Source organism: Nuphar pumila, chromosome 4, assembly GCF_984573655.1.
Source record: "Nuphar pumila chromosome 4, dmNupPumi1.hap1.1, whole genome shotgun sequence".
Classification (NCBI taxonomy): domain Eukaryota; kingdom Viridiplantae; phylum Streptophyta; class Magnoliopsida; order Nymphaeales; family Nymphaeaceae; genus Nuphar; species Nuphar pumila.
Window position 1 is genome coordinate 40,506,392 of NC_143252.1, and position 129,883 is coordinate 40,636,274.

A 129,883-nucleotide genomic window follows, 5' to 3' on the forward strand; every position below is an offset into this window, starting at 1 on the left:
AATCACATATACAGCTTTTTGACTGCCTTAGAGCATGTGTGAGCATGGTAGAATCACATATACAGTTTTTTTGACTGCTTTAGAACACATATGAGCATGATATAATCACATATACAGCTTTTTGCCTGCCTTAGAACATATATGAGCATGATAGAATCACATATAAAGTTTTTTGCTAGCCTTAGAGCACATATGAGCATAATAGAATCACATATAAAGGTTTTTTGACTGCCTTAGAACACATATGAGCATGATATAATCACATATTCAGTTTTTTGACTGTCTTAGAAAACATTTGAGCATAATAGAATCACATATACGGTTTTTTGTCTGCCTTATAGCATATATGAGCATGATATAATCACATATAGAGTTTTTTTACTGCCTTAGAACACATATCATTCATGATAGAATCACATATAGTGTATAATTTATTTTAATATATTTTGTTTATCAATACTGACATTTCTTTTCTTGTATAGGTTGCTGGCGATAATAAGCGTAGTGGAGTTGAAGGGACAGATCAAGGCAATGAACAAGAAGATGCACAAAATCTTGGCAATGATTAGATTAATGTGTTGAATTTGTTCTAGTTTCTTTTTGTTTTAAAAATGTAAATGTTGAATTGTAAATAATTATAACTTGCGAATTTTAAAGTGGAATGATTAATTGTTTTAGTTTCCTTTTATATGTATTTTTATGTGTACTTTGTTTTTTATTCACAGGAAATATAGATTGTACGAGAAATTTTTTCTCGATATTTAATTTTCAAATATTTATTTTTAATTTTTTTCCTTGTTTGCGACGGATTAATGACAGATATATCTGTCGTTGAAGGTAGCGACAGCTATAAATCTGTCGCCAAACCGAAGTCGACGTTTAGTAACGACGGCCTTGCGACGGAAGTTGTCATTCGTTATTCCATCACAACTTAGCGACAGAACTGGTGACAAATACAGTATGTGGCTACTTAGCGACGGAATGGGCGACAAATATATGCCGTCACTTATTAGCGTTAAAAAATTCGTGATGGAAGATATCTGTCGCTAATCTTGTTAGTGACGGATTAGCAGCAGATTAACGATGGATTTAGGTCGTTGCTAATCCACTGGATTGTTGTATTGTTTTCTATATATGTATTTTTCAAAGTCATGAATTCTAAAATCATATTAAATGACTACTTTATCCAATTTCTTATGTTATTGTTTTAAACCATACAATGACTTTAAAAATTTGTAAACTTTCTTTTCTTGACCTGGTGTGATATAACCTTCAGGTTGTTTCATATAATTTTTTTTCTAAGACATCATTTAAAAGGACAATTTTGACATCCATTTATTGAATTTTAAAATTATAAATTGATGCCAAAGCAATCAAGTTCTAATAGATGTAATCCTACTTACAAGAGCATAAGTGTCAAAATAATCAAGTTCAAGTTTCTGTTTGAAACCTTTAGCTACTAATCTAGCTTTAAATTTTTCAATAAAGGCATCAGTTTAAAGTTTTCTTTTGAAAATTCATTTGCATCCCAAAGGTTTAAAATAAGAGGGTAAATCAATCAAAAATTCAAGTTTTATTTTCATGATAGAATCTAATTCATTGTCTATAGCTTTCTTTCAATAAAGAGCATCAGGAGAGGTCATAGCTTTCAAAAAACAAACAAGGTCTCTATCTGTGATGTAGAGATTAAAATCAGGACCAAAGTTTTTTGCTTTTCTTGACTTTTTATTTTTTTAAATTTTGGGACTTTCAGCTCATAATTTTTTTTCTTTGATTATTTTCAATCACTTTTGGAGGTTCAAGTGATTTTAAAGTTAAATCTTCCCTAAATTCGGTTTAGATAGTTTTTAAAATCACTTTAGTTTCAATACTCATAAATCTATATGTCTTACTATTTTGAGAATATCCAATAAAGACACATGCTTTGGTTTTTTGACCTAGTTTGGTTAATTTTAGTTCAGTAAACTTTAATAAGCAATACAACCCCAAACCTTTAAATAATTTAAATTTGGGTTTCTCTCTTTCTAAAGTTTATAAGATGTAGTATTTGACTTAGAATATAAAATTTTATTTAAGATATGACATAAACTAAGCAATGCATCACCCCGCAGGTTATAATCTATACCAAAACTAATAAGCATTGAATTAACCTATTCTCACGTTCAACTACACCATTATGTTAAGGAGTATATGAACCAATATATTTTTTATGTATTTCATGAATTTTACAAAATTCAATAAACCTATTTGAAAGATATTCACTACCTCTATCAGATCTAAAAGACTTTATTTTACTATTATGAAAGTTTTCAACCTCTGCTTTGAAAATCTTAAATTTTTTAAATAATTCATCTTTTATTTTTCTGAGATAGACATAAGCATATTTGGTGAAATCATCAATAAAAGTTATAAAATAATTGTTACCCCTACGAGTTGGAATAATTTTTAAATCACATACATCATTGTGTATTAAATCTAATAATTTAGAAGTCCTTTCAACACTCTAAAATGGTTTTTTCGCAAACTTTACTTTAATACAAACATCATGTTTTCTAAGATGTTCAATTTTGTATTTATAAATAAGTCCTAAGCTACCTATGCTTCTCAAATATTTTTAATTAACATGCCATAAATCATGAGTCAAGCATATAAACAACATAAGAATCAACTTTATTACTCAAATTGAGTTTGAACAACCCATTGATGGTGTATCTTTTGCCTATAAACTTAGGGTTCTTCGATAGTATAATATTATTGGTTTTCATTATAACTTTGAAACCATGATTTGTAAGCAGATAGGTGGATACAAGATTTTTTGTAATGGTAGGTATGTGATACATATTTTGAAGAGTTAGACATTTTTTGGAAGTGAAGTAAAGTTTCACACTCCCTTTTTCATGAACTTTAGCTTCATGTTTATCTCTCATATATATAATATTATTTTTTTTCATGATTTCGTATGTTTTGAACTTACTTTTATCATTACATGAATGGATCGTTGATCCAAAATTCATGTACCACCTTTTATCTGAATTAATCATAAATAACTCACTATCTACAACCACTAGGTCGTCATCAAGTTTACTAGCTTTATTGCCTTTAAATTTTTTTCTATGTCGACATTCTCTCACGTAGTGACATGGTTTTCCACAAGTATAGTAGGAAATTGTCTTTCTCTGTTTAGCATCAAATTTGGATTTCTTATTCTTGTTCTTAAGTTTGGGTTTGAAACTTGGTTTATGTTTAACCATATTTACCTTAGCTTGAACTTCTTTTATATCATTTTTCTTATCTCAAGATCAAGTTTTCTCCTCGATTCTAAGATGTTGAAGAAGTTATTCTGAGGTCAACTCCTCATTCTTATGTTTAAATTCATTTCGATAATCTTTTTAAGATAGGGGTAATCTCCCAATGATTGTAGCTACCTGTTATGATTCATGGTTCATACTCTCAGACTTGATCTGATTAGCCAAGATTTGTATCTCATGTACTTGAGGTAGCAGTGACTTATCATCGAACAATTTGAAATCCATACACTTGTTAACTAAAAACTTTCAATTTCGTGCATCCTCTATTGTGTACTTTCTTTCAAAAGCTTCTCATAACTTCTTTGCAGTGCTGACTTCTGAGTAGAGGTCGAGCAAGGTGTTGTAGAGTGCATTCAGTATGTGTATACGACACATGAATTCATGTTTTCACTTTAGTCTCTTGTGGTTTTCAATAATGGTTTTGTTCTCCCGTTCTTTTGGATAGTCTTCCGTAAGCACATGCACCACTTTTGCAATTATGAAGAAGATGAACTCCTTGTATTGTAATCATTTAAAATTGGTGTCGTCAAACTGGGATAACTTGGGCAGCATCTGGTTTCCAACCTTTACAATCATCATTGCAGAACTATTGCTTTAAAATTGTTGAAAAATTACCTTACATAGTGGGTCAGGCAACTGAGATTGAACCGATGAACTCAGAAGCACGGGTAAATACGCAGTCTTTCAAGTGATAGTTGCCCCACTTAGGTTCAAGTCTTCAGTGTAATGGGTATTCGTGCAATTACGCACTTGGTGTGAGTTTTATGAAAACCCTTTTTAAAACAACATATTTAATAAAAATCTAGTGAAAGTTAGACACCAAAAATATAAAAAAACTGGCTCGCACGAGTGGTGGAGTCCGGGTCGATCTCAGGGAACGGAAAATACTTCGTATTCAAACACACAATCTAAACTACTCTTTATTGCCAAAATAAAAGGAATTAATTAAATAATTAACTAACTAAGGGAGTACGGCTCTACGCAGAGGGCTTAAACAAAATAAATAAATGATTTTATTACAGACCCAATTAATAAAATGAAATAAAACCCTAATCTAAAAAGAAAAGCAAAAGTGTCTTCAGTGCTTGAGTCTTTGTTCCCTTTGAATTGATTTGCTTCCCTTTGTCCTTCCCTCTTTTTGTTTCCTCAATGAAACATGTAATGCATGTTTTCTTTTGCCCTCTGAGGGCTCTTTGAGGATACTTTTAAGGGGCTTGAGAAGACCTCAGAGAGTGCTTTTAGGGCACGAAAAGAGCTCCACCGTACATTCTGACACTCTCTGTAAGATACAAAAACAAAACAAGCAGCAGGAACGAGACAAACTAGACTAAATCTAAACTTAAAATTCAACAAAGCAAAGATCTAAACTAACTAGACAAGTAACAAACTCACTAAAGGATGAAATAGCATAACAAACTAACTAGTTATGAAACAAGTTATGAAACTAATGTAAAATGATCTAACTAAACTAAAATATATAACTAATATCTACTACCTAAAAAATCATGAATTTAACTTACTAAATCTAATATAACTAACAAACACTTAACATGAATCAAATCAATACATGAACCAACAACAACTAATTTGCTAATCTAATTCACTCTAACTAATACAGTAAATCTTAAATGGCTAACCTTAAACACACATTAATTAAAAGTTACGCAAGATTAAACACATTGTTCTACTCAACTAATAAAAATCAATGTAAATAGGAATTCACGACTGAATGCCTTACACAGTAAATAATAAGCTAAAAAGAATCTAATACTTAAACTACATATGTAATCTAACGGCCATGTAAACAAAAACAAAAGAACAATATTGATTGACTAATGAAGATAACTATTAACTAAGCTAACGTACCTAGTTGCTAATGAAATAAACTAGCAAATAGTATAAACAACTAATGAATACACTGCCTATGGAATGAAATAATTAATAAATAACTAATGAGTACAGAGCCTATGGAATGAAATAATTAATAAACAACTAATGAGTAAAGAGCATATGCAATGAAATACTTAATAAACAACTAAGGAAATTATCTAACGTATGTAATAAACAAGTGCTGAATAAAAACTATGACAGAATCATGACTGAATAAAAAAAACTAACACAAACGTTGAACCTAACTATTACACAACGTTGAAATTAAATAACACAAAACGACTAATCCTAACCATATAAAAAGTTGCTGACTGAAGAACCGACTGATCCTAATTGTTGTAAGCTATTCAAAGTACACAACTGCAATATAAAACATTCAAAGTGAACGGCTGCAACTGGAGTATGCCCAACAACGTGATTTTTTTTCTTTACGTGAAACGCTCTGTATTTTTTTCTTTTTATTATTAAGAGCAACTCAAGACTATGTACACTAAGCTACCGAACATGCATACTACTTACTCGGTAAGATTAACTACCTAACACCACACAACGAAAACTGCAACACACGCAGATTAGTGGACGACCACTACATACACGTTAACCCTACATAACACATTTCAAGAACACAATCTAACACAGAATTCAGGATACATTTTTTTTTCTTTATTCTTTTTCAGCAAAAATAAGAAACTAATCTGAAACACGTAAAAAGAAAAGGGGAGAAGAAGGATAAAACGTTACCGAATATTTGCCTGGACAGGTTGCAAAAAGAGTGATTGATCCCGAGTTGCAACTGCACTTCTCTGATAAAGATGAAGATATAACTGGCGATGAAGTGGTTAACAGTAGGAAGAAGAAGAAACAAAGGAAGGAAAGGAGAGAAGAGAAACTGATTTTTGAGAGAGGAAAAGAAAGAGAGAAAGGGGGAGGCGTGAGCTGCTGGGGGGAAAACGTGTTCTCCTTTTATCACATCCTCTTTATAATATTATAATTAGGTTAAACCAATTTTTTAAAACCAGACCAAGAAATTTTAATAATTTCCAACAAAGGCCTTATTTTAGAAAACATGTTTGTCAAAATTCAGACTTTCTAAACTAATTACATTAGCCAATTAAAACCTAATCTAATTAAAATATAACTAAGAAAACTCTTAAACTAATAGAAACACTAAAGCAAATACAGGAAAACTTTGAAATACGTGATTTTTCAATAAATTCAATTTTGATGCAGTTTTTCTAACTAACGATAAAAATGAGTTTTTAAAACGATTTTAACATGGATCATGCATAAAATAAGATGAATAAAAGTGCAAAAATGTATGCATGATCAACTCTCAAGATATAACCAAGTTTTTTCCTTCTCGCGAATGATCGAACCACACCCTACACAGGGTGAGCCCAACAACCTTGACATGGACCACCTTGAACAACCTCTTGACTATGTTTGAATCAAGTATAAATCTTGGGTAACTGAGTCAAGATCCAAACTACAACTAGATATGGATCCTGGATAGGAATTCCAAACTATAATAGATCTAGATCCTGGATAGAGATCCAAACTATAATGGATCTTGATCCTAAATAGAGATCCAAACTATAATGGATCTTGATCCTAAATAGAGATCCAAACTATAATGGATCTCGATCCTAAATGAAGATCCAAATTATAACCAAGACTGAATCTTGGATAGGGATTTGAACTATAACTGAATATGAATCTTGAATAGGGATCCAAACTATAATCAAATCTGGATCCTAAATAGGGATATAATCTAGAATCAACTCTGGATCTAGATCTTAAATACAACTAGATATGGATCTAAATTGGAACTTCAAAACAGGAGAGAGAGAAAGAGAGAGAGCAAAGCTCATGGGAGAAGAGGAGAGAGGATAGAAGAGAGATGAGCAGTGAGTGATGAAAAATGAGGAGAGAGAACGGGGTTTATATAGGCCCCAACCTACCGCCTATCATAATGGCCATTAAGACAACCCAAATGACTAGCCATAATGGGCATGAGTTGGCCAAATGGCTAGCCAGAAAAAGGCTTTCAAAATAGACAAAAAGAATAGAAACAGGGTCTGAAATGACCTTGCTAGGTATATGACCATCCAAAATAGGATCAAAAGTTAATAGTCAACATGGTTGGGCGGTTGTGGACCTTGCATGTGGACTCTTAATGCTCATGCAAAAATGTTGAGCAGGGTTCAAAATGCTCATGCAGATAAGATCCAAAAAGATCCAAGAAGGTTTTAAAGCAAAGTCAAAGTTTATTTAATGGTTGGTCAATGGTCAAAAATATACTTGAGAATTAAAACTTTCTCAAGTATTGAGAAGAAAGTCAAAGGCTAGACCAAACCAAATATAAATATAAATATAAATATAAATATAAATTGTTTGTAATCCAAGATTCAAGGTTAGTTCAAGCTCAAAAATTAATGCCTTTAAGGGTTATGTCCTTTGAGGCACCACCTTCCTTTACAGAGACAAAGAAAGTTCTTACAACTTTCAATATGGGGGTAAGAAACCCTATACACGTGCTTTAAAAAAAATGAAAAGATAGAGGATATACTTTGGTAGTTTTGAGCCAAAAATCTAACACATTCCTAATTTCAAGGATTTGGCATTTATCTCCTTTATACCAAGGATCTCTTAATTTCGAGGATGACATGCCAAATAGAGCTTTGTTAGCCTTTGTTAGGGAAAATGGCTCCCCCTAAACTATTGAAGTAAGGTAGGCACTCTAAAGGTAAGAGAAAAATCAAGAGTTACGGTAAGCTCGAATAGGAACAAAAAGCGTACGGGTGGGAAATTCAAGTAGGAACACTAATGCTAGGGCAGTAAATAGCTTCAGATCTTGCCACATGGTCCACACCATATCAGCATATCCATGCCATATCCTTGGATGGAAGATCAGAAGCTTTTTAAACACCCTTCGTTTTAAAAAAAAAAAAAAAGAGAATCTGGATTTAAGTACGTATGACATTTCATGTTCTTAAGGTTAATGTTTGCAGGCTGCGGAGAAGGAGCCCCTATAAAAAACTATAATATCTTTAATTTTTAATATTTTTTGAACATATGATCCTTTAGATGTGATCTATATATGTTTGAGTTTATTGACATAGGTGTTTGGATCATGTTATCCCAACATGTATATAAGCTTATGCAAGGGTTGAAAAAGCAACAACATACTAAATTTTCAATCCTCATAAAATCATATTTTTACTTCATAAAAATACCCAAGAATTGATCCCTACTTATCATTAAAAATAAATAATAATTGATTCTTACTATTTTGATCATGCTGGACGCATTTATAGGTTAGATTTGGTCAAAACAACCTCCCACTTTGAATTCCAATTAGAGTTCCTTACCCACGAAGGTACCAAACCCAATCTCCTTGACACTGAAAAACAAATTTTCGGGTGTTATTAACAGCAGTAATAGGATGGATTTGGACACCATCTCAATCCATTGTTTCCTTCTATTCCTGATTTGGACAAGTCATAACTTAAAAGCACTTACTAAGTGTGAAAGAAAACCACAGCTTTGGTTACCCATGTAGTCAGCGGGGTCTTGTGTCAAGTTGAAGGCCCAGGATCGAATCTTGTTAGCGCAGGGGGGACTTCTGTTGCTTTTTCGTGGTTGGGTGGCGGCATCCTCAACCTGGAGTTTTACCTTGTAGGGAGGTAGGCCCAAGTGATCCGATCATCACTGAAGGTTTTCCTTCATCATAAAAAAAAAATGTGTGAAAGAAAGGGCCTTCAGGAGGGCAGGTTAAGTGCATAATCGTTAGCACCATCAATTGGTGATAAGGCATCACTGCCCATCATGATAAAAATCAGTGAACCATGGTATATAAGAGCCATTTACCATAGTAGACCCTGCTGGTTGCTGCAGTGTATGGTGAAGATGACAAAAATCGAGGGTGACAATGGTTTATCACCAATGAATGGTGATAATGCTTATCACCTCATCCTGTGTGGTCCACCATATCCTTCTCATCAGCCAACTATCATATTTATGATTTTTTTTCTGATAAATATTTGTGACACTATTTTGAGGAGTCAATAGAATATGAGAACTAATGTGTGAACGGTGATTTTCATAGATTTTTTTTTCTTTTCTCTTGAATTTAATCATATGATGTAATCTACATGCTTGGTTTTATAAAATCCCAGTCTTAAATCATCAGATTTTGATCTATAAACGAGATTTTTTAAGGCTTTAAAATCAATGACTCGATCATCACAAATATTCAAGCATTCAAAAATCACATTTTTTTATCAAAAATGCATATCCAATAGTTGATTCCTAGAAAATTCATCATGCCAAGCACATGCACATGATTGAATTTGCAAAAAAGTATTGGAAATGCCCATATATTTAGTTCTCATATTCTAGTGACTCTTCTTAAGGGTGTGTTTAGATTCATGAACTTAGGTGAAAGTGGAATCCAATTCCATCAAAATTCTTTCACTGAAAAGAAAGCATGAGAGAAGTTCATTTTTGTAGAATTGGATTCCAATTCCACCTAATTCTACAAATCCAAACACTCACAAGTACCACAAAATAACAATCTTATAGCGTTACTAATGGTACTGGAAATAACGGGGGTTTCAACTTGGAAAGCTCAATCAATTACTCCCTTCTATGCCTAGGGGAGAATTGGTCAAGTCAAACCCAAGCCATAGGAGGACTTGGCTAACTCAGTTAACATGTCAAACTATCTTGCCCATAAAAACCTAGCCCTAGCCTTGGCTAGAAATGCTTGACTGACCTATATCCCTTGAGTCAATTCTCACAGTTGACCAAGCTAAGCTCATTCAAGGAATCTTAGGCTCTGTTTGGGAGTTGCCAGTCCAAGTATGAAATCCACAAATCCTGTGTATTTGATATTTTTCACCTGCCTGTTTAAGAGCACCTTCAAAATTTTTGCAGGCACCTAGCTACCAAATCAATTTTGAAGTTTTGGGGAGAATGTATGGATTTCATAGCTGTCTTTTCATATACCAATTTCCAAACAGGTAATCAAATAAGTTGGTGTGATGGCCATGGGAGACGGCCGGAGCACCATTGCAGGTGGGCATCGGGATAAACTTTGGAAATTGCCACCTCCCCGCGGTGGTAGACAGTTTGTGGATTTGGCGCCAGTAAGTGCATTCTGAACTCCCTCAAATATCAGTTTTCCATACTCCCAAACATCTGGCGACTGTTGTGGATTCCATGCTTCCACTTCAGTGTCCTCCGACTGCCGGCTCCCAAACAGAGCCTTAAACTAGGATCACCTCTTTATCCATTATTGACTTTCTTAGTTGGGATTCAACTACCTTGTTGTAAGTCCAAAATAATCCTTTGTTCCATAGCCATGGAGCTAGTTGCCAGCAGTCATAACAATTGCTGATGAGCAAAGTTCATCATTGTCTAGGTCATGGCTTCCAAAAAAATATTTATTTTTGGTTTTGTATAATCATAAAAAAAAAATCACCTTACTCACTGAGTTAATTGATGTAACCCTTCCATATACTTGCCCACAAGAGAGTACACCTAATTTAAGACTCATGACAAGGCTAAAGAAGACCCAAACTTGTGGGTTTCGAACTTGTCACATCCCATCAACTTGGTCATGAGTCACCCCTACCAGATGAGCGGAGCCATGGTGGATGACCTAGAAGATCCTGATCAGAAGTAGATCTTTTATATTTATGAAAAAAACCCGATAACGATATTTATGATATTATTTCAAGTAAAGCAAGAAACCATTTTAACGCAGCATTAACGGCGTTAAAAGAGGCACTTAGAAGTATTGGGATCGGTTCAGTCAACGCGATCTATTCTTCCCTTCCAGGAAAGACTCAACCCAGTCGAGACCTAGCCGTTGGCAGATGATCTTGCCTAGTAAAAACCCAACCCTTGACTAGAATAAATATACAAGACCCACACATTTGACCCATCCAAGTCATTCCAATTCTCATTTCACAAAAAAATGTGATGCCCCACTTAACTACAGAACACGTGTTGATGGGCAATATAAACTATTAAAAAACTAAAGACTCGCATGACGGGACACGTGCTACGCTGTCAGGCCAGCAATAACATTTTTTTATGAAACAACATTGCTCCTGACCATAGTGACAAACGTTTTTATGGGCAATTTATCGTTTTCCAAAAAAACTCACGAGAAATTGAAAAAAATCCATAAATCTAGCATTTTTTTCGGCAAAATCTTGGCAATAAAAAAATAATTAAAAAATATATAAATATTTTTATAAGAAAATATTAATAAAAACTATTTAAAAATAAAAATACATTATTTTTTCACAATAAATAGTTGTTTAAAACGTAAATATTGCATTTAAATCGCGATATTTATGTTTTTTCATAAATCTTGCAATATTTTGTAAATTTTGTGAGAAATTGCCGTTTTAAAATTTCAGGCAATTTCTCATGATACTATTTTAAGATTTTCATAAATCTCGCGATATTTGTCACACTGCTCCTGACCAGCTCTCTCATACCTAGGGGTGTCAATGGGCCTGGTTTACCCAAACCCGACTCGAACCAAACCCTTTAGGGTCCAGGTATGGTAATAAATAAGAAGACCGGATTAAGACCCAGGTCCGATTAGTACATGGACCGCAGTATAGTTTGTGAAATTTTATACCGGACTTGCACCCCACCTGAGTTCCAATTAATTAAGACCCTCAAATTTTCAATGTAAAAATGATAAAAAAATATATGGTTTACCAGGTAAGGTTCGAGTTTGGTTCATGTAGTTCTTATCCAGTTTAGGTATGGTTTGTATTATAATGAACCTGATTAGATTCGGGTCTGGAATCGATATCATATCCAAAATCTGGTCCAAACCAAACCCGTTGACACCCTACTCGTACCTGAACAGTCGGCTAGACACCTAATCGATCCGGTTCGATGAGACGATCCGAGTCTGGGTCTCCATCGACTCGGCAGCCACATGTTCTCGGAAATTCAAAGAAGCCGCGGGAAAACGACCCGCGATATGCTCTCATCAGTTGATCTTACGAAATTACTCAACTACTCCTCAAGTCCACGTCACCATGCAGCAAAATCGGAAGATATCGTGGAAACAGCGGATGAAGTTCAAGGGCAAAAACATAATAATTAGATAAACTAAATTACCCTACTGATTACGCATTATTTCGGGTAGTTAGAGTTGAAGATTTCAGTTATCGTTTCCACGTGCAAACGGAATTCCAATTCTGGTCTTTCGGAATTCCTCCCATCTCTTATTGTTTCCTTTTATATCTTGAATTACATCTTCTTCTCTGAGGCTAAACCTCCTTTCCGTGTTCGCCATGCACGCAAGATTCTGTTTTCCAGAATCTTGTCCAAACAGGATCCTTCCAAAGACTTCAGTTTTGTTTCTTCTGCCGTGAAAGATCATGAAATCAGGGTCTTCTGGGGTTCTCTCTTGCTTGCTCTTGTCTCTGTTGATTCAGTAACCATGGACGGGAACCCGCTGAAGACGGTTAAGGTCGAGCCCGGTGCCGGGGATTGGAGGAAAGACGTCACGAGCAGTTTCCGGCAGAAGATCGTGATGAACATGTAAGTTTTAGCCCTTCTGACTGGGATCTTTGATCTGATCGTCTCTTGATTCCTCAGTTTTTCATGTATTTGTAGTAAAAAGAAGTGTGCATGCTTTGGATGAATTAGCAATGATCGCCGTGAATTTGCGGATTTGCAGTTCAAGATCGAATTATCTCCCGAACATTTAGCGGAGACGGAGTTTCGATCGTGAATTGTTGGTTTTTACATGAAGAAATAGATATTGTGTGAAATTGCAATAAGTAATGTTTATTGTTTGAGATTTTCATTAGCAGCTGTTTGTTTTCGAGGACGGATTTAAGTGTTTCTACGATTGGATTTTGTTGTTTAGTTCATCCAGCATATTTTGATTCAAAGAGTTCAAATTGATGAAGGAACATGGGAGAAGAGAGATTGAATCTAATATCATATTTTTGTTCTGTTTCTGTTGCCTTTTCTCTGAGTAGAATCAAGAGTGAAAATTTTTCTAATGTTTTTTGGAGGTAGATTTGTCAGCCTTGAAGTGAGCCCTGGAAACTTTTTAACTCTGTTTGTGCTTTGTGCTTGCATTGAGTGAATTGAAAGAAGAAACAGAGGTTGAGTGTATATTGGATTGGTATTCCTTTCTTTTATAACTTTGTTATGATGGCTGCGTTTCAAAAGTTCGCAAGCGTTTGCATTCGGTCGAACTTAAATGCTTTCGTTGCTGCCACCACATGAACAGATTTGGGAGCCTCCAGAAACACTTGCCTAATGTTCCTGAGGGGATTGCTGAACTGAACAAGATTGCAGAATCTTTTGAGGAGAGAGTCTACGTGATGGCCTCAAGTCAGGTTTAGTGGCTTCATCTTAACTTTAGTTTTGTTTTCTTGATGACGGTATGATTTCTAATTTGTCATCTGTCGATCCTTCTCATTCGGTCTATCCCTCTAAGTTCTTGTCTGCCGCCGCGTTTGACAAAAATCTCCTATCAACTCTAATGGTGCACTTCAGAACTTTAATTTGTTTGGGAAACTGTCATTTTTTACTAAGAAAGCTATGATCAGATCATAAATAGCAGAGAACTATAATTTAAATCACCACCATGTTTGGAGACTAGGATTGTAAACTTTTCCTTCATTTCCCGGATCATTTCGAAGGAATAAATTGCTCAAAGAACTAAATAGCTTGAGGAAAACCTGCTGCATAATGTGCTTGAGCGTCTTCATAACTTGAACAAAAGGAGCAGATTGTGAACAAAAGTCTAGGTAGCAAATATGAACGGCTGAGATGAAAAGTCTATTAAAATAAAGTATAAATGTGTTCATTTAAGTTCTCTAGTTAACTTTATATCATTGGTATGCAAACTTATAATGCAGTAGTGATATGACCATTGTGAATGTCAAGGTTGGGCTAATAGTAACACCGTATTGTATCATAAATTTTTAATAAAAATTTCAAAAAAAAAAAATAAACCTTTTAAAAAATCATATCAGATAAAATAGTAATAAGTTACACAAAATTTATGTAGCTATGAGTCACATAAGACATCATCAAACATCAACTAATATAGAATCATAGTTAGTATTGCATGCATATCTTACAAGAACAATGCAAAATATTAAATATCTTCTGCAATTAAGAACATGTCACAAGACTTATACTTTAATATTACATAAACAAAAATATTATGGCAATAGTAGCACTCAATTTTCAATCGGTTTCCACTTATCACTTGCGTGCTGCATTGCCATGCAAGAACATCTTATACTATCTTTTTTGGAGGAGTGTGGAGTCTGATTTATACCTTAATATAAATCTTTAATTTTTACGGATCCAACTTTGTAATTTTACTCATAATAAAGATTTTTTACCTTAACCTCTTTTCTTTAGTGAAAAATTGTATAAATGCAGTTTTTTTATCTTAATTCACTTCTTGGAGTGAAAAAATAATGAAAATGCACTTCTAATGATTTCTAGACAAACGGAGAAGTAGACCCTCAAAAGGTATTTAAAACTAAAAAAAACTTTTGGCATTTTTAAAGTGTGTCGAGATATAAGGGTGTATCATAGGATACACCTGATACAGGTATGATACACACTCATATCATGATATGAGTGTGTATCATATCGTAAACCCTACAAGTAGCGATACGTATCATACTGTATCGTACAATACGGCACGATATGGACAACATTAATGAATATTACAAGGTTTTATGTATCAAGGTCACAATATACATTTAGCTATCGATATCTAATAAGTTTGGGAAATATATCTTTGATTCACAGCTTATGGTAAGATATTTGCATAAATTGCTAACATGAATGGCCAAATATTGATTGAGGCAGAAATTTGGTCAGAATTTTCCACCACCTTGATACTGTTGGTTCATATTGCATCTTCAAGAACTGACTTTATTTCTAATGTAGTTTCAAGGTAGTTTCTTCGTTTCTTATTTCTTCTCCTAGTAATTTTGCATTCATGGATATGGAGGCCGTTCTTTAGTGTAAAATGAAAATCTGAACTGCTATGTTTTTTATTTTTTGTTAAGGTAATAGCTTTAGCATCATGAAACAACCTGCATCGTTTTAACAGTATAAAATTTCAAATTTATAGGAAACGGGTAATCTAATTTTGTTTTTTCATTGGTGACTTTAAATTGGTGCCACTATTTACTGTTGTTCCTTGCATAAACTGTCAATTTCAGCTTGAATACGTGAATTGGATTCATTCAAAGCTGAAAAGTATGGTTATGAAAAACAAGGGCATGGATGTTGGAAATTATTTAGCAACAAGCTCTTCAGGTAGCAAGCAAAATTCTCAAGATTCAGGTATTGTACTCACTTCATCGACATTCTTCCCTTTGTATTAATCGGCATTGAAAGACACTAAAGATGGATTTCTAGCCTCATGCTCTATCCATCATTGATGGTTCTTTTGTTATGACCCCTTTAAACAGGTTCACAAAGTCTAGAACAACATTCACAAAAACAGGGGCAACAGTTACCAAACCTCTTATCTACTCAGCCTCAAGAAAGCAATCAGATGCTTCCACAAATCCTTCAAAAATCTGTCACGCCCAATGCTCCACAAAATACTTTGAACTTGCCATCTGCATTGTCCCCCGTGACAGGAATAACTGAGAGCAACATGTTAGGTGCTGTCAGCCAAAGTTCCATCTTGCAAAGTATGCCTGGAATTGCACAAAACTGTGCAAATAATTTAATAGGACAGAACATAATTGAAATTATGCATGGATCAGAAAATAATACAATAAGAAAAGGAACTATGCAAAATACTTTGCCAAATTCTCAGGGTCAATTGCATTTGACGCAGCAGCTGCAACATCTTGTCTCTCAACAGCATCAACAACAACCACAAAATCAGCAGCCACAGCACCTACCACGGGGATTATTGAAGCAGAAGCCTCCACATCATTTTCAACAAGAATACATGCAATTCGGGCAATCCCTCATCCAACCAAATCATCTTCTACAGCAACAGCCAGTAATGCAATCATCTGAACAGCCTCTGCAGCCTTATGTCATGCAGACAACTCAAGGCTCTAGCAGCCAACAGAACCAACAATGTCCTGTACAGAAGTCTGTGCCACCCATTCTTCAGCAACATCCACGGTTAACCCATAGGCACAACATGCAACCAGAGCTATCAGACGTACAACAGCAACTGTCTATAATTCACCAACAGGAATCTGCACTCGATCAGCACCTGATATTGCTGTCAAAACAGCAGCAACCAATGAGTCAGAAAAGTGCACCCAATGTACAAGAGTATCAAACTCAGCAGAATCCTTCCACATTGCTACGGCACCAACAACAATCTGGGGGGCCGAGTAGGCCAATGTGTGTGCACCAGGAGCAACAAGCAGCACAACAGCATAGCATTTTGCAACTTGGTCAGCAGCCCAACAATACACTTCAGCTGTCACAGTTGCAGCCACAAACATCAGAGCAGCAACACATGATGCAAGAATTGCAACATAGATTTCAAACACCTAGCAGATCTTTGCAGACTCAGAACATAGCTCAGCAGCAAAAACCACCATTTCAACAGCAAAGAGGGCCAACTGAAGTCTCCTTGAGTAAGGGTATATATATAGGATTAATCTACCATTAAACTAGTTAGGTTTAACATTATATGGATTCAACCTTATGAAAATAATTAAAAACACCCTTAAAATAATGGCATTTTTTAAAATACAAGGTTACTTTTTTGGTCATTATAGATCTTTTGAACTTGGAGGGAGTTGAAAAGTCAAACACCTTTTCTACTCCAAGGTAACTTTGGAGGGAATTCTCATTCATGCCTTTATGCAACTTTTAATAATGACATTTTTTAAAATGCAAGGTTTCTTTTTTGGTCATTATAGGTCTTTTGAACTTGGTGGGAGTTGAAAGGTCAAACACCTTTTCTACTCCAAGGTAACTTTGGAGGGAATTCTCATTCATGCCTTTATGCAACTATTTCCTTTTCTTTTCCTTTTGGTGGTTTTGTGTTACTGTTTGATGGAAGTATATTAGCTGGTTTGCTTTTCCCTTAGTTTATGGTACTAGTAAATGAAAAAGCAATTCGACAGCTAGAGTTTTCCTTTTAGAGTGTGTATGGATTGAAGGAATTCAGTAAGATTGAAACCTAATTCCACTAAAATCCTCTTTGTGGCTGAAAAATGGACATAGGTTTTTGCAGTATTTAGTGGAATTGGATTCGAATTCCACTAGATTCTCCCAATCCAAGCACACACTTAGAGTTAAACTACGTGAAATATTTAGCCCTCAATCTTCTTTTCCCTGGTTTTCCTGTGCTTGCCTATTATTACACCAATCATGCTGATCTAATAAGACCAAAAGAGCAAGCATTATGTCACTGCCAGAGTAGCACTCAGAATGTATGGTTACGAATACTGAGACACATTATGTCAATGTACTCTAAATTTAAGAAAATTTGGTTCCTTTTCATCTTCATAATGAGACCTTTCTTGGGGTCTTCCAGTATCAAGGGATTCTACATTTCAAACTGCCAGCCCAACAGCTGATGATTGGAAAGAGGAGGCATATCAAAAGGTACTGTTAATTATTTTTACTGTAACACGTACATGCATAGATATGTATAAAGTATAAACGCTGATTTTCTTGCTTCTGAGATTTGACAAATGCATGAAGACCGAGTGCATAAAAAGGATTGATCCCCGCTTCATACAGAGGATAAATAGCACTTTTCACAGTTCTGTTACCCGGGTGTTGACTCTGTCTTTCATTAGATTTCTCTGTTTCTAGTGCTTGAGAAAGCTAATACCAGGGTGAAATGGGATGGGCTAGACCTGGCCAGACTGTGCTCAATTAGGGCCTACCACGAGTAGTAATAAGATAAATAGCACTGTGCTAATTGACAGTAGATAGCTTTTAAGAAGCTCCTAAATATTGGGACAAAGGTTGTTTTTCTCTTAGTTTTTCATCTTCATTTTGCCGGAAGTGCTAACTAAATCGATAATATAAATGGGGAATTTAGCTATAGGAGAATTGCCCTCTACATGAATAACCAAATTTGATGCCCAAAATTGCCATGAGCATCTAAGGGCTTTCCATCTCAAAGAACCTCTTCATTCTCAGCGGCAGGCACTGCATCAACACGTAAGAGAAGAACTTGCACCAAGAAACAGGTGCTTCATGATGCTAAACTAGTGTTTTGTAATGGTACGTTGTTATTTCTTCTATTTAGAAGCTGTCTATTTCTTGTATACCAGTCATCACACATTTTAGAAACATGCCTTTAGTCCTAAGCAATGGCCTGCGTAAGGTACTCCGCAGATTGTCTATTTGTTTTTATGTTTTTTGCTTTTTTAATGCTTTAGTTCTTTTTAGCTCAATGTTGGTCAAGCTCATTTCTTGTGGCCTATATCTCCCAGTGGTTGAAACTTTACTGAAATTCGTAAGTAGATGCTACCCGAGCTATTGCCTTTGATTTAAGCTTCGAATCTATGTTAACATGTTTTTTTTTCACTTTACAGCTACAAGCTTTAAAGGGACTGTATTATTCTGAACTTCATGAACTGTATCCAGAGCTCATAATGAGATGCCAACAGGTGCGGTCCTTTGTTCTTCAACGTTTCAATACGTTTGATTATGCAGGGCAGCCGTGTATTTAAAATGTGTTTTGCTTGTCATTTGATAGCTTGATGCTGCCCAGCCACCTATACACACCAAGCAAGCAGAGAAGCTCCGGTTTTACAAGAATAGGGTAGAGCATCTGATAGCAGTTCTGCAGGCCCCCAAACATGGGATTCCACCTAATGTCAGAGACCAGTTAGGCTCCCTGGAGTGGATCATATGTGATGTTCTTAATGCACTGAAGGATTGCAAAGGTTCTGATGTACATCAGCAAGGACGGAAACTGCACATTATTCAGTCACAACAACATAATACTCAAGCCAACCAGTTGCAACCAGTGAACTTTCAAAATTCAGCAACATCAATGCTCTCTAATTCAGTTGCAAAAATGCAGGAGTCCACAACTTCAGCAACTCAAAATGTGGTTTCAACTTCTCAAAACAAGAGAAATGTGCGGCAGCTAGCATCTAGAATAGCAGTTACACAAGCCAATGGTCTAGGTTGTACGCGACAAGTTGCAAAAAATTATGTGGTTCATAATGCTTCTTGTTCGATGCAGCAACATATGGTTACCATACCTCATCACACTAGCTTAAGCAGCATGGTGCCAAGTATTGGGAACTCCTCACAGCAGTCAATTAATACTTTTCAACAGAACTCGGACCTGAAGCAACAGCATGAAGTGCAGCTGATTCAACAATTACCACCGTGCCAAATGCGGCAGTATGTGATTCAGCAGAAGCATAAACAGCAGCTGATGCAGCAACAGCAACTATACATGAAACAAAATCAGCAGCTATCTGCACAGTTCCACGCTGAGGTTCAACAGTTTAATGGTATTCACAAGGAGTTGAATGTTCAACCTGGTGTTATGAAGCAGTTTCAGCAAAGCCATCCTGTGGGACAGCATCCAGTTTATCATGAACAGCGGCCTGGCCTTACTGTTCCCATTTCTTCCCCTTGGCTCCTTAAATCTTTGCCCCCTCAAACTAGCCAGCATGCTTCTCAAAGTCTGCTGACAGTAACATGTACGCAAGCTGCAAACTCACCAGTTATGGTTCCTTCCATTCCCATGGTGCAATCACTTAAGGAAGAAACCCCTGAGTCTTTTGGAATTTCATCTCTCTCCAGTGTAGAAAATGGTGTAAACAAACAGTCAGCTGATCCAGGAACTCAAGCTCAAATTCTTTCAATCAATACCATCGGGATCTCAGCATCACCCCTTCTTGCAGAATTTGCTGCACAGGATGGATGTCAGGGCGATATACCAGTCATATATTCAGGTCACAAGAGGGTACCCGCGGGGCCATTGCAGCGTTTGCTTAGAGCGGTTAGTGGCTTGCCGGGGCTTCATTGCTGCTTTTCTGTTGTATCTACAACTTCAAAATCATCATGTTCTACAATAGGATAACTGCTACTTGACTTTATGACTTTATATTTTTAATCAAATCTATGCTTCCATTTTGTTATTTTGAATAATTAATGAGAAAAGGAAAAAGAAGAAACTAATGCACTAATGTTGCTGCAATATCTAGCTGGTAAGTAATTATCACCTTGTTACATGTTGCAGACTTGCAGTCATAGTATGCACCAAGCAAAATGGAGTGTCATTGTATGGCTGCTAATGAAAGTTTTTCCTTTCAGGTCAGATTAGTATCACCTCAGGCTTTTGATTCAGCTGTCCATGATATCAGCTGTGTCATGGAGTTGGTTGATCGAGTGGCCGCACCAACCCCGGGCAAAGGGTCTAGAAATGTTGTTGGTGAGGATCTGGAGGTTACAACCAAAGTTCATTTGAAATCAGGAATAACTGATGATGGCAATGCTACCACCAAGAGAATGAGGCGCAGCACAAGTCCCGTGACTTCAAGCACTATATCATCAGTAGGAAGTGTGAACTGCAGTCTTCAGCGCTTTGGTACCACAGAGTCATTTGACATGGAATCAAATGCAACCTCAAGAGTGGAGAGACCTAGATTCGAGGTACGCTATTTTATTCATTTGGTCATTTGTAAAGTTGATCTTCATATTATGCATGAGAGTTTCCACAACAATAAATAAATAAATAAAATTATATATATGTGCTTCCTACCTATATCTGTCGAAAAAAAGCTCCCTACAGATATATACAGTGTTAGAAAAATGATTCATAACGGTTCTTGGTGTTCAAAGATATGGCACACAGAAATCTGTCTTCACATCAAAGGTGTGAAGGTATTTTGTTTCTTTTTTGCAAAATCTCTTCAGGCTTTTAGCCATATCGATCATAGACTGTAGCTTTGATAGAAAACAGAGGTAGTCTGTTTAGATTCGATCAGATGTCACTCTGGCCACTCCTACTATGTATTGTTAAGTGAATGAAAACTGAATGATGCGGTTATGGGAAATCTTTTAGACTTGATGTTGCATAAGAAAACGAGTAGATTGGTTTTTTAATTTTCAATTCAGATATTCCCTTATACAGAGAAACAGATTTCCACTATTAGGCTTGAGCAGTTTAATAACTAATTTGGCCTGTGAATTATATGAATGATTTATATGTTATCGTCTGGGTCTCGATAACATCTAGTGCTAGGAACTCATACTTATCTGCTGCTACTAGATATTGTTGAACTATGTAGAATGCTTCTTAGATGTTCTTATCTGAAACAATATTCCTTAATTTTCTATTCATATTTTCATGACAAACATTTGTGGCTCCAGTTTATGGAGTCTGTATATCCTCAATGAGAAGTACCTTCAATCTCCATCCACCTGAATTCCTTTCCTACAATTGGACCACTAGATTCATTGCTCTTTTCAATGACTTATATTTCTGAAAATTGCAACTGGATTGATGGCATTTGGTACAATAATGATGAGAGATTTATATTCAAATCTGGAAACCCAACCTTCCTGATGGGCCCTTATTGTTTTCATTTGGAAGCTTCACTCTACCAGTTTACATAAAATTCCAAGATTCATCCACATATAAAGCGTTGAGGGGCAACTGAATTGACATTAGAAACTGCCAGAATTTACTCTGGTTGTCAAAGCATCATGTAGAGGGTTTCCATTATGTGATAGATAAAAGAATATCTTTGATCTTGAAAATTTGTGCAGATTATGAACAAAAAGATTCAAAATGCATACGTGGTTTAGCTTTCAAAAAGTTATGAATCATTCAAATCCTTTCTACTGAGACTCATAGAATTTGAAGTTCTACTAATTTTTGCAATTTGTGAAACGATGCAGTCTAGGATGGTACTTATTGAAACTAGTTCCCTCGAGTTGTGTCTCATTGTTATCAAGCTTCTTACAAAGTGAAAAGGCAAAACAGTTGCCAACAGAATATTTTTTCAATAAACAAGTTTGTCAGTTACTATTGCATAGGTTCTGCTTGAATGAGCATTTTTCACTAAGCAAGTTTTTCAGTTACTATGACATAGTTTCCATTTGCAATAGCCGTTTATAGGAAGCATATGCTTGAAATGAGAGTCTGAACTTTGTTGAGATTTTCCCAATAAACAATATTCCGGTTACTATTGCATAGGTTCTGCTTGCAATAGAAGTTTATATGAAACATGTCCTTGAATGAGCATTTTTCAATATGCAAGTTTTTCAGTTACTATGGCATAGTTTTCATTTGCAATAGCCGTTTATATGAAGCATATGCTTGAAATGAGAGTGAACTTTGTTCTGTCAAGGCAAAGATCTACTAACTCTGCAAGAAAGACCGTGTCAAATTGTCTGAAACTTTGCCTCTGTGAAGGAAGCTTCAGAATGCTTGAAGTAACGAGCGTAAATCTCACAAATAGTGAGCCAATAGGTACGAGTCAAAAAGTACTGAATATCATTAAAGGACAACTGTTACAGTTGTGTTGTTTCTTTGAAATTATTTACATAAGCATTTCTTTAGCTCTGTTAGTCTCAAAGCCAATCAACTCCATTTCTCTCACTGGAATGCTTGTCCATATTAGAATCCTTCATGCTTCATCATCACAGACAAATCAACCTTTTTACTTTGTGCATTCTATTTTAAACTAACGTTTTTATGGTGGCTTTTTAATTTTTTTTTATATTTACACAGAGAAACCACCCCCATGATCAGAGACATAGCCACGCTGGCTCTGCCTCCACTTATGAACAGTCCTGACAACGTAAAACTCTGTGACCTTACCCTTGCCCCCAAGGAGTCACCACGCTTAGGCTTGCGTAAGGGGTAAAGCCCATGGGATTTGAAACTAGACCGTCTGACATGCGGCCTGGGCCCCATCCCACTACGCCAAACCCCTTTGGGGCAGTGGCTTTTTCATTTGTTTCAAAGGAATCTTTATAACCTCTTATGCAAGCTAATGTTTTGCTTCGCTTTTATCTTCAAGCCATCATATTTGATGTTATGCTCTCTCTTGACATGCTTTCCTGATACTGCCTTTCAAATTTCCTTGGGTTCTTGCTCTTGTAGATTCGCCATATCATTCAGGAAGAAGTCAAGGAAATAAACCGGACATTAATTGAAACCGTCTTAGAAATCACCAACGTGGATGTTGATCTGTCATCAGCTTTCCCTGAAGACAGAGAAGGAATTGTTGTGAAATGCTCCTACGATCCTGTCTTCAGTTCTCAATTACCACTGGAGCAAAAGGTAATCCAAAGTTCAAGTACTGTAATCAGAGCATGTTTAAAGATTTTGGCCTTATGATGTTTGAAATCTAGCCCGGTCAGTGACTAAGCTCCTGGTAACAGATTCAGTAGTCAGTGTTTCGTGGAGACAAAAGAAAGCTCCCATGTTATGTTTCAATCTGTCACAGTCACCAATATTTTTTATCACTAATCGCAACACCATGATATTTTCAAAGGCGGATAGAATACCAGAAGATGCAATATTTTTATAATATCTCTTATTCTGAAAATATCATGATATTGATGCAATAAAAACATTTTTTTGTAGTATCTTTTATATTGTTTATATTTTTATATATACTGATGTTTTTTTGAGAAAAACTAGATTTTTTTCAAAAGATCATGAGATTTTTGTGTAATGAGACGCCCACCAACACAAAGCGAACTCACGATCTTCAAGAGCACAACCACACGGCATAAATGCTCTTACATAAACCACTAAGGGCTCGCACACATAGGATACTAAGGGCACCAAAGAGGAATCACAAGAGAGCACTCACAAACACTTTAAAAAGTATTAATTTTATTAATGGAATAATGCACAAAGAATGCATAAATGAGAGGGGGTGAGAAACCCCATTATATACAAGAAGAGTAACAGCCCCCACTAGAGGTGAGATTAGTTTAACGGTTAGTAATTCGTAAGAATAATAATAATAAAAGAAGAAAAATATTTGCAAGATAAGTATATATATATGTGTGTGTATGTGTATGTGTATGTGTGTATGTGTGTGGGGGAATGGGCTCTTGGATCATCCAATTTCCACATGTGACTAGATTTTTATAATGTTTAAAAATTGATGGTCTACAATTTTCATAAATATTCAAGCTGAAAATCCAAGTCACTTTTTAGTACTTAATGCATTTGTGGGACAAGTTTTACAAAAAAACACCCCAAAAACCATCATAAGCTCGCACTAGGCACTTACCCCCTCTCTCTCTCGGGGGATGTCCTGTTCAACCTTAATCGTCTGACTCATAGGGTCTTGACTGATGTGTATGCTATCCTTCGCATATACCTCAAAGACCTGCCTTTGCCACCAACCGATCCCCATCTAGATGTCTATGGTTCTTGATGAGTTTTCTGTTTGTGTTCGGATTTTTCTATTTTTGTGTTAAACGGTGTTCTCATGTTGCTGTTGTGGTTGTGCTTGTGGGACTCAACGCTTTGTTGAGTTTTACTTTTAAGTAATGTTGATTGCTTTTTGTCTCTCACTATAAGAAAAATGTGGATTAGCAACAGACGATATCCGTCGTTAATCCGTCTCTAATTCATCGCTAAACACTTTGGCGATGGATTAGCGACGGATTAACGATGGATAGTGTCTGTCACATAATCATGGTCGATAATTAGCGATAGAACTTATTTGTTGCTACTTTCATCGCTAATTTAGGACAGATTAACGACGGACATGATCTGTCGTGAGTACATCGTTATTTTAAATTAGCGACGGATAATATCTGTCGTGACTCCGTCGCTATTTTAAATTAGCGAGGGATAATATCCGTTGCTAATTTTTTTTAAAAAAAATTTGTTCCCTGCCGAGCGGTATTCCGACAACAATAGGTCGGACGGACTCCCACCATGTGAAGTCTCGCCCCCTTCCCCTGGATCAGTCGGGGCCGCCTTAAGATGTCAAAGATCTCTCCCCACTTTCATCGCTCGAGCAGATGATGAGAGAGCGAACAAAATTCGACTCGCACTAGAGGTAGAGGAGGCCGGAGGATGCTACAACGGGGATAGCGGAGGAGAAGGAGAGGAAATCGAGCGGGAAGCGAAGCCAAACGTCACTTTCGGCATCGTAGACGTGGAGGGACTCCGACGAGGCACGACGGGACTTTCGGCAGTGCGAGGGGTGGACGACGAACCAGCTGAGGCTGGTGCGGAAAGCGACCCGCTGTAGGAAGAAGGGGCAAGTCAGGGTTTGCTGGAACAGCTGACACACAGCGCGGCAGGCTAAGATCTCCCGGAGGGAGAGGTGCGAGAAGATCTTCTCAAGTGGGTCGGTCAGCAATTGATGTATGGTGGTTCAACTCGTCGGCTCCATTGGATGTCGAAAAATTGACTCTGTCTGGTCCTCCAGTGTCGGCGGGCGACTCTGACTCCTCTTCTTCCTCGTGTTCCTCTGCCACAAAATCGTCATCGTTCGAGAAGTCATCGGTTTAAATTTCGAACGAGGAGAGAGAGAAAATTTTGCACCTCAGCTGAGACGGTTTAAATAAAAAAGTAGTGATGGATTAGCAACGAAATTGTTCCCTAATTAGCGAGAGATTAGCAAGGAAAAAATTTCCTCGCTAATCCCTCGCTAATTAGCAACAAATTAGCTACGGAATAATTTCCTTGCTAATTTCATCGTTAGTTAGCATTTTTTCTTGTAGTGTTTGGCGACAAAAAAATGTCATCGCTAATTCGTCGCTCATTAGCGACAGAATTACGAGAGGGATATTTCCGTCGCTAATTTTGCAAATATTTTGAATGTTAGCTATGGATAATTTTCTCTCGCTAATCCGTTGCACATTTGCAATGAAAAAAATTCGTTTCTTGTAGTCTCTCTCTCTCTCTCTATATATATATATATATAAGGTTATCTAACGTTAAACTAATTGTATTTAATATTAGATTGATTCAACTAAATTAAAATGACAAACACTCTTAGAAAATGACATTTTTGAAAAATGCATGATTACTTTTTTGAACAGGTCTTTTGAAGTTGGAGGAAAATAAAGCGTCAAACACTTTTTTCAAAAAATAATTTTATGAATCTATCAAAGTTAATTTTTTTACCTCCAAAAGTAATCATGTATTTTTAAAATGTCATTTTTTAAGGATATTTTAATAAAGTTGAATTCATCTAATATTAAATATAACTATATATATATATATATATATATATATATATATGTGTGTGTGTGTGTGTTCTTACAGTTTGTTGATGATCTTTTTTCTGATAACAATTTTTTTTTTATATTGGTTCCAATGCAGCTCTTGATTTGGCCAGTAAGGTTGCTGGTTCCTGCAACTTATCCTAAGTGCTCCCCTATAATCCTAGACAGGCTACAAATGGAACTAAGGTGAGTTTGATGTTACTGTTTTAATTTTGCTGTTTTATGGACAGTGTTCTGCTTGTGCAGTGTCACTCCAACCCAAAGCTTATAACCGTTCGTATTACAGCAATGAAGGTGATCTGTCAACAAAGGCTAAGGTGAGGTTTAGCCTATCAGTTCGGTGTCTTTCGGAGCCAATTTCATTGGAAGACATGGCAAGAACATGGGATGTATGTGCTCGCACAGTCTTGATGGAGTACGCACAGCAGCACGGAGGAGGCAGCTTCAGCTCTGAACATGGTTCATGGGAGAAATGGGCTTAATGCATCACTCAATTATACATATATATATATATATATATATATATATATATATATATATATACTGTAGAGTGTTTCTTTTTAGCCGCAGGGTTTGAAAGATGGCCATAACACTACCATGGTATGGCTTTTACTTGCTTATTAGAGAGAGAGAGAGAGAGAGAGAGAGAGAGTTTACGGGTTATTTCAAAGACGAAGAGAATGCCAAATGCAAAGAAGTTAGAGATTTTGAGAGTATAAAAGTGTTGACAATAAGGTTTTGTAAATATGAAAATCACTAAGGTTTTGGTAAGGTTTTTTGGCAAAAAATGTTGTGTGAATCCGCAATAACGTTGGCACTTGTGAGCGATTGTAAAGGGAAGAGCTAGCAAAGCCAATTCAAGAACATCGAGTTAATTGTGTAAGGGATTTTGCGGGAACGATGACCGCTACGCAAGATGTTCAAACTCAACGGAAAGGATTGCTTACCGGAACGTATTAAGCACAGTTGAATGGAAAGCTTTAGAAGTTTAAACCGTGTGGTTGATCAGCCCGATGTTCAGCATGACCTGATCTTCTTCAGGTCTTATGATAAACTTACCAACGGGGCTCTGCTTATCTAGTAGGAGCAGCCAGTGCACGTTACCTTTCAACGGTATAGTTGTATAACTGATAGGGGTCTGCCTAACCCCAGCTTGCCTTTCAAAAAAAAAAAACAGATCACTTAACAGGTCCACTCTCCTGAAAAGTAATCGAACCCCTTACAAAGTCCATCAGCTAAAGGCATCCACAGACCTAGTGAGAGTTGAACCTGAGAGGAAGGGTCAGCAATTTCTTCCTAGGCTCGCTGCCACTCGACTGATCTGGGCACTAGGCAGTAAATTTCTATTACTTGTTTTTTAAACTGACTTTTGGGTTAAGACATCTTTTTCCTTATTTCAAACAGCAAACAGAAATAGAAAGACTAAATAGAACATATGAGGCCAAAACAAAAATAAAGTACACTTGCAACTCTATGAAGATGAGAACAACCAACGGGTGTGCTCCGCGTGGTTGGTAGGAGCTGTCAGTGTACGTCTCTCTATAGTGGGACGTTGCAGGTTCAAAACCCCAGTGCTACGTTGAATAGTAACTGGTGGGGGTCTGCCTAACTCCATCTTGCCTTTAAAAAAAGAAGATGAGAACAAGTTCATTAAAATTGTAAATAAAAGATATATAGTCTTCCTTGAGACTAAGAAAACCCTATATGGGGTCTCATGATCACCCTGCCTTACGAACCAACCCAAAATGAAAACATATATAGTCAAACACCAAAGTAAATATCGTAGCCATACTTATTGGAGTGATTGCCAGAGACGATGTGCGAAGCGTGAAGTGAAGTGAACGTGTTTAGATTAGGGGTGACAATGGATCAGGTTTGACCAGAACCTGATCCGTACCAAACCTTATAGGGTGAGGGTTTGGCAATAAACAATGAGGTCAGATTAGAATCTGATTAATATATGAAGCCGGGTAAGGTTTATGAAATACCAGACCCAGGACCCGAGTTCAGACTAAGATCTGCAACTTTTCAATGTAAAAAAATATATAAAAATATTACTTTACCGAGTATGGTCCGAGTCTGGTTCATGCAATCCTAATAAGCTATTCTTATGATAGGTCTGATTGGACCAGACTCGACAACCGGTACCAGCATCTTAAATCAAATATGGGTTTGATCTCACTTGGGTCCGAATCAAACCCGACTGGATGCATGCAGCGATGATGCTTAAGATGAAACCAGTAAGAAACAACAAAGGGAACAATTAGGTAACAATATACAAGGGACCACTAGGCGTATGTTTTTTTATTTAAAATAGATGTTAAACCCTTTTATAAAAAATACTCATTATACATGAGTTATAAAAATACTCATTATACATGAGTTTTTTTATAAACGTAAAATTAAAAAAAAAATCTTTCAACATTAATACGTTTGGCACTAAATTGATACCAAACCTAAGAGTGAGATTTGAAAAGTGAATCTCATTTATTACGAGGGTGCATGACATTAAATCTCATGAGATTTTTGAAAGTGAAGTTCTTTTGAACATTATTTTAACTTTTAAAAATCACAACCACACTTTCAATGTTCACAATAAGTAAACTTTCTACTTTCCAATGCAGTGCATCTCGAAAGCGTGAAGTCTCAACCTTCAAAAACAAACTTCCTAGCAAGTGGCCTTCAAAAGTTTTAAAAGGCTTAGCGAGACATTCTAACATGATACAAAGACATATTTTTTGTGATATAACTATGGCCGGTGAACGAGCCAAACGAACCAAACAGAGCATGTTCAGGCTCAGCTCATTTACTAGTATATTGAACTCGTGACTTGGCTTATGTTCATGTTTAGCTGATCAAAGCTTGAGCTCGGCACAGTCCTAAATAAAGAGCCAAACATATATAATATAGTTAGTTAGTTAGTTAGATTTAACAAAAAAACTATTAAAAATGCCCATATTCTAATTCTCATATTCTAGTGACAATATATATAGTCAAGAAAATTATGTCATTTTAACACAATGCAGACATATTTTTTGTGATATAACTATGGCCGGTGAACGAGCCAAACGAACCAAACAGAGCATGTTCAGGCTCAGCTCATTTACTAGTATATTGAACTCGTGACTTGGCTTATGTTCATGTTTAGCTGATCAAAGCTTGAGCTCGGCACAGTTCTAAATAAAGAGCCAAACATATATATATATATAGTTAGTTAGTTAGTTAGTTAGATTTAACAAAAAAACTATTAAAAATGCCCATATTCTAATTCTCATATTCTAGTGACAATATATATAGTCAAGAAAATTATGTCATTCTAACACAATGCAGACATTTTTTTTGTGATATAACTGGGGCCGGTGAGCATGCCCAACAAACCAAACAGATCTTGTTCAGGTTTGGCTCATATTCGTGTTTAGCCAAGTTGAGCTTGAGCTGGGCATGGTCATGAATGAGATGAGTCAAACACAAGTTGGTTGGTGTAAAAATATTCTATGTTATATATATATATATATATATATATATATATATATATATATATATATATATATCATACTGCTGCAAAAATGATATTTTTCAAAAAGATCTTAAAATTTCAAAAAATTGTTTGTTGTCCAAAATCGTAAATACTATTATTTTTAGGACCTTTTTAGCTTTCACGCCTATCATATTTCGTGTTAATTTTCTCTATATGCAGATTTTCTCTGTCTCTATCAAAAATGCCTTAGTTGCCAGCCATTGATGCTTAATCTCTATCACCCTTTAAAAAACCAGTCTTCCATGAATCTCTTAGTAGTGTGGGTATGGCAAATTTGGTCATGACTAGAGAAGCCACCACTTCGAGATGGAAAATGACTTGAGTTTTCTGATGATGAAGATTATGAAAGAATAACGCTAAAATGCAAGTCCCAGAATATGGTATGTCTTGAACACTACTATTTATATAACATGAAAAAGCTCAAGAGTCGATTCGAGTTTAAAAGACAGTTCACATATTTTTAATATGAATTGTCAAATATTTATTTATGCGAAGTAAGTTAGGTATTTGCGATGTTTGAAGGTTTGAATTTAAAAGAAAGTTCGCTTGCATATATTTTATGCGAATTTAGTAAATTTTTTATGCAAGGTAAATCATCTATTTGCGATGTTTGGAGGTTCGAGTTTAAAAAAAAACTTGCAGCTTTTTTATGCATATTTCTAAATTTTTTATGCAAAGTAACTCAGGTATTTGTGCAATTTAGAGGTTTAAGTTTGAAAAAAAAATACAGTTTTTTTTTATACAACGTCATCACATTTTTTATGCAAAGTAACTTAGGTATTTGCACAGTTTATCGGCTTGAGTTTAAAAAAAAAATCATAAAATTTTTATGTCAAATTTAAGAATTTTTTATGCAAAGTAACTTAAGTATTTACGATGTTTGGAAGTTTGAAAGTTTAAAAGAAGATTCTCTCACACTTATTTCATGTAAATTTTGTAAATTGTTTATGTGAGATAACTCAAGTACTTGCAAGGTTTGTTGGTTCGAGTTAAAAAAAATTCATAGATTTTTTATCGACATTATTACATTTTTTATGCGAAGTAGCTTGAGTATTTGCGAGGTTTGTCGATTTAAGTTAAAAAAATTGCATATTTTTTATGCGAGGTAACTCAAGTATTTGCGATGTTTGTAGGTTTGAATTTAAAAGAAAGTTCGTTTGCACTTATTTTATGCGAATTTGGTAAATTTTTAATGCATGGTAATTCAAGTATTTGTGAAGTTTTGAAGTTTGAGTTTCCATCAGATAACCCGGGTCATTCTCTGTCGCCAAGTGGTGGCTTCTCCAGTCATAATGGAATCTGTCATACCCGCACCAACAAGAGACTCACCATAGAGTGATTTTTGATGGGGTGACGAAGATCAAGCGTTGGCTGAAGGCGATGGTGGAGGCTAAGGCTTTTTTGGTGAAGATAGAAAATTCACATACGAAGAAAATTCACACACGAAGAAAATTCACACAAAAAATGATAGGTGTGAAGGTTAAAAAGGTCTTAAAATAATAATATTTATAATTTTGGACAACAAATGGATTTCTGAAATTTCAAGGTCTTTCAAGAAACGTGTCATTTTGGTCATTTATATATATAAGGCCTAATTTCTCATTTTTGCCCCTTTTTGCATTATAGGTTTTAAGTGTTTTATGATAGATTTGAATCATCAGATGTGTGATTTAGCGTAAATCAACTCTTGGATCATATGTTTTTGACAAAAATACATGATGTTATGAGCTAAGAAAAATAGGTACCTTCGTAACCATCGATTTTGGATCACTAAAAAAACTTGTATATAGGCGATCCAAAAGCTAGTTTCCACTAAACAAAACCTATATTTCACATCTACAGTGTTAGACATGAGAAAAAAATACTTAAAACTATGAATTTTGAAGAAGCCTAAGGAGAACTAATGAAAAAGGGTCTTAAGGAACACATTACTATATAGATATTTTGCACTTGAAATATATAATTTTTATATTACATTTAATAATTCATATTTTATCTATATATTTGTCATGCATCCTTCTCTTATTGTATATATTTTATGTATTTTTTTATATTATACTTAATATATATATATATATATATATTATCTATACAAACTTTCCTACCTTATGTTTGGGCCGACTAGTTTAAGCTAAATGAGCTGTCCATAACTCAGCTCACCAGCTATCAGAACCGATCACAAACAAGTTCACGACGAGCTGGACGAAAGTCCCGATATCTTTTTTTTTAACCATAAATTCACATATTTGTGAATTGTGGACATTAAAGAATAAAAAATAGACTATATTTGTGATGACCATGACTCCATCCATGAGGCTATGTGCAAGTGATGACCATGACATGAGAAGACGCTCAATCCGTTGAGTATCATTCATTTCATGACTCCCATCATCAAACCTCACATCCACCCAATATCTGCTAGCAGCCCTTGCCCTCCTCAAGCACCAGCAGACCCACCCTCCCTCCCTCCATGAGCACCACCAGCAAAGCCTTCCTTACAGCCCAGAGCTTCTCATCCCCACAGAGCCTCACCGACTGGCTCAGGCCCAGGCTTCCCCAGGACCTCCCCACCTGGGGGGTCAAGCCCGGCACCAAGAACGTCTCCAACCTCTGGCTCGAGCTCGCCCACGGCGAGTCGCTCCTCCAGGACTCCGTCCCGCCCCGCCGTACCCTCAATGTCGCCACCGTCAACCTCCGCAACCGCGCTGGCGACCTCCTCCTCATCGAGTCCCACCAGGAGCTCAGCGACGGCAGCGTCCGCCGCCGCCTCCGCCCGCTCTCGGAGAAGATGAGGCCCGGAGAGGCCGTCTGCGACGCTGCCCTCCGAGCCGTCCGCGAGGAATTGGGCTCCGTCCTCGGCTCCGCCGGCGATGGTGTTCGGGTGCTGATGGAATCGTACTCCAGAAGGGTCGAGGAGAGGGAGTCTGCGTCCTACCCGGGGTTGCCCGCGTGCTATATCTTGCACTCGGTAGATGCCGTCGTGGAGGAAGGGTTGTTGCCGGTGGGGGAGTTCTTCACGGACGAGGAGGACGAGTACGGCGGGGCGGCGACAGAGGGAGCCATCGTCGTGAGAAGGCATTTCTGGAAGTGGGTTCCGAGGGAAGAAGCCTCATCAGGTTCGGATTAATGCCAAATTTGATTTTCTCTGAGCTTTTTCCCCTTCTCTTTTGTGAATCATTCAGTGGAAATTTTTGGGTAATTGTTGTTTTTTTTGGATAGTCAATTTTGGGGAGGTGTTTGTCCGTGTATCGGTTCAAAAACAATTTAATTGGTGAGAGTTGTTATATGAACGGATTTGATTTCATTGAATTCATTGATTGAATGAAGAAAAATGGTTTTTTTTTTCTTGTGGGTTTTCTCTATTCTTTGTTGTAATCTTTTCTTTTTTTTCTTGGCTACTGTATGGAAATTGGTGGAGAACTGGGTTGTGTCAAATATGGCAATGCAAAAATTCATTCTACAGAGGGTATGAGGAACAGATTCACCTTTTGTTTTGCTCCTGCCATGGAGATGAAAGACAAACACGATGTGTTTTGGTGTTCTTTAACCAACCAATGCTTCTTGCTTCATTTCTATCTTAACAATTCCATAGCAACGTGATGAGAACTAATGTGAAATGGGAAACACAGGTAAGTGGGAGTAAGCTACTGTAACATACTAACATTGTTCTGATAGGGCATTTGTTGTGGCTATGTGAATACAGTGTTCAAGTCCTTTGCTATCAAGATGGCCGTTTCTTGTCATAGCATATACATAGGGAATTATGTATGGCAGTTACATTAGTTACTAACATGTTATGGCAGAGATGGATCAGGGAAGAATGTCAGTGACTGCACAAACTGCGCATTAAAGTGCAAACCAGGTGATGCTTGATTTTGCATATGCAAGTTTACGAAGATTTGAGGAGCTAACCCTGCCACATCAGTGGCCAAGTCATTAGGTTAGTCACCTGCAACATTCAGCCTGTCATTGAAAGCCCAGGCCATTCCATTATTCAGCGGGTCCTGAAATTGTGTTGAAATCAACATAGTGCATCAAGCCTTGATTTGCAAGGCTCTTCCTTGAGGCCTCCTACACAAGGTTATTGTAATCTCTGCATTGGTTCCTCACCTGGTACTGCCCACACAAAAGAGACCTTCTCAGGCAGACGAAAGGTTGAAACTTCCAACCGAGCTTAGAGAGCCTTGTTTCTGTTGCAGGTGTTTAGAATTGTTGGTATTTGTACAAAGCAATCTACACTCCCTTTAATTTTGTGTGACAAGAAAGGCCTTTAGGAATGTTTGATGCCCTTGCTAATGCACAATAGAAGCCTATAAAGTATAAACTTGCCTGCCCAAATGTGTACACAGGTGTTGGTCTAGGATTCATATTGTTGATCATTGTCATATAGCCCTGGCTATCATTCTTGGAAGATGTTGCATTCATTTACATGCTGTTCATGAGCAGATGGCAATTATATTTTGAGGGCAACACTTGGTGGAATTTAAAATTTAAAGAGATGGAATGTTAGGTTTTCAGCGATCGAAATTTCTAAAACTGGTGTGTGTTTGTAGATGTGGCATATGAATGATGCACTTCCAAAAACTTCGAATAATCCAGCAATATCTAGAGAGAAGAATTGGACTTGCAACCTTGACACTTCTTTTGACTGACGCTTACAATTCAATGAATCAAATTTCTTTCACTTTGGGGATATGGTTGACGTTGTTACCAACACAGTCTCTAATTATAAGATACCCTCTTATCAAGCATTGAAGTGAAAGATTCTAAAGCAAGTTGTTGTAAAGGTCAAGCCGTGGTGCAATGAGTCGAGAGAGTATTGAAAGACTACAGACTACACCATTAAAGCATATAGATGGACGAACAACAAGCAGCAAAATTTGGTAAACATGTTGTATCTCTTAAAAGAGTGATGTTTTTGTGGCCTGTTGATATGTCAGATAGATCAAAGATGGTAGACGAATCCGCTAAGATATTTTCAAAGGTGACATAAGAGGTGAAGCCCTCTAAAGCTGTGTAGTTCGTTACTGATAATATAGCAAACTTGAAAGCTGCTATGAAGATGCCACATTTGGAAGAATTTCATGGTAGCCCCTTTTTGAGAATATGACATATGCCTTGATGTTTCTTCTGATGACTAATACATGTATACGTTCACTGTTTTTGCTTGTATTGTCTAACGGTATTTTTTAATTGCTTTCCCTCTAAGTTCTCAATGGGGGGGGCATCAATGATAAGCCTTTATCTCCAAACTTCTGTATCCTGGTTCTGCTGAATAAATCATGCCCTACAACATGGTGCAAAAGAAGAAAGTTAATTGAGTGGAAGCGGCATTGAGTTAATTGGAGGAACAAAGTCAAGTTGGATAAAAGATGATCCTTTCTTACTGGAGTAACGAAAATCAAAGTGAATAACTGCATGAATGCAGGACAGGTAAAACTAAAACCCCATAATTGACAGGTACCGTTGACTAAAACCATAGAACCAACGATTGGCCTTTGATTTTGTTTGGTTTGTTTCAAGAGTTCTATACTTGAAACCCTAACTTGGCCCCAGCCTTCTCCCCAAACCTGCAACTCCAAACCATCTTGTGTAGCACACATGTAGATCCATTTCTTGTCGCAGCTAACGACCAAGTAAACAGTTAACTTCTATAAGAATTAAGAAACCATTAATGGAGCCTTCACAACCCTACAACTCCAAACTTCATTCTCTTCCCAAGAGAAACCTGACAGGACTTGATCTTCCAAGTTCACTGATGGGCTAGTAGATCATTTTCCCAATCTATCTGAAGTAATCACAGGGGGTGTTTGATTGCGTGGATGGTAGCGTCCGCAGGTCTGCATCCCATGCACCCAACACTAACGGCAGATGCACCTGGAACACGTCCCATGCATCCAGCGGTGTCCCTTGGTGTTCCCCTCTACCCCTTGGAGAAGTGTCTAGGACATTTGGGAAGAGCAGAACACCAAGGACAAATTTGACTTGTCAAAAACACCCACACCCAGCCAGCATTGTCCAGACAGGCTTGTTCACAGTTCTGTCTGCACAATCCAACGCCCCTACAAGGATCACTGCCAGTATTTGATAATTGTCATTGATCAAACATCCTTTTTCCTTTTTTTTTTTTGACATTTTCAATAACCAAGCAGGCAGTAGCCTTAGATGACGTTGAAGCCCAAGAAGCCTCCGACAAAATTTGATTAGGTATTGGATCTGATAGACCTTCTTAATTAGGATGGATCAGGCCCACACCCTAATAAAGCCGAGTCCATGGTCAAATATAAGGCAGAATTTCATGGCCTATTTGCACCGCTAGTGTAGGGATGCAAAGTGACTGGATTTGGTTTTTATCTTGGTCGGAACAAAATAAAACCTCTCAAATTTGGGATTATTGATTCACCCAGGATTTCATAGGTCGCCAACCAAATCCTATGATCTCTGTCCCTATGAACAGGGCTAGTTTCTCTTGTTCGGATTTGGGTCAGATGTGTCCAAATACCATAATTGACTAAATGGAAGTTTGCCAAATAGATTCAAATTTGGATGGTGAAAAGCTCATAAAGATCCGTTCTTTTACATGTAACAGATTCAAATATCCGTCAAATTTGGATTTGTCAATTTCAATAGAAAAAAATCAAAACCATATCTGCATCCGATTATAATCAGATATGGTTTTAAAACGAGAGGAGCATGACTACGATGTGGACGCAGGCAAACACGAGAAAAACAAAGGCACACACACAAGAAAATGAGCAGTTTTTTAACGTGGTTCGGTTAGAATAACCTACACCCACGAACCCTATCTCTCTTTAACTCACATCTTTCGTGAGATAGGGGTGCTCTCTTATATAAACAAGGATTACAAACAGGTTGGTAACCTGTTTCCTCCTTTAGAGGAGTTCTGGTTACAAGAGGCTACATTCAAAACTGGGAATCCGATTTCACTAGAGTCCTCCTTGGACTTGCTTCTGAGATCCTTATCAAGAGAAAACCCGATCACTAGAGTCCTCCTTGGGCTTGCTTCTGAGACCCTTATCAAGAGAGTCCTTGGACTTTCAAAATTCAGACGTTAGGTCCTTCTGGAGTTCCTCTTGTAATCCACGCCAGCAACTGTTCACCATTGTATCCAGGTGAGTTTGGATCACATTGTTTGGACCGGGTCCATTTGTCCTGACAGTTTTGGCTTACCAAATGCAACTAAATGGAATCGAATTCAGCCAGATATCGGATAAAATCTGATTCATTGACATCCCTACACCTGACCTGACCCACGAGAATATATTGGTGTGTGCTTGCACATGCACATGCACACACACACACACATGCATGCAGGGAAAGTTTTGTCGCTGGTGTCAATTTGAATGAAATGCTTCCAACTTTCAAGCATTATCGAGAAGAAATTCCAGACACAGCAAGCTATTGCAAATTCAGCTAAACATATTGGAACTTATTTAAACTCTTATATATGGTTATACTCTATTAACAAATTTTAAGCTCCTAACCACTAGGTTACTGTTTTTTGTTTTCTTTTCTATTTTGAGATGATGCAAAGGTAAAATGATCTACACAAGCCATCAAGCTAGTTGGAATAATTCTTTCATTTACAACTATAGAATTTGACATGAAATTAAATCTTCCACAAAAATCTGCAATGTTTTATATGGTGGCAGCCAAAGGTATGAATCAAAGAAATTTAGAGTAAATAAATGATAAACTTCTTATTTGATAGGAATTTGTATCACACTGAATTTTCAATGTGTTGCTGTACATTTGCAGTCAAGCATTGTAAACCTGAACTACACATATCCTTAGAAATTACAAACCCAAATACAATAAGCCTTAAAATGGACACAAAAAAGACGCCAAAATTTTCATTAGCAACTCAATAAGAAGCAAGTCATATGAAACACCATAATGAGCGATGCTAGCACAAAGGTAAACAAGCAATATGATAGTCGATGAGAAATAACAATCCTGACTAACAAATATATGAGATAACATTAAGGCAATAGGCAAATACAAGAAAGAAAGGATCCTCTGTGTATATACAGATCCAAAACCTTTAATTATTACACAGTACCTTGAAGATTAAAGGTTTTTCCTTGGCAAGCCGATGTCTTTGTCTTCAAGCAAAGGAAACCACATCCATCTCTTTTTTGTATTGTAGCTTCTTTCAGAGACTATTCAAGTTGGCTTGGCTGAATTTTAAGGTTATTGCACGAGAGGAATCTTGTGTTAGGGATTTCCTCTTGGGTCCCACTTGGGTGAAGCTGAGCAAGAGGTGGGGTTTCATGTGGAACAAGTGTTGGATATCTGTCTGCATGTGGCTGGTTTGGCTTGAAAGGAATAATAGGCTGTTCAAGGAAGTCTCCTCTCCTCTTTGTTCCTTTTTAGGGATATTCAATCTGATGTTGTTATGTGTACTTCCATTAGGAGGCCAGCCGATGATCTAGCCCCTTTGTATCGACTCCAATCTTGATGCTTGTAATGCTCGATGATTGCCTCATCACATATATTTTACTCTAATTTCTGATGATAACATTTATCTTTCTCTCAGAGAAAAAAGAAAAATAGGAAAAGTTATCGCACAATTGAAAATATCAAGTAGTCATTGATGTTTGATCAGGCAAGCAAGCTATAGATTGCACAAACTATTCAAAATTCAGCTTGAGATACCGTTTACATTATCTTCTTGTTTAGAAGATGCAGATAATGTCAAAGGAATAATTCTACAGCTTTAATGGCATTTCCATGTAAGGTGTTGCAGCATGCACAACAGCTTGAGTCCATTAAGGATGGCCATCATGGCAGAGGCCATGAGCTGCTATGGCGACAGAAAGGTAGAAACTTACTCCATATAGCACTATAAACCAATTTCCATGACAGTATAAAGGAAGGCAGGAACACATAGCACCAACATGAGCAAGTGAATAACGGTGGTTAAATTCGACACCACTATGAAACTGTTGAAGTATCGTGCAAAAGCAAGCTGGTTTAACATAATCTCCAAATACAACGTTGAACCAATGTGTTAACCATTTATCACACTCAGACATTCAAAAACTTTGTTAGCCTTCTTCCAGGTAGAAGAGCAATATCAATTTCCAGGAGGAAAAAATAAGGGAAGTGACTGATTCATGCAAAAGTATAATGACAAGAAGGATTTGTCTATATAATGCAGGAAAAGAATTGAATTTAAGGCTTCACAGTTTAGCACATCAAATAACAGAAAGAGCACCAAGAAATCTCTATAAGCATATACTCGTGGGGGTGGAGAATGCCAGTTATACAAACATACTGGGATGTGTTAAGCATAGTCAATTTGATAGAAATTGACTACTGTATCAATGAGTTAAAACTCATAGGTGCAAATTGCTTTGACTCAATCTAACCCTACAAATGTGCTCAGCATAGTCAATTTGTTAGAAATAAACCCTTAATGTTTTTTTTACAAAAAAAAAATTACTTTTTTTAAGTCGTGAAAATTTAGTGCATTTACGGTTGTTGATTTCTGAATCACTAAAAAATTTGTACACATTAGATTTTGGTGATTCAAAAGTCAATCCCCACCGAACAGACCATGTAGATCAAATCTGTATGGTTAGATTTACTTAAAAAATACGATCAGTAAGATATTGCTCGTCCAAACTCATTGATACCGTATGCACATCCACACCAGAGACTTAACTTTTATATATATATATATATATATATATATATATATATATATATATATATATATATATATATGAACATTCCTGTGGAATGGGAACAGCTTGCTTTATTCATGTGAACAATAAATGGAATTTCTACAGAAGCTGGACAGAAATAGCAATGATTCTATATGATACAGGGCTTAACCAGTACAGAAGAGTTCAAACGACACTAGTAAAAAAGAAAACCTGAGAACTGATATTTTCAAAATTAATCAAATAAAGAAGAAGCCAATAACTCACCTTAAGAATGTTCAGAGGTGGTATGGACTGCAAAGTAACAACAAATATCCAGTGTGCAGCACTTCACTAAAGAAACAATAGTGCAGCAATGAATTCATGGTTAGGATAAGAATACTTTCAGCCAAGTGATACCCAACATTCTACACATACTCCCTTTGAGCAGAACTCTTAAAGCAGTAGATCTTTGAAGAAGTCATATTAACGGTACGTATGATCTCCACTTACCACTGGACTGCTCACCATGCGCTTGGAAACAAAAGCCGCTTCATTTGATTTCCCCTCTATTTCAAGTGAAATTGCCAGATGCTTCATCGATGCCATGCCCGGCCGCTCTCCCTTCTCAATTATTTCATAGAACAGAGAGAATGCTTCTTCAGCTCTATTAAATTTGCAGAGACCAGTAATAACGGTGCCATAAACCTCTCTATCAAATTCATGACCATGCTTCAAACCAAACATTAACATTCCCTGCGCCTCCACAAATCTACTGGTCTGGATAAGCAAATCAAGAACATTTTCCAACTTTACATAGTACCCATTATCATATAGCACTTGAACAACTTCAATGGCATCGTTCGCATGACCATTAGCAAAAAGACCAGTCACGACATCTGTTGACAGACTGATATTCTGGCGAATTCGCTTCTCAATCATCGTCCTCATAACAGAAGCTGCATCAGTAACATTACCCGCTGCGACAAGAGCACTACAAATCTGATGGAGGGTGGAAGTCCTAGGAACATGTCCACTCTTCAACATCTTCTCAAGAGTCTTATGAGCAGAAACTGGATCAGCCTTCTGCATAAACCCATCAATCACAGAACTGTAAGTCTCCAGATCAGGTACAAAGTCCCTCCTCAACATCAGCACCAAAAGCTCATACCCAGCTTCAGGTCTACCCTCCTTGCACTGTCCGATTATCAATGTCCTGAAAGCGCAAGGATCCTGAGTACCCCTCTTGAGCAACTGCCTAAACAACTTCTCAGCCTTCTCTGTCTTCCCATTTGCACACAAATACTCCAGTACTTGGTTATAAGAAGCAATCAGCGGCACGCAACCTACCTGCCGGAGAAGGACCCCGTTCTCAATCACCTCATCGACAAAGGCCTCTGCCTTCTCAAATTCACCTCCAAAGCACAGATTCCTGATAAGGACACTATATGTCGCCCAGTCGGGCTCGACACCTAGCTCTGAGAGCTTATTGAATATAACCAATGCTTCATCCAACTTTCCCCCATTGCAATGTGCATTTATCAGAGTATTGAAAGTGCAAGTATCAGGCTTGAAACTATCACTGTCCATAACATCCTTCAAGATTTCTTTGATCTTATCCATCTTCCTCGCCTGGCAGAGGCCCTGAATCAGGGTATTGTATGTTATCTCACTGGGCCTCAATCCCTGCTCTGTCATTTCATCAAACAGGTCCAATGCATCGCCTATTGATTGTTTCTCGCAGTAGGCCCTGATCAATGTGGTATAGGAAACCACATTGGGGACCAACTCCCCTCCCTTCCTCCTCATTGCCCTCATCAAATTATGCGCGTTTGCGACCTTCCCGGATCGGCAGAGCCCATCCATGAGGGTGTTGTAAGTAACCATATCAGGAGCGCAGCCCTGCTTCACCATCTCGTTGAAGAGCCTGAACCCCTCATCGACCATGGAGTTCAGGCAGAAGCCCCTGATGAGGATGTTGAAGGTGAAGACGTCGGGTGCGACGCCGGAGTGGAGCATCTCGTCGAAGAGGCCGCGGACCATGTTGGTGCGGCCGCGGCGGAGGAGAATTGAGAAGATGGTGTTGAAGGTGTAGACGGAAGGAGGGACCCCGAGGTCCTTCATCTTCCGGAAGAGCTTGAGGGACTCCTGGAAGAGGCCGGCGGCAGCGTAGCTGCGCATCAGGCTGTTGAAGAAGCGGTCCTCCCACTCGACTCCGTGGCTCGGCATCCCCATGAGGAGGTTGCGAGCGGCGTTGAGGTTCCTGGTGCGGCCGAGGATCTCGATCATCCTGAAGTAGGTCTTGTCCGAGTGAGCGAAGCCCTTCTGTTCGTGCACCCATTTGAAGAATTGGAGGGATTTGGAGGAGGGGTGGACGCGCTCGAGGACCTCGACGACGGTGGTGGGGGAGAGGGAGGAGGTGAGAGGCTGGAGGGAGAGCTCGAGGTTGGGGGACCATGGTCGGACGTTGATGAGTTGGGAGATGGTGCGGGAGAGCCTGGGCTTACGACGGGCTCGGTTGTGGCTTCGTTGGTCTTCTTCTTCTTCTTCTTCTTCTTCTTCTTCTTCTTCTTCTTCTTCTTCTTCTTCTTCTCCTTCTTCTTTCTTTTGGGTTGATGATTCTATCCCATCTTCTTCTTCTTGGTTGTGTTGTTGGTATTGAGGGATGGATTGTAGAGAGATTGGGGAAACGGAAGAGTGGTAGGAAGGAAGGGAGAGCTTTGGTCGAGTGAAGATGAGACCCTTGTGATGGTGGCGGAGAATCATCAGAGTGACGCGGGGAGAGAGAGAGAGAGAGAGATGTTTGGATGACCACCCAAACGGAGAAACGCAATTCACAGAATTCATCTTTCCTACTCAAACAAACGCGGGAAATCGGGAACCTTAGTGCTGCCTAATGTTGTTAAAATCAGTTCTCTAGCGTTTGATTGCGCGGACAGGACTGTGTCCAGTCTAGACACTCCTGGCCGGCCGCAAAGGTGTCGTAGGCAAGTCGAGTTTTTGTTTCAGGTCTCTTGTTTATGTTTTTTGGGTTTTTGCCTCAGGTGTTTTGGACACCACTGTTCCAGGAGAATCGGTAGAATACGGCTGGGTATCCTGTTGGACACGAGCGATTCCGTGTTCTAAGTGTTTTGTGTGTCCGATGATTGGAGCGCGGACAGCAGCGATGGTTCCCTTTGGGTTGGAGTGTAGCCTGTAAAGTTCTTTGAACCATAATGCATCAATTGAGTCTACCGGAGAAACTGTATGTACTACATGAAAACATAATAAGGACTACTGGAAGAATTGGTTTCAATATCTCTAACGTTTGAAAGCAAGAAACTGGTAAGAAAAATGTAAGTAGGAAAGAAAAAAATTACAACTTCTTCAACCATTTCAAACGAAGAAAAAAATTGAAAAGAAAATTTTTTAAATTGTGATTTTTTTTGTAAAAAAATCTTTCACTTGAAGAGCAACCATTCATTCACAGCACCTCTCATTCCACGAGCTTCCTCCATCTTCATCTTCATCTTACGCACCACCATTTTCAGGTCTCTCTCTCTCTCTCTCTCTCTCTCTCTCTTGGGTGTAGTTGACCACCTCTCTCTTTGAAAGAGAACTGATGAACCTCTCTCATTTTTCTTGTATTTTTTATTCTGTATTTCTCATGCTAGGCAAACAAGCTAAAATTTTCATTTAAAAAAGTTATCATATTAAAACTTCTAGTAGGCATAAACGAGCCACCCTTTCCAGACGAGCAGAGCCCTTGTAGGTAGGTCATACTGGTCTATTTTTGAACTAGTTCAAGACATTTGAAGTTGTCCAGGATCATAAGGCATTCTCCAGTCTTTACTGACCCACACGACTTGCAACCAGACTGAACAATCCATTCATATTGTGTTTGTAGTCCTTGGCTGCGTATCTATAATTACCCGCAATCCCACCTGCATTGAGTTTCATCCTTATCTGTTTAGAACTAAAAAGTTTTATCCATATCCAAAGGGTCCATTCACCCTCCATTCCTAAACTAGGTCTCTCTCTCTCTCTCTCTCTCTCTATATATATATATATATATATATAATGAGATTTTTGAGCTTTTTCAATTATTATTAAATTTTACCTAAAAGGCTCTTTTACCTAAATGGGTATTCGCTGTTATAGAGTGGCATTTAAAATGGCTTGACTGGCTCTTTTTATATTTCTCTCCCTCTCTCTCTCTCTCTCTCTCTCTCTCTCTCTCTCTCTCTCTCGCTCGCTCAACCTATCCCTATCCCTATCCCTATCCCTATCCCTCCCTACGTCAGACGGGAGTTGATAGTAAAGGGTTCTTTTGAATTTCTAGTAATACTCGTGACTGATTCCTACAAGAACATGATGTTTTAAAGGTAGAAGGATCTCGGTCTTCGTTAAAGGCAATACATCCACACACTATTTTATAAAATATTACTTTGTATCATAAGCTGGGTTCAAGAACCTGAAAGCATATTTTCGGGGGCCTCACGGTGCACTGTGGGTATTGGGGCCCACAAACTTGAGTAATGTGGGCAAAATTTAGGTTAAATATTTGTTAGTCCCATATATGTGGCTAGGGGTGGCAATAGGGTCGGGTTGGCGGGTCGGTGGGTTGGCGGATTAGAATACCTTAACACGAACATGATCCGTTTATTAAACAGGTCGGATGTGGCAAACACGAACACAACCCATTTATTAAACAGGTAACCCCACACGACACGATTAACCCGTTTAATAAACGGGTCGGGTAAACACGATACGATTACACGACACGGCAACCCGCAACCCGTTTATTAAACGGGTCGACCTGATAGCATAGACACGATAAGCGCACAGGCGCACACCACCACTGGAGTGGAGAAGAGAGGTCTCGGGCTGCGGGTTGATGGGTTCGTGTAAACGGGTTGATCCGACCCGTTAGGAGTTAGGGTTATATATATATATATATATATATATATATATATATATATATATATATATATATATATATATATATATGGGTTGCGGGTTGACGGGTTCGTGTAAACGGGTTGACCCGCCCGCCTAACCCATTTATTAAACGGGTCAAACGGGTTGGCAGGTTGGCATACCCCTAATACGAACACGACCCGTTTAATAAACGAGTTAGGCGGGTGGACCTGTTTACGACACGAACCCGTTTAAGCCAAACCCTAACCCGGCTAAGAAGCGGGTTGGTGGATTTTGACTACAAGAAAAATACGTAATGGCGGCGGATGATATTCGTCGCTAATCCGTCGTTGTACATGTTTATGATGGATTTTGCGACAGACTAGCGACAGATATCATCTGTCGCATAACCCTAGTCGCTAAATTGCGATGGAATTTATCTGTCGCTATGTTGCGACGGCTTAGCGACAGATCATGTATGTCGTGAATTCATCGTTAAACGATGGCCAATTTGGTTAAGCGACAGAATTTAATCTGGCGCTACCATTTATCGATGGATGAATATCTGTCGCTAATGTCTGTCGCTAATTGGCGACGGACATTAGCGGCAGCTCAAATTCTGCCACAAACCAACGACTACTTCGAATTGGCGATGGAGTAGCGACAGATAATATCCATCGCTAATTTGTAATAAAAATTTTATTTTTTTTTGAAATATTTTGAAAATTGAGAAAAAATTCTCATATAATTCATATATCATGCTTATAAAAAAATAGTACAAATAAAAAATGCATACAAATTAAACAAAAATGCTAAGTTAAGCAAACTTTAACTACCAAGTACAGTCATTGCGAAATTATAATTAGTTACAAGTTTATCAAACAAATTAAACAAAAAAATCTAAACCTCGCCAAGATTTTGGGCATCATCATCTTTATTTTCTCGATTTGCCCCTTCCTCCATGCCTCCATCAGTTCATCTACATTGATCATCTCCATCATCCTACAAAAGAGAACCAAAATGTTAGTATTTATAAACAAAACATAATGAAATAAATTATATACAATCCCCTTAATCTAATGCAACAAAGTAAATGGCTGAATGACAAATAGACTAGTAATAAACTGAAGGACATTAACAAAATTATAAGGAAAAATTTATAGCAATTCAATCATGCATACCTGACGGGCACCTGAGCTCATGTTGAATGCAGATGAAGTTCTCTTGTCCTAAAAAAAGTTGCACAACTTATTACAGACAAGGTTGGGAATGACTTCATTTAAAAAGTGTTGCACTTTGTTCTCAAGACGCTAACAAACACCATCCCAAGACATAGCAGGGTCAATATGACGTTGGGAGTTGATGCTGGCGGGAGAACTCTGTGGGCCCGGGCTGCAGGAGGCAACGACTGGTGTAGTGTTCATGTTACTGCCGAACCCGAACACACGACCCTTTTTGGGTTCACCTGTAGCAGTCACCCATGCTGCAGGATCAAAAGACAGATGTTGAGTAGAGTCATTGTCATATCGTTGTATCATTTGCTGCTCGTATGACTCCTACAAAGTAATAATTAGAATATGAATTAATAATTAAGAATTACAATGTTTATGATAACATAACTCAAAGTAACTTGTATATTACAATGTTTATTAATACAATAAATACATATCGTTGTCGCTCTCACCTTCTCTGATATAAAATCTCTCATGCTCTTACGTTTATGTATTTCAACAAACACATTTTTGTAAGGCACAATGCTTCCTTTTTTGCTTCCTACAATGTCACATGATATAAAAAATTGATTGATAAGTATGTAGAAATACTCACAAATTTGACAATATATATATATATATATATATATATATATATATTGATGACTTATCATTTTCTTCTGGTGGCTCCCAAAAGTCCTAGATCCACCTGTGTGCAGATGTGCATCGGGCATCGGTGTTCGGTTTTGTGCGGCCTTTGCTGAGCGATTTCGAAAATCATTGCTCGCCCACTTGTCACACATACCCTCCCAATAATCTCTCCTGACAATAGCCGGCCCATTGCCCTTCCACTGCAATGGATCATCTATCCCACCAGCTATTTTTTTTACTGCAGTCTTTATATTGTGCAACATGTCGGCAAATCGATTGGCAGCAACCTTCTGTCACACTACCCTCGCGTCCTTCTCCTCGTTTGCACTCGCGAATCGATGGGAGGCCTACAAATACTTTCAGAATGTTAGCACACATAAATATAAAACATTGTTTGTTATGATAAATGATTGCATATCATGAATGGGGAAATTAAGTTGTCCAACACCTCTCTCGGGTACTCTTTTCATTGCGCTACTGATCCTGAAAGATGATGCAGTAATAACTTCGTAATTCCTCGTATTACTTCTTGTTTCTCAAACCACGCACTTCACATGAAAAGATACACATTAACAATCGATCGTCAATATACATTTTTTATAAGTTAAATATTGAACAAGTGACAATGAAATACTTACGGTCGACCATCGATATACACTATTTGAATTACTTGTCGTGGGTCACACTGAGAAGACCTTGCATCCGACGTATGTGGGTCATGTGTAGGCGAAACAACACCTACAGAATAATGGGTTAGAAATTCATATAATGTAAATTTCAACTAATCAAATATACAATTATTTAAATAATATACCTATCGAAGGAGCCCGTAAAGATGAAGGCTCAGACTGGCTACCACTGGGTGCTCGATGACTGTGTCATCCACGAACCATATTCTAACAAATTAAAATGTACTGGCAATACATTCAAACATTGCAACACATTTCAATATATTCAAAGCATTCTAATCATTCAGATCAAATTAAAAAAACCTTCATGCAATACATTCAAACATTGCAACGCATTTCAATATATTCAAATCAATACAATACATTCAAATCATTCTAATCATTCAGATCAAATTAAAAAAAACTTTATGCAAGACATTCAAACATTGCAACACATTTCAATATATTCAAATCAATACAATACATTTTAATACATTCAAATCATTTTAATCATTCAGATCAAATTGAAAAAAAACTTCATGCAGGACATTTAAACATTGCAACACATTTCAATATATTCAAATCAATACAATACATTTCAAATCATTCTAATTATTCAGATCAAATTGAAAAAAACTTCATGCAAGACATTAAAACATTGCAACATATTTCAATATATTCAAATCAATACAATACATTTCAATACATTCAAATCATTCAGATCAAATTGAAAAAAACTTCATGCAAGACATTCAAACATTGCAACACATTTTAATATATTCAAATCAATATAATACATTTCAATACATTCTAATCATTCAGATCAAATTGAAAAAAACTTCTTGCAAGACATTCAAACATTGCAACACATTTCAATATATTCAAATCAATACAATACATTCAATACATTCAAATCATTCTAATCATTCAGATCAAATTGAAAAAACCTTCATGCAAGACATTCAAACATTGTACTACATTTCAATATATTCAAATCAATATAATACATTTCAATACATTCTAATCATTCTAATCATTTAGATCATTCAGATCAAATTGTATTACAAGTTGTATTTCACTAGCTCGTGAATGACTCATCATCACTTGTCTAACTTTCATAGTCTTCTTCTTCCTCCTCCTCCTCGTCATCATCTTCTTCTTCTTCATTTAGCACCCATCCACTTCATATATCATTTGGATCACATTCTTCCATGCATGTGCCATCAGCCAATGGAGATATGACATGCATATTGTGTGCGACATCGTGACCATAAGAGAAGTCATACATATCATCTAATTGATAGTATTCATCCTCTTCAGCAATCTTGTCTTTTTGTAATTGATCATACTCGAGGTATAATTTAGACTTCACCTTACAAACTGCCCGCCATTCATTTCTATCTGACTTTCTTGTAGTCGGATATGAAGTATAGTACACTTGTTGAGCTTGCGAGGCTAATATGAATGGTCCATATGTTTCAAACCTTGACTTACCATTCACCTCCATAATGCCTGAGACTTTGTCGACTCTAGTTGTTGTGGGATCAAACCATTGACACTTGAATAAAGTTAAGCTATTATTTGTGCCTAAGTAAGTCAAGTCCATTATTTCTTCTATAACACCGTAGTAGTTATATTCATTTTCACCATAGTTGTTACCCTTGACGCACATGCCACTATTCATCGTTGACTTGTTGACACCGTAGTCTTTTCTATGGAAACAATAACCATTTACGATGTACCTGTTGTAACACTGCACAACTTTAGACGGACCATTTTGTAGATCACATATTCATTGATCTTTAACATCACCATGGTGGACCTACAAGCACAAACAAGGACTATGATCACGACAAATTAAGTATCTTATTGTTGTATAAAGGAAAAAAATGTTAGAAACGTAGTCGTCTGGAAATCTCAATTGTCTCAACCATTGACATACCAGATTTACTTGATCTGGACCAAGCACATACCTTGCATTTGGTTTCAGTACTTAGCCATTGTACTCTTTGAGTTCTAATTCTAATCTTTTATATCCTTTTTTTAAATTCATACGTGCCTTCGGATTATCCTTCGTTTTCTCTTTCACATTCATTACTGTATTAAATATATTATCGAACACATTTTTCTCTATATGCATGACATCCAAATTATGTCGTATCAGTAAGGTTGGCCAATATGGTAGTTCCTAAAATATAGATTTTTTTGTCCAATTGTGATCTTTTCCAAATCCAATAAAGGGCGTTGCCCAACGGGCATCTGTCAGTCCACATGAAAAGTATCGCAATCTTCTTAAAATCTCTATGCCAGACAATCTTGTTGGTGGACCTTTCATTTCAGTTGTGTCTGCTCGAAATACATTCTTTTGTCGTCAAAACGGATGATCGCTGGGTAGAAATTGACGGTGACAATCAAATCAGCACGGCTTCCTTCCATGCGTCAATCTAAACGATTTTGTATCCTCCATGCAGTACGGACATGCTAACCTCCCATGTGTGCTCCAACCAGATAACATACCATATGTAGGGAAGTTACTGATTGTCCATAGAACAACAACCTTCATATTGAAGTTTTATTTTTTGTGGGCATCGTACATGAGAACATAGTCATCCCACAGTATTTTCAGTTTATCAATCAATGGCCTCAAATATACATCAAGATTTTGGCCGGGAGACGTCGGACCAGGGATCAATAGAGACAAGAAAAGATTTTGACGCTTCATACACAAGCTTGGAGGAAGGTTGTATGGGGTAACAAATACTGGCAAACACTAGTATGGGGTTGGGAGTATGGGGTTGATCTACCCCCAAATGGATTAAATTCATCTGTATATAAACCTAGCCTAACATTTCTCACTTCCAAAGAAAAGTTCTAATGAGTATGATCAAAGTGCCTCCAAGCTTCTGCGTCAACAGGATGTGTAATCTTGTCTTCATCATGTCAAACTTTATTTGCATGCCATATCATTTGTTTAGCTGTCCTCAAAGACATATAAAGACGTTGCAATCTAGGGGTGAGAGGAAAGTAGCGGAGTGACTTATACGACACTTCTTTTAACCTTGTGCTACCATTTTCCTTTGTCTTCGGCTTGAACCGAGGATGTTCACATGATGGACATGATTTGCTTTTTTCTTGATCTTTAAAATGCAACATGCAATGATTGGGACAAGCATCTATCTTTTGATACCCCATACCTAGAGCATTGACCATAACCTTCGCACGGTAGAGATTTTGTGACAATTTCTCATCTTTGGGCAACATACTCTTCACAATAGAGTACAGATGGTCAAAACATGATTGACTCAAATTAAACTCGCACTTCAAATTCAGTAGTTGAAGAACTGCAGACAGAATAGTGTGACTCTCGTAACCATTCCACAGTGGTTCATCAACATCTCTAAGTAAGTCATAGAATGTACTAGCTGCATCGTTTGTTGCTACTTTCTCTACCCCAGTTGGTGCATCACTATGTCCCACAACAGAACCCATTTCAGGTCCTATGGCATCAAATATCAGGTCTACATATGGATTATCGTGCACCACATCCACCCTTGCATCATAATTATTCCAAAATTCTTCACCATGAAGCATCCAATTTTGATAACCACTAATAAAACCCTTCCTGTATATGTGATATCTAACGCCATGAGGTTCTACAAATCAATTGTTCTTACACATCGTGCATGGGCATCTGATCCAACCTGTAGGATCCACTGTACTGACACTTGCCATTGCGAATTCAATAAAATTGTCAACACCATCCATATATTAATGCGACACCTCATTATCAACTATCCTACAATACATCCATTCACGGTTTGCAGCCATTTTGTCCTAAAATATTACAGATATTTTTATCACCAGTTAAAAAAAATCTTAATAATGCTATGATGACACAAATATATTCATTTGAACAAAAAATACATGATACAATTTCACATAGAAGGCATAATCAAATGAAAAATAACTTCATGCAAGCATGGATACATAAATATCAAACATTGCAATACATTCAAATCATTCATATCAAAACAATATCACACATGTACCTGCAACAAACACACTCCAATATTTCACTAATTACTACCATGCCTAACATGGAATCCATACTCCAAAAATAAGAACACTTCTATTCTCATACATTAAAGTCATGCTCAGCATGATCTCCAAACTCCATCAAAGCAGTCATAAATATCCACAACTAAGTGAGTGTGTGAACAGAAAAGTGTTGCATCCAAAAAATTAAATAACATGTAACGCGCTTGCATCACTTACTCACCACGAGTATTTACCTGATTTGAATTGCTTTTGCCTTTGCATTTTTTTTTATTTCTTTTTGCATTGCATTTTTAGTCACATGTGATGCTTAGCACTAAGCATCGCGCAATTAGCTCAGCTACGTACCTGCAATGCACAAATATACAAAATAATCTACTCCCTCACATCTCGTAAGACAAGGCGACAAGGAAGGGGCTCAGCCCCTCCCTTGCAAAAAAAAACAAGGATGGGGATGAGCCTGCTAAGCTCCATGTCTGACAGTAATCGTGGAGGCAGGGGGTGGAGCCCCCTTGCCTATCGGAAAGACGCAGAGGCAGGAGATTTTCCCCCTATCCACTAGAAAAATAAGCAGAGGCTGGGGGCTCCTCCCTGCCTGCCTGACAAGAAGAAAGGGCGATAAGGGCTTGGCCCCTGACGGCCTTGTCTGCGCATGCAGACGGCAAGGCCTTGCCCCTGCCGTCCTACCGAGAACAACCGCAGGCGGCATTGGCTTGGCCCCTGCCGGCCTTTCAAAAAGAAGAAAGTGGCAGGATGCCCCTGCCGACCAACAAAATGGTGCAGAAGGCAGTTCGGCTGCCTGACTGAAAAAGAAAAAAAAATAAGGAAGAAGACAGACGGAGGTGGGAAAAATCTTCACCTGTGGTCGACGAAACGATGGATGTCGGCGTCGTGGCTGCTCTGGCATCACCAAGGCGGGTCGGGGGGCGATGGGTCGGGGGGCGACGGGAGGCGGGCCAGTGGGCAACAGGATGCAGGGCGACGAGGGGACGGGAGGCGAGTCGGGGGGAACGAGAGGCGGGCTGAGGGGCGACGGGAGGCGATGGGAGGTGGGCCGGGGGGCGATGGGAGGCGAGTCGGGGGGCGACAGGAAGCAAGCTGGGTGGCGACGGGAGGCGAGTCGGGGAGACGCGGCGGAGACGAAACAGAAAAGAGAAAGAAAAGGAAAATAATTAGGAATTTACGAGAAAATTAGCGGCGACCGAATTTCGTCGCTAGGGCATCGCTATTTGGTGACGATTTAGCGACAGAATAGTTTTGTGGTTGATCCATCATTAAGTTGCGAAGGATATGGCGACGAAATAAAATCTATCACTAATCTATCGTAAAGTAGCGATGGATTATCGAAAAATTATTTTCCGTCGCTAAAATCGTAAATAAATGATATTTTAGCGACGAATATTTTTCTCTCGTTAATCTGTCGCCAATTGACGATAGATTATTTCCGTCGCCAATGTATGTCGCTAATCAGCATTTTTTTTGTAGTTGGCGGGTCGGGTCAGATTTTACCACCTCTATATGTGGCACTCTTCAGGTTCTATTTGAGACCTTGGGATAGAAAATAAAGAATCATTATGAGTTTAGATCTTGATTTTGCGCAGCTACACTGGTTTTCATTTAGAAAGGAAAATGAAAGTAATTACTGAGCCTAGATGGTGTGATACACTAATTACTGAGCTGGATTGAAGAAATTGATTCAAGTTGAACGTATATTTAGAATTTTTTAGTTAACTATAAAAAAATTGTTGGTTGTCATATGGTGCTAGTCCTTTACCATTTGCTTGTGAGTTGATGGCAATGAAAATATAGTGTTCTCTGTTATCCCCTTTGGCTGCCGAGCATCCTTTGGCTCTTTCTGTGGCACATGTCATAATCTTTTTTGGCAATTTTTTTATGAATCAATGCAATGACACAAATATGATTTGAAAAACTTCACAACCTCGATTAGGTAACGAGAAAACAATGTAAAAAAAAAATTGGATGAAAACATTGATACAAATTAAATCAAACAAGAGCCACATAGGAAATATCCCTCTCAACCAAACCAAATTTGTAAAAAATAAAATAAAAAATAGAAAGTCCTATAATCTAACACTCACAATTTGATATGGAACCGCGGGTCATCTTCTAGTACGTTTTTTTGCTTTATTTCCTAGTTAATAACTTAAGATACACTTACAATCTTGTAACAAAGTTCCCATGTCAAATGGTCAAATTTATTGGGCCTCCTCTTGAGAATCTTTGTTTGTGTCGAGTGAGATAATTGAATGAATCTAGTCTGAATCATCCAATGAGCCTGATTAATGCCAATAGACAATTATCAGTACCAATGCTCTCTTTTGGTATATTTTTTGAAATGAATGCTTATGTGCCGATGTGATTAGGTTCTGAAATATATTTTTTGAAATGAATGTTTGTGTGCCTATGTGCTTATGTTTTGAATGGGGATTGAACTTAGTTTAGAATTTTTGTGATTTGTTACTCTTGGATGACTTTGGTTAATCTTTTGACATGTCGGCTTTAGTAGGTCACGTGTGTTATTTTGATATTCATAAACACTGCAACATATCTTCATTACAAGCAGAGAATGAATATCTTGTGTTGCCATAAAGTTCTAATTGGTTGGAAGACTCGTGACTAGACCCCAAAATTGATATATGTGTAATTGAACATCTACCTATTGAAGAGTTGACAAAGCATCTAGGGTCACAAAGGAAGTGTAATGTAAATACATGTGTTATTGTTTTGTTTTATGCCATTGTGTTCTTTTTTTCTCTTTAAAACGAGTTCAAAAATATATATGACCCTTCTTTATATTTTATAATTATGTGCTATCTTAATTTTATGATTTTGTTGTTGTCGTTCAGTTGATATATCTACAATTTATGAATTAGTTCTTCGTAATATATATCAAATTTAATGTTCTTCTATGATAGTAAATATTCTTATATAATTCAATTTTATATAGTATAGTCTGATCTAATATTGTTTGCTACAGATGTTGACATATTTACGACAAGGATGTAGGTGTTATTCCTTCATCAAGATTGGTTCACTACCTACCAGCCAAGGTAAACACTTAGTTGGGATGACTTCAGATCATAGGTGGGTGATACTTTAAGAGAGGAAGAGGTAACCCCCATAAATCACAGGCCACTACAGCTTCAGAGTTGTCAATGTCGGTCTCATGTAAATATTAATTCAGTATTTTTTATTATAATTAAAAATTTATTATTGTTATTCCTATTAATATTTATTTTATTTCTTACTACAAATTAGCAACTGCGGAATCTTTTCAACACAAATGTGAGAAGAACAAATATGTAGCGTTCCAAAAGCAAATCAAGCAACAAAAGACGTCAATAGTTATCAAGCCTAAGATGCAAGGAGTCGTGAGAAAGAGCTTCTCTGTATTCTTTAGAAGGCTTTCGTGTATCATCATAAATCGGGTCATACTCACTCACAACTCATGAAAGAAGGTGTCAGACGATGAGAAGATGATACAACGTGAGGCAGTTTATGTAAGTGTATTGCCTAACTATATTTTGATAAACAGATTAATATATAAAATGAGTGTTACTAACTATATTTTGATAATTTGGTACAAGAAGAGTTTGATTTAGATAAAAATGTAATTGAACATCAGTAGTACGTGAAAAAGCAACTTCAACTATCATACTCAAGGGTGTGAGAAGGTTTCTACAAGCATTACCATAAATTTTAAAACTACAACGTAGCACAACATTCTCTCGAGGGAGTCAACTCTAAAGTGTGGAAAGGGATTTGCACAGTTTTTACCAGAGACTATTGGATGGTAAATAATTGATATATATATTTATAAGCAAATAAATGTTCAAATTTTTTAAGATTTTTATCTACTGATTGATCTTTCTTTGGTTAATAGCAGGCATCAAAGAAAAATTCGACGAATAGAACAAAACAAACAGTCCAACATACCAGTGGATCGCTGGTGTTGGGTCACCTTTAACAGCAACCTATAAATATCATCGTTATTGGTCAACAAAGGCCATTTCTTTACGACTTATCGGTGATAATTTTCATCGTATGCCAATAGCAGCAAGAAAATTTGACGTTATTGACCCCCATCCTTGTAGTGAACCATTTGAGAAGCAAAAAAAGAAATGTGAAAGAAACAAGGGGCAAATGAGTGGGAAGCGAAGGAAAAGTGAGGAAGAAACGAAAAATATAAATATTAACATGAAAACACTAAAAAACAGGGTGAAGCAAGAGAAAATGAGGAAGAATCGATAAAAATCAAGTGAAAAATGAAAAGAAAGAAAGAGAGTAATAAGGAAAATCAAATGAAAAACAAAAGGAAAGCTAGAGGCAAGTAATTTGATAAATAAGTGAGAAACACAATTCCTATACATGGGAAACAAGTTTTCCCCACACTGCCCTTTTTCGGGGAAAGGTGGCACTTCCTGCTTTCGAAGTGTGCTTCCCCCCTAGGGAGGCACTTCCATGCTTCCAGCAAATATGGTCTTGGCTAGTATCAATTAGGGGTGTCAACGGGTCAAGTTTATCCGGACCCGACCTATACCAAACTCTATAGGGTCCGGGTATGGTGACAAATAAGAAGAGACCCGAAGGTCCGATTAATGCATGGTCCCTAGTATAGTTTGTGAAATTTTATACCAGACCCAGGCCCGACCTGAGTTCCGATTAAGACCTGCAATTTTTCAATGTAAAAATGATCAAAAATATTATTTTACTGGGTATGGTCCTGGTCTGGTTCATGTAGTTCTTATTGGGTTTGGGTATAGTTTCTCTTATAGTAGACCCGATTAGACTCAGGTCCAGACCTGATACCATACCCAAAAAATCTAGTCCAAGTCGGGTTCCACCTGGGTCTGAACCAAACCCCACCCGTTGACACCCCTAGTATCAATGTTGCCAATGAGTGTGGTTCCCTTTCTTTTTTATTTCATTACTTTGCTTTTGCATTAACCAAATAGGCAAAAATTACATGCAATTACTTTTTTGGCTTTTGCAATCTTTGCATGCAAAATTGATCTGGCCCAAATGAAAGCGTTCCAAAAAGTGGGCAAGGGACCTACCAGTTTATAACAACTACAAGATTTTCTTTTTATAAACCCGTCAGGGTTGTGTTCTACTTCATTTAAGTTTATCCATCACATGCCAAAAGATCTTTCTCCATTTTCCTGATCTACTTGTATTTTTCTATGATTCTAATACTTCCCCAAGGGGCTTTATGGTAGGCCCTTTGAATAAGACAAGACTGGTTTGTCTGACAATGGGCCCAACCCGCTAGCCTGGTAGCTTTTCTCTGTCAGGAATCATATGTTGGAACCAACTCAGAACCAAATCTGAGTGGCCATGGACGCACAAAAGGAACAAACCGATCGACCAGCTCATGACTTTGCAGTTGGTGGAGCAGGTCTATCTTTATCACTAGTTTTCTCTTCTACTGCCATTGTCCTATCTCACAAAGATACAGGTACGACCCGACACGTGACTCGTGTTCAATACGCGAGTTTGGAGATTTTTCAAAAAGAATAGGATTCGGTGACACGGGCTTTCTAATTTTTTAAATAAATAAAATTATTTTTTGTAATAAATAAAAATGTACTTACTGAAGTATTATAAAAAAACTGCTAAAATGATATTACAAAATGTCCATACAAGTCAGAGTCGGGTCATATCATGTCTGACTCGTGTGATCCTTGACATACCCTAAATGGCGTGTCATTGTGACATAGCTTGTCTTCTATGTACGTATTTCTTGACTCTAATTATACTTGGTTGAGTTAGATGACCATGACCTACTTTACAAGGAGATAATTGCTTTTTTGTAGAATTCTCAAGACTTGAAAGTTGATACTCTTTTCATCTTTTCGCATGTATAATACAAACGGTTTTGTCTTCACATGTCAAACTAGGATCTTCTCTAACCCTTTTTGCTGGTGTCTTTAGTTATAAAGCTCCATTTTCGATTAGCTTAACTTGCTAACTAATTCATGTTTTTATAAGTTTCTTAACTGCAAAGATATGGCACGTCAGGAACAAATCAAGAATTTGAAAAAAGAAAACAAATTCATGATCTCAGATGTTTCTAAAATAGAGACAAGATCTCAAAAAGTTTTGGAATACATGAAATTGGTTATCTTTCACGTGGTGCCCAAACATGGGCCTTGTTTTTCATTTATTGGATCAATATTCACAGTAGCATCAACTAAAGGCTAAAGCCTTTCTAAACTTGATTGTCTCCAAGATTACAACCGGGCAGAAGAGACCATTTGACAGGAAGATTTTGAAATTGCAGGGGTTTGGTTCAATTAAGCTACTGAGTATTGGAAACAGGCCATGGTCCATATATTGAAAGGATTGATACTCATAATCTTTTGTATGTCAAACCCCCTAGATCCTTGGTACAAAGATTTGCAGCTCTTCCTTTCACAGAAACTCGAGTATTTTGAAAATATTATGAATCAACTCCAATCATAGACATGAATCAACTCCAATCATAGACATGAATCTATAGTACCCAAATGAATCCAATTGATGAGCTCAATTTGTTTAAGTCTTGTTTTCATGCATTTGGTGGTCTCTATTGAGTGGGGCTACATCATTGTGATATTTTCTACTAATTGGTCTCATTTTGTGGTTGATAGAGCTAAGCATTACATGAGAAGCCGTGGTGTTCCCACTAGTAGCCTAATAATTAAAGGCAAAGGTGACGGAAATTAACAGATTCCCTGCTAACAAAGTAAAAGAAAGCAGCTGCACTGAGGAGTCGTTCCAAGAGCTTTTGTTTACTTGGACAGAATCTCATCATCACAAAGATCAAAAGTAGCATGGAGCCCCCTCTCCTCATCCCCCCGTCTCTGTTCACCAACTTTACACTGTCTCTCTAAAGATTAAGATGCTTAATTTCATGTTTATTTCATTATAACACAATCAAAATGTACAAGCACAAGTAGACATCTAGTCAACAAGAACACTTTGTTTTTTCTCTTTTTCTTCCCTTGTTTTTGTTTATTCACTACCTAACTAGAAGTCTATTCTTTCTACAAAGCTCAGAATCGAACACAACCAAATTCAAAACCAACATTAGTACCAAGTACCAACATACTAAACTAATCTCTATACATGCATGACTAAGAAGAGTCATTAACAATAACTACAATCCAACCCTCCATACTCAAACTGCTGAATGACACTGTGAACCAGGCATCAAACTAACAGGAGGACCACCAACAGCACTAAATTTGTTGTAAGCCATGAATGCATCACACTGCACTTCCAGATTAGAGTGACTAGAAGCCCAGCTGCCCACTTTCCACCTTACTTTGCCTGCCAACTTCAGACTCAAAAGGAATTTTCCGGCTGACTGATCGACGGCCATGTCGTAACCGAAAGAAGGCGATACTGGAACCGAGTTCCCTGCCAACCATGAAGACAAAACATTGACATCATCATGGCCTTGGTAGAAAGGAGGGAAGGAGGACTTCATGGTGATCTGCTGTCCCTTGTAGGCAACATAAGCTTCAAGCTTGTCATAGTATATTCCAACTCTCTGGTTTGGATTCTTGGACACCAAAGTGACCTGCATGGCTGAGGTGAGAAGGTGCTGACTTGAGAGATTCATCTGATAGATGGCAACCTCCTGCAGAGAAAACCTTGGCTTAGAAGGATGAAGGGTGTACCATATAAGAACAATGATCATGACTAGGGAGAAAATCAAGGAGAAGAAGAAAGAGAGTTTCTTGAACAGTTTCCTATGGTTAATTTGTTTGCTAGAGCAAGGCTTTGGAGATGTTATGAAATAGTCTGACATGGGTTGTGGGGAAGGGAGAGGGGGAAGAAGGAAAGATGGAGAAAACAGTACAGCCAATGCAGTAAGGGAGACGAGGGGAAATGAGTTTATAATAGAAAAGCAGTTCATGGCAAAGCAGCTATTATTTTGGCCTTTTGACCGGCAGTTCCGGTTTGGTTTGGTGAAAACAAAGTTGGGATTTTAATTTGTTTTGAAAGGCAAAGTTGGGATTTTAATTAGTATAATTGTTTCTTGTCCATGAGATCCTGGTGGAGTTTAGTATTTTAGGTAATACTGATTGGGATTATACTAATAGATACTGGGATATCTGGTTTTGGGACAAACTGGGGGACGCTTTTAGAATAATTGAGGAGAAAGTGAAGCACTAATTGAATGCTTTTTCTAGATTGGAGAGGTAGATGCAAGTGGGTACACGAGAAGAATAATACCATGAAGATTCACAATAAGGTCATGGATTGCAGCACCACATTCTGAACGTTCAAACATGGAGGGCCACTGACATGCCACGTGGACGATCCAACGGTTCATGATGAGCCATGATAAAATCATCAAGCAATTTCATTGCTGCTGCATGGCACATTCAAATAGGGAGGCTCAATGATTGTGCTCAATGCATGTTTGTATATTTTCATGTTTTTTTTTTGGAATAACCAAGCTATGACTCATGAAAGCAGATTCAGTAATCGGGGGAGACAAACTTTCAAGGTACTCGGCCGTAGAAAATGACACACATGTCTCCCTATTTGCGTTTAAGTTCTTCATTTTTCTGTTAATGTTTCTTTTTTATGGACAAAAATCGATGAACCGGTGAGTTTTCAATCCCTTACAATCAGGAAAATCAATTGACAATTCAACGACAGCACTATAAGAAAAAGTTTAATGACTTTTCATCAAAGCGCAAGAAATGCTGAACCGTTCAGCGATTTTTGTAAAAGCCACCATTAAAAAAAATGCAAAAAGGGGGTGACGGAAAGAAGAGCAGATCCAGTGTTCTGAGAAGAACACCAGGCAGTTCACCTTTATAAAGTGTTCTGCCCTATTAGGGCAAGGCACGTACTGGCTACCCCTATTAAAAACAAAAGACACCCTTCCATTAAAGGGAGAGCGGATCCTGTCAAACCCTGGTAAGATTAGCAATGTCACCCAATGTTTACAACCACAAATTGTAAACGCTGGGTGAGATTGCTAAACACTTGGGGCACGTTTGGAAGAGAAAAACATACTAATAAGAAGAATTTTTTTTGCTTATGATAAGTTTTGATATGAGATTTTTTTTTTAATATTTTCTTTTACTTGTTTGTGTGCATGAGGATGAGGAGGGGGAGAAAGAGGGGCATGGCTAAGAAGAGAAGATGAGGGAGAGGAGAAGGGAGGAGATGAGGGCGAAGAAGAAGGAGAAGGGACTTGATGTTGTGGAAGAGGGCGGCCTGCTACCTGACGGTGTATCCACAGCGATCAGATGACAGGTGGCAAGTGTTTTTCGGCAGCTTCCTGGTGTATCCTCCCGGTCGAGCTCCTAGTCCAGCCAGAAATCCGCCAAGTTGACTGTTATCTAGGTTAGGGAAGATAGATGATCAAAGTGAGGGCGGTGATGAAACGGTGAAAAGCAAACTTTTCCAACGAAATTTTGGCTACACCTTTGATTGGCCAAAATTTTGTAGAAGGGCAAGGATAGGGTTTTCGATTGGGCGATAGGTGCGGATGGTGATTTCTGTCTGACCGGTTTGGGCCTGGTCAGGAGGGGCGGGCCAACGATGATTGTGCCGCTGCCGCCTACCAATGGGCTGCAACGGCAGTCGGTGAACTTGAGGAGGTGGTGGTGATGGTGGTGGGTGGTGAGATAATGGGTGGTGGTGGTGGGGAGTAGACCACCATTTTATTTTATCTTGGTAGAAAATATTTATCTACCTCTCTCTTTGAAGAATGTTTCTTTTCAAAAAATATACCTTTTAGAAAAACTCTCTCAGATAAAAAAGTTTATCCTGTTTGGAAGCGTCAGAAAAACTAACCGAATTTTCCATCTCGTATCACTTTTCCTACGTCTTTCTTACTTTCGAACGTGCCCATAGAGTATTCGATCTCGAATGCATCGACGATACATGTTACGTCATCATATCAAACCTTGTGCTTATTAATGGATTTCCCCCTATCTTTCAATTACCATCATTCTCTATTTTTTATTTATTTAGGAAAAATCCCAATTCAAATCTGTTGTATGGCCCACCTCTAAACGGTTAAAACTCTTCTATCACCCTCTTAGCCTACCAGGAAGTATGCTACTTTTGCCTTAAGGTAATAAACACACATTTCATGTATGAGAAATGATCGTATTGAGACAAAAATGACGTGTTTTTTTTTTTAGAAAATTTGCATGGGGTTTGCAAAATTTGTGACATTCGCACATGAAAAGGGTAAAAAGGTCTTAATTTTTTTTTAAATCTGCAAAATTATTCATTTTGAAGGATTTGATAAATTATGAAGCATTTTTTAAAATGCAGCATTTTTGTAGTACAGTACAATCATTTTTTTTTGTTTCAAGTATCGAATTCTTGACATCCTTCAACTTAAACACATTAAACTGATTCACTTAACGAGGCCTCATGTTCTCCCGAACGAGATTTTTTTTTTTTACTAAGGATGTTGAAATCACCCTCAAAATCAAAGACCTAGTCATGCTGGCTCAGTGTAAACCCGTGGTGCACTCCTTGGCTCCAGAGAATCACCAAGCTTCAGCTGAGCAAGGGCTTATCTCTTGTCCTCAGGGGGCTGATGCTTATGAGAATGAAACCCTGCCGTCTAGTGGCCAAGGCGCACCAAACCCTTGTGGCTTTGGGCTACTGACTGAGTTAACACTTTTGTCTAGAGCACTCACAGACTTATACCTCATCGTTGACATTAGCTTAACACACCAGGCATCCTTCAGTACACTGGAAGAAGGGGAAAAAAGAAAAGAAAAAGATGAACACCAAAAATCTGATGTCACTTGAGAGATGTGCTTTTTGGGAGCTTATTCAATGTTATCTATCCTCTCTATAAACAATTTGGTTTTGGGCGTTCTGACGTAACGGTGGGCGTGAAAAGGTTTGTGCTTATATTTAACTACCAATTGTAAAAACCTTTTATTCTCCATGTGCACTAAAGACAAGAGAGGATGGAACAGTGAGTCAGGCAGGTCATCTTTTTGAGGCAAGAGATGATTTCACACTCACATGCAGCCCTGTATCTGTCAAAAGTTTCATCTATCTTTTCTAATATCTAGATAAATCTCGTGCTTTTAGATATCAAGAATTCAATTATAATTGAAACAGTTATTCAAACCCTCTCCTTTCTCTTTGTGATTTCAACTTTTTTATTTTTCTGATAGAGTTTTTAAAATGGACTGCTATATAATCATTCATGATGGTCCCATTGCTTCCATATCTCACACCTCATTGCTGTCATCATCAGTTAGGCTCATCAATCTTCCTTCCTTAGCATATCGTACCAACACTTATGTGCAAGTTAAAGAAGTGTTAATGGTGGACTCGAAGGGTCCCATTAATATATACGGTTTGTGAAATTTCATGCCAAACCAGGTCCTGACCTGACTCGAGTTTCAGTTAAGATCCACAAATTTTCAATGTAAAAATGATAAAAATTATTATTTTACTGGGTATGGTCCGAATGTGGTTCATGCAATCCCTATAGGATCTGGGCATGGTTTCTCTTATGGTGAGTCCGATTAGACTTGGACCTGGTACCATCATTTCAAATCAGGTTTGGGTCTGGTTATATCTGAGTTCAAACCAAACCCGACCCATTGATAACCCTAATGCAACAAGTACAAGCACACGCGTGCACGTGGAGCAGATCCATTAATCTGGCCCGAGTACTTGAGCCACACAAAATACAGAAATTGCTTGTGAAAAAAAATCATTGCACCCATTAGCAATTTTATGTGGCCCGAGTACTTTATAAAGTACTCAAACCCGATCACCTAACCATGCCTCTCCTGCAACATTTGGTAATGGTGTCATTATGTACAAATACCTCTAGATCTCCATGGTGTTAGTTATTTTGATCCAATCCAACCTCATGGATAGAATCAACATGTTCAAAATAGCAGAGACCGGATTTTGGGTCATGTTTTTTTTAACAAAAAAAACACGATTTTTATGACCCGAGAAATTATCACATTGTAAGCAATTGATTTTTGTAGCCTTATAAAAATCTGTTTACAAGTGGTAATCGGACTATTCAAAAACCCATTCCCACTAAGCAAAACATGTAACAACAAAAAAAACATGAAGAAAAATTAAGGAAAAAAACGTTTGCACGGAATGACATCATTTCCAATTATCCCATATAGAGATGTAGCCAAGTGTTTTATAAAGACGCTTGTAAGAACAATAGAAATGAGTAGAAAATGGTATAAAGGTATAACAAAAAATTATGTTTATCACTTAAAATGAATTTTAGGTGTTCTTATTAAAAAAATTAAATAAAATTTTATAAATAAAAATTAAATTTTGGAGACTTGAAAAAAGTATTTCCAATGTCAAGCAAGTTCATTTTGGGAGAAATATATTTTCCATTTTTCAGAAGTTAGTATATTACAAAGCTTCAAAAGCAAAAAAGGTGCATATCTTCACCAAGCATGTGTAGTTTCACAACCAACGGGCTCCGCGTGGTTTGTAGGAGGTGTCAGTGCACGTCTCCTTGTGGTGGGACGTTGCAGGTTCGAAACCCCAGTGGTACATCCAATAATAACTGATGGGGGTCTGCCTAAACCCAGCTGGCCTTTCAAAAAAAAAAAGATAACTATGGTCTTTTGTTTTGAATGATACTAGGAAGAATATTCTTGCAATTTTAAACAAAAACACATGAATTTTGCATCTTCCCAAAAACAAGGCACAATGTATTTATTGTACTTTACCAAAACCAGGCAATGTTTTTCTAAGAAACAGTTGTCTCACGAAAGTACCCTGCCTAGAGTGATGGAACATAAAGCTACCATGAAATTTTGGAATTTATCAATGAAAATAAAATTTGAACAAACTTACGATAACATCCACATTCAATTCCTTCATAAAGGACGAATATAAATACTAGTTTGAGCTTTAAGGCTGCAAAGGTCTTTTTGCTTTTTGAGACAATAAACATAGACATTTGCATTTTCTGTTAATGAATTCCAATAACTGTTAAAAGAACCATGTGACATGCATAAAGGGCTGGAAAAAAAATGCCAAACCTGTTCAAAACAAGAGTGGAATATTATAGAAATTCAAAATCTTGACAAGGGGTGAACCAAGCGCTTGCGCGAACGAAGAAGCGGATCAATCAGAATGGAGACAACGAGGAGAGGCAAAAGAGGGCGAGCCCCGAAAAGAGGAGTAATGCTTCCTAGCACGGGACACAGAATTAATTAATTAAGGTTTCTGTTCAGTAATAGATAACAACAATATGATACAAAATTGTGCTTCTGTCAATAACATCAGAAGAAAGAGAACATTTCAGATCAACTTCTAATGAAACAAAATAAAGCAATAGAAGGATTAAATCTCCTGTTTACATGACTTGAACAGTCAATGATTCTTCTTTTTTATGTAAGCTGACATACCATGATCGCTTTCTGACTGGACGGGAGTGAAACCAGTTCAAATGGTAGAATTCAGCATTGCAGCAAATACAGGAACAGCCAATCAACCAGAAGAGCAGCTATGAGTTATCAGGGAAAACAGACTTGGCAACAAGCTTCAGTGACTCTGATGCCTTCAACAGATCTGACTCTGACTGGGCAGAAGAAACAAACAAGCGAATCCCAGCTGGAAGAATGCAATGATCAAGTGCTGACCTTTTCGAAACAACAAGAAGCACAAAATGTTCTCTCAGCACCTGAGAAACAACTTAGGTTGTGAGGCTTATTCATCTTTCAATCAGTTGGCCAAAAATATTCAAGAGAAGTTAACGAACTAGTTATCTTACTCTTTCAACAATATCTTCAAGTAACTGCAGATCACCCTTGAAGGAGCCAGTAGAATTCTTTAATTTAAGAAAGACAATAGGTGACAAAGGATGGCTGCTAATTACAAGTCCTGGTACATCCGACAAACCTGCAAATCCCAAGTGAAATTTAGAGAGACCTCCAGGCATCAATGTAATAAACAACAGTGTCAAGGTCGCCACCTCTCTCTCTCTCTCTCTCTCTCTCTCTCTCTCTATATATATATATATATATATATATATATATATATATATATATATATATATATAGAGAGAGAGAGAGAGAGAGATTTAACACTTCTACAGGTTTTTCCACAGAAGTGAGAAAAAGGAGAGCAACAACAACAACTACGCCTTCATCCCAAAATAATTGGGGTCGGCGATATGAACCAAAAAAGAAAATCATTATGGGTCTTCCACATGAATCCTTCTCCTCCAATCATTTCTATCCAATGTCATGTCCTCGGTGAGGTTCAAAGCATTCATATCATTTCCTATCACCTCCATCCATGTCTTCCTAGGCCTACCCCGACCTCTTTTAACTAATATATTTTCCCATTTCTCCATCCTTCTAACTGGAGCATCATTAGGCCTTCACCGAATATGTCCAAACCATCGTAAACGATTCTCTCTCATTTTATTTTCAATGGGTGCAACGCCTACCTTCTTACGTATCTCATAAAACTTTCCCTTCAACCGCAAAGGCATTCTACGATTGCACAACACACCAGTTGCACTTTTCCATTTCATCCACCCAACCTTTATCCTATGATTTACATCTCCATCAATTTCTCCATACTTTTGAATGATAGATCCCAAATATTTGAAACAATCATCCACCGGTATTTCTTGCTCACCAAGCTTCACTACACTCCCATCACTACTTCGTTGCTTATTAAACCGACACTCTATGTATTTTGTCTTACTCAACTTAAAACCTCTTGCTTCCAATGTCTGTCTCCATAATTCTAACTTAGCATTAACCCCAGCTCTAGACTCATCAATCAAAACAATATCATCAGCAAACAACATACACCACGGCACATTTTCTTGAATTGATCTCGTAAGCTCATCCATCACTATAGCAAATAGGAAAGGGCTTAAAGCAGATCCTTGATGTAACCCAACCGTTATAGGAAAATTGGTTGTCACCCCTCCACAAGTGCGGACATTGGTTACTACTCCTTCATACATATCTTTAATTATTCTAATGTACTTGAGAGAAACACCTTTCTTCATCATTGTCCACCAGAGAACGTTCCTAGGTACTCTATCGAGAAAAAGGAGAGCATGATGTTATAATTAAAGCTCCAAATTGAAAGTATTGTGATATTACGAGAAATTTGGCATTTTCACAAAAAAATTTGAGAATTTCAGTTTCACTTTTTTAAATATTCAATATTCATTTTTTTTTTCGGAAATACCCCCAATATGTGACACCAGCATTGGTTACTTCACACCACACACACACACCTTTAATAAGAAAATACCTTTCCATAGGAGAGAAATATTATCCTTCAGCTTTGACAGCAAATTAGGATTTTCCTCCAAAACATTGAGAGCAGTTATTGCAGCAGTTGCGAGATATGGTGGCAAAGATGCAGAAAATACATAACCAGAGCTGCTGAGACGCTGCAAGGTAATATGAAAAATTTCATCAATTTATCTGGAATGAACTTCCTTTTTAGTAATAGAGGATAATAAGCACTCGATAACTGCACATATATATATATATAGAGAGAGAGAGAGTAACGAGTAGCTCCTAAACTGTCCTGAACACCTTCAAACAGACAAGGTTTTCGGCTGTCACATGAATACTCCATTTTGACTGCAGTTCTGTATCCCTTTACATACAAGTCGGACTGGAAACTTCATAAAAATGGTTGTATCTCCATATCCGTAGCCATATCCATGTGACATAGATTTCGGATGTTTGATTAATCTGAACTCATAGACATTCTATATAGTTTACTTTGCAGAAAACATGTATTAGATTAGGCATTTTTTGTGTTTAGGTGTGTATTTAGAGCCGTTGATTTCTCATATTGCACCAAAACTTATGAAATAGAAAATTAGAAATGGAGGATTCTTATTGAATTGATTTGATCCAAAGCATGGTTTCTAGTGAATAAGCAATGTTGAATGCATCTGTAAGTTAGGATTAAGCAAGAAACATGCACAACTATATTTTTTAGAAGTGTTTAGGATGGTTTAGGATATAAACTGTTTCGAAGCTACCCATCTAGAGAGAGAGAGATGGGTAGCTCCGAAACAGTTTATATCCTAAACCACCATAATAAACTTCTAAAAAATATAGTTGTGCATGTTTCTTGCTTTCTCATATATATATATATATATGAAAATATTTGCGTGATATGGGTTTCTTGCTACCCATCTCTCTCTCTCATATATATATATATATATATATATACATACATATATATATATATAGAGAGAGAGAGAGAGAGTAACCCCCCCCCCAGTTAGAACTCATAGGGGGAGGTTGTTTTGACCAAATCTGACATCATGGATGTATTCAACATGGTCAAAATAGTAGAAATCAACTCTTGAATCATAATTTTTGGACATAAAAACATGTTTTTTTGAGGTTTGAAAATTTGGTACATTGTAGGCCGTTTATTTTTCAACCCTCATAAAATCTGACATATATGTCAGAAAAACATGATCCAAAGGTCAATTTCCACTAAACTTAATATGTAGATCACATCTGGAGGGTTAGATGTATAAAAAAAACTGAAAAACTGAAAATATTACATTTTTTCAGTAGGGGGTTCCTTACCCACGAGTGTAGCCAATATATATATATATATATATATATATGTCACATCAGGGCATGATCCCTTCATTATTCTCACTAAACTTGCATCATATATTTACAAAAGGTGACCAGAAGAGTTTTCAAATATTACAGAAAAACAATCCATCCCAACCACTTGGTCAAACCTATTTACGCTGGTCATGTTTAGACTGGATAATAGCAGACTTCAACCACTTTGGCAATTCCCTAACATCTAGATGGAAGTGGAAAATCTTATTAAAAAAAGGATGAAAGTGGAAAATCCAGTGGACTATAAGGACTTCACTTTTGAGGGTCTACAAAAAATCTGGTGCTGGTTCGTAAAAACCTTCCAAAAATTCTATGGCTGGAGAGAAGCAATTATTATTGCCAAAATAAGATTCCTTTAGTCCTATTATTGGCCAAATCCAACACGATATAAGCATCTAAGCTAGTGTCTCTTGGCCAAACACAAATATCCCTCAGCCTAGGATCCACCAAATTGCCACTGATTAGACTCAAAATAACCCTCTCTTTTTAGTAAATTCCATTTTGCTTAGCTTTCCAAACAATATAAAGAGGAGGGGGGGGGGGGGTCATCCGAGCTGCTAACCTATATATTACTACTTATGAAGGAGCGATGAGGCCATTAGGGAGACAAAAACTATTTGTATTGTAATATTTTAAAATTGACAAAGTATTTTGGGTTGAATGTCATTTACTAAATTGTTTAGTTTTTTTTTTGTTTTCATAGGAGATACATCACACACATTTTGCAAAATGACAACATGAGTGATATGGTTTTTATTGTCATTTACTAAATTGTTTGTTGTTTGAATGTAATTTAGTAAAGAGAATTTAGAAAAGCAACTTAAATGGTATCCTATGGGTACATGAGAGAGAGAGAGAGAGAGAGAGAGAGAGATTAGGAAAGCTATTTACATGGGATCTAAGTCACACGGATTCGGCATTTGCTGAAGAATCCATAACGAATGAATACAGTTCAGATACGGCTCCGGACACGGTCAAAATCATACCGTGTCCCACCACTGCAGCCCAAAAAACTGTCATCCTAATCTTATATAGATGAGGACTATTTTGACCTTCTAAATGCCATTTTAAAAAATTTGAAATTCAAACCCACCATAAATGCTCCTTTTTGTCCTTAAATGTGATCATGAAAATTAGAAATTGACAATATTGTGCTTGCTGAATTGCTTGTAAAAATGCATTTATTGTTCTTGGGGACTGTGATATTCCTTTCAAATTAGAGACCAATCTTGTTGTTCATATACTTTAGAATGCTTAAATAAATTATAAATAATATATATATATATATATATACTTGCCGAATCCTAGTTTTTGAAAATTGTCATTCGTATGACTCATAGAGTTTCTGTATCCGTACATATGTGACATAGCATGGAATCCTATGGGAGAGATTAGGAAAGCTACTTAAATTGGGGGAGGGGGAGAGTTTACAAAAGCCGTTCACATGCCAACATTAGATTTAATTATCACCTCTCTCTATCTCCTAAGCATGTATTAATTCTTTAAAAAATTTAGCCAAATTATAGATAATTTTTCAAGTTGCCAAATTGAATGTTGTCAATTAGCATTAATATTTGATGCTAAGCTTTACTGGGTGTGTCTTTACTCATCAATCATCATGTTTGATCTGCATGTGCATGTACATGACCCTTTCGTAAGGACAGGCCTTTTTCTAGTCAATCTAATGTAGTCATGATTTCCTTACCACTTAATTCACAGAGATGGAGTATTTCTATTCTAGCAAGAAAACTAAAAACTTTAACAAATAATTAAAAAACTTAAAAAACAAATAACAGAGTACTCACTTGATGGTCAACAACTCTGACACTTCCAGTACAAAATCCACCATCAGTTGCTAATGCATGTCCCATAGAAGCAGTGATAATATCAATTTTCTCAACCTGCACTTATCATAAATTTTTGACCTATCACACGAAATAAGGTGAATACAACAAACACAAGTTGACCTAATCAAGCCACCATAGAACTTACAGGAACTCCATAATGCTCAGACAAGCCTCGTCCAGATTTCCCAAGTACACCAAATGAATTGCTCTCTTCCAACAATACTCGAAAATGATACTTTTCTTTCAACCGGATTATTTCATCTAACGGAGTAATTTGTCCAGAGTTCTGCAATTAACCACAAAGGAAGTATTGTGGATCCTTCATATGAAGAACAATCTAAAGAATGGGTTTTAAGGGGTACATACAATACAAGTTTATCCATATATTCTGAAGAAATATCTTTCTTCCACAATTAAAAGATCTCAAACGGTGAATTAGAACAAAGTACAAGGTGTAGCACATGACCAACTATGCATTGTACAAGCGCACACTTTCATTAAATGATGCAGTTCTTTGCCATTTATAAAGGCTTAAGTGTCCAGGTAACTTTTTACAGTCAGGCACAAAGACAAAACAGCATGTTAACATGTCTTACTTTGTAGGTTAGAGGAGCATTAAATGAAAATTTTTCAAATAATATAAATGAAATAACTTGAAGGGAATTTAATATTAGCAATCAAACTTAACCTGGTATATAGCTTCGACCACTATGTAACGACGCAACTGTTTCACCCGCTTATTTTCTTTAGTAATTTTCTCCAGTGTACTTTCCAGTGACTTCATATCATTATGCCTGAAAAACTTAACAGTGCTTCTTGATAGATAAAGACCATTTTGTATCGCCCAGTGCACACCTTCGTCACTGAACATGAAGTCAACCAATAAATCAGTTTACAACACTTACAGAGAAAAAACCAATGATTCAGTCAGCCAAGCACCAATAAGAAGAACAATAAGTCATAAATAACACATAAAAAATCAAGAGTAACTACTTCATAAGAGAGTCAGGAACCAACACCAACTACTCAACATTAACTTAAGTGTGCAACTGCTGCATGAGTTTTTCATCTTCTGTTTACATCAAGGATCTGCTTTAAGCCCTTTCCTATTTGCTATAGTGATGGATGAGCTTACGAGATCAATTCAAGAAAATGTGCCGTGGTGTATGTTGTCTGCTGATGATATTGTTTTGATTGATGAGTCTAGAGCTGGGGTTAATGCTAAGTTAGAATTATGGAGACAAACATTAGAAGCAAGAGGTTTTAAGTTGAGTAAGAGTAACACAGAATACATGGAATGTCGGTTTAGTAAGCAACGAAGTAGTGATGGGAGTGTAGTGAAGCTTGGTGAGCAAGAAATATCGGTGGATGGTTGTTTCAAATATTTGGGATCTATCATTCAAAAGTATGGAGAAATTGATGGAGATGTAAATCATAGGATAAAGGTTGGGTGGATGAAATGGAAAAGTGCAACTGGAGTGTTGTGCGATCGTAGAATGCCATTGCGGTTGAAGGGAAAGTTTTATAGGACGACTATTAGGCCCGCTTTACTATATGGTACAGAATGTTGGGCTGCCAAGAGACATCATATTCAAAAAATGAGTGTAGCTGAGATGCGTATGCTGAGATGGATGTGTGGAAATACAATAAAAGATAAGATTCGGAACAAGGAGATACGTAAGAAAGTAGGCGTTGCACCCATTGAAAATAAGATGAGAGAGAATCGTTTACGGTGGTTTGGACATATTCGGCGAAGGCCTAATGATGCTCCAGTTAGAAGGATGGAGAAATGGAAAAATATATTAGTTAAAAGAGGTCGGGGTAGGCCTAGGAAGACATGGATGGAGGTGATAGGAAAGGATATGAATGCTTTGAACCTCACGAGGACATGGCATTGGATAGAAATGATTGGAGGAGAAGGATTCATGTGGAAGACCCAGAATGATTTTCTTTTTTGGTTCATATCGCCGACCCCAATTGTTTTGGGATGAAGGCATAGTTGTTGTAAAACCCACGTTAAAAAAAAAAAAATTTATCAGACCCGGGTCAGGTCGGGACCCGACCCAGGCCCGCCCTCGTTGGGGTTTTAAAACCCGACGCAGGGTGAGGGCAAAACCCTCCCCTGTGCGTCGCGCCCTGCCCTGCCCACGCTGCTCCACCCCTCGGTAGGATAGGGAAACCCTTTTAGGGTTTCCCCGAAGATCGCCCTCCCCCGAAGTCTTTAAGAGAAGGGCAGGAGGGGAGGGGAGGCACACCTCCCTTCTCTCCTCCTCCTCCTCCTCTCCTCCCGACGTTGTTGCCTCTCTCCAATCACTGCCACCGACGACCTCGCAAGGGAGTCGACATCGACGACAGCGCCCCCCTTCCAGGTACGCCCTCTATCTCCTCGTCTTCTCTCCTTCCTCTGTGGCCACCAGCGATCGTCGCCGTCGGCGACCTCACCTCTCCGCCTCTCCCATCTCTCGTTTCTTCGGCGGCCACTGACGACCAGAGCCGACGACCTCCCCATCACCGTCCCTCCCTTTCGTCTCCCATTCTTTTCGCCAGCAACCCTCATCAGAACTCCAGTGAGCTACCCCTGACACCGCCTATTCCTCTCGCTGCCTCTTCGTATCCTGGCTATCGCTTGCAAACACAGTTGTCGCTGGCGACCTCCGCAAGCCCCAATCATCGCAGTCATGGTCGTTCGACCATCGTTGCCTCGACATCGACGACATCGAGTCCCCTCAACTCCCCCGCTTTGACATCCTCGTCGGCACCTCCTCTTCGGCAACCCCAGGTAAGCCCTCCCACCTCTTCTTCTACCTTCTCCTCTCCCGACAGCCGCAGGCAGGGGCCAAAGGCACTTGCGTCTCTCTCTCTGCTTACCTTCCAACAGGGGCCATCGGCCCCTGCCCCTCTTATTTTAAAAACCCAGCAGCGGCCGATGGCCCCTACCATTTTTTTTCAAGCCCGACAGGGGCCTTTGGCCCCCCCCCCTCCTCTTTTAAAGACCAGCAGGGGCCGATGGCCCCTGCCCTTTTTCTCCATGAACGACAGGGGCCATTGGCCCCTACCTCCTCTTTTGAAAGCCGCAGGGGGCCTTTGGCCCCTGCACTCCCTCTCTCTGCTCATTTTTCCGGTAGGGGCCATCGGCCCCTGCCATTTCTCTTTCTGGTAGGGGCCAAAGGCCCCTGCTCTTCCTTTTAAAGCCAGCAGGAGCCTTCGGCTCCTGCCTCCCTTTTTTTTTTTGAAACCCAGCAAGGGTCGATGGCCCCTGCCCCTCTCTTAGTCGTCTGGCAGGGGCCGATGGCCCCTGCCCTTCTTTAAATATCCGACAGGGGCCGATGGCCCCTGCACCTGTTTCCTTTGGCGGCATGGGTCATTGGACCCTACCCCATTCTGTTTCAAGTTGGCAGGGATCGTTGATCCCTGCCTTGTTTTGCAGAGAAGCTGAGACCCCAGTCCTTTCTTGCCGTTTTCCCTATTCATTTAAATGCATACTAATAACGTACCTTTGCAGCTTAAGCAACAGGCCCCATTCGTGCTCTGCGGCCCGTCCCTCGTTTTATCCTCACGCGTAGGAGTACGCAGCTACACAACATTCCGAGATAGGGTAAAGTCGCACAAAGGGCAATAAATGAACCTATTTAAGCTGAAATAATTAAGATGCCCATGCTAGACATGCTTAGAGTTATTGCTTCTGCATTGCATATTATCTTGTTTGTATGGTCATGGGTCGAGGTACAATTTTATTCTTCGATCATTATTTTGCATAGTTGCTTATGAGTTTGAGGTGTGGTTTCGTACTTCGTGCAATACCTATGCTCTTGTTTGCTTGCATATATTTTTGCCTGCACGTTTTCTTTGAGTGAGGTACGACTTCGTGTCTCATGTATTACTTATGACCTTATGTGTTTGCATATCTAAGTGGCCAAGGTATGATTTTGGTACCTCGTGTATTACTTATGTGCTTTTCCCTCGATGTGCGGCATCGCAAGTCGAGAGTTGCTTGTTGTCATGTTATAATCTGCATATGATCACATTTATGATAAATATGTACTTACATAAATGTAGTCTTGTGCCTATCCTGATTTCACTTGTTTTCAAAACACTAGAAGTTGTGCTTGTGCATTTCAGTTCTTTAAAAACGAGTTTCCTTCTGCGAACCCGGTGCTCTTCAAAATGCACAATTTTTGCAAAGTATAATTAAGTTTTGCAGGATTGCGAAGTCACATTTGGCCCCTCCCAAGTCCACACACTTGGGAGAAATGTTTTATAACATTGATTCAAGTTGCGGCTCAATTTGAATAACCCCTATTGGGGGCAGGAGCCTATGATCGAGTGAGGTTCTGTTGAAGGACCCATTCTCCATTTATTAAACCTAGTGTCGCGTGTCGTGCGAATCATGTCGATATTAAGATAAATTTTGGAGGCAAGATTGATACTGATGTGCCTTGTGTGAATGACTCAATGTGGCATTGTGGCTTTTAAGGATGAATCGTGTCAAATGAGCACTCCTATATTCTTCGAATCGTTATGAAGTTGTGTGTTGGGTATTCCTTTTGAGAAGCTTACGCACCTCCCTTTCTTCAGTATAGCGTATTTTTAGACATGCACGACATGTTAAGTACTTTGTTGATCGGACGAGAGATCCGAGACGACCTTGTATCATGAAATATGCAAAATATTGTTGAAATGAATTCAAGACTTATCTTGCCAAATTGTGTTGTGTTACTTCTTATGCAAATAATATTTGTTGGGTTTTCTGTGGTGAAACCATATCCCTTTCATCGTAGTCGTACTTATGACAAGTACGATCGTACTTTTTGACAAGTACGTCTTCTTACGTTGCGATGATTGGATGAGTAGGTTGCGGCAACCTCGATGAGTGCAAATAACAAAATGTTGTGATCACCTAAATAGGTGATGATTCCGCCTTCACCGGCAATGTAACGCCCCAAATTTCAAACTTGCGAACCTTTTTAGAAAAACAGGCAAGAGACTAGAAATATCTCTTTCCTTAAGAGTTGGTTTATGAAATCAGCGGAAGATTTTTCTTTGATAAATCATAAGGCAAGCTGACAACTCTGGGCACGTTAGCTAAAAGAACCAAAACGCACAAAAATTCGGATATCCTAAGGGAAATCCGATACAAACCCAAGCGTCCAAGACGCGAGCTAAGAGCAGGAAGAAGAAGTCTTGAAGTCATCTTGCAATCGCGCCATCGCCCGTAGTGTACCTAATCATCACCTGTACCCATAGAATGGGTTAGTTTCGTGAAAAACTAATAGGTGCACAAGAGAGACTAACAGGAAACTGAATTAAGTACATTTAATTCAGTAGGCTACGCAGTTTAAAGCAGATATGCAGTTAAACAGGTAAGCAATGCAAGCAGGTGAATAGTGCAAACACGTAAGCAGTACAAGCGAATAAGGCGTGCGAGCGAGTAAGTAGTGCAAGCGAGTAAGCAGTGCAAATGCGTAAGTAGTGCAAACAGTAAGCAGTTCAACGCAAGTAAGCAGTGCAACTGACCAACACAGCATACTATCCATTTGATCGTAAGCTGTGAACTACTACGCAACAAGCTTGTCCTCGTTCCTAGAACGAGGTCTCTGCATCTAATCACCACCAGGACATAGCTTGTCACTCACTACTTTTAACCAACGCTTTGTCCTGAACGACCTTAATCTATCCTTATCTCTCAAAATCTTACGCAGCTAACCGTCACCGGTTATGACGCACTAAGGCGTCATACCTTCTCAGAAAAGCTCACCCTTCCGTAGAAGGTCCAAAACAAGATCGCTAACTCAAATCGCTAACGATCTGATTTTCACACCTAAGTCAAGCATGTAATCATGCTAAAACAGAAAGCTGAAACTATGAATTCATAGTTGGCTATCACAAACAATCTCAGAAGATCGTCACAGCTCACCATAACTTTTTATGGTAAGCAAAAACACAAGATCCACGTCGGATCGTTCGGTCCGAGAGATATACAACTGGACAAGGAATTACCGTCCTAGAGGGTATACCTGATCTTGGACCCTACACTTCCTCACAGGAGTTCACCGTCTTTGCGGCTACTCGTTCATGGACAGTGTACATCCTCACAGAGATCTCCCACTCTAGCCGGGTCACCTGATCTAGGAAATGTATAACCTCACAGTGAAACCTTTGGGAGTTTAGTCCCTAACAAATGTCATATCCAATGAAAATCATTGTGATACACGCATCCACACAAATGACCGCTCTCAGGGTCGATAGCCACTAATACAAACAACAAGATCAACGCCCGGATCACCTGGTCTGAGACATGTATAACCTCACAAGGAATTCCGCCCTAGATGGTATACCTGGTCTTGGACCATACACTTCCTCACAGGAGTTCACCGTCTTCGCGGCTACCCGTTCGTGGACAGTGTACATCCTCACAGAGAATCTACCACTCTAGCCGGGTACCTGGTCTTGATCATACACGCCCTCGCAGATAATCCTTTGGAGATCAGGTGCTCGACAAACACCCTACTCGGTGATACACGCATCTATACAATCGACTGCTCCGAACAGTTGACTGCTCTCGATGTCAGTAGCCACAATATGGGCACAAGCATGTATATCAGCAATATGCATCGTATCACTCCACGCAGAAGCATATAATCATACGCATCGTATGATTGCCACAAGGAATATTGCAATCCTCAAATAGGCCCTCAAAGCATATGTAAACGACACATGAGAACGCGCAGATATGACAATTCAGTTGATTCTATGGGCGAAGGGTAACTAACTCTACCCGTCAGCCAAACAAAACAACTGAATAAGACAAGCACTCATAACAATGCTCGTAAAACATATAATTACCATAAAATGGCTCAGTCCATCGACAAGTAATTAAATTAATTGTAAGGCATAAACCATTACATCACAAGCCATTCATAAGCAATCATACGGCAACAGTTATATCACAATATGTAAGCAACTTATAAGACAAGCGGCCACATCAATCCTAGTTGCCACCAGTTCGTAGATTACGAGCTGTATGCAATCACATCAATCATAAGAGATGCAAGCCAACAAGTGCTACGCTACAATAAGCACCAAACAGTTCGACCAAGGGATAAAGCAAGTCACATGCTAATATGTAGCAACTGGTATAATGCTATTATTATAAGCATTTAACTAGTATGAGAAACTCATTATTACTCTGCAAAGAACTGCGTAAGCAGTTTAACCAACTAGAGTAACGCTTTGACAGGCGTGCACAGTTCAACGAGTAGCATACTGAACTATCGAGCAAGCAAGCGAATTAGTAGTGCAAGCGAAGCAGTAGTGCAAGTGAAGCAGTAGTGCAAGCGAAGCAGTAGTGCAAGTGAATCAGTAGTGCAAGCGAATCCGTAGTGCAAGCGAATCTCACGACCCACGACCAGTGTGAACAGACCTTATGTTTCGATAATTACTGGCCTGCGGGTACGCGCAGGCAAAACGTAGAAACAACTGAGACTAGTTCGGGCGTCTGTTATTCTATGTATTTTCAATAACCCGAATAGCTAGTTGAGTCCGCTCCAAAGGGAACGGCCTTAGCCAAGAGAGGATTCCCCAGAGGCTGAAAAGCAGTGTCACGGATGCATCCAACTTCTGCAGAAGTGTTGAGCTAACTTGTGTAGCCCCTATCCCCTAACTCCAATGACTGGAGAGGTCGGATCTTTGCCCGTGGGGTGGTTGTTAACAACATGTCCATTGGAGTTTTTGTACCGATATGTCCTCTCCCTTGACAGACAACCAGAAGCGAACGGGTGCGTTAGGAGTTGCTTAACTAACGACCCATTCTATGTTGTGGTCTTTAAACCACTCGAGCATCTTGCCTGTGAAGGCGAATGTGAGGCCATTTATGTGATTACAACGTTTTGCATTTAGCGTTGTTCGAGGTCGCACGACCGTCTCATCCGATCATCGCAGTACTAGACGTGTCGTGCACGACTACAAGTACTCTAGGATGAAGGGGGTATAGCTCGTCAATAGAAGCCTCAACAGGAGTGTTTCACAAAGATGTAAAGTTTATCAACTTTACTCTATCTTTTGAAACAGCAGTACCTTGTGCCAACATTATGCATGTGATTTTCTCGAATCACATCCGCTATCGGGGTATCTACATGCATCGCATGACTCGACACCGGCCTCGATAGACGGGATACGGGTTTCTCAACAGGACACCCGCTAAGAAGTTCGCTCGAACCCCCAATTCGGGATCACCCGAGATATGCCAAAAATGGCGAGCAGAACCGGCCAGTCACATCCTTCCAAATGCTTCGATTTGGAGCAGTCTTTGGTGCTTTTGCGCAGCTCCCTGAAACCTCAAGTCAACTCTGCAGGACTGCACGCACGAAGAGCCAGGATCCTTGCGAGGTATCTCTCTCCTTAGACGAGGATGTGTCGCTCGCTCCCGACTGAACTCTTGTCGCAAGAGGGAGGGGTAAATGCCCCTTGCATCCTCCACGAGGATGCCTTTAAGGCATACGCAAAGAGCAAGAATCTGCACGTCATCTGCAATAGCAAGGCAATACCAACACATATGCAAAGGCAAGAGCCTAGGCGCAAAGCGCGACGGCAAAGTAAAGGCGGTAAGTAGAAGTGCAACGCAAACCCTCGCACAACGCGCGACGGCAAGTAAAAACTGTAAGCAGGAGTGCAACGCAGAACCTTTGCACGATGCGCAACGGCAAAGTAAAGGAACTGTAAACAGGAGTGCGACACAAAACCTGTGCGCGATGCGCAACGGCAAAGTAAAGGACAAGGATCGTGAAACCGCGTCCTTGAGTTAAATGCGTACTCGTATAAATATATATGATATATATATATGCATATATATTTATTTAATTGTCCTTTTTAGTTAATTGAACTCAATTCAATTGTCCAAGTCTTCTGTGCAATCTTCCCCTACCTTGAAAGGTGACGGTCCTCATATGCCAGCTGCGTAGGTTAGCACGAGCTCAAGCCATGAAAAGTGAGCAAGATCCACCGTTCAACCTGCGATGCTTAGAGCTTTAGTATGCTATACCATAAAGAAAACAAACAGGAGGTGAGTCCGACAAGACCCGATGCGAAGCAAAACAAGGGACTTCGCTCCCTGCAGACACGCTGCGGAAGCAGAGGCCTGGGGCACGAGCCCTGCTTAGCGCGGCAGGAACAGGGGAGGAGAGCCCTGGCTTTCTGCCAGCGAACAGAGGCAGGTAGGCCTGCTCCCTGCCAGCCAAAGCAGACCGAGAAGACAAGCAGGGAGCAACCGCTCCCTATTTGTAGAAGACTCAGGCGGCTAGGGTTCAACCCTTGCCGACCTGCCAGAGGACGAGGGGGGCGGAGCGGAGCCCCCCTGTCGGAACAACAAACGAAGGCAGGGGCGGCAAAGGCATCACCCCTACCTTCCGACCAAAAAGGAAGGTGGCGGCAGAGGGGCGTCGCCTCTGCCAGTCCGCTGGAAAAGGTGTTAATAGGGGCATAGCCCCTGTCGGCGGGTCAAAAGGAGAAAAAGAGAAGGGAAGGGGGGTTAAGCCCCTTCCCTGACCTCACCTAGCGGAGGGTGCCGAAAGGCTGGTGCCCTCCGATCGGCCAGCAAGAGAGAGCAAGGAGGGAGGTCGCGGCCCTCCCTGTCAAAAGAGAAGAGAGAGAATAGGGAGGGGGCCGGGCCCCTTCCCTGACTAATGGGAAACAAAGGTAAGGGGTTACGCCCTTTTCCGGATATCAGCTAGCAAAGGGAAAGGGGCGCAGCCCCTCCCTGTCGACTGAGAGGAGAAGAAGACAAGGGTGCAGGAAGGGGGCTCGACCCCTCCTTGACCCAAAGAGGCAGCAGGGAGGGATCGACCCTCCCCTGTCGTCATAGGTAGTAGGGAGGGCTCGACCCTCCCCTGCCGAAAGAACCACGAAGAGGCAGGGGCTCAGACCCTGCCGAGAAAACCACAAAAGGCAGGGGGGCAGAAGCCCCTACCGAAAAGATAGGCCGACATAGGGAGCTCCGCTCCCTGCCGGCAAAACAAGAGGGACAGGGGTGTGAAAGTATCTTCAACAAGATACTTAGATCAAGACCTTAATATTCTTGATAATAAACCCGGCACGAATACACAATAAGAACACTTTAGAACACTTGTGCACAAAAGCATAACTCACAAATGCACAAAGGCATAAAAATAATGGAATCAATTTATTGAGCACTTGAGCTTTGACTCAAAGCCATGAGAGAACACTAAGGGGAGAGCCCCTATTTATAACCACACAAAAGGAGCCTTGGAGGGCTCCACTCATAGACGTTGGAGCCCCTCCAACGGTCACAAATGTGACCGTTGGAGGGGCCCAACGTCTATTTGAGTGGGCCCCCCAAGGTACCTTTAGGTACAAAAATAAAAGAAAAAGAAAACTAAAATAAATTACAAACACATTCATAAAGTGAATGTGCGTAAAATAGAGGAAAAGACTAAACTACCCCTACGGCTAAACAAAATAGAAATATATATTTTATATATATAATAAGTAGATACATATACATATATATTAATATATGTATATGTATTACCTTATATATAAAATATATATATTACATTAAGTGATTAGGTACATAATTTAACACCCCCCCTCAAACTTAGGGGGGGATGACCAAGAGTTTGCTAAGAAGAAAGTTGAAACGCGGATCACACAAGGCTTTGGTGAAGAAATCCGCCAATTGATATTTGGACGTGACATATGGAAGGTCAATGATTCCTTTGAGGTACGCCTCCCGAACATAATGACAATCCATCTCTATGTGTTTGGTCCGCTCATGAAAAGTATGATTTTTAGCGATATAAATCGCACTTTTGTTGTCACAGCAAAGCTTGGTAGGTCCTTCAATAGTGATCCCCATGTCTTCCAGCAACTGATGAATCCAAACAATTTTCATGATAGTAGTCGCCATGGCACGATATTCGGCTTCAGTTGATGATAGAGACACCTTTTGTTGTTTCTTGCATCTCCATGAGATTAATGAGTCTCCTAAGAAAACACAAAATCCAGTGGTGGAGTGACGGTTATTTGGGTCACCTCCCCAATCAGAGTCAGTATAAGCAATTAATTTTAACTCAGAAGAGGAAGACAAAAAAACTCCCTTATTAATAGTGTGCTTTAGATATCTTACGACATGTAAGATAGCACCCATGTGAACAAAAGTTGGTGCATGCTGAAACTGACTTGCCGTATGCACCGCATGTGAGATATTTGGTCTGGTGATACTTAGGTACATCAACGATCCTACTAGTTGCCTGTAGGGAGTAGGATCGAAGAGAGGAACACCATCATCAATCTTCATTTTAGCTCCTACTACAGCAGGAGTTTCACAAATTTTATCATCCGTAATACCTGACCTGTCAATAATCTCATATGCCAGCTTAGTTTGAGACAAAAAATATCCTCTATGAGAGTAAGCTACCTCAATACCCAGAAAATAAGTTAAGAAACCCAAGTCAGACATTTCAAACTTATCCTTTAAAATGGATTTTATGCTTTTAATCCTTTTAGAATCGCTCCCAGTTATAAGCATATCATCCACATATAGTAGTAGAATAACAATCCCTGTATTAGATTTTCTAACAAACAAAGCAGTATCAGTAAAGCAGGATGAAAAACCATTATCTAACATTACAGAGTTAAACCTATCATACCAAGCCTTGGGAGCTTGTTTTAAACCATAAAGTGTTTTCTGAAGGCGAAGCACTTTTCCTTTAGGAGACTCCATTCCAGGAGGAGCATCCATATATACTTCTTCATTTAGATCTCCGTTTAAAAAGGCATTCTTAACATCCATCTGATAGATGTTCCATTTATTGATTGAGGCAACAGTTATAAGACATCGGACGGTGACCATCCGAGCTACCGGGGCAAAGGTCTCCTCATAATCAATCCCATATTTTTGACCATATCCTTTAGCAACTAAGCGGACCTTATATCTCTCAAGAGACCCATCACTCTTAGTCTTGACCTTAAATACTCATCTACATCCTATTGCTTTCTTGTCTTTAGGGAGGTCTTGAAACTCCCATGTCTTTGCTTTCTTTAGAGCTTCAAGTTCATTATTCATAGCGACTATCCATTCCAGACATTTTTGTGCTTCCTCGAAGTTCCTATGTTCTATGTAAGAGTGAATGGCGCTTAGACAGGCTCTATATTTAGGCGAAAAGGACTCATATGAGATGAACCTAGAAGGGGGTCTTCTTAGTCTTTCGGTCCTACGAAGATTTTCATCACTCAAAGGAGTAGTCTCATTATCATATCTTTCGAGGGCACTTCTGAAAGTATTCCTATCTCTATGAGAGTAGGTTATGGGATCTCTATGTGGTTTTTCACTGATATGTTGATGAAGTGTTGAGGACTCAGAATGGGTTTCATTATTACTTAAGTTATTTTGATTTGATTCATCATCACTAGTATCATCATCATCAGTCAATAAATTAAACAGAAAAGAATAGTCAATATTCTCGTCATTAGTTTCAAGTTTTTCGAAACCACTAATATTTTCCAAGAAGCTTACATTTCTAGAAACATATAGTTTATCACTTTTAATATCATAACAGCGAAAGCCTTTTTGAGTTTCAGAATAACCAAGAAAGGCACAAGGAAGGGCCTTGGGAGAGAGTTTGTCATTTTTATCAGTAAGGACAAAACATTTGCATCCAAAAACCCTTAACCTGCTGTAATCAGGTTCTTTTTCGTATAACTTTTCAAATGGGGAAATCTTGTTCAAGTTTTTAGATGAAAGTCTATTTATGAGATAGACAGATGTAAGGGCTGCCTCAGCCCAAAGTTTTTTCGGAATATTTTGTGAAATGAGCAAAGTTCGTGTTGTTTCAATAATGTGCCTATGTTTTCGTTCTGCCAACCCATTTTGTTGGGGGGTTTTAGGACAAGACTTTTGATGGAGAATTCCATAATTTTCAAGATAATTTTTGAATTCATTGGAAAGATATTCGCCACCCGAATCGGTTCTAAGAATTTTTAAATTTCCATTGAATTGATTTAAAACCATCATATGAAATGTTTTAAAAGTTGAAAAAACTTCATGTTTATGTTTAAGAAAATATATCCAACTAAACCTAGTAAAATCGTCCACAAAGATAACATAGTATGAGAAACCTCCCTTAGATATCACTGGAGTCGGACCCCATACATCGGAGTGAACAATTTTAAAAGGTTTTGTTGTAAACATAGATCTTTGAGGAAAAGGAAGACTTCTCATTTTTCCAAGAATACATTCATTACAAACAAAATTTTCATTACAAAGATGCTTAATAAAAGGCAAATAAGATATTTTAACAATGTTGGGATGACCCAATCTCTTATGCCATACATGAATATCTTTGTTTTGAGCAACATTACAAAATTGATTCTTGGGAATTTTAAGAAAATCAACATAGTAGAGGTCTCCTCTCCTAGAGCCTTCCCCAATCAACTTCTCGGACTGGCGATCCTGTATCCAACATTTATCAGAAGAAAACTTTATATCGCAACCATAGTCCGAGAGTTGAGAAACGGAAAGTAAGTTTAAGTTTAGTTTTGGTATAAGACGAATTTTTGGGATAAAGAAGTCTTGTTTTTTCAAAATTGCCCATTCCTTTAATTTCAAGAGGTGTTCCATCCGCCGTTGAGACAAAAGATGGAAGAAAATTTTTAGAATAATCAGAAAGAAAGCAAGGACTTGGAGTCATATGAAATGAAGCACCGGAATCAAGGAGCCAAGATGTCTTACCGAGAGAGAATGAGGATGACATAGCTGTTAAAATATGTGTATTATCGACATTTGTAATCTCGTATATATTTATATTCATATATATATAGATATATATAGATATATACATATATATATATATATGTATATATATATATCTATATATATATATATGAATATAAATATATATACTTTATTTCACCCAAAAGGGTATTTCTGTAAATTCCTGTTTTACGCATATTCCATTTTGGAATAATGCTTGTAATTTTTATTTTTATTTTTATTTTTCTTCTTTATTTTTCTTCTTTTTCCCTTTTTTATTTTTTGGCTTTTGCGCCACATAGGGAGGCTCCCCAAAGAGTCGTTGGGGAGCCTCCAACGGTCACATATGTGACCGTTGGGGGCTCCCAACGACTCTCTTGGGAGCCCCCTTTGTGGCTCCTTCTTATGCTTATAAATAGGGGCTCTCCCCTTTGTATTTTTGTATCCTAGAGGGAGCTTATGCTCCATTGTAATGGGGTTTTTACCCCTTCTCCATTATTCTTCAATGATATGCAACTTATGACTTTATGTCATATTTTTCCCTTTTTATGGGTTTTATGTGTTAGCACATTATGTGCTTATGTTGTTTCCCTTTAATGGGTATATTTGCACTTCACGTGCATAAGTATGGGTTCATTATTGAACCCAATGTATTTCAAGTCACTTTCTAACATGGTATCAGAGCAAGGTCACGATGGGGTTGTCCTTTGGTGCAACGGAAAGCGTGTCGCTCAAGAAATGGTGAAGTATTCATTGCTCTTCCTTTTTGCTTTGAAGTTATCCGGTATGTATCCCTTTTCTTAAAATATTATGCATTTGAAAATATGTTTCTTGCATATAGTTTGTTCGTTTAATGGTTATGATAGTTGAATTATGTCTTTTCACATTTCGTGTGCTCGTATATTTTAAAATTATATCCCTCTAAGAATTGTGTTTATCGAACTACTCATCGCATATAATAGCAATTTATGTTTTTTTAAAATTGCCTTCAATTATGTGAGATTTAAAATTCTTACATAACTATCTCATGATTGACCTATAAGTTAATTTTTAAAATTATATATATGATTTCTTGTTAAAGTAATGATCTTTGCTCAAAATTTCTTAACTCTCATATGAACCCATATTTGATTTGAGTTCCGCTTTTGATTATAAATTTTAGTGCATTTTTTGAAAAATTTGATATAATCCTTATATGAAAATCTATCACATCTAAAAATCTTTGTTGAATCCTAAAGTAGTTCTTGTTAATGATAACTTATAAGAACTCCTAAAAGTTTTTCAATGTTTCTTTTTTGAAAAAATGTTTATGATAAACCATTAGGAAAGAATTTTTAAAAGTAATTTCTCACACTACATAGAGTGCATAGTTCATCTTTTGCATCCTTTTGGTATAAATGATTTCATTTTTCATCTTTATAAACTTGTTGGTTTGTATTTTTCATAAGGTTTCGAAACCTCTTAATAATATCTTTTAAAAAAAATGCCTACATTGACCATAATATGGTTTTCTTTGTCCTCAATTGCAATTGTTAAATTTTGAGAATTTCAAGCATTGCTCTTTTTATAAAGTGCATACTTGCTCACTTTTGTGTATTTTTGTGTTTTGTGCACATTTGTTTCTCAAATATTTGTGCTTGTATGCATTCCCTCTTTTTTATGAAATACATGCCTTAGTGCATGTTTGTTTACACCTTGGTGTGTATTTGTTCAAGTATTGTATGAGTGCCTTCGTGCACATCTTTCATAAAGCCTTTTGTGCTCACATGTGTATTGTCTCTTCGTAGACATGTTTACATTATGGATCCTTTATGCACATTTATTTTTGTGAAAAATATAATGAATTTAGATATTGAGTCCTTTTTAAATCATTGTAAGTGCTTTTAGCACTTTGAATGTTTCCGCATATCTCATCACAATCAAAGGTTTTTTAAAATTGTTGTATGGGATTTAATCCCAAATTTATAAATTTTCAAGTGTTTTAAATATTCATTCCTTGAGTATTGTGTTAAAGCCTTCTTTGTGAACCATTACGGTTCTTATAATTTCTTTGATTAAAGCTTGATTGTCTTGATGAATTCTTTATGTTGTTGTGTTTATTGCTTAATAAGTCCTTTTTGGTATAAATGACTTGTTTGAAGATTAAGCATAATTTGTGTTTATGCAAAATTGTTGTTATAAAGCACATTATTGATTATTAGACCTTTTGATTCAATTTTTTAATCGGTCCTCTTTTCTTTATTCCTTAAAGTGTTTATTGCCTTTTTGTGGCATTTATATTTGTCCATCACATGTTATTTAATGCATCTTCTATTTGGCCTTATTATTATATTAGAGATGTTTGTTGAGGTGAGTTATGGGCACCTCGTGTTATATCATTTTAGTTTGTCCACCTTCCATATTATAGATGGTTGTTGAGGTGAGTTATAGGCACCTTGGGACTCTAAAATGATTTGTTGTATGATCTCTAATTATGAGTGTGTCACTCATTTTTTCTCTTGTGGCCATTGATATTATGGATGCTTCTATGTAAATGTGATGGACATATGGTGTTTTAAAACCTTAAAAGTTTTAAGGTATATTAAATCAAGGGTTTTGGGATTATTGCCCAACCTTTTCTTGTTTATGAATCTTATGAGTGCATTTGCACATTTATGATTTTGTGTTCTTGTGATTTTGCACAAGTATTCTAAGTGTTCTTGGTGTGTGTATGTTCACACATTTGTTCTCAAGAATTTTATTTTATCGATTATAGTATCTTGTTGAAGATATTTTTTACATGCATGTTATTGTTATGAGAATTCATTTTAAAAGGAGTATTGTTTTATTCAAGGTTTATTTTCATTACAAGTTTATTGCCTCAAAAGTCTTTTCCTTTTATGCCCATTATCTAAGTGTCATCATATGTAGACAAGAATTTTATTACACCTTCGTGTGTTTTTAGCCCTTTGTTGGCTTTTGCTCTCTTGGTCTAGTAGCTGAACACACTTGTCTTGAGTGTTTTTATATGTAGACAAGACACGTTGATTCACACCATGGTGTGTGATTTTTAGCCTATGTTGGCGTTTGTGTCCTTGTTCTAGTCGCTTAAGATGTATGCCCATGGTTGGCTTATTTCACTCATTTCAAGTGCTATCATATGTAGACAAGAGATGTATTATGTTTTAGCCCATGGTTGGCTTATTACTCTTGTTCTAGTAGCTGAACATACTTGGTTTTAAGTGTATTTTTTACGTAGACAAGAGATATTTTTTAGTCCATGTTGGCATGTATTCTCTTGTTCTTGTCGTAGATGCACTTATTTCAAGTATTATTATATGTAGACAAGAGGTTCTTTTACACACCTTTGTGTGTGTCTTTGGCCTTTAATGGCTTTATATTCTTGATCTAGTAGCTTATACACTTGATTTATGGGTTTTGGAGGACTAATGAGGAAGATGTTTGTAATGGATAAACTATTGTTGAAATTTGCAAAATTTCATTCATGACTTGTGTTTTTCAAGCAAATCATATTTTTGATATGCATATCAAGTTGATTTCTTAGCATTTAATCTATATATTAAGTGCTTATGGTTTTTGCCACCCTTATATGCAAAATGTGTATTAAGTATGTCTTTCATAAATGATTTTAAAACCTTGTGAACTCTTGGGTTTATTTTGCCTAAAGTATGTTTGGAGACTTTGTTTCTCTTGTTTGGCACTTCATTACATGTTTGAAGCATGTTCATTAATGAGTTCTTTGAGTATTAATTCATTTCATGATAAGTATATGCATATGCTCTTTATGGCCTTTTTGGGCCTTCATTCAATAATGTTTATGTATATCATGCCTCTTCGTAGGCTTATTGTGGTGTCCCTTAGTGGACTATTTTGTTATTCCCCATTATGGGGTTATATTTGTCCAACGTTGGACCTTATGAATGCATTATGCATTCTTGCAATTTATTTCTGCATAATTTGCTTCCGCTCATTTTGTTTTAACATGATGTATGATTTTGAAACTTTGGTGTCATTTCTGCATAATTTGCATAACTTCTAACATGTGTCATCCATAATTATGCTAGTTAGAAATGTTCCATTTGAGTAAAAGTGCAAAGATATGTTTTACTTGTTTCTTTGTTGTTTTTCTACCGGATCGCTAAGATGTGGAACATTAGGTACATCATGGATTCGATCGATGGTGAATTGGATTTGAAGACCTAGCTCAACTGTCATGAAGATGGAGCTTTTTCCTTAAAGATTTTTTGAAGAATTGAACTATGTTTCAAGACTTCCCTCTGTTTTGAAGAAATGTTTTTCCAAACTTTCGGGTTTTTCCCCGCAAAGTTTGAGGGGGGATGTTAAAATATGTGTATTATCGACATTTGTAATCTTGTATATATTTATATTCATATATATATAGATATATATAGATATATATAGATATATACATATATATATATGAATATAAATATATATACTTTATTTCACCCAAAAGGGTATTTCTGTAAATTCCTGTTTTACGCATATTCCATTTTGGAATAATGCTTGTAATTTTTATTTTTATTTTTATTTTTCTTCTTTATTTTTCTTCTTTTTCCCTTTTTATTTTTTGGCTTTTGCGCCACATAGGGAGGCTCCCCAAAGAGTCGTTGGGGAGCCTCCAACGGTCACATATGTGACCGTTGGGGGCTCCCAACGACTCTCTTGGGAGCCCCCTTTGTGGCTCCTTCTTATGCTTATAAATAGGGGCTCTCCCCTTTGTATTTTTGTATCCTAGAGGGAGCTTATGCTCCATTGTAATGGGGTTTTTACCCCTTCTCCATTATTCTTCAATGATATGCAACTTATGACTTTATGTCATATTTTTCCCTTTTTATGGGTTTTATGTGTTAGCACATTATGTGCTTATGTTGTTTCCCTTTAATGGGTATATTTGCACTTCGCGTGCATAAGTATGGGTTCATTATTGAACCCAATGTATTTCAAGTCACTTTCTAACAATAGCGGCTCCAGAAATGCCTCCTTTGAGAATAGGTTGAAGAACATCTATAATTTGTTGAAGCGAAAGAGATTCATTTGATGACGAAGGTCGTTCCTCTGATTGGGATGCTAAAGCCGCGGCAAGAAATTTCTTCCATTTGGGACAAAGGGGTTTGATATGCCCCGGTTCTTTACAAAAATGCCAAGTTAATTTGCTAGATCATTTCCTCCTTGCCCTTGATTTTTGAAATGAGGTGGTTTGTAGGTTTTCAAATTATTTCTGGGTCTTGACACAGCATTAACCACTTCATAATCACTTTGAGACGGTGTAGCAAGGATACTTGGGTTATTTTTACTAATCCTCATACGTGTTTCCTCACCACTTAGCTTGGTGATGACATCTTCAATAGAGGGAGATGTGAAAGCGGATAGGAGAGAGGACCGAATTTGCTCAAATTCGGGTCTAAGACCATTTAAAAAGTTAAAGAATCGATCTTCCTCTAGTTGCTTGTGTCTTAATTCAATAGCTTCTCCGCTCCATTTTGGTTCGAGCATAGCAAGCTCGTCCCAAATAGATGATAGTTCGGCAAAATATTCCCGAATGGACAAATCGTTTTGTTGAAGAGTCAAAGTTTTCTTTTGGAGATAATACTTGTGAGATAAGTCCCTTGAAGTATACATTTTTTCAAGGTACAACCAAGCTTCGGAGGCTCTTTTAAACTTAATGATGTTGGCATTGATCTTGGTTTCAACGGATGAAAAAATCCAAGATAATATTTTGAAGTTCTTCATTTCTCACTCATCATGCTTTTTTGAATATGCTTCTAGGGCCTTTTGTCTATCTTCACCTTCAAGAATCTTAATATCACCTTTCTCTATGATAGAAAGTTTGGGTTCGGGTTCCGATATGGAACCTTGAACGTATCCCCAAAGGCCTTTCCCTTTGATATGGGCTTCCATATTGCCGGCCCAAACATGGTAGTTCGAACCACTAAGTTTAAACCCAAGGGAGAAGTGGGAGTCTTTTTCACCCATTAGAGAGGAAAAACGATAGAAAATAATGCGTATCTTAAAGGATTTTCAAACTTTTCTTGACAAAAGTTGCTTCTAAAATATTGCCCAAAGTAGATGATTTACTCCAAAACTTCACCAACTTGAGGGCACGATTTTCGAGGTACTCCACAAGTGGCGATATGCACGATCCTCCTCCTTCAACGAGGCTCTGATACCATGTGAAAGTATCTTCAACAAGATACTTAGATCAAGACCTTAATATTCTTGATAATAAACCCGGCACGAATACACAATAAGAACACTTTAGAACACTTGTGCACAAAAGCACAACTCACAAATAACTCACAAATGCACAAAGGCATAAAATAATGGAATCAATTTATTGAGCACTTGGGCTTTGACTCAAAGCCATGAGAGAACACTAAGGGGAGAGCCCCTATTTATAACCACACAAAAGGAGCCTTGGAGGGGCTCCACTCATAGACGTTGGAGCCCCTCCAACGGTCACAAATGTGACCGTTGGAGGGGCCCAACGTCTATTTGAGTGGGCCCCCCAAGGTACCTTTAGGTACAAAAATAAAAGAAAAAGAAAATTAAAATAAATTACAAACACATTCATAAAGTGAATGTGCGTAAAATAGAGGAAAAGACTAAACTACCCCTACGGCTAAACAAAATAGAAATATATATTTTATATATATAATAAGTAGATACATATATATATATATATATATATATATATTAATATATGTATATGTATTACCTTATATATATAAAATATATATATTACATTAAGTGATTAGATACATAATTTAACAAGGGGGAGCGGAGCCCCCTGCCGACACAGTAAGTGACAGGGGGCGGAGCCCCCTACCGATGAAAAGAAAGGAAAAGGAGAGGGGGAGAAGGGGAAACGAAGAAGAGAAGAAAGGGGGGAAAGTGTACCTGAATGTCGCCGGCGGCAGCGGCGGCGAAGGGAGAGAGTGCAGAGACGGTGAGGGGTAGGTCGTCAGCTGGCTCGCTGGAAGGAGTTTGCCGGAGGGGGGAAAGGGTCGCCGACGACGGTGGCGGTGCTCGGCAACGCAGAGGAGCGAGAGAGATCGAGAGGCGGTGAGGGAGACCGAGAGACGAGAGGGGGAAGGAGGTTTCGAGACCCCCCCCCCCCCCTCAGTCGCTGCGTGCTTTTAAAAGCACGCAGCCGACTGATTTACCCAGGTCGGATCCGGGTCCGGATCCGACCCGGATCTAATCAAAAAAAAAATTCCGACTTTTACAGGCAAGATACTCGAGTTGGGTCGAAAGACCAGAGTATGTAGAATGGGTCTTCAGTTAACTACCCCTGATGTACTCATTCGAACCGCTGACTCCTGTCAGGAGAGAGGACAGGAAGGTACAAAAACTTCGATGGACAAGCCATTAATGACTGTTACGAGCAAAAGACTCGGTTTCCCCAGTCATCGGAGTTAGGGGAAAGGGACTACCATAATTATCCTAGGTGGTAACTCTCCATGTTCAGGATGCATCCATTGTTTATGCTGCTTTTGGGATTTCTCTCTTGGTCACCGACCGTCTCCTTTAGGTGCGGACTCAGTCAGCTATCCGGGTTATCTTAAAATACATAGCATAATAAACCCCCGGATCAGTCTAGGTTGTTTCTAGAGTCGTGCCTTGTGCGTACCCACTTGGCCAGTTAATATCGAAACATAATTTAAATCCGATCACACAATTCGTTGAGTTATGCACGTATGAAAGCTATAGCATGCAACGGGTTGCAATACTCATGGAATTGTGTGTGTGGTTGATGTAGCATCGTATTTTGCTAGTTAAATTGTTTATGCAGTGCTTTGCTTATAATAATTAGCCTACTTGTGCCAGTGAAATGCTTGTAATAGTTTTAGCATTTTGCTCACGATAGTTACTCCATGAATCTGTTGAAATTAAATTGCTATAAAATTGTCTGTCTACTTGACATATTAAATTATTCTGCTTAATTATGTTCAATATTGTCTTGTTTGTGCACCTACCAGTTTTTAGTAGAACTGACCCATTTTATGGATAGGTAATACAGTCTAATACAGTCTACGATGGCACGATGGCGTGATGAGATCAAGATAGAGCTCTTTCCCTGACGTTTCGCTCCTGAGGACATGTTGGTAAATTTGGTATAAAGTGTATTTCAAAATTTCTCTTTTTATTAAACCTTGAGTTACTAAAACTGTTTTAGTAAACTTCTTCTTGGTTTCAACAAACAAATTCGCCATCATTGAAATTGCATTTTAAAACCATTTGATTTCGATAGTTGTGCGGAATTCGGTAAAGGAAAGTTTACGCTATAATGCGCTCAAGGTCCATTGACTTGTGGTTTTAAAAATATTATTTTTCGCTGAAGTACTATTTAAACTCTAATAATTGTATGATTTCAAAGCTTTCTAAACTATTCTAAAAGTTACAAGTCCTGAATTTTTGGGGCGTTACAGTTGTTGTTGTTGTTTTAATGCCAACAAAAATTACTACTTACAGTACAGAAATTTTAATCCTCCCCCACTTCTCCTTCATTCAGTCAGCATATATATTCAGGCTATGTAGTAGGGCTTGTAAACAAGTGAACGAACTGAGCCTGAAGTGTTCAAGCTTGGCTCATTATTGTGGCAAGCCAAGCCGAGTTTGAGCACATAATGAGTCTGAGTTAAACAAGTCGAGTTCAAGCTGGCTTGTTTATAGAAAAAATACATTGTTTCAGAGCTGGGAGAAATAGGATTACAAAAAAAAATACATGTAAAATATGTTTAAAATATATCTAAAATATATTTCTTACTACCTAATGAGTTTCTACGAGTCAAGCCAAGCCGAGTACCTATTGTTCATATTCAGCTTGCCGAGCCTATTTTACAAGTTTGAACGAGCTCTTTATGACCTGAACACGAGCCGAGCCATGAGAGGCTCAGTTTATTTCCCAGCCCTATTTATTAGTCACAAAAACAGCTACATTCATACCATGCTCATTATTGAAGTTTATCATTCCACAATCAATGAACATGCTAATTGTGAAAATATCCATACTCACACAATGATAAGGTCTCCTTTCTTGCAAAATGCTGGAATTGTGCTGAAAGCAGCTGAAATCCCATAGGAATACAAAATCGAATCAGGAGTTCTCAAGAAGTTTGCAATTCGGGCTTCACAATCAAGGTGTGTATCTAAAGGCAAGCAAATTGTAAATTGATTACAATAGAGATACATATAAAATAAGTTCTGTATAATTATTCTAATACCACTAGCTGGTGAAAGCAAGCATGAAAACTCACGAATAGTAGAAGTGGTCTTCAAATGAAATTTCCATTTTTTCCTTTCTGAAACAAATTTCCTTAACAAACTGAGATAAATGCATAACATACCTATTGTCCCATAGAAACCTCGAGGTCCACAGGACCCAACACCATACTTCTCCAAAGCAGCGGTGCATGATTCCTGGAGTACAATTGGAGTTATGATTCTTTTCAACTAAGATTTAATACAATTTCATTATAAAAGAAAATACAATGTTTTCCTCACAGTTAGTTTTTCATGCCCGATTAGTCCAAGATAATTGGCTGACGCAAAGTTCACAATTTCCTTGCCATCAATTATGGTATGTGGACCAGCAGCACTGCATAGAAAAAATTCCTGAACTGATGAGTGATATTTCTAGATTCCAATCTTTATTAGGGAAGTCATAAGATATAGATGCTACACACACATCCGCACACACAATCACACGCATGCATGTACACACACACACATGAACAAACTTAATCAATCTAAAGCTCTACAATAGTGAAAAAAACTCTTCAAAATCAGTGAAACATGGCTTATCTGATGGCCAAATTAATCTGTTTGTAAAAGAAATTTGTATCAGCTGCAGTCGAGATCTGGAGTCTCATTAAAGAAAGAAAACTGTAAAGAATAAGACTGAAGGAGCTATTAAAATATGTAATGATATATATATATATATATATATATATCCAGGGGTATATTGGTCATTTCCTTGGCTGTAATAGGCACAGTCTAGTAGGGATTGCACAGTAGTTTTATCCTTTTATTTTATGTTTTTTGTTTTTACTATTTTACTATTTTACTATTTTTCTATTTTTTAGTCAAATGACAGTTGGAGGCAGTCCAACAGCTAGCTGGACTGCCTCTCATTTTGGCTCTATAATAGAGCCCTCTAGTGTGTTGTATTTTTATGCTTTTTCAAGCATATTTGAATAGTATATAAAATCCTATTTTTTTATAGTGTCTCTTGAGAGATTTGTGTTTGGTGATTGTCTCTATTGTGAGATTGTAGTTGATCCATTAGAGGTCTTTGTGTATTTGTGCTCTCATGTAGCCCTTAGTGGCATTCTCTTGTGTTTGTTGACAACTTCATTTCAGGAGCAAATATCCATTCCAGGGGGTAATGAGAATACAGATAGTTCGCTCATAACAAACACTCAACAAAATGTTTCGGGAAAAAATTAACAAGTTACTCATAAAAACAAGTAATTGAATAAAGAATATCCACTGCTATTCATTATCATCACGTGTATATTAACACTTAATACTGATATGGCATTAGGGTTTTCCAGACACTCTTGCATGGAGTCTAAAAATATAATTTCAGGAGGATTGGTAAGATTCAGTTTATTGTGTTCCTTAACAAGACTCGCTCATTGGATGCCAAGCTGGCCAGCTGCAATCCAACCCCAACCCAACTGAACTACTTCATGTTTCATGCAAAAAAAAATACTTTACGATCATGGTATTATATTAATTAGATTCAGATCTAACTGATTCTATTTGGATTTGGATTTTGCTGAAGACATAGTGACCAATCTTAACCGATGTACAGATCAGGATTAGGATATGTGTCAATCTAATCTGAATCCAGCCAACAAACATAAGTTCAAGCAATTTGAAAACCAATGCAGAAGTTCTTTCTTGGTCATATAATCATTGGATCCCCTTATCATGAAAAGGCACGGAATCCAAGGTATAATGAAAATAAAAAATAACACTAAATTCTATTAGACAAATGAAATCCAAATGCCGTAACATAATGCATTTGGATATAAACAACAAACATATCATAGACAAGAGAAAGACCCAAGAAGTAAAAAATTAATAATTTTATTAATAAAAAATATACGGTAAAATTACATGTTATCCTCACTACAAACACACTCATACACACACCTAATCTACCCATCACTCTCTCACTTAAACACACTCTTTATATAAGAGAGTGAGGGAGAAAAAGAGAGAGAGGAATACCTCCTCCAAGTAGCCGTTTGGCTAGTGTTAAAGACCCACATGTGATCAGCTGGATCCACTCCTAGGACCCACCCAGTTGGAGTGCCGCCCAGCTGGGACTGCACACACACACACACAGAGAGAGAGAGAGAGAGAGAGTCCCCCACTTCTTCCAAGATTCTCTAAGAGACCCACCCAACCTGGAGTCCTTCTCAGGCCGGGACTCTGGTGGGATGCCCCACCCCAGAGTCCTCTCTAGGATGGATTGTAGATATGTATTTTACTCTTTTAGCTTTCCTTGTTTCTATAATTAGGCATGTATAGTTCCTTATTTTTTTAATGAGATTTATTGATTTAAACCTATAAATTTCATTCTTGGTGTGTATGCGCGATTGCTCTCAGAGGGAAAGACTCTACTCCCTCAACTGTTCATTCATCCCAGCTCATTACCAACCCATCGGAAATGTATGTCTCCCTTCCAGTCGTGCCTTCTACCTCGATCCTCGGGCCCTCCAGGCGAGATCCCCATCACTCTCCCTATCATTTTCTCTTAGCTGTGTCCCCCTGCCCTAAGGCACACCCTAGCCTCTCATCCCCCTTTCACCCCGCTTGGTTGTGTCCCCTACCCTGGGACATGCCCCTCTCACCTTACCCGCATAGCCATGTCCCTACCGGCGACACTTCCCTGCTTGCTACAACGTGTCTGACACCTACCGAACATGCCGCCCAGCCCTCCGTCGTGGTTGTTGTTGTCGTGTCCCTGCCTCTTTTGTTGCTGCTGCAACCCTGCCACAACCTAAGTTTCAACCCGGCCCTAGCCATGCAGGCCATGTTCCTTTTCGAGCTTGGATCTGCGGTCCAAAAGGCCAAAACCGATCCTCTGGGAATCGGATTCTATCTTTTGGTATCAGAGCATTGTTCCTGTGAGACACGCCGACCAATAGACTGCCCGATCAACATAGCAAGGGCCCACGCCCTTCCTGCTTCCGTTCAGGTACAATTCGGTGGGCATGTTAAATTTCTGAGTTATATTTTTCAATTTCGTTGCATTGGATTTTATCGTGCAGAGTCCTAAATCAGATCCAACACTGATCTAACTCGAATCAGGAGGATTCAATTTTGTTTCCTATACCCATGATAATTTTTGGGTGTCCAAAGAGTTGGACCACAGACCCAAAGGCTTTGTAGACGTGTGGCTGAATTTTTTTCGCAACCTACACCAAGCCGAGTACGTATTTTGGTGCAACCTAGGTACTTTTAGGAGGGTCTGACCAACCTAGGTGCTCGACCGTTGTTTTGGGACGTGTTTGTCTTGTGAACAGAAGCCCCACGCTTACTCAACCGTTTGCGCAAGAGGCACTACTGGTATCGTTACCATAACTCTTTTACTGTATCACGGCCCAGACCAGTGCTATTAAAAATGTGCCTCAAGGAGCAAAAGGCATGCCTCACCTCAAGGCAAGGGGCCTTTTGCCTTGAGGCGTTAAAAAAAGCGTTACTACCCCAAGTCGTACGCTTTGTACGCTATGAGGCATACGCCTCATGACAAAGCATGCCTCAACATGAGGCACACACTATTTGTAAGGTCGGGTCAAATGGGGTTAAAGGCCCCTTCTCTCTCTCTCTCTCTCTCTCTCTCTTGTCTCTCTTTGTTCGTTCTCTCGGGTCTCGGTTGCAGCGAGGACAAGAAGAAGGCACAACCCCAACCAGGTACACCGCCAGCGTGAAACAAAGAGACCCATGGGAAAATGCAGGGCCCATGCACTGCCTATGTGGAAGTGCATTGGACCCTGCAATTATCCATAGGACTCACCATTTCATATGAAATGGTGAGCGCATCGGGAGGGGCGAGGAAGCAATTTTATATGGAAAAAAGGCAACGCATTGGTTTTTCGAACTGCAAGCCCCTTTCTCATGAAAGGAGATTCCCTCTCCTCCAATGTAATAAACAAGCCCTTAGTTAATCATATATACATAGACGACAAAGACAAGAAACATTCAAGCAAAAATCTCTTCAAAACAAGTCATAGAATGAATTCTCTCGAGTTTCAACTTAGGGGTATTCAAATGCACCCACTTATCTAGAAATGCAGGATAAGGTGAGAAATTGCACTTTAGAGCACAATGCAATAATCCATTGTATCTTGGCTTTCTACATAAGTTGGTATATTGAAACAACCCTATTAATATCATTTGGCAGCAAAGAAAAGTCTTACATATGAAGTGAGAATTGATAAAAATGCAAAATGCGCCAAGAACCATGATTTATTAACGAGCACACATACCAAGGCAAGAGCTTGCAACACGAACTTGTTTATAGAACAAAGCAGCAGAAGCTATGTCACATAGGTGTGGATGCAGCAATTTCAAAAAACGTAGGTACAAGGGTGTGGATATATATATGTATATATATAAATATATATATAAGTAACCTACTCTCACATACTAGAATTCATAGTTGTAGGTTGCATATTCTCAATTAGAGCTCATAGATGTAATCAATATAGTTTATTTGATAGAAATCATGTATTGGATTGGATCATGTTTTTTGGACATAAAAATAGATTTTTTAAGTCATGAAATTTTGGTACACTGTGAGCTGTGTAGGAGAAAGATTGATATTTTATGTCTACAAGAGACCAAATGGGTAGGTGAGAAAGCAAAAGTGATAGAACCTTGGGGATATAAGATTTGGTATACAGGAATAAATAGGAATAGGAATGGAGTAGGGATTGTTATGACTCATGAGTTTATACATAATGTAGTTGAGGTTCGTAGGAAGGGTGATAGGATTTTACTTATTAAATTAGTATTAAGTACGGATATTATTAATATTATTAGTGTTTATGCACCTCAAGTAAGTTTAGATGATTCCATTAAGCGTCAATTGTGGGAAGATTTAGATGGAGTAGTACAAGGGATATCTTATGGAGAAAGGCTTTTCATCGGCGGTGACCTTAATGGGCATGTAGGCATTAGTAGGGATGGATTTGAGAGTATCCATGGAGGCTATGGTATAGGAGAAAGAAACGAAAGTGGAGAAAGGATTTTAAATTTTGGTTTGTCCTATGATATGATCTTAGCAAACACTGGGTTTAGGAAGAGGGAGTCTCACCTAGTAACATTTAAAAGTGGGGTTAATACGAGTCAGATAGATTTTTTCCTACTTAGAAAAAGAGATAGGGGTTGTTGCATCGATTGTAAGGTTATACCGGGAGAAAGTGTAACTACACAACATAGAGTCTTAATTTTAGATCTTAGAATTAGACAATGCCGCAAAAGGGATAGACATAGGATAGATCCTAGAATTAAGTGGTGGGCACTGAAAGGAGCTAAACAAGGAATGTTTGTAGAGCGTGTAGTTCAGGAAGTTGATTGGTGTCTCGAGGAGGATTCAGAATCAATGTGGAATAAGATAGAGGGTGGCATGAGAAAGGTGGCTAAGGAGGTATTGGGTGAGTCTAAAGGCGGTGCAACGTGGATGTCAAATTAACTATTAAGGATACATCGTGGTGGAACGAGGATGTCAAATTAACTATTAAGGTTAAAAGAGAGTGTTATAGAAATCTAAGTAAGAGTCATGATAATGAGAATTTGGAGAAGTATATGATAGCAAAGAAGGAAGCTAAAAAAGTAGTTTGGAACACGAGGGATAAGGTATATAAGGAGGTTTATGACAAGTTGGATACCAACGAGGGCGAGAAGGATATTTATAAGCTTGCAAAGATGAGAGATAGGAAATCGAGGGATCTGGGTATGGTTAGATGTATCAAAGATGAAACGCAAAGGGTTTTAGTCAAAGATGAGGAGATTAAGGAGAGATGAAAAGATTATTTTGATAAGCTATTTAATGAAAGTCAAGCTCAGGATCTTGAAGACTTCTCCATTCCTTTTCATGAGATGAATCGTGACTTCATGCGCAAGATTAAAAAGAAAGAAATTGCAGAGGCTTTGAAGAAAATGAAATCAAAAAGGGCAGTTGGCCCAGATGGTATACCTATCGAGGCTTGGAAATGCTTGGGAGAGAAAGGTTTAGAATGGTTGACAAATCTTTTTAACAAGATTTGGCAGACAAATAAGATGCCTAATGAGTGGAGGAAGAGTATTTTGGTGCTTCTATATAAGAATAAGGGTGATATACAAGATTGCACAAACTATCATGGTATAAAACTCATTAGTCATACTATGAAACTTTGGGAGAGGGTGATTGAGTCTAGGTTGAGAAAGGTTGTCATGATAGCGGAGAATCAATTTGGTTTTATGCCTGGAAGATCAACTATGGAAGCTATACATCTTCTTAGACAACTTATTGAGAGAAATAGAGAGAGGAACAAAGATTTGCATATGGTTTTTATTGATTTGGAGAAGGCATACGATAGAGTACCTAGGGACGTTCTCTGGTGGACAATGATGAAGAAAGGTGTTTTTCTCAAGTACATTAGTATAATTAAAGATATGTATGAAGGAGTAGTAACCAATGTCCGCACTTGTGGAGGGGTGACAACCAATTTTCCTATAACGGTTGGGTTACATCAAGGATATGCTTTAAGCCCTTTCCTATTTGCTATAGTGATGGATGAGCTTACGAGATCAATTCAAGAAAATGTGTCGTGGTGTATGTTGTTTGCTGATGATATTGTTTTGATTGATGAGTCTAGAGCTGAGGTTAATGCTAAGTTAGAATTATGGAGACAGACATTGGAAGCAAGAGGTTTTAAGTTGACTAAGAGTAACACAAAATACATGGAATGTCGGTTTAGTAAGCAACGAAGTAGTGATGGGAGTGTAGTGAAGCTTGGTGAGCAAGAAATACCGGTGGATGGTTGTTTCAAATATTTGGGATCTATCATTCAAAAGTATGGAGAAATTGATGGAGATGTAAATCATAGGATAAAGGTTGGGTGGATGAAATGGAAAAGTGCAACTGGAGTGTTGTGCGATCGTAGAATGCCATTGCGGTTGAAGGGAAAGTTTTATAGGACGACTATTAGGCCCGCTTTACTATATGGTACGGAATGTTGGGCTGCCAAGAGACATCATATTCAAAAAATGAGTGTAGGTGAGATGCGTATGCTGAGATGGATGTGTGGAAATACAATAAAAGATAAGATTCGGAACGAGGAGATACGTAAGAAAGTAGGCATTGCACCCATTGAAAATAAGATGAGAGAGAATCGTTTACGGTGGTTTGGACATATTCGGCGAAGGCCTAATGATGCTCCAGTTAGAAGGATGGAGAAATGGGAAAATATATTAGTTAAAAGAGGTCGGGGTAGGCCTAGGAAGACATGGATGGAGGTGATAGGAAAGGATATGAATGCTTTGAACCTCACGAGGACATGGCATTGGATAGAAACGATTGGAGGAGAAGGATTCAGGTGGAAGACCCAGAATGATTTTCTTTTTTGGTTCATATCGCCGACCCCAATTGTTTTGGGATGAAGGCGTAGTAGTAGTTGTTGTTGTTGTTGTGAGCTGTTGATTTTTGAAATCTTAAAAAAACTACATGTATGTCATAATCACACGATCTAAAACGTGTTTTCTACTAAATAAAGCTTGTAGATCATATCTATAGGGTCTGATCAACAAAAAAAAATCAAAATTTTGAAAATTTAGAGATTTTATTAAGTGGGAGTAGGTATTCCAGGAGCACTCTATCATTACTATATATATATATTACTTTATTGATTTATTTATTATATAGACATTTATGTGCATGTATGTATGTATATGTATGACATATTTATGTGTGTCATTGAGATAAAACTGTACTTAGTTAGGGTTAATGGAGTCCAGTTTCAGACAGAAATGGACAGAGTTACTGAAAGCTTCTTAGATAGGTCGGAAGCCCACTTCCCAGAAACTCGCTTCGGAAGCGTGATACTCCTCGCTTCCAAAACTTGATGGGAATCTTGACTCTCCCGCGCTTCGTCTATGCTTTTCACACGCTTCATATATTCTTCTTATATGTTTTTCACTCTATTTTTTATGTTTTTATGTGTTTTCTCAAATGCTTCTTACTCACTTTCATGTGCTTTCTTTAAATTGGCAATCATCATTTTTAGATTTTGTAAAAAATCATAAAATTTAAGAATAGTTACTTTTATTTTCGTTCCATTTTGATTCCCACTCAATTCTTATATTATTTTTTTTATTCCTCGCTTCCCGCTTCCTATACATTTTAAAATGCATCGCTTCTTGCTTCTGCTTCCCATATTGTTTCCCGCTTCTGCTTCCTAGTCTGCAACCTTGGGAAATGGACCCTAGTATGGTTGACCGCACTTGACACTATGGAACTCGTGTCCACCAACGCAGGTGCAACACGGGTGTGTTGCCCTTTTAGAAGTGTTCATGCTACATAGAGCAGAAGGCAAACATTTGAAATCTACACAAGCCAAGAAAAGAGTGAAATGAAAAGGGAAAAGTGAAAACAAAGATCAAATCTACCTTTCAAGGATTGGTGGTTCAGAATGCATCTCTTTTGTAATAGGAGGATGAAGGGGCTCAGGGATCCATTCTTCACAGAGCTGATCTATCTCCTGCACAAAGTTAACAATAATGCATCTGATAACCATTTGCAAAAAAGTCATTTGATTGCCTAGACATTTTTATCATAGAGAAAAGTTTGTCCAAGAGGCAAGTTCATCCTTTAATGTAAATGTCGTTTTTATCTTTGTTTGAATCAAAAGAAGAAAAATCTTTTTGAAAAACATGAGCAAAGAGAGTTGATTGGAAAAAAATCAGACTTCCTAAGGTCAGACATCTTCTCTAGAAAAAAAAAACTTCCAAAATGGCAATTTTCTCCAAGAGGAACATATCCATCTCTTGTTCGCTCCTGAGAAAAAAGTGGACCCCACCATCTTTTAGACAACTTGTTATGATTTGACAATTTCCTCTGGGCAATGGAACGGTTCTTATTACTGAAAACACCCATAGATTTGCTTCAGGTTAAAGGTATCTTCCTGAAGTTTATATATTTTAACTATATCATAGTTACAACATCACTTTAGGCACATTGAGCTCGTATAGATAGTATCTGCATGTCCAAAGAAATTCAACCCACAAAAGTTGAAAGCTACTTCTGTTCCCAGACATCAGGATAGCCTGGAAAACTACCATCCAGCAGAAAAATAAATAAATAGGTGTATGAACATAAGTATAGGGGTAAACCAGGCAGAGAAGCCACTTCCCTGATCTCAAATAGAAAGCAAATAAGCAGATGAATGATAAAATCTTGCTGAAAGAGTGCCTCCAGAAGAATATTCGACCAATAAATACTTTTTTCTTCCCCATTGAAACAAATTTCTTACCAATTAAGATGAATCCTACATGGTTAAATCCATGTGTTCAAATTCACAAACAGTCCAAGAATGAAAGCAGGAAGAAGTTCCATGAAAATGATCTCAGAAGCACTAGAAGCTTATAGGAAGCAAGAGTTCATTGTTCAGGGGTTTTCCATGAGAGATCAATAACATAAATACAAAAGCTATATTAATGCATCAACGTACTAAGAAAAAAAAACTACAATTTAATGCAACAAGAAAAAACATGCAAGGGTAAAAGCGACAGTCAAGAACATTGTCAAACGAAACAACGCCCAGAATTTCAATGATAAGGTAGTGTACTCACATTAAGCAGCTATCGAACACTTCAATAATCAAGATCAAGATGTAAACAATGACAGAAATTAATGCAACAATTTTAGAGGCACTCCGTTTGGCCTACTTATCCAGAAAAGTGGGATAAGTTAGGCAATGAATTTTGCTCCGCAACACAACGTCCAAATGTGTCCAAACTTTTCTGGATAAGTGGGTGCATGCACACCCCGCCAAGCATAAACTTGCCAGCTAACACTTCATCAGCAGCATTTGCTACTACTGTATCACTCAACATTCAAATGAGAACAAATTAGTTCAATGTAAATCAAATAGCTAAATATTAGCTTGAAAACCATAAGAATGAATCACCAGTTCCCCCTGATACAGAGACGCGATTCCCTTCATTCTATCCCATCATATGAACAACAAACTGCGTATTTTCCTTCCGATTTACAAGGTTTTATCCAAAAAAGAATTCCTTAATGAAACACTACACTCTAATATAAGAGAATGTCGCAGAATACATATCGTCATATCGATTTCCGACACATATAAATTCAAATTTCGCTCAAAGAAACAAAATCAATTGACAGCATAGCTACTATTAGATACGCAGAACGCACCTTCTCGGTAAGGGGTTTCTTCGGCGGCTTGTAACTCTTCTGCAGAAGCAGAAAGACGATCGCAGCCACTAGAATGGCGTCCACCACCAGATGCCCTTCGATCACAGAAACCCCAAAAAAGAACAGAACGCCTCAAAACCCCCAACAAATTCGAACGCAAATTCCTAAATTGCAACGCGATACGGAAACAATTCTCACCGTCGATGTGCACTCCGAAGACGACGGCGCGAGCGAACGGCACGTCGAAAGCGGCCGCGACTCGATCGAACGCCTCGGTCGCCATGCTCGTAACAGCGGACGCCATCGCTTCGAAGGCTTGGCTCTTCCCCCCACGAAGCTCTTTCAAACCAAGCAAACAAACATCAATTCAATGCCAAAAGAGCGACATTTGAGCTCGATCGTTCTCGATCCGAGCATTCCGATTACGATCGGCCGCCAGATCACCAATTCCGGAATCGTTCGATCCCACCGTTTGGTTTTGTATCTACCGGAAAGAAATAAACGGAATCAGGGAAAACAATTTCGATTTCCATCGGACAATCGATTCGCCAAAACGATCAGGATGCGTTTTCCCACATTCTCGAGTACGGAAACTAAAAAATCGAGGAAAACAGACGATGGGAAAGAAGAGGAACTTACTCTCCCGCCTACCCAATGGAAAAACTTCGCCGGGAATTTTGCGGGAACACGCCGTTGATGCCCAACGCAATGGTGCTTGGAGAGAGAGAGAGAGAGGAGGAGGAGGAGGAGGTTTTTCGTTATTTAAACTTACCAACTGTTTGCAGAAACAGTGACAAACTTTTCGCTATTACATTCGACTAACTTATTTCGCTTAGTCCATTTCAAATAGTGGCCTCGGGATGGCAGTCAATGGTTGGATTTGACCCGGATCTGACCTGATTAGTATACAGAGCCGAGTATGGCTTGTTAAATATCACACTAGACCCGGGTCCAAACCGAGCTCCATTAAAACTCATGATTTTTTAATATAAAAATTATTTTTTTATTGGGTATGGAGTGGGTCTGGTTCATGCAATATTTATAGGGCCTAGGTATGTTTTTTCTTACATTAGACCCAATCAGACCCGGTACGTTCACCTCAAAGTCAAATCCAGATTCAAACTCACCTGGATTCAAACCAGATCTGACCCGTTGACATCCCTAGTGGGCGCTCCGTGTGAAATGGTCGCAAACTTATTCACAGGAAATGTAAGCAAGGAAAAATCTTGTGATATTTTCAAAGATCGAGGCAATTTTGGAAAAATCAAAGAAAAATATTGGATATAATATATATATATATATAATGTAAATAAAAATATGAAAATATAGAAAGCACCACAACAAGTGGTTTTATCGTGTTATGAACATGATAAAATTTTTTGAAAATGAGATATTTTAAAAATTGGTGATATTTTAAAAATATTTTTTGACATATTATCAATCTTTGAAAAATATCGTGATATAATCAAAGATATTGGTGATATTTTTACTATGGTATGAACATCACCTTTTTCTCCATGCTAAGAAAATAACTCATCTTATGATATTGTACGAATATAGTAAATATTAATGGTGTTTTAAACAATTTATTTGATAAAAACAATTATCAGTTAAACTATTTTGGGCCCTAGCAAGGCCTTCCTAACCCCAGATTGCTTATTTAAAAAAAAGTAAAAAAAAAATACACTCTGGGTTTGGGACATATGTCTTTGATTTTTTTTAGATATCAACTGAAAATACTAGCAGATACAATATTAAAATACGTAACTCATATAAAGCATATAAATTATAAAAGTCAAAAGTTTAAAAAGTGACACTTTTTATGATAAAAACATGATATTTGTGAGGTAGATGATATTTTGAAAAAATAGCATTTTTTTATTGTACTTAACTTTTCGATATATCTTTTATATTTGATTCATAGTCCTTGTGTTACAGACTGCATGGAGATAATATGGTTTTGTTATTGTGTAATTAACTTTTCTTAATCTCAAAAGGCTAGAAATTAATATAATGAGAATTACATCTTTTACAAAAATCACATTTGCTTCAAACTTATTTTGGCAAGGGAAATTGGATTTGGGATTTCACTACAAGAAAAACACTAATTAGCGACAGATATTTGTGACGGACAAAATCCGTCACAAATTTACGACGGATTAGCGAGAGAAAGATACTCGTCGCTAAAATATCATGTATTTACGATTTTAGCGACAAAAAATATTTTGTCATTAATCCGTCGCTACTTTGCGATGGATTTTATTCTGTCTCCATATCTGTCACAACTTAGGGACAGATCAGCGACAAAACTATTTCATCGCTAAGTCATCGCCAAATAGCGACAACTTAGTGACAGAATTTGGCTGTTGCGAATTTTCCCGTAAATCTCTAATTTTTCCCATTTCTTTCTCTTTTCTGTTTCGTCTCCATCGTGTTTCCCCAGCCCGCCTCCCGTCGCCCCCCCAACCTTCCTCCTGTTGCCCCCCCCCCCCCCCTGGTCCGCCTCCCCTCGCCCCCCAGCCCGCCTCCTGTCGGCCCCCGACCCACCTCCCATCGCCCCTCGGCCCACCTCCCATCGACCCCCGGCCCACCTCCCATCGGCCCACGGCCCGCCTTCTGTCACCCCCGGCCCACCTCCTGTCACCCCGGCCTGCCTCCCGTCGCCCCCTAGCCCGCCTCTTGTCGCCCTCCGGCCCGGCAATATCGTCGCCGACCCTCCTACCTAACTCACTCTTACCCCCTCCCTCTCTGGCAGCCTTGCCGACTCCCTTCCGTCGTGCACCTGACCTAGGTCGACACCCCTGTCCGGACATCCCCTTTCTCACTCTTTTCCGCTTGTATTCTGGACATCCCTGACGCCTTACCCCCATCTTCGGTGACCTCGCAGGTAACCCCCCAGCCCGCATCCCTGTATTGTACTGTATATTTGTGTTTCGCGGGTACGTTGCTAAGCTAATTATGTGATGCTTAGTGCTAAACATCACATGTGGCTAAAAATGCAATGCAAACAGAAAAAAATGCAAAGGCATAAGCAATTCAAATCGAGTAAATACCCGTGGTGAGTAAGTGATGCAAGCGCATCACATGTTATTTAATTTATTAGATGCAACACTTTTCTGTTCACACACTCACTTAGTTGTGGATATCTAGGACTGCTTTGATGGAGTTTGAAGATCATGCTAAGCATGATTTTAATGTATGAGAATAGAAGTGTTCTTATTTTTTGAGTACGAATTTCATGCTCAGCATTGGAGTGTGTTTGTTGTAGGTACATGTTTGATATATGTTTTGATATGAATGATTTGAATATATTGCAATGTTTGATATGTCTGTATCCATGCTTGCACGAAGTTATTTTTTATTTGATTATGCCTTTCATATAAAATTATATCATGAAAACATGCTTTAAATAAATGTATCATTTTATGAAATGTAATTTCACATTTCTAAATATCCTCGTGATGTGTATAAATATGATATGATGGTGTTACACAAAAAAATTTACGCATTTAAAAAATTGCTCACAAACAATCACCAAACAAGAATTAATAGATAAATTAGATATTTTTTTATCATAAGATTATTAAGATTCTCTTTTAACTGGTGATGATAATATCTGTAATATTATAGGACAAAATGGCTGCAAACCGTGAATGGATGTACTGTAGGATTGTTGATAATGAGGTGTCACATGAATATATGGATGGTGTTGATAGTTTTATTAAATTCGCAACGGCAAGTGTCAGTATAGTGGATCGCACAGGTGGAATCAGATGCCCCTGCACGATGTGTAAGAACAATCGATTTGCAGAACCTCATGGCATTAGACATCACATATACAGGAAGGGTTTTGTTAGTGGTTATCAGAATTGGATGCTTTATGGTGAAGAATTGTAGAATAATTTTGACGCACAGGTAAATATGGTGCATGATAATTCATATGTGGATTTGATATTTGATGTCGTAGGACCAGAAATGGGTTCTGCTATGGGACATAGTGATGCACCAACTGGGGTAGAGGAAAAAGCAACAAATGATGCAATTAGTATATTTTATGACTTACTTAGAGATGTTGATGAGCCACTGTGGAATGGTTGCGAGAGTCACACTATCTTGTTTCCAGTTCTTCAACTACAGAATTTGAAGTCAGAGTATAATTTGAGTCAATCATGTTTTGACCGTCTGTGCTCTATTGTGCAGAGTATGTTGCCCAAAGATGAGAAATTGCCACAAAATCTCTATTGTGCGAAGGTTATAGTCAATGCTTTAGGTATGGAGTATCAAAAGATAGATGCTTGTCTCAATCACTACATGTTGTATTTTAAAGATCAAGAAAATAGCAGATCATGTCTGTAAACACCCCAAATTTTTCTCATCCATTCTTAGACACACCTCCTTGTGCAGTGCCAACCCTATTAAGTCTGTGTAGGAGTCAAACCCCGAGTCTGTTTCAGAAAATCACTACTTTACCCATTTTTATTAGGAAAATTATCACTTTACCCCTAGGTCATCCCGGACCCCAGTCAATCGGAGTCAACTAAGCTCATTGGTTAGTTCAAAACAGTTAGAATATCAGTCATTTGAAGCTCACCTGAACTCATGATGAACAGACCATTTTCATTTCTGACCATTCCTGCTAAAATGGGATCATTTCTCACTCAAATCCAAGCCAATTGTCTCGGATTCATTCATTCCCAGCCAGTCATACTCCCCTGAGTCTAGCTTGAGCTCACCAGGAGTTCAAGTGCTCCAGTTTTAGTTCAAATCCGTTTCCAAGTGTCTAGGAGCCCATTTTAGACTGTTTTAGCTCTTTGAGCTGAAACTGAGCTGAGTTTGGTCAATTGAGCTAGTGTTCAAGCTTCAATTTTAGTTTATGTCAATATTACTAATCTTTGTTCCAGCTCAAACCCAGCTCTAGTCTGTAATTCACTTTACTCTAGTGACCATTTCTCTAAAAATGACAGTTTTTCTTGATAATTCAGTCTGGGAGTTCAGTCAAGTCAGTGTCTTGCCAGTTCATTTGAGTTCTGAAACCCTAAAACCCAACTCAATCTGGTTCATTTTAGTTCAAATCAGTTTAAACCTCAATTTTTAGTGTCACTCTGGCTCGGTAGAACCCGAAAATCATTTATTGAACCATTTTGCAAATTTTATCAATTTTAACACTTTTTGAACTGGTACAAGTGTCAATCGGGGTTTAATGTCCAAATTTCTTCATCTTGGGTCTATATTTCGCATAGCATTTCATGTCATTTCTTATCATTTCTCAGCATTTCATCACATTTCATTTCATTTTCGAGGTCCAGAACTCCAGTTTTATAAATTCCAATCCAGATTGAGTTTTAAAAGTTTTCACAAATCAATTTCAAACCCTGGGTTTCCAAAATTAACATTTTTACCCCCAGAATTCTAAATTTGAAAATATTTTCTCAAGAAAAACAATCCAGATTTCTTTCAAATTCAAATTTTCAAGTTCTAAATTGGATTTGCTTCGCAACGGGGTATTGAACTTCAAATTCTGAGTTTGTTTCAAAAACTGCCAAAATTTGCCCAAAAGTTTTTCTGAAGAATTTTACAAAGTTATTTTATTCTTTTTGCCTTTGTCACAAGCGGGATCCACTTTAACTGGTGTCGCACAAAAGTTTTTGATTTTTTATTTTTACATTTTCTTTTTTAGGAATCGTGTGGGCCCACTCCAATGTGGCACCCCATTTTGAAAACCCTTATTGAAAAACCATGTGGGCCCACTCCAAGGTGGTGCCACTTGTAAAAATAATAATAATAATAATAATAATAATAAAATTTCCAGAATTTTCTTTCCATTTTCCTTTTCTTTTTTTATTCTTCTTTTCTTTTCTTTCCCTTTTTTTTTCTTTTCTTCCTTTTCTTTTTCTTCTTTCTTCCCTTTCTTTCTCTCTTTCTCATTCACGTACAACCTTTCCTCTTCTGTTCTTCTTTCCCGCCTCCTCTTTCTTCTTCTTCCTTCTTTCCTTTTCCTTCTTCCCCTTTTCTTTCCTTTTCCTTCCCTTCCTTCTTTCCCTTTTCTTCTTTTTTCCCCTCTTACTATTCTCCATAAGGCCATACGACTGGAGAGATTCACGTTGGGGTTGGTTTTCTCCTTTTCATTATCCCCCAAAAAACCCCTAAGTTTACCCTCATTAAAGACCTAAGTTTGCTTTTTGTTAAAAAAAGGAGGAATCTAACTCCATACCACACGGCTGCCTTAGCTCTCTCTCTTTTTCTCTCTCCCTCCCTCTTTCTCTTCACCTCTTCCAACGGCATATCCAAGCCTACCTCCTACAACACCTCAAGCAGACAACTCAACCATTGCAGCCCCTTTCACCTTGAAGTAGTCCTCTCAAGCATCACGGTTGCAGCACCATCTTCTGCTACCTCAACCTCCAGCCACCGGTCCAGTCCTCCACAGCATCAAAGTCTTTGCAGCAGCCTTCTCCAGGTGGTGCTTACCTCCAGCCGGCGCCAAGCAACACCAAGGCAACATCATCCTTCAGCCCTTGCTAATTCTGCCAGCTCCAACCTTGAAGCAACCCTTCTTCAACCGATCTACTTTCAGCAACATCAAGGTAAAATCCATTACCCTCTAGGACCTTTTTCCTCTTCTTTTTTTTGTGTGTTGTTATCACAGATTTGACATGAGTCCACATGTTATGGCATTTTCTTGGTTGATAGGTGAGTCATAGTAGGGCTATACGAATAGGGTGATCCATTCGATAGATGAATCAAATCCCCTATTAGAAATAGCCAAATACCAAAAACATATCGCATCTCCCTGATAATTTTTGTTTTGATCATCTTCCATGTAGTCTTCATACAACATTTAGTTTCATTTTGTTAATTAAATAGTCGTTTTATTCATATGGCATGGTTCGTTAGTATTTTGTTTAGGATTTACAAGTTTTCGATTTTATGCGCAATCCCATTATTATTTCATGTATGATTTTCTGTTCAAAAATACAAAAAAAATTCATAATAGCCTAGTTATTTGTCTTTGTATTCCTGTCGAAAGTTTTGGAACTCTATCAAACAAATCAGATCCCAAACTGAGATTTCATATCTCCAGAAACTCCAATTCCTGTTTTAGAAGACAAAAACCTTCGAGATCTCCTAGATGGACGATCCAAATTTCCCTCAAAAAAATACACTGAGTCCCTATTAAAGTCTACTGTTTTCCAGTAAATTTTTAGAATTTTCCAATAAGATTTAGGTTATGCTAAAAATCAATTTTCTCCGACCCTTGGGAAAATCTCACTTTTTCCTTGTCAAGTTCTAGACCGACTCTAACCTACTGTGTCCGTTCAACACATAGGTTGTCTGTCAAAACTTCCAACATGGAAGTTGTTCCTAACTTTTCTCACTATCTTTTCCCAAAATTTGGGAATTTTTAGAACAGCTTAAGTATTTTTCCCGTAATTAATTTGCCTATCTGTCAGATTCCCATGTATGAGAATTTCAGAGATCTAGGTCTCTGATAATCATGTGCTCATTTCCAAACCGTAATCTGAATACTCAAACTGTAAAAAGAGGAAATCTTCCTGTTTGTCAAAGTCATTTTCCCAGAATTTCAGCCATTTTCTCATCTGTCTGCTATTTTTCCCATAGTTTTTTCTGAAACCTATCTGTCTTCCCTAAATCCTAGAGTCGCCGGATTCCGGTCCAACTTGCTGGAGCTGTCAAGGTCCGACTATAGGTCAAAACCAGAATATGTAAAAGGCAAAAATCTTTGCCTTACTGTCCTCTGTCACCCCATAAAATTTGGGAAATTTTTATGGAAGTCCAACACCCGAAATCCAATTTAGAGTTAGCATTTTAGGTAAAAACTTGATTTTTAGGATTTTTAGTTAAGGGTCAAATTTTAGGCAAAAATATTAAAAAAATAACAAAAATATAGATTTCTGAGATTCATTCTGTTTTTAGGGTTAGTCTAGGTATCCATGCCAAATTTATCTCAAATCCAAGTTCGTTTACCTTATGTGTTAGTTTATTTTTAAATTCAGAGGCAAAAATAGAGTCAAATTTGATATTTTATGATATTTTTGCCATTTTAGAGTTTTTATCATGTAAATAAGCATATCATATCACATTAGGGTTAATTTCAATATCATTTGCATTTCATATTTCATCTTTTTGCAAAATTTATTTCAGAAAACCCTGGTTTCAAGGCCATAGTCTTGTTATTATGGGCATTTTGGTCATTTTGAACTCAATTTCGAAATTCCAAACTTCAATTTTCCAAATTTTCATGCATATCATCATATTTCATCATATTATGTTTGATTTATTTCATTTGATTTTCAAATTTCTAAATTTTACAAAAAATCTCTTAAAAACCCTGATTTCAAGGTCATCGGGGGTATTTTGGTCGTTTTGACCCTAATTTCGAATTTTCAAGTTTATTTTCGAATTTTATTACTTATTTCTCATGTTTATATCAAAGGGGGTATGAATTTGGGTTTATATCTGAATAATATTTGATAATTTTCAATATTTTTGGATAAATTTAGAAAAACCTACATTTCTATGCTAACATATTTTTTAGTTTTGCAGGAATATCCAGGAAGAAGACTTTTATTTTCTTTTATTTTAATTCGATGTAATATCAGATGCAATAATTTGGAATAAGGGTTACTTTTCAGCTTAGAATAGGACTGCATTGCATATAGTTTAATTTCTAAAAAATTCAATATCTGATGTATGATGCATATGCACATTTTTTCAAAATCACTATGGTTGACACGTGCACAAGCTCTTAGGGAGTTCACAAATTTGGTGGGATTCATATTTATGGCCATAGTCAGAATACGAAGAAAACCAAGATTTGTGATCTTCGTATTAGCCACATTCAGCCTACACTTAGGCTAACTTAAAAAATGCACTGCATTTCTCAAAACTCAAAAGAATTTCCCAATTCCTCAATGAAATATCTTTTAAATTCATATTCATTCATTCAATTTTCATCATTTCAAACTCTTTTCTCAATTCCATTTCAGAGAAATCAATTTTCTCAAGATTTTCCAAGATTTTTTCAAGATTTGATTTTCTCAGAATTCTGAGTTTTCAAATGAGATTCCAAATATTTCTCAAATTCAAAATCATTATTTTCCAAGATTTCCACGTTCTCAATTTTATTTTAAAATCCCAAAATCAATTTTCTAAAAAACTTTGAATTACTTCTGAAATTGATTTTCCTAGAATTCTTAAATCCTATTCAAAAATCGATTTTCTTAGAAAAAGCTATTCTAATCTCAAAAATCATTTTTCTCAGAGTTCCCATTTTCCTGAGAATCCATTTGTCATTTCAAAAATCCTTTTCCAATGAATTTCCTGATTTTCTCAAGATTCTCAAATCCATTTCTTTAGAAAAGCAATCCAAATCTCAAAATTGATTTTCTCAAAAGCTCAAGTTTTCCTGAGAATCTATTTTCTCTTCAAGATCCATTTTCTAATGCAATTCCTAATTTTTAATGAAATTCAATGATTTTTCCAAGTATTTCTCAAGAATTTTCCAAGCACATTTCAATATTCCAAGCAAACATCATATTTCTCAAAAGCTCACATTCTTTCAATTTTTTATAGCACAAGTTTGATTCTATGTGCATTTTAGGAATATAGAGCATGATTTAGATATTTGAGTCAAGTTAAAGCACAATTGATCCTTGGTTCGATTACCCCTGGTAAAGGCACCAGGAACGGTTGAACCTCGTACCGACAGGCGGATCCCATTCCATAGAATTTTTCCGCAAATTTATAAAATGAAGGCGAGTAATTTTCAAAACCAATTTCAAAAACTTTGGTCGAGTTTGACTCGCAGAATCGTTTCTCTCACTCTCGCAAGAGAGGAGAAAATTTTTGTGATGATAACAGGTTTGGCGACCGTGATGGGACATGTTTTTGCCTGATCAATTGTGTGCTTTGACTTAGCTCAATTATCAAAATTATGTTATATGAAATGTCAGCTTTTAATTTCTGATATCATGTGAACCTAGGAGCCTAGACTTGAACCTAGCTGACATGGAGTGCATGTAGACTAGGCATGGTTTGGTAGGACCAATTGAGGAGAACTATTCATGCTCACTTAGACTTAGGTCTGAAATACAACACTCCTCAATCTAGGATTTGTATGAAAACAATATTTGTTTCTTCAATATTTTCAAAAATCTCTATCTCTTTAGGTCTTAGAGCCCTTTGTTTGTCTACATGTGATCATTTTTCAAAAACCACCCCACCTATGTCTACCCGGTCTTCACGTTGCTGGGCTCTCTTCCAAAACCATAGTTCGGGACAGAGCCTCACAACTGGGCCACTTATTTGGGATGACGCCCCCCTACCACATACCAAGGGCCATAGTCCAACGTATATCGGCAGGGCTCAAGGATGTTGGGAAAACACAAGCCTAGAACTGGAGATAAATCTTTATGCCACGTACATCGAGCCACGGTTCGAGTATATCGGCATAGCATGATTGAACACAACTGATCTGAGCCTAGAGTCAGAATTAGGGTCCTACAACTCTTTCAAAATTGATGCATTTAGAGTCAGCTTCTTAAGAAATGTTGTATGTGCACGATTGTTTGTGTAGGATATGATTGAATGCATTCTTTTTTTATTTCTCAATTCTCTTTTATTTCTCTTTTACATCATTTTCCAAATTTTGTCTATCTTTCTAACAGTTTTATCAAAACCCTGGACAATTTTCAAAAACCTCATATTTTTCCTCAAAAAGTCCAGGTGATTTTCCTTTTCATGCCTTTCCTTTGGATCTCGAATTTCCAACCTTATTTTGATCTTGCCTGCAATTTTTCAAATGTTCAAATTTTGTCTTTCAAATTCTATCCAAAATTTCTATCATCATCCTCAATATCTCCATCATCTCTATTTCTCCCAAAAATCCTTCAATCTAAACCATTCCTTTATTCTGCAGAAAACATTGGCATTTCACCACAGTTCAAACAAAGTCGGGAAAGAGAACAATACCAAGCAGTGTCGAAGAGATGAGTTCTCCGAGGCTAGTCAAGAAGCAGGACCAAACAAGTGAAGATGACATTGATCCAGTCATGTACAAGATGTTTCAAAAGATGATGACAAAAATGCTATTGGAGCTACCCGAGTCAAGCATAAAAAATGAGCCAGTCGAGGAGATGACACCAGTCACATTCTCTGTGAACATCGAGGGAAACAACAATGACAAAAGCAAAAGGGGTGGAAAAAAAATCATACTGGCAGATCAGGAAACCCAAATCCAGGCAGAGAGGACCACACAGGTCAAAAGGATAAAATGGACAAGCAGAATGCCCGACCTCTCCAGTTCAATCCCCATCATAAAGGAAAAGAGCAGGAAAAACCAAAACACAAAGACTGGAGCACTGATCAAAAGTTCACCCATCTGGATAAGAAGCTCGAGATTGTTTTAGAAAATTTGCTCGCAAAAGGCATGGTTCATTTACCAAAGGTCGTCGATCCCTCAACAATCATGGGTAGATTCAAAGAACAATTTTGCAAGTTTCACTGTGCAATAGGACACGATACAAAAAATTGTTTCGTCCTCAAGAATATCGTCCAGGATCGCATTGATAAGGACATTCAAAGGGAAAACAAAATAGCAGACCAGCTGGCTGCTCTGGCCAAACCCCTTCAATCCTGCTCCCAGCAGAAAACAAACAGTCAAAAGAAGCCCAAGCATGAAGGCTGGGATCATGACCGCAAGCTCACTCCTCTAGATCAACCACTCGAAAAGGTCCTTGAATACATGCTGAGCAAAGGAATGGTTAAGCTTCCAAGAATTGTTAATCCTCCGGTCGCCCTAAGAAAATAGAAAAATCGCTTCTGCAAATGCCATCAAGCTACGAGGCATGATACTGAGCGATGCCTCATCTTCAAAAATATCGTTCAAGACTGTGTTGACAAGAATCACCCCGTTAAAGAGGAAGACCAGTCAGCCGTTCTGACCGAGCCTTTCCCTGATCATTCATGAAGATGACAAATGCCAATGCTTTCTCATTTCCATCATTTCTGCTTTTGCTTCTCTGAATAAATGTAGTCTCTAGTTGCTTTCTTTAAATTTGTCATCCTTCCTCCAAAAACATCAATAAAATCATCAGTTTTCCTTATATTTGGAGGTCATTTTCTTCATAATGTTATTTTCTGAACTCTCATGCAATATGCCCTTTGTGATGAATGCTTTTTCCTAAAAAAAATCTTCTTACCTTCCTTCTCAGATAATCTCCCGAGTTCATAGGGAAGCTCATTACCAATTATGCATTACTTTGTTATATTCCTTCAAAATATCTTTTTCTTCGTGGTTGACAACCTCGCCTAGATAACAAGGCATATCTTGGTTGTTTATTTCCTCTCATAGAATAACAACACAATTGTCGTGATCCCAGCAATAATCGCATCCCTGATAAAGGGATATCCTTCAAATTGTCAACCCAAATTTCAGATCTTCATCCATTATTTTCCTTCTATTCTTTAAGTCATTGCCTTCAAGAATTTTCTCCTCATTTTAATCATCCCATTTGTCTTACAGAGAGTTTCAGCATCGTGGAATGGTTCAGACCAGATCTGAGAAGAAAATAGTGTCACTTCAGCACCCTAACAGTAGCAGCGAGCAAGAGATGGATTCGTTGTGATCTGATAGGAACCAGAGTCAACAAACTAATGATGATGTTGATCCCCAGATGTACGCTTTGTTTCAGAAAATGATGAAGAAAATTTTGAATGAGCAAGTAGAGGCCAGTTCCGGCAAGATTCCTACCAAGAAAAAGATCAAGGGGCAAACATTGAAGAAACAACTGAAGATATCCAAGAAGCATATCCAGCATAAAGATACATCTGACGAGTCAGAGTCAATGGATGACACCGATGAGGAGTGTGAGGCTCAGCAAGCTTCTCAGAAGATGACTCAGGGGCAGGGGTCAGCCAATAAGCTAAAGGATCAGTTTGTTAATGACCTTGACCAGTCACAACTCAGAGACGTGGTCAAAATGGTTAAGGATCTGCAAACCCGCGACATGGGCAAAAGGATTTTCACAAGCAAAGATTTCTATGATGGTTTAGACGGAGATGAAAGCCTGAAGAATCTCCCCCAAAAATTTGTCAAATTTGATGGGACTGGTGATCCCAAGGCTCACCTGGCTATGTTCGTTGCAGAATGCAATCGATTCAAGCAGGACAATCGAGCTCTCTTCTTTTGTTTCCCTCACAGTCTAGAGGGAACAATGGCTAAGTGGTACTCAGAGCACATCAATCCCATTAAGTTGAAGGAATTTGATAAAGTGGTCAATTTGTTCATTGAACGATTCCTTTTCAACACTGAAGCGCTGCCAACGTTGAACCATCTCTACAATACAAAGCAAAGAGATAATGAGAAAGCCAAAAACTTCATCCGCAGATGGAGGGGCACTTGCAACAAAATGAGAAATTCCATCTCAGAGGAGCACACACTCCAGATTATTCTGAACAATTTCTCACAGCCTTTGAGAGGCCTTATCTCCACCTCGCCTTCCAAATCTTTCATTGAACTTACTGAATGTGCCGAGTGGCTCGAGATGGGAATAGAGAATGGGGGTCTATGATGTCATCACCCTCGTCAAGAATAATCAAGATTCAAAGAAGGCAAATTTCACCTTCTCTGCCAATATCGATCGTAGCGACTACAAAAATAGCAAGAGCAATCATACAAGTCAGAAAGAAAAGTCTTTGAAGAAGAATGAAAAATTGAGTCAGTAGAAAGAAAAGATAAAGCGGGATGATTGGGGTGACGATCGTCAGTTTACTCCTCTTGAGCAACCTCTCGATGAAATCCTTGAATATATGTTGACCAAGGAAATGGTAAAGCTCCCAAGAGCCACAGATCCTTCCACGATCATGGGAAGATTCATGGACCAATTCTGTAAATTCCATCGGCCAGTAGGACACGATACTGACCACTATTTTGTCTTCAAGAACATTGTTCAGGATTGCATTGATAAGAATCTCCTTGTTGAAGATGAAAAGAAGGATGAGTCATTTTTCCTCACTTACTCAAAAAGCCGATAATGCTAGCATTTTCCCATTTCTCATTTTGCCTTCAAAGGATGATGCAATACTGTCTATCTTTCCTTGATTTGTCATTTTCCTTCAATGCATCAATAAAATTATCAATTTTCCTCATAAGCTTGTTCTCCTTCTCTGCACCATGTTCTTCCGCGAGGAGTGATATTCTTCAGAGTCTCTCATGAATCAATCAAAAGTCAGTTGTTTTGTTACCTTCAGAGAGCATTCTTCGAACATCAATTATCTTCCCTTTATCCAAAATGTCCTTCCCCTATTATACTGGGGCATTATTTTGAAAATTGTCTTCAAAACATCCTATATGCAGGCAGGATCAAATAAATCTCTCATTTTGCACACATGTGCGTCCATTTACATCATTTTGCATTCATTTGTATACATTTGCATTCATATGCATTTACATGCATTCATTCACATGCATTTATTTGCATTCACTTGCATCAAATTCATTTCCCCTTCAGGTTAAGAGATAAACCTAAGATTGCCCATTTAGGATAAGGGATAAATCCTGAGGCCCTGACAGTTGTCCAAGTCATCGTGAGGGTGAAGACTGAAAATCTTCCATCAGAATCAACTGGTACTTTTTTCAAACCTAGTGTTTGTGCTGGTAATTTTTTTAAATCCAGTGTTCGCGCTGGTAATTTCTTAAAAATCTAGTGTTCGTGCTGGTAATTTTTCAAATCCAGTGTTTGTACTAGTAATCTTTCAAAATTCAGTATCCGTGCTGGTACATTTTTCAAAATCCAGTATTCATGCTGGTACATTTTTCAAAATTCAGTGCTCATGCTGGTACTCTTTCAAAATCCGGTGCTCATGCTGGTATTTTTCTAAATCTTATTTTACTGGTTGAAACTCTTAAATCCGATTTTGATTTTCTTCCTAGTCAATGTTTCCAAATCCAATTTACATTGGTATAGTTTTCCTTCCCTCAGATCCTAGAATTGGTCGAGAAAATTAGAGTTCTGACTCAAATTTTCTTTCAAATCCAATTCAAGTGTCCAGAATTGGTCTATAAAATTAGAGTTCCAACTCAAATTTTCTTTCAAATCCAATTCAAATGTCTAGAATCGGTCTAGAAAATTAGAGTTCCGACTTGAATTTTCTTTCAAATCCAATTCGCTTAGCTTTCCTTTAAAGGTTTGAACTCCTACTCAAACTTTTCTGCAATTTAGTTTTGGTCTAGAAGATCCAAGTTTTGACTCGAATTTTCTTTCAAAACCCAATTCATTTAGTTTTTCCTTGAAGATTTGATTTCCGATTCGAATCTTTCTTTAAAAACCAGTTTAGCACCTGGTCCTTCAAAACCCAGTTTAGCACCTGGTCCTTCTAAACCCAGTTTAGTACCTGGTTCATTCAAAGCCCACAAGTTGAACCCTTCCATCTTAAACTATGATCCCTAGGTTAAATCCCTATGGAATTGATAGTTTGTAGGCTGAATCCCTGTTTAACCGATGTGACCCCTAGGTTAAATCTCTATAGAGTTGATAGTTTATAGGTCGAATCCCTGCTAAACCAATATGATTTGTAGGTTAAATGCTTGTCAAACCAATATGGTTCTTAGGTTGAACCCCTTTGGAACTAATCTCACTGTCAAAAAATTCGATCTGTAGGTTGAAGTCCTCCTGATCCAATATTCTTTACAGTCCTTAGGTCGAACCTCTTTTGGATTGGTATTTTTTAGAAATATGATCTGTAGGTTGAAGTCCTCCTGATCCAAGTTCTTAGGTTGAATCCCTACTGAACCCATGTCGTTCTCAATTGAACCAATGTCGTTCTTAGGATGAATTCCTATTGAATCCATGTCGTTCTCAGTGAACCAATGTCGTTCTCAATTGAACCAATGTCGTTCTCAATTGAACCGATGTCATTTTTTTAGGCTAAATCCCTATTGAACCCATGTCGTTCCCAGTAAACTAATTCCAATTTCGACCCTCGGGTCAATTAATTTCCAATTCCCAATTTCTAAAATTTCCAGTTTCTAATTTCTAATTTCCAAATTCCAGTTTCTAATTTCCAACTTCCAATTTCTGATTTTCAATTTACAATTCTAATTTCGACCTTCGGGTCAATCAATTTCCAATTTCGACCCTCGGGTCAATCAATTTCCAATTTCGACCCTCGGGTCAATCAATGTCCAATCTTGACTTTTGGGTCAATCAATTTCCAATTTCCAATCTTTAAATTCTAAATTTCCGATTTCCAAATTTTCAATCTCCAATTTCGATCTTTTTGGTCACTCAATGCCAATTTCAATCATTTTCTCTAGCGAGAGACCCATTTTACAGGGAGAGTTTGAGGGAGCTCGTTCTTTTCGCATGCTATCCTTTTTCACTTAACCCCCTTTTCAGAGTGAGTTTGAAGGGACTCATGTCTTTGTGAACCGTTTGCAAAACAAATTTCCAATTTCACACAAAGAACCCTTAGTTCAGGGAGAGCTTCGACGAAAGTTCATTTTCCTTGTTATCCCAATTTCATGCTAGGCCATTTCATCATGGAGGACCCTCTTTTCAGGAAGAGTGTGATGAACTCGTTCCTTCATGACCAATTCACAAACCTCGCCATTACCGGCCCCTTTCCATAAGAGAAGCCTAATATTAGAAAGTTTTGACGAAAGCTTAATTTCTCTTTGAAAGTTTATTTTGCAAACACCTCCTCTTCATAGAAGAGAGGAGTATTTTCATTTTCCATTTCTGAATCTTCTTCTTTGTGGAAAGGAGAAGAGAATTTTTGTCATGGATGCGTTGAGTCGTGCTTTAAATGCTCATTTTCATGAGGGATTTCAAGAACATTTTGTCAATTTATCATTAAATATTTATTGATTTCAAAACCTTTATTGCATGAAAGAATTACCTCAAAATTACATTCACTGTTACTTCCAAAAAGACAGCTTTTGTGAAGAAGGATTCAAAATTCAAAATCTTTCTATTGGCCAACCAAAATAATGAAGAATAAATCCTCGATATGGCCAGCAAAGAAAATTCAATGTTGTTGCAAAGTCATAAGTGATCGGTATTGATCGCAGTCAATGACACATTTTTAAAGATCATTCTTGAAAAATAAGGCAGTCGAAATATCTTGGGTGATACAGAAAAATCCATTCAATTTCAATATCTCCTCAATCACTTAAGCTGTAATTAAATATCTACATAAAGGCTCTCTCAATTGTCGTCAAGATGAAAACGAATTATGCAAGTTAGACCCCCAGGGCCAAAGAAGATTTGGATCATCTCCAAGATGAAGGAGTTTGTGATGGATCCTTCCTGAGAAAGTTAAAATCATCGTCAAGATGAAGTCGACTGCGATGAGCCTCCCGACAAACCCTAGAAGATATTTAATTTCTGCTATCATCAAGAGATTTCCAACCAAAGAGCCAATACCGCCAATATAATCCCTAAGGCAAAGAAGGATCAAAACATCTCTGAGTTGAAGGAGTTTGTGACGTACCCTTCCAAAAAAAAAGAGAGAAAAGTCAGGACATCTCCAAAATGAAGGATAATGTAATCTTCAAAAATCCAAGAGAGCTCTAATTCTGCCAAAAAAAAAAAAAGAGTGCAGAAAGATCATCATGAGAAAAGAATCTCAGGATATCAGACTGCCAAATATGCCAAGAATCCTCTTTAAAATTTGTGAAATTCTATTATCAATATTCTTTCACCAATTGCTTTCACAATAACAAGAATACTCTTTTTTTTGTTCATATCAAGGAAATTGATAGCTTCCTTGAAAGAAAGCCAATCACAAGCAATTTGAATTTGAATCTTGATTCTACGGAGTTAGCCCAATTGGAGGTAATACTTAGGGTAGAAAAGAGGAAAAATTTTCATACCAATATACATCAGTTTCAAGCATTTTGAATCAACAAACAATTTTTAACATTTTGGCAATATTTTCTTACTATCTTGACATGAAGTGAAGAGCTCGATGTCCATCTTGACACATTCTGGTATCACCTTTTACCTCCTTGAGAGAGTAACCTTTGTCATCTTTCGCGTTGCCGAAAGAATTCATCTTTTGCGTTGTCAAAATAATCGCCTTGTTCCTCTGGATCGCCTTGTCATCTTTCACATTGTTGAAAGAATCGCCTTGTTCCTCTAGATCACGTTTGTCATCTTTCGTGTTGTCGAAAGAATTCATCTTTTGCGTTGTCAAAAGAATCGCTTTGCTCCTTTGGATCGCCTTGTCATCTTTCGCATTGTTGAAAGAATCGTCTTGTCCCTTTGGATCGCCTTTGCCATCTTTCGCGTTGTCGAAAGAATTCATCTTTCGCATTGTCGAAAGAATTCATCTTTTGTGTTGTCAAAAGAATCGCCTTGCTCCTTTTGATCGCCTTGTCATCTTTCGCATTGTTGAAAGAATCGTCTTGTTCCTTTGGATCGCCTTTGCCATCTTTCGCGTTGTAGAAAGAATTCATCTTTCGCGTTATCGAAAGAATTCATCTTTTGCGTTATCAAAAGAATCGTCTTGCGCCTTTGGATCGCCTTGTCATCTTTCGCGTTGTTGAAAAGAATCGCCTTGTTCCTTTGGATCGCCTTTGCCATCTTTCGCATTGTCGAAAAAATTCATCTTTTGCGTTGTCAAAAGAATCGCCTTGATACTTTGGATCGCCTTGTCATCTTTCGCGTTGTTGAAAGAATCGCCTTGTTTCTTTGGATCGCCTTTGCCAACTTTCGCGTTGTCGAAAGAATTCATCTTTTGCGTTGTCAAAAGAATCGCCTTGCTCCTTTGGATCGCCTTGTCATCTTTCACGTTGTTGAAAGAATCGCCTTGTTCCTTTGGATCGCCTTTGTCATCTTTTGCGTTGTCAAAAGAATCGCCTTGCTCCTTTGAATCGCCTTGTCATCTTTCGCGTTGCTGAAAGAATCACCTTGTTCCTTTGGATCGCCTTTGCCATCTTTCGCGTTGTTGAAAGAATTCATCTTTCACATTGTCGAAAGAATTCATCTTTTGCGTTGTCAAAAGAATCGCCTTACTCCTTTTGATCGCTTTGTCATCTTTTGTGTTATTGAAAGAATCGCCTTGTTCCTTTTGATCGCCTTTGCCATCTTTCGCGTTGTCGAAAGAATTCATCTTTCGCGTTGTCGAAAGAATTCATCTTTCACGTTGTCGAAAGAGTCAACTTATTCTTCTTCTTCAAAAAAAAAGTTGTCTTATTCGCCATCCAACTTACCATTTTCATCTCCCGGTCAGGTTAAGGGTCAAATTTGAGCCTCATTTTTATATGAGGTATTTCTCGTCCCATCCAGGATAAAGGCAAAACCTGAATCTCACTTCTTCGAATCAAAATTTTCTTCTTCATTCTCCACTTCATATCTACCATTTTCATCAAGGCCAATTTCTTCGTATCTAGTCAGATCCTTCTAACTGGGGCATTTTTATAGCCCAAATTTGGTGTATTTTCTTTGCCACTAAGCTCGACTCTAAACCAACTTAGTAGCAAAGTGGGGCATCTATAAATACCCCAAATTTTTCTCATCCATTCTCAGACACACCTCCTCGTGCGGTGCCAACCCTGTTAAGTCTGTGTAGGAGTCAAACCCCAAGTCTGTTTTAGAAAATCACCACTTTACCCATTTTTATTAGGAAAATTATCACTTTACCCCTAGGTCATCCCGGACCCCAGCCAGTCGGAGTCAACTAAGCTCATTGGTCAGTTCAAAACAGTTAGAATATCAATCATTTCAAGCTCACCTGAACTCATGATAAACAAACCATTTTCATTTCTGACCATTCCTGCCAAAATGGGATCATTTCTTCATAAATGAGCTCATTTCTCACTCAAATCCAAGCCAATTGTCTCCAAGTCAGTCATTCCCAATCAGTCATACTCTTCTGAGTCTAGCTTGAGCTCACCAGGAGTTCAAGTGCTCCAGTTTTAGTTCAAATCAGTTTCCAAGTGTCTAGGAGCCCATTTTAGCTCTTTGAGCTAAAACTAAGCTGAGTTTGGTCAATTGAGCTAGTGTTCGAGCTTCAATTTTAGTTTATGTCAATATTATTAATCTTTGTTCCAGCTCAAACCCAACTCTAGTCTGTAATTCACTTCACTCCAGTGCCATTTCTCTAAAAATGACAGCTTTTCTTGATAATTTAGTCTGGGAGTTCAGTCGAGTCAGTGTCTTGTCAGTTCATTTGAGTTCTGAAACCGTAAAACCCAGCTCAATCCAGTTTATTTTAGTTCAAATCAGTTTAAACCCCAATTTTCAGTGTCACTCTGGCCCGATAGAACCCAAAAATCATTTATTGAATCATTTTGCAAATGTTATCAATTTTAACACTTTTTGAACTGGTATAAGTGTCAATCGGGGTTTAATGTCCAAATTTCTTCATTCAGGGTCTGCATTTCGCATAACATTTCATGTCATTTCTCATCATTTCATATCATTTCTCAGCATTTTATCACATTTCATTTCATTCTCGAGGTCCAGAACTCCAATTTTATAAATTCCAATCCAGATTGAGTTTTAAAAGTTTTCATAAATCAATTTCAAACCCTGAGTTTCCAAAATTAACATTTTTACCCCCAAAATTCTAAATTTGAAAATATTTTCTCGAGAAAAACAATCAGGGTTTCTTTCAAATTCAAATTTTCAAGTTCTAAACTGGATTTGCTTCGCAATGGGGTATTGAACTTCAAATTCTGAGTTCATTTCAAAAACTGCCAAAATTAGCCCAAAAGTTTTTCTGAGGAATATTACAAAGTTATTTTACTCTTTTTGCCTTTGTCACAAGCAGGATCCACTCTAAGTGGTGTCGCACAAAAGTTTTTGATTTTTTATTTTTATATTTTCTTTTTTAGGAATCGTCTGGGCCCACTCTAATGTGGCGCGCCATTTTGAAAACCCTTATTGAAAAACCATGTGGGCCCACTCCAAGGTGGTGCCACATGTAAATAATAATAATAATAATAATAATAATAATAATAATAATAATAATAATAATGTTTCCATAATTTTCTTTTCATTTTCCTTTTCTTTTTTTTTCTTCTTTTCTTTTCTTTCCCTTTTCCTTTCTTTTCTTCCTTTCTTTTCTTCCTTTTCTTTTTTTTCTTTCTTCCCTTTCTTTCTCTCTTTCTCATTCACGTACAACCTTTCCTCTTCTTTTCTTTTTTCCTTCCTCCTCTTTCTTCTTCTTCCTTCTTTCCTTTTCCTTCTTCCCCTTTTCTTTCCTTTTCCTTCCCTTCCTTCTTTCCCTTTTCTTCTTTTTTCCCCTCTTACTATTCCCCATAAGGCCATACGGCTGGAGAGATTCACGCTGGGGTTGGTTTTATCCTTTTCATTATCTCCTAAAAAAACCCTAAGTCTACCTTCATTAAAGACCTAAGTTTGCTTTTTGTTAAAAAAAGGAGGAATCTAACTCCATACTACACGACTGCCTTAGCTCTCTCTCCCTCCCTCTTTCTCTTCACCTCTTCCAACAACATATCCAAGCCTTTCTCCTGCAACACCTCAATCAGACTCCTCAGCCATTGCAGCCCCTTTCACCTTGAAGTAGTCCTCTCAAGCATCACGGCTGCAGCACCATCTTATGCTACCTCAACCTCCAGCCACCAGTCCAGTCCTCCACAACATCAAAATCTTTACAGCAGCCTTCTCCAGGTGGTGCTTACCTCTAACCGGCGCCCAGCAACACCAAGGCAACATCATCCTTCAGCCCTTGCTAATTCCACTAGCTCCAACCTTGAAGCAACCCTTCTTCAACCGATCTACTTCCAAAATCCCTTACCCTCTAGGACCTTTTTCCTCTTTTTTTTTTTGTGTTTTTATGACAAATTTGACATGAGTCCACATGTTATGGCATTTTCTTGGTTGATAGGTGAGTCATATTAGGGCTATACGAATAGGGTGATTCATCCAATAGATGGATCGGATCCCCTATTAGCAACAGCCAAATACCAAAAATATATCGCATCTCCCTGATAATTTTTGTTTTGATCATCTTCCATGTAGTCTTCATACTGCATTTAGTTTCATTTTGTTAATTAAATAGTCGTTTTATTCATATGGTATGGTTTGTTAGCATTTTGTTTAGGATTTACAAGTTTTTGATTTTATGCGCAATCCCATCATTATTTCATGTATGATTTTCTGTTCAAAAATACAAAAAAAAATCATAATAGCCCAGTTATTTGTCTTTGTATTCCTGCCGAAAATTTGATTCAATTTGGGTTTCGAAACCCTATCAAACAAATATGATCCCAAACTGGGATTTCATATCTCCAGAAACTCCAATTCCTGTTTTAGCAGACAAAAACCTTCGATATCTCCTAGATGGACAATTCAAAGTCCCTATTAGAGTCTACTGTTTTCGAGTAAATTTTTAGAATTTTCCAATAAGATTTAGGTTTTGCTAAAAATCGATTTTCTCAGACCCCTGGGAAAATCTCACTTTTTCCTTGTCAGGGTCTAGGCCGACTCTAACCTATTGTGTCCGTTTAACCCATAGGTTGTTTGTCAAAACTTCCAACATGGAAGTTGTTCCTAACTCTTCTCACTATCTTTTCCCAAAATTTGGGATTTTTTAAAATAGCTTAAGTATTTTTCCCGTAATTAATTTCTCTGTCTGTCAGAGTCCCATGTTTGAGAATTTCAGAGATCTAGGTCTCTGATAATTGTGTGCTCATTTCCAAACCATAACTCGAATACTGAAACTGTAAAAAGAGGAAATCTTCTTGTTTGTCAGAGACATTTTCCCAGAATTTCAGCCATTTTCTCATTTGTCTGCTATTTTTCCCATAGTTTTTTCTGAAACCTGTCTGTCTGCCCTAAATCCTAGAGTCGCCGAATTTCAATCCGACTTGCCGGAGTTGTCAAGCTCCGACCATAGGTCAAAACCAGAATCTGTAAAAGGAAAAAATCTTTGCCTTACTGTCCTATGTCACCCCATAAAATTTGGAAAAATTTTATGGAAGTCCAGCACCCGAAATCCAATTTAGAGTTAGCATTTTAGGCAAAAACTTGATTTTTAGTTATTTTCTACATTAAAAAAATAACAAAAAAATAGATTTCTGAGCTTCATTCTGTTTTTAGGGTTAGTCTAGGTATCCATGCCAAATTTGTCTCAAATTGAAGTTCGTTTACCTTATGTGCTAGTTTATTTTTAAATTCAGAGGTGAAAATCAAGTCAAATTTGATATTTTGTGACATTTTTGCCATTTTAGAGTTTTTATCATGTAAATAAGCATATCATATCATATTAGGGTTAATTTCAATATCATTTGCATTTCATATTTCAACTTTTTGCAAAAGTTATTTCAGAAAACCCTGGTTTCAAGGCATAGTCTTGTTATTAGGGGCATTTTGGTTATTTTGACCTCAATTTCGAAATTCCAAACTTCAATTTTCTAAATTTTCATGCATATCATCATATTTCATCATATTATGTTTGATTTATTTCATTTGATTTTCAAATTTCTAAATTTTACAAAAATTCTCTTAAAAAACCCTGATTTCAAGGTCATCGGGGGTATTTTGGTCATTTTGACCCTAATTTCGAATTTCCAAGTTTATTTTCAAATTTTATTACTTATTTCTCATGTTTATATCAATGGGGGTATGAATTTAGGTAAAATCTGAAAAATATCCGATAATTTTCAATATTTAGGATAAATTCAGAAAAACCTACATTTCTGTGCTAACATATTTTCTAGTTTTGCCGAAATATCCAGGAAGAAGACTTTTATTTTATTTTATTTTAATTCAATGTAATATCATATGTAATAACTTGGAATAAGAGTTACTTTTCAGCTTAGAATAGGACTGCATTGCATATAGTTTAATTTCTAAAAAAATTCAATATCTGATGTATGATGCATATGCACATTTTCCAAAATCACTATGGTTGACACGAATGGCACGTGCACAAGCTCTTTGGGAGTTCACAAATTTGGTGGGTTTCGTATTTATGGCCATAGTCAAAATACGAAGAAAACCAAGATTTGTGATCTTCGTATTAGCCACATTCATCCTACACTTAGGCTAACTTCAAAAATGCACTGCATTTCTCAAAACTCAAAAGGATTTCCCAATTCCTTAATGAAATATTTTTTAAATTCATATTTATTTATTCAGTTTACATCATTTTCAAACTCTTTTCCCAATTCTATTTCAGAGAAATCAATTTTCTTAAGATTTTCCAAGATTTTCTCAAGATTTGATTTTCTCAGAATTCTGAGTTTTCAAATGAGATTCCAAATATTTTTCAAATTCAAAATCATGATTTTCCAAGATTTTCACATTCTCAATTTTATTTTAAAATCCCAAAATCGATTTTCTCAAAAACTTTGAATTACTTCTGAAATTGATTTTCCCAGAATTCTGAAATCCTATTCAGAAATCGATTTTCTTAGAAAAGGCTATTCTAATCTCAAAAATCATTTTTCTCAGAGTTCCCATTTTCCTGAGAATCCATTTGCCATTTCAAAAATCCTTTTCCATTGAATTTCCTAATTTTCTCAAGATTCTCAAATCCATTTCTTTAGAAAAGCAATCCAAATCTCAAAATCAATTTTCTCAAAAGCTTAAGTTTTTCTGAGAATCTATTTTCTCTTCAAGATTCATTTTCCAATACAATTCCTAATTTTTAATGAAATTCAATTATTTTCCCAAGTATTTCTTAAGCATTTTCCAAGCACATTTCAATATTCCAAGCAAACATCATATTTCTCAAAAGCTCGCATTCTTTCAAAATTTCATAGCACAAGTCTGATTCTCTGTGCATTTTAGAAATATAGAGCATGATTTAGATATTTGAGTCAAGTTAAAGCACACAATTGATCCTTGGTTTGATTACCCCTGGTAAAGGCGCCAGGAACGATCGAACCTCATACCGACAGACGGATCCCATTACACGGAATTTTCTCACAAATTTTCAAAATGAAGGCAAGGAATTTCCAAAATCAATTTCAAAAACTTTGGTCGAGTTTGACTCGCCGAGTCGTTTCTCTCACTCTCGCAAGAGATGGAGAAAATTTTACGATGATAACAATGTCTATCATGTGAACATCCTCGGTTCAAGCCAAAGACAAAGGGAAATGGTAGCACAAGGTCAAAAAAAGTGTCATATAAGTCACTCCGCTACTTTCCTGTCACCCTTATATTGCAACAACTTTATATGTCCTCGAGGACAGCTAAACAAATGATATCGCATGCAAATAAAGTTCAACATGATAAAGACAAGATCACACATCATGTTGACGCGGAAGCTTGGAGGCACTTTAATCGTACTCATCAGAACTTCGCTTTGAAAGTGAGAAATGTTAGGCTAGGTTTATGTACAGATGAATTTAATTCATTTGGGGGTAGATCAACCCCATACTCGTGTTGGCCGATATTTGTCACCCCATACAACCTTCCTCCAAGCTTGTGTATGAAGCGTCAAAATCTTTTCTTGTCTCTATTGATCCTTGGTCCGACGTCTCCGGGCTAAAATCTTGATGTATATTTAAGGTCATTGATTGATGAACTGAAAATACTATGGGATGACAGTGTTCTCACGTACGATGCCCACATAAAGCAAAAGTTCAATATGAAGGTTGTTGTTCTATAGACAATCAGTGACTTCCCTTCATATGGGATGTTATCTGGTTGGAGCACACATGGGAGGTTGGCATGTCCGTACTACATGGAGGATACATTTCTAACATTGCTCGGGTTGTGAAGATAGACGAGGGACAATTATATGGGTTGATGCGCCATGATTGTCATGTCATTTTGCAACGATTGATACCCCTAGCATTTCATGATATGTTAGACAAACCTATATGGGGGTTATTGTCGGAGTTGAGTAGATTTTTTAGAACATTGTGCGCATCAAAAGTCGTAGTATCTGAGGTAAAGAATCTCGAAGAATCTGTCGTAACTACTATTTGTCAGCTAGAGAAGATGTTTTCACCAGCATTTTTTGATGTTATAGAACATGTGATCATACATTTGTCATATGAACTTAGGGTTGGTGGATCTGTGCAATATCGGTGAATGTACCCATTTGAAAGATATATATTAAATTTTTTTTCAATGCTATTGAGAAATTTATTGTAATCCGAGATGTATATTATTGACAGATGTATGTTTGACCTTAAAAAAAGGTTGAAATAAAGCAAGAGTAGATGACTCTATTTGTGAGGCATATACTTTAGATAAGATTTTCAATTTCTTATCTATGTACTTTGAACCTCACATTCCAACACGTTACGCATGCCCACCTCATAATGATGATGGAGAACAATTAACTGTAACTGACAAATTGTCTATATTTCAATCACTTGGGCATGCATTTGGCAGTTGTCGGTCAAGACTCTTGGAAGATCAAAAGCAAGACGCAACACAAATCTATATCCTTTTTTATTTCTCAGCAATCGACCCATACATCAAGTAAGTATACTTAATATGTAACACTAAGTTCTATACGTGCATACATGGTTCGGTAAAATAAGTTTTTGTTAAGTGCAGACGATTTGATCTGGAATTGCGAAGAAAACTTTCACATCTCACTGATGCAGAAGTACAAAAAAAATGTGAAAATAAGTTTGTGGCATGGTTGAAGGAGTTGGTAAGGACGATTGTATATATTTTGTCCCTATAAACAACAATAAGATACTTAATTGGTTGTGATCACAATCATTGTTTATGCTTGTAGGTCCGCCATGGTGATGTTAAAGATCAAGAAATATGTGATTTACAAAATGGTCTGTCCAAAGTTGTGCAATGTTACAACAGGTACATCGTAAATGGTTATCAATTCCATACAAAAGACTACGGTGTCAACAAGTCAATGATGAATAGTGGTGTGTGCGTCAAGGGTAGCAGCTACGGTGAAAATGAACATGACTACTACGGTGTTATAAAAAAAATAATGGAGTTGACTTACTTAGTTAGGCATAAATAATAGCTTAACTTTATTTAAGTGTCATTATTTTGATCCCACAACAATAAGAGTCGACAAAGCCTCAGGCATTGTGGAGGTGAATCATAAATCAAGGTTTGGA

At 37.8% G+C, this 129,883-nt stretch overlaps 5 protein-coding genes across 10 annotated transcripts; 2 read left to right on the forward strand and 3 right to left on the reverse strand.

Moving 5' to 3' along the window:
• Window positions 1-10,243: 10,243 nt before the first annotated feature.
• On the forward strand, window positions 10,244-26,896 carry LOC149840077 (mediator of RNA polymerase II transcription subunit 15a-like). The gene is made up of 14 exons (XM_090004989.1): window positions 10,244-10,348; window positions 12,571-12,779; window positions 13,483-13,591; window positions 15,449-15,572; window positions 15,701-16,849; window positions 17,752-17,822; window positions 18,767-18,841; window positions 18,931-20,196; window positions 20,511-20,849; window positions 22,101-22,168; window positions 22,936-23,005; window positions 23,311-23,490; window positions 26,512-26,600; window positions 26,701-26,896. The coding sequence occupies exons 1-14, from the start codon at window positions 10,244-10,246 to the stop codon at window positions 26,894-26,896; spliced, it is 4,050 nt and encodes a 1,349-aa protein (XP_089861115.1).
• A 5,521-nt stretch (window positions 26,897-32,417) lies between these two features.
• LOC149840078 (uncharacterized) lies at window positions 32,418-58,522 on the forward strand. Of its 2 annotated transcripts, none has more exons than XM_090004339.1 (2): window positions 32,418-33,068; window positions 57,762-58,522. In XM_090004339.1, the coding sequence occupies exons 1-2, from the start codon at window positions 32,423-32,425 to the stop codon at window positions 57,776-57,778; spliced, it is 663 nt and encodes a 220-aa protein (XP_089860465.1). In that variant the 5' UTR covers window positions 32,418-32,422; the 3' UTR covers window positions 57,779-58,522. The 2 variants fall into 2 exon arrangements, with proteins under 2 accessions (XP_089860465.1, XP_089860464.1); XM_090004338.1 differs by lacking the exon at window positions 57,762-58,522 and adding an exon at window positions 34,937-35,204.
• LOC149840079 (pentatricopeptide repeat-containing protein At1g02060, chloroplastic-like) lies at window positions 39,721-42,434 on the reverse strand. Its single transcript, XM_090004336.1, has one exon. It carries the CDS (start codon window positions 42,387-42,389, stop codon window positions 40,110-40,112), a length of 2,280 nt encoding a protein of 759 aa, XP_089860462.1. The 5' UTR covers window positions 42,390-42,434; the 3' UTR covers window positions 39,721-40,109.
• Window positions 58,017-59,666, reverse strand: LOC149840080 (NDR1/HIN1-like protein 26). The gene has a single exon (XM_090004337.1). It carries the CDS (start codon window positions 59,033-59,035, stop codon window positions 58,292-58,294), a length of 744 nt encoding a protein of 247 aa, XP_089860463.1. The 5' UTR covers window positions 59,036-59,666; the 3' UTR covers window positions 58,017-58,291.
• A 4,274-nt stretch (window positions 59,667-63,940) lies between these two features.
• Window positions 63,941-103,598, reverse strand: LOC149840081 (long chain base biosynthesis protein 1b-like). Of its 5 annotated transcripts, XR_016431385.1 has the most exons (14): window positions 103,474-103,598; window positions 103,033-103,318; window positions 102,835-102,929; window positions 101,061-101,152; window positions 92,898-92,991; window positions 92,741-92,813; window positions 92,410-92,542; window positions 70,293-70,467; window positions 69,750-69,890; window positions 69,563-69,658; window positions 66,400-66,541; window positions 64,892-65,019; window positions 64,527-64,801; window positions 63,941-64,309 (listed from the first exon to the last, which is right to left on the reverse strand). XR_016431385.1 is itself a non-coding variant. In XM_090003026.1 (13 exons), exons 2-13 carry the CDS (start codon window positions 103,136-103,138, stop codon window positions 64,625-64,627), a joined length of 1,452 nt encoding a protein of 483 aa, XP_089859152.1. In that variant the 5' UTR covers window positions 103,139-103,318; window positions 103,474-103,598; the 3' UTR covers window positions 64,301-64,624. The 5 variants fall into 5 exon arrangements, 4 of the variants coding, with proteins under 4 accessions (XP_089859152.1, XP_089859154.1, XP_089859156.1 ...); XM_090003026.1 differs by having other exon boundaries at window positions 64,301-64,801; XM_090003028.1 differs by having other exon boundaries at window positions 64,301-64,801; window positions 103,033-103,173; window positions 103,474-103,539.
• Between the last annotated feature and the right edge of the window lie 26,285 nt (window positions 103,599-129,883).

Coding starts and splice junctions, on each gene's coding strand:
- LOC149840079 (XM_090004336.1), bottom strand. CDS start 42,389: ATGATTCTCCGCCACCATCACAAGGGTCTCATCTTCACTCGACCAAAG.
- LOC149840077 (XM_090004989.1), top strand. CDS start 10,244: ATGGCCATGGGAGACGGCCGGAGCACCATTGCAGGTGGGCATCGGGAT. Junction 17,823..18,766: donor AAGAGGAGGCATATCAAAAG/GTACTGTTAATT, acceptor TTCACTTTACAG/CTACAAGCTTTAAAGGGACT. Junction 20,850..22,100: donor TGGAGAGACCTAGATTCGAG/GTACGCTATTTT, acceptor GAAACGATGCAG/TCTAGGATGGTACTTATTGA.
- LOC149840078 (XM_090004338.1), top strand. CDS start 32,423: ATGAGCACCACCAGCAAAGCCTTCCTTACAGCCCAGAGCTTCTCATCC. Junction 33,069..34,936: donor GAGGGAAGAAGCCTCATCAG/GTTCGGATTAAT, acceptor ATATTTTCAAAG/GTGACATAAGAGGTGAAGCC.
- LOC149840080 (XM_090004337.1), bottom strand. CDS start 59,035: ATGAACTGCTTTTCTATTATAAACTCATTTCCCCTCGTCTCCCTTACT.
- LOC149840081 (XM_090003026.1), bottom strand. CDS start 103,138: ATGGCGTCCGCTGTTACGAGCATGGCGACCGAGGCGTTCGATCGAGTC. Junction 92,814..92,897: donor TCGGGCATGAAAAACTAACT/GTGAGGAAAACA, acceptor ATTGTACTCCAG/GAATCATGCACCGCTGCTTT. Junction 92,543..92,740: donor AGGTTTCTATGGGACAATAG/GTATGTTATGCA, acceptor GCTTGCCTTTAG/ATACACACCTTGATTGTGAA.